The sequence below is a fragment of the Vicia villosa genome, linkage group LG7 (genome assembly GCF_029867415.1).
Source record: "Vicia villosa cultivar HV-30 ecotype Madison, WI linkage group LG7, Vvil1.0, whole genome shotgun sequence".
NCBI classification, from domain to species: domain Eukaryota; kingdom Viridiplantae; phylum Streptophyta; class Magnoliopsida; order Fabales; family Fabaceae; genus Vicia; species Vicia villosa.
In genome coordinates, this window is record NC_081186.1 from 72,308,071 (window position 1) to 72,452,249 (window position 144,179).

Here is a 144,179-nt window from a genome sequence, read left to right on the forward strand (position 1 = left end):
CGGCAAGTGAAAATTGGAATAAATAACACTTCCCATGCAAAAGTGTTACGATGTTGATTAAAATGGCCAAAGATAGAACCAAATCAATTCTATTTTGGATAGTAGACCGATCAATTTGGAGAAAGATCACATACTTAACAGACGCACAAGTCAGATTTTTTGTATTGAAATCAAACCACATCTGAAACCAAAAATGGCATGCACATAAATCAAATACCACAAATCTCACACAATGAAAATCAAATTCTCAAATTAAAATTCACAATCACAATAACGACAATCAACATTATAATTCAAATTCAAATGCATAACTGTTGGAACGGTAGCGCGGCAAGCAACAAAAGATTTGGAAATATTTATCCGGAAATTACCATGTCCACAGAGATGGTCATTAGAATTATGTTTAACGGTTGCTACAGGTTCGAGCTTTGGTTTGAATGGGTTGAAATATGAAAATGAAAAAGTAAATATGAACACAAAAGAATTCATTATTCGGATAGATAAGACTGATTAAGTATTGCATACAATCTACTTATCACAAACTTAAACTTATCGATCAGTTATACTCAACCTACAATATTCGTCAATGTCATCCAGCATCGCTCACACCCTAAGTCATTTCTCACCCAAAGTAGAGAGAACTACTATATCATCTCGGCGACGATCTCTCAGCCAACCTCAACATCATAGCAGAAATCCATATCAACCACATCGACGATCTCTCAACCGACACAACTAACATAAAAGCATTAAGCTTCGACATCCATATAGATTGTTAGCTCTAAATCTATGTCTAGAGTTTAGAAACTAACAGATAATCATCCTAGATAAGGATTCAAGAAGTTTATCTCTACAACAACACAAATCCCTAGCATAGAGCAAAAATCTAAGACAACAATCAACAAAGATTTGTAAAGCAAGCTTTATATAATGCCATGGGCGACAAATATACATGAGTTCGAAGTAAATACATATACAAAACCCAACAAATAGATAATACACAAAGAATAAGAGAAACGAACAAAAAATCCTCCGGTTTGTCAGCTCCGATCGATGATCAATCCACCTCGAATCAACCAAATGCAAGCTCCATAGTTGTTTTCTAAGCTAATCTATCCAAAAAATGATGGTTGATGGATTGGGAACAAAAAAAACCCTAAAAAATAACCAAAAAATATGACTTTTCCCTATTTAATGACTTTCAATAGAAAAATGAAATCTTGTTTTGAGCATAACTTGAGAACTGTAACTCAGATTTGCATCTGGTTTGAAGCGTTGGAAAGCTTATTCTATGCTCTATCTAAAAATGAATAAATGGAAACCAAATTGGTGATTTTTATCATCCTTATTTTGAGCCTTATCCACCAATGAATTGCTCAAAATCGCGCATTTGAAGCGGTGTCTTTGACACTTTATTGCTCATGCTCCGAATACACATCAATACCTACAAAATGAATAGAAAACTATCAAACGATACATAAATGAATCAAAAACACAAATTACACACAATATGTACAAATATAACGAAAACGTACGAATTCACGCACAAGTTGGGGAAAAAGAGACAATAAGTGCCGCAAAACTATATACACAAATAACTACAGTTTGACACTTATCAATAACCTTATTCGCAAATTTCAACTTCAATTTTCAAAACAAATAAGTATTAGATTTAAGGAACAAACGACGTAACACCCTTCTAACCCCACGGAACAAATAATATAATTTTAGAGTAAACATGAAACAAGGATGTTACAAATCAAAATAAATAAATAAAATGCCAATTCAATTGTCATGTCTTTTTAAGGAAACACATTCACATATCCAATAAATCATGTTCAACACAGCAGAAAATAATTTTTACATGAATAACAAAATCATAAGTTCATCAATCCATGAAACATAGTCCCACAAAAACAATGAAATAAGAGTTCATTCAACAACTCTAAAACAAATGCCCCCCCCCAGTGTTACAAGACTAGAGCATGACACCGACGCGAAAACTAACGGACTAGCATACAAGCTATCCTCACCAAAGCACAATGTCGCTACTCTTCAATCTGAAAATATCAACATGTAAGGGTGAGACACATTCACAATTAACAAATGTTATGAGTTTATAAACAACAAAATTTTATAATTATATTGTTCATCCTATCATACATATTCCAGATTTTAGTATGATTTACACATCAATCCATACGATACAACCAACACGGTTCATCACAACACATTATAACATTGGACACCTTCCATTCATATTATAATCAACATACATAACAATGCAATGAGACATTATGCATGTGGTACCAATTCATCATGGGATTAACCCATCAAACCGATCTAACCATCACCAGAATACGACCATGCCGAGAACTAATTCTTCACAATGGGAATTAGCCTCCACTGATCCAAACATCACCGGGATTCAGACACCAAAATGATTATGAATGCATGCAAAACATATAACATACTCATCATCACACCGATCAAGATGAACAAAATCATCTCATTATACTCACTGATAGCACACCGAGTTCAGTATGTTCATGTTCAGCATCATTCAACAATCAATTATACATATACACAACAATTATAACATTCATAACACAACCATGTTCTTACAACATTACCTCATCTATCACATATATCAAACACATACACCTGATATATAACCGCATCATAACAAAATAAAATCGGGATTTTAAAATAAAATTGAGCCACTTCCCGTTACACCATTTTATTATATAAAATATTTAATCACTTTTCAAACGCCTAAAACAGCGCTTAAAACGGATATATGATTTGAAAGATATGAATTTTTAAAATAATTTTCCAAAAAGTATCAGGTGTAACCGGTTACAGCATTGGCGTTACCCGGCTACGCCTTTACGTCAACCTATTCACTATTTTCCAAAACTCGCCTGTAATCGATTACAACATGGCTAGTAACCGGTTATAGTACTCAAAATGCCCAATTTAACCATTTTACACTGCTATAATCGGTTACAGCATGACTGTTACCTGGTTACAACGCACTCGGTAGCAGAAAAACACAATTTGACAGCACTTTCTCTCATCCAATTTCGATCCAAATCGTACCAAATTCAATACAGCACCAAAACAAAATTAATTCATGTATTTTAACATATTTCTAACACACCTAGAGGTCAATTAACATCAAGGATCATTCCATAACATTCAAATGCATCAAAATCATAAAATTGACCTTAAAGTTCCAAAACCCCAAAACCTATAACATACAAAATTGGAATAAACCAACCCACCTAACCAATCCTATTATTCATAATCCCATAATAGATGATAATCGGATTAGTCTCCCTTACCTTAGCCAAAATTCTTGATTCTTCTTCTTCCTCTTTCTCCGCTCTTTTACGTTCTTTGCTCTTCTCCTCTTTTGCTTCTATTTCCCTTTTCTTTCCAATTTTCTTATTTTATGAAAAATAAAATAATAGTTAGTAAGGCCTACTCCAATTAGCACCCCCTTTCTACTAACCATCACACCAAGCCTAATTACTATATTTTCATAATTTCTCCAATAATCTAATAAAATGCCAATCAATCCAATAATTAATTTAAATTCCAATTAATTAAATAATGGAAAATACATGGTGTTACAAATGATGGTAAAAAAAAACTCCTTTTAGCACTTGGGACAACAACCTATCTGCTCCAGCATATAGAGCATCGACGACAATAAGTTTGTCACTTGTATGTATATTATTGTGAATAAATATCAAAACCACTCAATTTGTACGTACTTGCAATATACATAACTTGGAATTTTGATACATAAAACAAAATTGTTATCGGACGAGTAACAAATAGAATATACAAAAAAACATATGCGCAAAATATTGAGTAGATCGGAAAAATATTAAAATAACTAACCAAAGACTGTGTTGATAGGGTTCATGGCGATTTGGAATAGAGTGATAAAAAACATCTGGAGAATGATGGAAGTTCTGCACCTAATAAGCCGCCTGTCTAAAATAGGCTAAAAGAAGGTAAGGAAACACAAGAAGAGTAAATGCAATTTGTACCGACAAGACTGGAAAGTTGGATAAGTCAATAGATAAAGCTTTTGTCCCTGAAATCAATCATCAAAAGTTGTCGAATTTCAAATTAATAACTCATATGCCCAAATCAAATAGTTATGAAAAGGAAACCTGTCGGTTATGCTGAGCAAGATACTGACAATTGCATGTTATGGTACTCACAATCGTGTCCTGCAAGAATGAGTAAACATTTAGGAAAAAAGAAAAGAGACAGCTTAATAGACACTGCAATTTGGTTAATCTCATTCATCAAACCTTTGGATTTGTGCAAACCTTTATAGACACTGCAAAATAATTAATTATAGACAAAAACATAAATGTTATATGTATGCAATATAAAAATCATTTCATTCAAAATGGATCTGAATTTAAGAGAATTTGTTACTCTTGAATAACTAAAAATCATTATGTTCTAATGGATCTAATAGAAATCAATTTACCGCCCCTGTGACTCTTAAATAGTTCCAAATTTTTAAAGCGGAAAATAGTATTGGAGATATTTCCCCATCGCCAATTGTGAACGAACAAACAAGTATATAAATATGAAAAAAGTGTCTTACTGAAATGTCATTTGTATCTTGAAATCCCTTTAAATGTAAGAAGCTCATTTATCAAATGTAGATTAAGCTGAGTTGCCTGTAGAATCAACAAAAGGTCACATGATTAAAATGAGATAAAAATTTTCTGCAGATTTCAAAGATACAGCTCACAAGTAAACATTACATATATCAAAATCTAAAGGAAAAAACTTAAAAGCAGAAGCCACAAACATTTACAAATTTTTTTTTTGCAAAATGATTTGTGCTTACCGCTCCATCTAATGATTGAATAGCACTATTGACCTCTTCAGCACTACCGAAAGTCACAAATCCAAAGCCTATAGACCTTCCACTACATATCGAAAGCTCGCTGCAAACAATCTCGCCGCCGATTTTCCACCACATATTTTCCCCTTTTTAGATCCCCTTTTTATTGAAGCAACACGGTGATGCAATCCAAGCAAAATCTGAAGAAAAACTTAAATCATTTGTAAACCAAGTTATGTGCATAAACAATTTCAAATGCTAAAATCCAAAATTTCCAATCAGCCATATCTACCTCAAAATAATACTTCTTAATCTCCATTTCAACATCAAGCCCAGTACGAAATCCTAAAATATGATTCCACGGTAACAAACCCTAAACTCTGCACATATTTAATAAAGATTGTAAAATACCTGCACATATAAACGACACCGCAAGAAAAAAAGAGAAAGTTAAAATCGAACCTCTTTTAGAATATTAATTATCTTTCGTCGCAATCAACACTGACAAATCATCATAAACACACTATCAACGAATCTTCCTCCTTCCGCGTCAGCCAATACCACTCAAACTGAAACAACAAACACTAAATCAAAATCAAAATTGACACTGACAAATCCTCAATAATAAAAATCTCGAAAGGTCTCACCATGTCGCTACTGTTGGAAGGGTGTAGTAGCAGTGCAGAAAGGGTAGCAGTTTTAAAGAACTCAGGAGCTGACGAAGGTTGGGAGAGAAAAGACGAAACAATGATAAAGTAGAAGTAAAATAGTGTTAGAAAGAAATGACCTTTAGAAAAATGAGAAAAAGGTGTAGAAGCGGGAATACATGCAGATGAGACATTTCGGGACAATGTTTAGAAAAGCCGAGTTTCAATGTTCCAAGGGTTGTAGGATATCGATGAATGGTTGGCAAGATGAAGTTGCTCAGTTTGGATATAGAGGAAAGAAAAGCTTGTTTCCAGAAACTATACATTTTTCTCTCAGTGAAGTAGTTCAATAGTTACGTTAGGGGCATGAAAAGATCAACTTCTGTTTTACCGAACCTTTCATCCCTTTTGGTTTCTTGCCGAAGTATACCTTTAACCTCCATCGTGTTTTCGCCTATCTCCGTCAATAGCTACCAGGTGCTCGCAGTAGCAACTTCAAGTCCATCTTCTCCAACATTTGGGCCAGAGCTTTGGAACAGTAAACATGATGTTCGTCCACCACCAGAACCCCCACCACCAGAAGCTTCGGATCTGCTGGAACATGATGTTTGGGTATCTGTTTTTGTTGTTTTGTTAATGGTTATTATGTTCAATGTTATTTTGGTTTTATGTTTGATTCAATGGTATGTGTTGCTCTTTTATTTTGACTACTTTAAGAGTGTTGTCAAGGTGTTTTTTGTAATGCCCCAAAGAGGTTTGGATGTAGGTAATGTATTCTTGATAAAAAATCTTAGTGTAGGCTTTGCAAATCTGACTTTTTTTTTCCGTCATTGAATGCTTCTCCATGGGATGGTGAATTTTATCAAGATAGAGAACCTTTATAATCGAACTGAGTGTGATAAAGCCAAAAATATAATTCGTAACTGGATAAATTTTAAGATTGTGGTTCCAAAACTCCTTCTTATCTTGTGGAAGATTGTTGCAGAGTGGTTTGGATTAGAAAATTTCTTTGCCAACCTCCCTACCTTCTAGTCCACCTCTGGTGAAAACTCCATACTACCCCTGACTTCGGAAATGAACTTCCGAAATGCAAGGAAAAAGGTGGTTTCGGAGATGCATCTCCGAAAACGCCTTTTTTTTTTTGAAAAAATTGTCTTATTTCGGAAGTTCATTTCCGAAAACGACATTTCGGAAATGAACTTCCGAAATACTGCGCGTTTTGCAGATTTATCAAAACACTCCCCCTCCCCAAACATTTTACCCTAATTCAAATCAAAACACAACCCCTCTTCAAATTTTCTGCAAAAAGCAAGTGTAAGATCAAAGAGATTGCCCAAGTCTTCTTCCAATCTCAACCAAACTCATCATCAAACACTAATTGGTAAGTTTATCATTGTTTTTTCAAGTTTTAGATCTATTTGAATAAACTCTATTAAGGTGTTTAGAAACTGAAAAAATCACATTAAGATAGGTTAGTACTGATATTAGGATGTTTAGTAGGCATAAAAATAGTTTTGGTGTAGGTTTTTTGGGTCTGCCATTGGAGGTTGCAGAGAAGCTTTGCGCAGGGGTGTTTCGGAAGTTCATTTCCAAAAACACCTCCATCCCAGTTTTCGGAAATGAACTTCCGAACTGTATCAGAAGTGCATTTTATTTTGTCTCGCATATTAATCGATTTCGATTGTTTATAGGAACTTGTCAGGCAACCAACCAGCACGCATCAGACACTATCACCGCGGCTGCGCTCTCTGGTGCTGGTACATGCATGTGGTAGGCGGTGCATGCTTTGTGGACAAGAGTGCCAGGCCCACGGCTTCCACATCGATCCTGCGTACGTTGACGCCATGCCCAGGGCCGCCAGATACGCTCTCCAGAGGGGGAACGATGCGGTGGGACCATACCGTTTGTACTTGGACCGCACGATGCACGACGACGTCACCTGGAGGCCGTTCGCCGACTACGTTCAGATTGTCCCCTTTGACGATATTGCTTTATATTCAGGCTGGTTGGCATGCGGGACCGGCATCATGGTCCGGTATCTCCCTGAGCGGTGCATGCGTCAGTTCGGATTCGTGCAGCGGATACCCAGGTCACCCTTTGAGGCTGCTCCCGACAGAGTGACCCGAGTGCAGCTCACTGCCATATGGGCGGAGTGGCAGCAGCATGTGGTACCGCAGGAGTACCGTCTCACTCGGGTCACACAGGACTGGCACAGTGAGGAGGGGTACGTCACATGGTTCTACCGGGTGTCCCATCCTCTGCTGAGACCCGACGTTCCCGGCGCTCCTAGGCCAGCACATGAGGAGATCCTGGAGAACCAGTAGGTCGAGGATGACCACGCCATTGATCTCATGCCGATCTGCCAGCGGATAGAGATGCTTGGGCGGGACGCATTGGATCGAGGTGTCGTTCATCAGGGCGGTCCAGAGGCAGTCGCCGTGATGGAGATGATCGTCACTGATGCGGACCGTGCGGCGGGGTACAGGCGGCAGAGGAGGGCCCAGGGTGAGAGGGTTAGGCACACCCAGTAGTGGTCGGGTTTATTTATTTTTTGATATTCGGATTGTATCTTTCGCACAGTATTATTATTATTTTCAGTTTGTATATATTATTTGGATTGGATTTATCATATTAGTATTTTCAGTTTATCTGTTGCTTATTTTATTTGGCGTTTGCGTTTAATTAAAATGTGAGACTGTTTAAGAAAAAACATAAAAAAAACACAGTTTCTGCATAATTCGGAAGTTCATTTCCGAATTCACCCCCATGAGGTGTTTTCGGAAGTTCATCTCCGAAGACACCCCCCATGAGGTGTTTTCGGAGATGCACTTCCGAATTGTGGAAATTTTTTTAAAAAAAAAACGCTTCGGAAGTTCATTTCCGAAGCAGGGGTATTTTGGGATTTTTGCTGGGGATGACCCCATAGGGAGGTGGCTAAAGAAAAAACCTTGGATTAAAGAATTAAATGGAGGATGCTCCATTAGGTTTTCTTTTCTTAAAGTATATCGTCCAAATCTTAATTAGCTTTGCTATTAATATTGTTTGTAAAATGTGAATGGAAAATGCAATGCTATTAATCTTAATTATGTTTCTATAAAGAAAAAAGTTATCTATATGGATATGGTGTAGCATAAGGTGTATGGAAAAAGGAGCGTACAAATAGCACATCTCTACAAATAATAAAAAGTTAGGCGCAAGTTTAATATTTTAAGGTACGGAAATGAAATGTTAGAATATAAATTACAAATATGAAAAGGGATCCGACAATCTCATATCATTAACTACAGTTTCAATTATTTCGTGCACGGAAACAAGAATAAGACTCAAACCTTCTTAAAGTCTTCCCCTTTAGCCTCTCACCAAAAGTATCAAACCTCACAGCCATTCCTCTCCCAAAACTTCAATGGAAGCACCACCTACTTCCTTCAACCATGTTGTTGCCATTCCTTATCCTGCACGAGGCCACGTCAATCCAATGATGAACCTATGCAAGCTCCTTGTCTCCAACAACAACAGCATCCTCGTCACCTTTGTAGTCACCGAGGAATGGTTAAGCTTCATCTCCTCAGAACCAAAACCCGACAAAATAATCTTCCGTTCTATCCCTAACGTTATTCCCTCCGAACTCACTCGCGGCCGTGACCATCCTGCTTTCATAGAAGCTGTCATGACAAAGATGGAGGAACCGTTTGAGAAGGTGCTCAACCTACTTCTACTTGACCACCCTCCTTCAATCATTGTGTATGATACTTACTTGTATTGGGTTGTTGGAGTCGGAAACCGAAAGAATATACCGGTAGCATCATTTTGGACAATGCCTGCTTCTATTTTTTCTATTTTGTTGCACCAACATCTTTTGGAACTAAATGGTCACTCTCCTTTGAATCTTTCAGGTAACCATATTCTTAAACTTGTTGATATAAGTTAGTTCTTTATGTTTACTTAATTTATATTTAATAGTAAATGATGCAAAACAGAAAACGGCGATGAACGTGTAAATTATATTCCTGGAGTTTCCTCAACGCGCTTAGCGGAATTACCTTGTTTTCACTTCTATGATAGTAACGAAAACAAACGAATGACGCAGATGCTTTTGAAAGGTTTTGAGTGGATTCACAAAGCACAGTATCTTCTAATTTCTTCAATATATGAGCTAGAATCTCAAGCAATTGATACCTTAAAATCAAAATTGTCCATACCAATTTACACGATTGGTCCTACCATACCATACATTAGCCTAAAAGACAGTCCCAAACCAAACACTAACAATAGCTACATTGAGTGGCTAGATTCACAACCAATTGGTTCTGTTCTTTACATAGCACAGGGAAGTTTCTTTTCAGCTTCAAGTGAACAAATTGGTGAAATTGCAAGTGCTTTATGTGAAAGCAATGTTCGATTTTTGTGGATAGCACGTAGTGAAGCTTCAAGGTTGAGACAAATATGTGGAAACAAGGGATTGGTTTTGGAATGGTGTGACCAATTGAGAGTGTTGTCACATTCTTCTATTGGTGGATTTTGGTCACATTGTGGTTGGAATTCTACTAAGGAAAGTGTTATTTCGGGAGTACCGTTTTTGACTTTTCCAATTGTTTTTGACCAACCATTTAATAGTAAGATGATAGTAGATGATTGGATGGTTGGATTGAGAGTTAAAGAAAATGTTAAGGAAAATGTTTTGGTTAAGAAAAGTGAAATTGTAAAAGTAGTGTGTGAACTTATGGATTTGAATAGTGATCTTACAAAGGGTATTAGGGAAAGAAGTAGAAAGCTTCAAAAGATATGTTGTGATGCAATGGGAGATGGTGGCTCAGCAGACACTGATTTGAAAGCCTTCATTGGTGATATAATAATGCATTCTTCTTCAAAGTTCACACATGCTTAAGGGTCCACTTCCTGGAGTGAAGTCTCTGTCTCAATAATATTTTGATTTGTACTTTATTAGTAATATTTATGTTTGTTTGTTATTTATTGTTATTGAAACAAATTATTTCTGTGGTACATTGTACTGTCCGAAGAAATGCTAGGCCTCTTTTGTATTTCTCTGTCACGTCACGTATTTCTGTTGTACCAAGTACACTGTAAAGTGTATATAAAGACAACCATATAGAAACAAACAACAAATTGAATCCAATTTGATTTTTGCCACCCCGTCAATTTTAGAGTATCTTTAATTAACGAGACAAAGTATCTTCAAAGTCAACTAAACACTGTCATTGAAAAATAAATATAGTATCTAAAAGAAATTAACATCCATCATTTTAACAACTTTCATTTAACATCAAGTGTCATCATTTTAACAACTTTCATTTAACATCAAGTGTCATCATTTTAACAACGGTTCAGGTTGATGCGGGAATAAGTACTAACGGTACCATAGCTTTTGGGAGTGTAATCCGGGATCGAGAGCAGAAGACTGTTACCGCGGCGTGTAAGAAGGAAGATATGGTGGTGAATCCACTTACTGCGGAGCTGTTGGCAATCAGGTGGGGGCTGGGGGTTGCTCAGGAGTTGAAGCTTCGCAGGATCCTGCTGCAATCGGATGCACTCGAAGCAGTTGATTGTATTAACGGCTGCCTCCACATCGCTGCGATGGAGCATATTGCAGAGGACTGCAGACTGATGCTGAAATCTTTTAATTTTGCTGTTGTGTTATTTATTCCTAGAGGCTAGAAGCTTAAATGTTGATGCCCATAATTTAGTTGGAATAGGGAAAAGGTTGGGTTCTAGGACCTGGCTGGGATATTATCCTTCTGAATTTGTTGCTGTACAAACTCTTTGATTTCTAATGTTAATTGAAATCTGGTTCTTACTGTCAAAAAAAAAAAAATGTCATCATCGATTGGATTCAAGCATTTAAACGTCAACAAATGTCAATCAACAAACAACAACAACAACATTACCATCACAATTATTTCAATTAAGCAATTATCATCAATTATCAATTGTTTATGAACACAACTCAACATAAACAATTTTCATCATTCAAATTTATTCAACAACAACAACCTATGAAGAACACCTTCAACAATTTGATTCAATTATCCAATTAAGCTAAATCAACACAACAACAACCCTTTATTTCAATTCTTTTCAACAACCCCATCATTTGCATCAACATTTGAATTCAATTATCATGTTCAACCATTAATATCAATATTCATCATCATCATCAATTAACATCTCAACAAACAACAATTAAATTCCAAATTTAAGATCCACATAGAATTCAAGAAAAATTACCGAATCAAGATCAAAGAGGATGTTGGAGAGTTGCAATCGGAGAAGGATTGTGCGCGGTGCCGAAATCACGAGGAGGAAGCGACCGGAAAACGAGCGGGAGAAGGAGGAGTAGCTGTGAGTCCGCGACGATCTTGGCCGTGTGCGGAGGTGCATTTGCCGGAGGGAGTCTCACCGTGAAAGGGCGGCTCGAGCAGCGGCTCTATGGTGGTGGTGTACGCGGCTGAAGGGAAGAGGAAAGGAGAAGAAATTTCAAGGTTTTGATGATTTTCTTTGTTGAATGTTCTTGGTGAATGTATGAAGTTGTTAGAAAATTGGCCAAGTTCTTGAAGAAAATGTGTTTTTGATTCGAGAGAATGAAGAGAGAGAAGAAAGGAAGTGTTTTTGATTTTGGGGAAAATTGTGACCAAATGACAAAATTGAGGGAAACGCTTTTCGGTGCGAATGTCGGACTCGAGACCAACGACAAATCGAAGATGATGAAATTTGTGAACCGTTGTTGCCGGAACAGACTCAATCCGATAAACGGTGAAGAAGCTATGCTTGTTTGAACGGTGAGAAATTCATCTGGTCATCTGAGGTGGAAAACTCAATTGTGCAGAATTTTCGTGCGTACCGCTCAAAGAATGCGACGAAACTCGATCTTCCGATCAAAATCCGAACCGGAGGTCTGAAGATAAATCAAAGCCGACAAAATTTGTGAAAGAATGTCGCTGAAATGGGATTGATACGATAAAAATTGAGAGAGTTATACAATTTTAAATCTTGTCGCACAGTGCCCGAAAACGCATTTCGACAGATAAATCATGATGCTTTTGCAATATTGTTGAATTTCTGGTGCAAAATTGGTCTTAGGTCCCAACATACGAAATGTCAGGGATATCAAGATTTATGAACGGATAAAGGGTGCGAGAGTTATGAATTTTTGATCGTCCAGAAGACTGCAGCTCAACACATTTTCTCACTGTAAAACCTCAAGTAAATTGCGAATTCAAGGACCTTTGGCATATGGCTCGCTTCAAAATGATACTCTGGTCAGAAGTTATGAATGTTCAAATATTTGAAAGACAGTGGAACGGTAAATTCAAATCTCATGTAATTGGTACTTTCAGACATCTTCCTCAAAGAATTGGCTTCCGGCCTGATCACGAAAGATGTAGAGAATGTCAAAAAAAGTCTTGTCATCGTGAGAACCAAGCTAATACAATCTTCCAGTCGAAAGTTACGAATTTTGCACTTGTACCGTAAAAACAGACTTTTGAACCAAACTGTCTTGAAGTAATGGAAACTTGATGACACGCAAATACATCGTTTATTTGACTTGATTAGTGCATGTTTTCTAGTTGTTTTGATTTACATTTGCACTATTATATTGGTATTTAGTTTGTTTTCAGGTGCTTAGCCATTTAAGAGGTGTGTGCGAAGAAACGAAGCAAAACAGGCGAAAAAACGGAAGAAAAGGAGCAATTTGCACACTAGACGTTTTTCGACTGTTTTGGCCATAACTCCTAAATCGTAAATCAGAATGACGCCCTGTTCGAAGCATTGGAAAGCTAACACAGAGATCTATAATCATGGAAAATATGAAGGCCGCGGGCGCGGTCTTCCTCAACTGAAACTCAAACTGCCACAATCCCATGATCTTTCCATTTTCAAAGGCCGCGGGCGCGGTCCTGGCCTCGGCGGGCTCCATATTCGCATTTTGTTTCCCGCTCAAAATAAGTTGGATGGCACTCTTGTAAAAGCACACTTCTCAACTCTTCTATAAATAGCTGCTTCACTTCATTTCTCTTCATCCAAGCGTAGTTACATACTTAAGCCATATATTGTCAGATTTTATAAGTGATAATCCCTTCACATCGAAGAGTTATCACACCATTGATAGTGTCTGTAATCGAGTTTGGATCACTTTGATAGAAGTTAATCCCGCCGCCATTTCTAGTTGCATTTACTTTCCCGTTGTGCAAGATTAAAGACTCCGTTTGGAGCAGGTTCTTAATACAGTCTTACTTTTATTTAATTGTTTTTGTCTTGCACTCGCTTTAATTGATTTATTATCTTGCTTGCCTTTATTTCCATTTCATTTACATGCTTTATATTATTTAATCACTTTGTCTTACATTGCTTTAATTACTTTATTTTCTGCCTTTCTTTTATTATCATGTTCAACCGCTTTTATATGTTTATCTTTATTTTCATGTCTGGCTAAACTTTTAAAGGTTAGAATGTAAGGATCTTTGTCATGATAATGTTCCAAATGTTGTATTAATAGAAACACTGTTGGGGATGTTTTAACTTTTAACTCAAGTTTTCTGTACTTAGCTAATTTATGGATAAGATCGAAAGTTGTTCATTCTAAAGATTAAACTTGATTAGTTTTTAACCGAACAAAAAGGGCGAAAGCGTTTTGTCTAGTTAATTAGGAATCTTTAACATATTTAGAAAACGATTTTAAAACTGTTTTCGGACGCGTCTATAGGTTTGAAATAAGATTCTTGGCCTAAAGCCAAGAATCTCTTTAAGTTATTCTTTCCAAGTCAAAATCACTTTTTTTACTAAGTTAAAGAAACTAATTTCTTAAAAATAGGTATGCATCTTTTACGCGGTAAGCACCTTTTATCGATATCTCTTTGTTTCATATTTCAAGTACTTGATTAATTTTTCTAGAATTGAACAATAAATTATGTCAAAGTGCTCTTAGAATTTTCATATCCTCACTTGGGTCATCTTTAACTTTAGTTTCTTTTATAGGTTAAGGACTTTTAACATTGGAACCGACTTTCATACCATGCTTCAGGCGCGACTACAACTCAGTTGCAATATTATATTATCCAATAAGAGAATTCACTTTGAGGGGAGTATTAACAACCGATAATTTGTTTCATAAACTTTTCAAATGAATAACATTTTAAACTTTTGGTTCATTGTGGTTTATACAAAGATTAAGACAACAATTTATCTTAAATTATTCATTTGAACTTCTGGTTCACTTTTTCAGCCGCTTATTCTCTCCCTCTAATATTGGGAAAATTAATTTCTCAATAAATAATCAGCCTACAAGACTGCAATCAACTATTCAATTATTGGATCAAGATATATCCTCAAATACGATATTCATATAAAACACATTTTCCCTAATATTCTTTCAAGACTTGTCTTAGTGTACTATATTGAAGCAATTGAATTATACACAACACATCCAAAAGTTTACTTAGATGAGAAGTATTAGGTTATTAACCTAAAATAATTATAAGTTAAGGGGAGAATTAACATATGATAACTTGTTGGCTTAATGCGAATAAATATCGAAATATTCATGGTTGTGTGTTTTCAACGTATAATTTATAACTTATGATCTCATAAGTATCGGTCATGTAATTAATAACTTTAGACGTCTAAAGAATGAATCTTTAAGTCTATTTTTTTAATGAACATATGCTACAAGATGTTCGATATCAAATTTAATAATATATGTGATACTTATCAAGAATATTTTGAAAAATTAAAAAATTGAGATCTTAGTCTACGAAAACAACTTCACAAACTTATGGTTGTGAATAAGAAATAAACATTTGCATGATATTTTCATTGATGCAATAATTAATGTCATAAAAAACTCAATTTTTTAGAATTTTATTTTCCTTTAGAAACACACAAAATATATTGGATTGAAGAAACTTCTGGTTATTCAATATTAGTTTTCACATTATAATACATATTCATGATCTTTTAGTTGAGAAAATAATTTCACAAACTTCTAGTTGTGAGTAGACAACAAATATATGCATGATCTTTTAGTCGATACAATAATTAATATCATAAAATGTTTAAACCGTCTACAAGATTGGTGTATTAATTCACAAATATCAACTTACATATATTATATAAAAACTCAACTTATAAAAAATTTAATTTCCTTTAGGAACATACAAAACTTATTAGATTGAAGAAACTTTGGGTTCTTCAATAATAATTTTTGCAGCATAATACATTCAAGATGACTCAACCAATTTTGTCAACAACACACTTAAGTGTGATTTGTAAATTTCTGGTTTACAATAATACATATGATTTTATTCTTCTTATTTGCGTCATTCCATAGTAACTAATTAAATCATTTGTATAAAATATATTCATATAAATTGATGACATACAATTTAATTTAATTTTTTATATTTAAATCAAATGTTTCTAAATTTTGCTAATAATCACATAGTACATAAAAACACATTAATTATAATAACACAAATTAATAATAAATTCATATGTCAATCTTAAGAAATTAGTCACAACATTATAACATTCCGTTATAAAATAAATATTAAATTAATCATATTAATTTTGTCAATTAATAATTTATAACAAATTAATAATATTTAGTTAAAAAATATATATTTTTTAAATATGAATAAATTTACAATTATAAATATTTTTTTAAGTAATTATTCAGGATTTCAATCACAAATCTTTTATTAATAAAAATAACAATATTTTTAATATATCTTTTTAAAATTTGTTAGTATTATTGATTTAATCCTTTTGGATACTTTAATATTATTGATATAATCTTTCTGGGATTGTTTAATGATGAATTTTTCTAGAATATATGAAAATCGTCATTAATACTATTCTGACCTCAAGAGATAATCTTTCTTTGATCAATGCATAAAATAAATAGTTTTTTGAACAATCCTATAGGGAATTAGGGATCCTTTATAATGTATATAATTATTTTTTGAGAGATAGGTAATAAATCTTCAAACAATAATAAAGATATATATATTTTTCGTGCAACCCTCAGAGAATGCTTTATGAGTAAGTTCTTCGAGAACTATAAAACAAATTATTATTTTTTTATCTTTCATAAGTTGTTGATAAGCTCTTCAGAAACTATATAAAAATTATTATTTTGCTTTCCTTCAGTATGCTTGATAAATTTTTCAGAAACTATATGATAAATTATTAATTTGCTCTCCTGCAAGGCTGGTTGATAAGTTCTTCAGAAACTATATAATAAACTCAATATTATCCTTCAGAGATATTTAATAAGTTCTTCGGAAACTATATAACAAATTCATTACTATTCTTCAGGGATATTTGTTAAGTTTTTTATGAACTATATAACAAACAAATTGTTTTATAATCTTTCAGAGATTATTTGATAATTTAATAGATATAATATTAAAAGGAGAAAACTTAGGTACAATTCTTTATGTGTGGTTCTTACTATTTTTCAATGAAAATATGACAAATATACATAAATATGATTTAGTGAGTGAAAATAGGAAAAATTTACATACGTGTAACAGGAAATTATACACTTGTCACATATTCATTGGAAAATAGTGAGAACCACACCTAAAGAATTGTACCTAAGTTTTGTCCATATTAAAATTCAACATGGCTAATGAAAAAGCATAAAATAATAAAATAATATTACATCTAATAATTAGGGCTTCAATTTTTTTCAACTTTGGTAGAGTTTCTTATTATATTATTCATTTTCTGAGAGTGGGTGATTTTGATACAATATGAGTCATATTTACAGGACATTTGTAATAAATAAAAAATAAACATAAAATCTCCTAATTTCCTAATTGATAGACATCCATAATCATACCATTTATAACACACATAGAAATTTCAACATAATAATAATAATAATAATAATAATAATAATAATAATAATAATAATAATAAATTATTTATTTGTGGTTCACATTTAATTAATTTTTCTAAACTTAAAGTTAAAAGTATCTATTATCAAATTTCTAATAACACTTTAACTTTAATTTCTTATCATTGTTGATTCAAGTTTACACTTGATAAATTTTTAAGTTTACTAATAATATATTCATAAAAGAATTGTGTGGAAAAAAAAAAAGAGAAAAATGAAAGAAGATGAAAAAAAGAGAATTGGTTGGATACAAACCCAAATTTAAAGAAGGGTTAAATGCAATTCACCCCCTGCCATTAGGGCGAGATTCGGTTTTGCCCCCTGAAGTTTTTTTTTTACGAAAGCCCCCTTATAAAAGTTATAAGCAAGTTTTACCACACCCTTTTACTTCAAATGCTGATTGGATTTTGACCAATTGGCTTATGTGGCATTAGCATTTGAAATAAAAAAGAAAATTTGAAATAAAAAAGATGCTGACTGTGTAATAAATTGTTAGTGCTTTATATTTTGAAAATTAAAACACCTTCCATGATAAACTACGCAGTCAGCAACAGTCTCTCTCTTGTTCATCACACGTTATGCTCTCTCTACTTCTCAAAATGTGAAGAATTCTTGGCCGTGACACGACAGACAATAAACTGCAAAAGTAATTATTCTTTTCTCCTTCAACTCTTCCAGCTTTTTTCCTAGAATGATTTTTACTTGAATTTTAAACTTATTCCATACAAAATTGTCTAGAACACAAGAGAAGTCGCAGATCGAGACTACTCACCGGAGTCGACGAACCTTCATTGCATAGAGGTGATTGTGACGATAAGCGAGTAGTGACTGACTTCCGTGTCAGCGATGAAGCGGATCAAAAATTAGTTGCTCCAGAAAATTTATGACTTGAAGAGTAAAGTTTCAGTTCTAAGTTCTAACCATTCATTCTTTGCAGCCAGAACCATTTTCAATTATATTATTCTTAACACATTCAAATTGATACAACTTAAACCAATAAGTAGTTTGTAGAAGCAGTTCATGAAGCTATTGCAAAGCTATTTTTTCATTGTTCAACATGTAAAGTAGCATAAGCATTGTGAAAAATCTATGTTTCCAAACTTACAAGCACCATAATCTGCATGCTCACTACTGATGCAGACTACATGACATGCATACACATGACAACCATAACTAAATCTTGTATTCTGTGCAATTCTGCAAATTCCTGCTTTCACTTCAACACATAAAAGGAAAATAATAATATAGAAGAGTAAGAACATGAACACTATGTAGAGTTTACTAGAAGAAAAAGTCATATGATTTCTAAATGTAAAGTTCTCCACTAAAGTTTCCAGCATAATGTGTGTCAAGGCAAATATATCATATAGATAAAGATGACAAAGCTAGTTGAGTTTGTAAGCTATTCATTTATTTTGATTTTCTATTCACTAATATCAATTTTTTAGAGAAGCCAAAAACCCTTTTTTTCACTGCTAGTAAACCATATAACATGTAAACCATGTATTTGCATAGTCTTCTTCACATATTAACCATATAACATGTAAATCCAACAAAATCTATTTTCTATCTGTTTTTTTTGTTAATTTCAGTATCAATAGGTTTGGGAAATAAGGAAGAGAAGATAAAACCGAATCGGAGCCATTACCATACTATGCAAAGTCAGATCTGCACTCAACACCGACCGGCTACCAAGTTCCTTTCGATCTGACCTCCCGAACAGCCACCAGCCGAACTAATGTTTCGGATCTCACTCGCCGCTGCAACCTTGTCGTCCGACCACTGTCTCCACCTCTTAGTAGAAGAAAGTGATGGAGATGGATGAAACTGAAGCTAATTCAAGTTCCATTGATAAAGGAGTTTATAACATTTTGAGGTTGAAGAAAGTGATGGAGATGGATGAACTGAAGCTTCACGTTAGCCAATTTTCTTTTTTATTTCAAATTTTCTTTTTTATTTCAAATGCTAATGCCACATAAGCCAATTGGTCAAAATCCAGTCAGCATTTGAAGTAAAAAGGTGTGGTAAAACTTGCTTATAACTTTTATAAGGGGGCTTTCGTAAAAAAAAAACTTCAGGGGGGCAAAACCGAATCTCGCCCTAATGGCGGGGGGTGAATTGCATTTAACCCTTTAAAGAAAGTAAAACAACTATAGCCTATAGAAATACTTAACATATGTATTTATTCATTCCATCTTCTTTCACTCTCCCAAAAGTAGAAAACATTATCTCAACCAACCATCACCACTCACGTGGTAGCTTAACCATACCCAGGAAGTATCAAACCTCACAGCCATTCCTCTTCCAAAACTTCAATGGCTACTTCCTTCAACCACGTTGTTGCTATGCCTTATCCTGCACGAGGCCACATCAATCCCATGATGAACCTATGCAAGCTCCTTGCCTCTAACAACAACAACATCCTCGTAACCTTTGTTGTCACCGAAGAATGGTTAAGCTTCATCTCCTCCGAACCAAAACCCGACAACATAAGCTTCCGTTCTATCCCTAATGTTATTCCCTCCGAACTCACTCGCGGCCGCGACCATCCTGCCTTCATAGAAGCTGTCATGACAAAGATGGAGGAACCGTTTGATGAGCTACCACTACAAGAAAAAAGCTGATTTGCTGGGTGAGTTTGCCAGGTGATATACACCTTACAAATTATTGCAGTTGCGGGGTGCGTATCACCTCTCAACCTAGTTTTTTTTTAAAAAATATATATAAATGTTTTTCCATCTCGCAAAGTGTGGAGGGAAGGTTGAAATTTTGAAAAAAAATGTTGCAGAATGTTAACCACCCCGCAATAATGTTCTAAAAAAATTATTGAAAAATCAAGTATTATATTTATTGAAAAGTCAGGGTGGCAGGTGAGCAGTTGATGAATTTACTGACACAAAAGTTGCGGAGTGCAATACACCTCGCAAGTCTCAACGCTTTTGTGCGTTGCGGGGTGGGATGCACCTGGCAAGTTTCCTAATAAAATTGGGGGAAAAATTAAATCTGGAAATTAATGGTGATACATAGTAGTGGGGACATGTGTCAGACAGGTAAGTTGCGGGGTGAATAGCACGCGGCAAGTCTGATGGTCAAAAATATTGGCTGGGAGTTTTCCACCCCGCAAACTTTTCCTAATAATCACACGTATCCCTTCCATTTCCCCAGTTTCAGTCTCAGACATTAGAACCATTTCTTCCTCTCTCTCTCGTTTCACCAAAAAATACTCACCGCAAACCTCACCAAAAACCCTAAAAATCACATTTTTTCTCCAAATCAACACATCAAGACTCATTGTAAAGTTGCCGGGTTCAAAATATATTTCTGTTGCTGCGTTTTAACTCTATTAGGCGTTGTGTTTCTTCTCATTTTCTTCATCCAACCCATTATTAAGGTACACATATGAACTGATTTATTTGCAATTGATTGTATGAAGTAGTTTTAATTATTATTTTTATTGATGAAATTTGTATGATTTTTGTTTATAAATATGTTAAAAGGTTCAAATATTATCACTAATTTAATTTAGGGTTTTCTAATTAGAAATTAGGATATGATAATTTTGTTTAAGAAGTTATGAAATTAGGATATGTAATTTTGTTGATGAAATTATTGGGTTTACTTGATAGTTGATGTTCTTGGACTCTGTTTTTATTGAAAAATGGTTGAAGAAAATACTATGAGAGAAAATGGTGTCGGTGAAGGAGAGTTGTGCTCCTCACACTACCACGTCACTTAGGTTATCTATCTATCTAAGATTGAATTTAGATGGTTGGATTAAGATTAAACAGTTAGGAATGATTTCCGTTACTACAGGGAAGCTAGGTTCCTATGTGTGTACTTTTTGAGACAATACGTGAGAACGAGGGATGCAAAGGAGTGATCTCAAAGTTTTTATTTTAGAGTTGATCTAAGTCTGAGTGAGTTGAAAGTGGGGTTCAGGCTATTTGGTAGACACACACAATGTTGTTTTTATAGTGCAGTTCAGGCTATAAAACATTGTTGACTCTCCCACCCCTGATCTCCAGATATATCCATGGCATTTTTCGCTCCTGTACCCTGTCCATGACCACCCATTTGCAGAAACACCTTCTCCTCAGCAACTCTGAAAAATTGGGGTTGCACTTTGTAAATTGGGAACTCCACCGATTGATGGTGATTGTGAGGTTGGTTCCTCTTTGTAAGGGTAGTATAATAAAGTGATTTCAGCATTAGTAAGGCTCTGATAATAAAAATGTTACGTTTAAGGAGTATATTTTTACAGCCGGGCTGGTATGGTTACCCACGATTTCAATTTGTTGAACCGCACCCGCCCTATTGAACCCGTACGAAACTGTCTATTGGACCCGTGAAACCGACAATCCGTGTACATCCGACCCAATTTGGTTTTTTACAAACGGTTGACGCGGATTGGGCCGGTTTTCGGGTTCTTGTCCAGCCCTACACACAACCATTCATTTCAATTCCACCACATACAAAATTACACCTAATAAATTTTTATTAATTCACCATCTTATTATATATATATATATATATATATATATATATATATATATATATATATATATATATATATATATATATATATATATATATATATATATGTATATATATTATGTATCTATATCTATATACTATAATACATCTTTCTCCTTCTGATGTCTGGTACCAGTAGAACTAGGTAATAGTGCCACTGCCAGAATAAATAAATCTCTCAGTAAAAACGAAATACCAACATCAAATTATTGTTTCATGCACTATTGCATCACAGAAGTAATAACTCTCTTCTTACTATAACAGAGACTCAAAATCCACTAATAATTACTATATATATATATATATATATATATATTGTGGGTGAGAGAATATATTATTGTTGATACTGTAGATGGTCAGGCATTAGTAATTATATTTTACCCCAAAAGCTGAGAGACTTCATATATTACTTAACCTTTGTTGCATTGCATTGCTAAGGAAGACTTTTATTTTTTTTTTATAATTTTCTTTATAATGAAGCTAATATTAAAGTTTGAGATATAGTTATGAAGATGAAAGCAACATATTTGTAGTAAAGTAATTGTAAGATATGTGATGAAGAACAAACATGAAATGACAGTAGGTAGAATGCAAGAGGGTGTAACATTACTATATTATTTCCAAATGAAATGATGTGAATATGAAAGATTGAAAAGAAAGTTGAAGAAGAAAATGTAGCTATATTTGCTTCATGACTTTAGTTACATGCATGCTTTTGGTCATTTGGGAAAAAGATTCAAACTATCTTTAATCAGTTCAAGTGTTAAATTAATTTTTTCTTTGATATAAGTAAACTATCTAAAATAAAAACACATACTTTTTTTTTTTTAAATAATAACTTGACATCTCCTTTTTTTTGATGGATATGGCATTTATGGATAGTCTCTCATGTTTAAACATAGAATTATATAATTGATATTATAGTCTAATATGATTACTATGTTTAAACATAAAATTATATAATTGATATAATTGACCAAAATTCCCGAATTGGTTAATTGATTAATATGTTTTGCGATTATTATAATGGATATGATATTGTAAACGTGCAGTATGGAAAATTACAAATTCTATCGTAGTTGGATGTACGATCGTATGTATGCTGGGAGACGTGGACTTAAACCACTTTTTGAGGAAGGAGTTAAATTGTTTATTACATGGGCATTTCTTTCTTATATATTATTAAGCATATGCACATGTTTCCATTTTTTTAAATTTGATTAATACTTATTTAAATTTTGGTTTTTAGTTTTGTGCCAAGTAGGCCTCCTGCAGTTAGCATAAAGGAAGTCATCCAAGAGTTGTATAAAGCACCTTGGAAGACTTTCGGACAACTTATGAAGAAGGATCCTGAATTATATAAACGTTGGTTCGACAAATTTCGGGTATAATATTTTCTTTAAGCGATTAATTTTTTTCTTCTAATTATGGCGTATATGGCGTATGCTTATTTTCGAAACTGAACGATTTCGGGTATAATATTTTCTTATTGAATTGTGTATGGCAAGAGAAGTGTGTATGGCGTATGAGAAGAGCTCCATTAATGCAAGAGCTTCACGAGAGGACTTATCGGGGAAGAGATGGAGAGTATTGCGACGACCGTGCTAGAGATACTCAAGTAAGATGATATTAATATTTCTTCTCTTTGGTAAATTTTACCTCTCATTAGTTTGGAATGCTAAGTTAGTGAGTTTGATCCCTTTAGGGAAGGGTTATTCCTATTAGTATTCTGGATTCTGGATATGTTTTTGTTGTATTTATATCTGATTCTGATATGGGATCAGTTATTTTAGGACCTACCATTGAACTTAACTATTTTTCATATGAACAATAACCAAATAGTTTGAACCATGTAAGGAGTTTTACTAGTAAGAACCTGGAAGTAGTTTAGACCCATCTATTGAATGGTATCCGGAGGTAGCTGAGAGGCCAAGGTTTCCAAAAGTAACCGCGACGAGGTTGTTGTAGCCATGGACATGTTGAATTCAGTTTGTATTTGGTAGGTAGCAGTATGTATCTTGCGTTGAGTGGTGGAGGGGAGAGATTGTGTTGTGTTCAGTTTTGGTAGGTAGCAGTATGTTTCTTTTACTATTTCATCTCTTTGCTTTTAATTTTTCTTTTATGATTTCATCTTTGTTTTTCAATTTTACGCTCAATTTTGGTATCATAATTTTAATCTCACAATTTCATCTCTCCGATTTTTTTAGACTATATGTTTTTGTTGTATTTATATCTGATTCTTTTTTTAATACAAGCATGTTAATTGCTAACTAAATTTTTTAATATATGATGATATCCTTGTTGTTGATGTTTGAATAAAATTGTGTGATGACTTGTTGGTTTATGTGTATCTCTTCATAGAACCCCATGCTATTTATTAAGTTTTGATGCTGCCTCTATTTTTCTCATGTGATCCAATAAGTGCATATTTAAGGTTTCTTGAAGTTTAGTTTGATGGCTTCATATTAAAGGTTATATTTAGTTTTCTTTTCTATGGAATGACATTTAGTTTTCTTTTCTATATTTTTTATGTATGCATTTAATGTATTTATTTATGTATGTGTAGGCGGAGTACCAAAGGTTGAAGAAGGAGTTTTTAGCTAAACATCCTGAGTTAGGCGGTCCACGTGGACGATATCCTCTTGATCCAGCTATTGATCAGTATTTGTGGTTGCAAGCAAGTAAGGGAAAGAAGAGAAATGGAAAAATTTATGCTGCAGGGCCTTTAGCTAGCAACTACAAAAAAGGGGATAGGTATTCTTTATTTAGGAGAATTGCAGACGGGGAAGGATCTTCACGTCCTCCGACATTAACCCCTGAAATAACTGAAACAATTAAACAACTAGCTCAGAGTGAAGCAGCACGTGAAAATGAAACATTGAGAAAAAAACAAATGGAGTTGGAGGAAGCATTGAGACTTTCACAAGAGCAAATGATGCTTACTCAACAACAAATTCAACAACAAGTGCAACAACAAATACAACAACAAATGCAACAACAAATGCAACAAATGCAACAATTCTTTCGACAACAATATGGTGGTGGTGGATTTGGAGCGGGTGGTAACCAAAGAGTAGTAGACGAGAATGATGAACAAAACGAAAATAATGCGGACGACCCGGATCCTTTGTGAATATTATTTTGAATTTAAATATTTTGGATAATCATGAATTTCTTTATATTAAATATGCATTTCTTTATATTAATTATGCATTTCTTTATATTAATTATGAATTTCTTTATATTAAGTATGAAATTAAATATTTAGAATTAACTATAAATTTAGTATTTTTTTAAAAAAATGAATTTTAATTATTTATTATATTTATATTATTCTAAATATTTAGAATAATATAAATATTTTTTTTTACTATATATGTTACTACTTGCGACGTGAATTAAACAAGGTATGTCAAAATAATTGCCAGGTGAAATCCACCCTGCAAATATTAAATATTCAACTATTGCTGAATGCATCTCACCCCGCAAGTTGCCTAACACACTCTCTGTCACAAAGTACGAAGTTGGCAGAACTTATTGGAAAGCGTGTTTGCGGGGTGCTATACACCTAGCAAAGTTGCGGGGTGAAAAGCACAATGCAGAATCACCTGTGTCACCTGCTCTGACTCAACTGAACAAAGGCGCCTGGACCACTTGGAAAGCGTGTTTGCGGGGTGCTTTGTACCTTGCAATGTTGCGGGGTGAAAAACACCTGGCAAATTTGCGGGGTGCCTATCCCCTTGCAAAAAGTTGCGACTAACGTTTTTGCGGGATGGCTAGCCCACCTCGCAAATGTTGCGTTGCTGGGTGATATTGGTATTTGCGGGGTGACTTTCACCTGGTAAAATTGAGTTTTTTTTGTAGTGTACTCAACCTACTTGACCACCCTCCTTCAATCATTGTGTATGATACTATCTTGTATTGGGTTGTTGGAGTTGGAAACCGAAAGAATATACCGGCAGCATCATTTTGGCCAACGTCTGCATCTATTTTTTCTATTTTCTTGCACCAACATCTTTTGGAACAAAATGGTCACTCTCTTTTGAAATTTTCAGGTAACCATATTCTTAAATTTGTTGATGATATATGTTAGTTCTCTATGTTTATTTTATTTATATTTAATACAGAAAAAGGCGATAAACGTGTAAATTATATTCAACGCGCTTAGCAGAATTACCATCTTTTCAAAACGAACGAATGAAGGAGATGCTTTTGAAAGGTTTTGAGTGGTTTCACAAAGCACAGTGTCTTCTATTCACTTCAATTTATGAGCTTGAATCTCAAGCAATTGATACCTTAAAATCAAAATTGTCCATACCAATTTACACAATTGGTCATACCATACCATACATTAGCCTTAAATATAATCCCAAACTTTACACTGACAATAGCTACTGTTGTTTTTCGGTTTAATAAAATAATGCCACAGAGGAAATTATCGGCTGAATCGCGGATCGGTACGCTTTCTTTAAGACGTTTCGCGGTACTGCCAGATTTATGCAAAGCAGCTCGTAAATACCCACGACGCCTCCAGGATAAAACAGCTCGTTTCAATACGATTCACACTTGCACGTGTGATGAATCGTTCTAAATGATACACCTTTCTGATGGTTAAAAACCAGTCTCAGTATCTGGATTTATTCCAGTCGAAAAAAGAAAAAGAACAATTTGAGATGAAGCAGAGTAAGAGAGAGAGGAGAGAATTCGGAATTGAATTCTGGAGTGCAGAATAAGTGACTGAGGGAAATGTATTTATAGGCAAAAGGATCCACCCGAATGGACCAAATCGTGGGCGAAAATATAGTGGGAGAGTTGAACCGGCCCAGTCAAAGTAACCGTTATTCACTTGGTCAGACTTGGAGGACAAGTAAACCTAGTCAAAATCTAGGTTAAGACTTGGTCTAAGGACACGTCACCAATTTGTATTAATTAATATTAAATATTATTTAATTTCTTATTTAATAGTATTTAATTTTTACCGAATTAATTAATTATTCAATGATAATTAATTTCCATTAATTCGGGTTCCAAAAAATTAATTCATGTAGACCGAACCGAACCGAACCGAGCCGGTCGGACGGACGGCGGCGGCGGCGCGCGCGCGTGTGTGTCTTCTTGGCACATTGGTGTGTCCTCACTCCTTTATAAAATTGTAGGTGCCCTTGGGCCCAACAACAATTGTTCAAGTTGGAATATATATACACTACTAATATTTGTGTTCCCTCCAATGTGGGACTTAAATGAACCTTTTCAAATTCATCTCCATATTAGCTCTTACTTGTGTTCATTTATTGCTCATTTAATGTCAATAAATCTTTCCAACTCTTCCTCCAAGTTATCATCATTCCAAGTTCCAACAATCCCCCACTTGAATTTAAAAGGTGATTTTAGAAGTACGTTAAACGTTTCTAAGATTATGCATAAGCAAAGGTGTCTACGACTTGAACCTTTGCGTAGCAAGTAAGATTCCGATTCAACAAGAGTGACACTATTGTCTTGAACTCTATCTCAGACATCAGACCCGCACATAACCTTTTCTTAAGGTGTATTCTTAATAGCCCGTGCTTTTAATGGCCCTGCACGTGTATCCCGGTTTAGTGAAGGCTCTAGGAATTCTGCCTCGAAATTCCATAGGAACCGGCCTCAGTTCCACAATCACATAGGTGAATCTATCAAGAGTACTCCTGTAGCCTAGGTACCCCCTCATATAGAGTATAGATTTCATTAAGAGTTTCTATTATCTCATCCTCTTATCACTTCAGGATTCATGCTTCTTTTATTTAGTTTAGCATGATCGTCTCATATCACTCACAACTTGTTATTACCCATTGAACCTATTTCTTGGGATCTCCAGTCAATTAGGTCGGGTTACCATCATGAGCGACTCACGTTCCTATAGGCATTAGTCCCATCTTATATGATGTATTATAGACTTTCTCTCTAGCTAATCCTTTCGTCAAAGGATCTGCTAAATTTTCATCAGTGCGTACATGATCCACTCTCACAGCTCCTTTAGAGATACAGTCTCTAATAGTGCTATGCTTTCTTCTAATTTGACGTCTTTTACCATTATAATAACGGTTCTCTATTTTTGCAATAGCTGCGGTACTATCGCAGTGGATCAACACAGCTGGCATAGGTTTTTCCCACAAAGGAATCTCAGCTAGCAAGCATCTTAACCAACTTGCTTCTTCACTAGCATTTGCTAATGCTATCATTTCAGACTCCATCGTGGACTGAGCCAGGATAGTCTGTTTCTTTGATTTCCAAGATACAGCTCCTCCGGCTATGTTGAATACATAGCCACTAGTAGCTTTGGAATCATATGATAAAGTATTCCAATCTGCATCACTGTATCCTTCAAGTACTGCAGGAAATCTCTGATAATGTAGACCGAGGTTCATTGTCTTTTTAAGGTACCGCATGACTCGCTCAATAGATCGCCAATGCTCATTACTCGGTCTACTTGTAAACCTACACAACAATCCTACAACATATGCAATGTCTGGTCTAGTACAATCAGTGGCATACCTAAGACTGCCAATGATGCTTGCATATTCTGCCTGTCTGACACTTTCACCAGTGTTCTTAAACAGTTTCATACTTGGATCATATGGTGTACTTGATGGTTTACATTCAAAATAGTTATATTTCTTTAAGATCTTTTCCACGTAGTGTGATTGATCCAAAGAAATTCCTCGTTCAGATTTTTGTGATCTTGATGCCAAGAATCACACTCGCTTCTCCGAGGTCTTTCATATCAAAGTTGTTGCACAACAATGATTTCATAGCATTAACGGCATGAATGTTTGATCCAAATATGAGTAGGTCGTCTACGTATAGACAGATGATAGTGCAAATGCGATTCTCAGATTTGTAATAAACGCATTTGTCACTTTCATTCACTTTGTAACCATTCGATATCATTAAGTTATCAAACTTTTCATGCCATTGCTTAGGAGCTTGTTCTAATCCATACAAGGATTTATCTAACTTACAGACCTTGTTCTCTTGTCCATGGATTACAAAACCTTCAGGTTGTTCCATATAGATTTCTTCTTCTAAGTCACCGTTTAGAAAAGCTGTTTTTACATCCATTTGGTGTACTATCAAATTATAGATAGCAGCGATTGATATAAGTACCCTAATGGATGTAATTCTAGTGACTGGAGAGTAAGTATCAAAGAAATCTACATTTTCTCTTTGTCTAAAACCCTTGGCTACAAGACGAGCCTTGTATTTATCAATAGTTCCATCAGGTTTTAGTTTCTTTTTCAAAACCCATTTACAACCAATTGGTTTGCATCCAGGAGGCAAGTCTACTAAGTGCCAGGTCTTGTTAGACTCAAGAGAATCTATCTCATCATTAATGGCTTCCTGCCATAAGTCTGCATCTAGCGATGACAAAGCTTCTTGAAGATTTATTGGATCTTCTTCTACATTATAAGCCGCATAGTCAGGCCCATAATCTTTAGAGACTCTTACTCGTTTACTTCGTCGAAGTTCTATTTCTACCTTGTCGTTGCTTTCTGTGCTTCTTATCACAGGAATGTGACTCGATTGAGTGCCCCCACTATTTCTTGATTTGAAGGGAAATTTGTCTTCATAGAAATCAACATCATTCGATTCTATGATCACTTTTGCATTTAGGTCATAAAACCTATATGCCTTACTGTTTGCTGCATAACCAATGAATACACATTCGTATGCTCTACTAGCGAGTTTAACTCGTTTCGGATCCGGAATTCTGACATAAGCCAGACAGCCCCAAGTTCTCAAATAAGACAAGTTTGGTTGTCTTTTCTTTAATATCTCATAAGGTGAGATCTTAATTTTTGACTTGGGTATTCTATTCAGGACATAGCAAACAGTCAATAAAATTTCCCCCCACCAGTGAGGTGCAGCACCAGAATTCATCATAATTGCAACAACAAGTTCAGTAAAAGTTATATTCTTTCTCTCTGCTTTACCATTCATTTCAGGAGAGTATGGAGCAGTCGTTTCATGTACAATTCCATGCTTAATATAAAATTCATTAAATAACCCAGAATCGTATTCAGTTCCCCTATCACTACGAAGTCTCTTAATCTTCTTACTAAATTGATTCTCAATTTCAGTCACATACTTCTTAAACATGTCAAGCGCTTCACTTTTATTTTTCATTAAGTATACATAAGTATAGTCAGAACAATCGTCAATAAAAGTGATAAAATAACGTTTACTATTTCTAGTTAAGGTTCCATCTAATTCACATATATCAGAATGTATAAGATCTAGGGGATTAGATTCCTTAATTATTGATTTATGTGAGGTCTTAGTTATTTTAGCTTGACTACAATATTCACATTTATTAGTATCATTCACTTTTAATTTAGGAATTAAGCCTAAGTCGCTTGCATGAGAAATAACTCGCTTATTAACGTGACAAAGTCTAGCATGCCAAATATTAAAATCACACAAAGAGTAAACGGAAGGAGAAACTTTATTAAAATCAACATTCAACTTAAACATGCCATCAGCGGCGTACCCTTTCCCAACAAAAATACCATTCTTAGTGATGGTGTACAAATCTGCCCCTATAGTTTGACTAAACCCTGCCTTATTTAAAAGAAAACCAGAAACAAGATTCTTCCTAATTTCAGGAACGTGCATGACGTCCTTCAAGATCAAAGTCTTTCCTGAGGTGAATTTCAGCTCAACATCTCCAATTCCAGCAACATTAGTGGTGTGAGCATCTCCCAACAGCACTTTCTTATCTTCAGCAATAGTGTATGTCTTGAACATAGCACGGTCATAGCAGACATGGCGAGAGGCACCAGTGTCTATCCACCAGCCATCACTTCCACCAACCATGTTGATTTCAGTGATCATAGCAACAAATGGCTCATCAGTCATGTTAATTTGAGCATTTGATCCAGCAACAGGTTTAGGCCTGCTCTTACATTTCCTTGCCATATGACCCGGTTTTCCACAATTGTAGCAAGTGAAAACCGGAGCGTCATTTCTCTGTGGTGGTGGTTGCTGCCTAGCAAATGGAGCAGATGGGGCCCTAGAGGGATTCCCATTCTTAATTCGGTTCACAGCATTGCGGTTCTGATTCTTTAATGGTTTGCCAGTAGGCTTCAGAACCGCACCGAATTTCTTTTTGTTGTTCGAAACAACTAAGACTTCATCTTTCTGATCTTGTCTCCGAGCTTCCTCTTCAATACGGAGGCGAGTAATCAGACTCTCGATTGAAAATTCTTTTGTTTTGTGTCGAAGGACATTTTTGAAATCTTTCCAACCGGGGGGCAGTTTGTCAATTATTACAGCAATTTGAAATTGTTCATCGAGGGGCATACCTTCAGTAATGATTTCATGAGCAATTTTCTGAAGCTCGTGGCTTTGAGCTTCCACAGACTTTTCATCCACCATCTTGTAATTCAAGTAGCGGCTCACAGCATATTTCTTTGCACCAGCTTCTTCGGTGTCATACTTCTTTTGGAGAGCTTCCCAAACCTGTTTAGCAGTCTTGTGATTACTATAGTAATCATATAGGTCATCAGCAAGACTGTTCAGAATGTGATGTTTGCATAGGTAATCATTTTCTTGCCATAGGGCAATTTCTTTTCGGAGCTGTAAGTCATCTCCTGCGGCTTTTTCTTTTGCAGCAGAGTCTCCATCAGACGTTTTGGAAGCTCCGTCCTTTTTGGAGGTTCCGTCAGATTCAGCAGTTGACTTACCATTAGTTATCTCGATTGATCCAGAAGGAACAATTGGGATGTCCTCAGTCAGAACGTGAGCAACCTTTTTCAGAGTTAGGAAAAACTTCATCTTAGATTGCCAACGTTTGAAATTGGATCCCTCAAACTTGAATGGTTTGTCATTCACAGAAGCAGCCGCAGTATTACCGATAGTTTCCTCAGTCGACATGGCAGTTACAGAAATCGTCTTAAAATTGTTGTTTTTCGGTTTAATAAAATAATGCCACAGAGGAAATTATCGGCTGAGTCGCGGATCGGTACGCTTTCTTTAAGACGTTTCGCGGTACTGCCAGATTTATGCAAAGCAGCTCGTAAATACCCACGATGCCTCCAAGATAAAACAGCTCGTTTCAATACGATTCACACTTGCACGTGTGATGAATCGTTCTAAATGATACACCTTTCTGATGGTTAAAAACCAGTCTCAGTATAGGGATTTATTCCAGTCGAAAAAAGAAAAGAACAATTTGAGATGAAGCAGAGTAAGAGAGAGAGGAGAGAATTCGGAATTGAATTCTGGAGTGCAGAATAAGTGACTGAGGGAAATGTATTTATAGGCAAAAGGATCCACCCGAATGGACCAAATCGTGGGCGAAAATATAGTGGGAGAGTTGAACCGGCCCAGTCAAAGTAACCGTTATTCACTTGGTCAGACTTGGAGGACAAGTAAACCTAGTCAAAATCTAGGTTAAGACTTGGTGTGTCCTCACTCCTTTATAAAATTGTAGGTGCCCTTGGGCCCAACAACAATTGTTCAAGTTGGAATATATATACACTACTAATATTTGTGTTCCCTCCAATGTGGGACTTAAATGAACCTTTTCAAATTCATCTCCATATTAGCTCTTACTTGTGTTCATTTATTGCTCATTTAATGTCAATAAATTTTTCCAACTCTTCCTCCAAGTTATCATCATTCCAAGTTCCAACAGCTACTTTGAATGGCTAGATTCACAACCAATTGGTTCTATTCTTTACATAGCACAGGGAAGTTTCTTTTCAGCTTCAAGTGAACAAGTTGATGAAATTGCAAGTGCTTTATGTGAAAGTAATGTTCGATTTTTATGGATAGCGCGTAATGAAGCTTCAAGGTTGAAACAAATTTGTGGAAACATGGGATTGGTTTTGGAATGGTGTGACCAATTGAGAGTGTTGTCACATTCTTCTATTGGTGGATTTTGGTCACATTGTGGTTGGAATTCTACTAAGGAAAGTGTTATTTCTGGAGTACCGTTTTTTACTTTTCCAATTGTTTTTGACCAACCATTTAATAGTAAGATGATAGTAGAGGATTGGAAGGTTGGATTGAGAGTTAAAGAAAATGTTAAGGAAGATGTTTTGGTAAAGAAAAGTGAAATTGTAAAATTAGTGTGTGAACTTATGGATTTTGATAGTGAGCTTACAAAGGGTATTAGGGAAAGAAGTAGAAAGCTTAAAAAGATATGTTGTGATGCAATGGGAGATGGTGGCTCAGCAGACACTGATTTGAAAGCCTTCATTGGTGATATAATAATGCATTCTTCTTCAAAGTTCACACATGCTTAAAGGTCCGCCACTTCCTGGTGAAGTCTCTGTCTCAATAATATTTTGATTTGTAGTTTATTGGATTGAAATGTTCTTGCTAATTAGTAATATTTATGTTTGTTTGTTATTTATTGTTATTGAAACAAATTATTTCTGTGGTACATTGTACTGTTCGAAGAAATGCTAGGTCTCTTTCGTATTTCTCTCTCACGTCACGTATATCTGTTGTACCAAGTAAACTGTAAAGTGTATATAAAGACAACCATATAGAAACAAACAACAAATTGAATCCAATTTGATTTTTGCCACCCCCTCGAAATATGTTGTCATTTCAGAGTATCTTTAATTTACGAGACAAAGTATCTTCAAAGTCTACTAAACACTGTCATTGAAAAATAAATATAGTATCTAAAAGAAATTAATATCCATCATTTTAACAACTTTCATTTAACATCAAGTGTCATCATCGATTGGATTCAAGCATTTAAACGTCAACAAATGTCAATCAACAAACAACAACAACATTACCATCACAATTATTTCAATTAAGCAATTATCATCAATTATCAATTGTTTATGAACACAACTCAACATCAATAATTTTCATCATTCAAATTTATTCAACAATAACAATCTATGAACAACACCTTCAACAATTTGATTCAATCATTCAATTAAGCTAAATCAACACAATAACACTTTATTTCAATTCTTTTCAACAACCACAACATTTGCATTAACATTTGAATTCAATTACCATGTTCAACAATTAATATCAACATTCATCATCATCATCAATTAACATCTCAACAAACAACAATTAAATTCCAAATTCAAGATCCACATAGAATTCAAGAAAAATTACCGAATCAAGATCAAAGAGGATGTTGGAGAGTTGTGATCGGAGAAGGATTGTGCGTGGTGCTAAAATCGTGAGGAGGAAGCGACCGGAAAACGAGTGCGAGAAGGAGTAGTAGTTGTGAGTCCGCGGCGATCTTGGCCGTGTGCGGAGGTGCGCTTGCCGGAGGGAGTCTCAATGTGAAAGGGCGGCTCGAGAAGCGGCTTGGTGGTGGTGGAGTATGCGGCTGAAGGGAAGAGGAAAGGAGAAGAAATTTCAAGGTTTTGATGATTTTCTTTGTTGAATGTTCTAGGTGAATGTATGAAGTTGTTAGAAAATTGCCCAAGTTCTTGAAGAAAATGTGCTTTTGATTTGAGAGAATGAAGAAAGAGAAGAGAGGAAGTGTTTTTGATTTTGGGGAAAATTGTGACCAAATGACAAAATTGAGGGAAAAGTGTATTTATAGTGAGTTTGAATTTTGAAATTCAAATTTCTCTCCTAAACGTATTTTTGAGCTTAATTTTCGAGGAAACGCTTTTCGATGCGAAAGTCGGAGTCGGGACCAACGGCATATCAGATATGACAAAATTTGTGAATCGTTGCCGCCAAAACGGACTCAATACGGTAAACGGTGAAGAAGTTATGCGCATTTGAACAACAAGAAATTCATCTGGTCATCTGAGGCGAAAAACTCAACTGTGCAGAATTTTCGTGTGTACCGCTTAAAGAATGCGAAGAAACTCGATCTTCCGATCAAAATCCGAACCCGAGGTCCGAAGATAAATCACAGCCGACAAAATTTGGGAAAGAATGTCGCCAGAATGGGCTCGATACGATAAAAATTAATAGAGTTATACAATTTTAAATCATGTCGCACAGTGCCCGAAAATGTATTTCAACAGATAAATCATGATGCTTTTGCCATATTTTGGGACTTCTAGTGCAGAATTGGCCTCAGGTCCCAACATACGAAATGTCGGGGACATCGAGAGTTATGAACGGATAAACGGTGCGAGAGTTTTGAATTTTTGATCATCTAGAAGACAGTGGTTCAACACATTTTCTCACTGTAAAACCTCAGGTATATTGTGAATTCGAGGACCTTCCTCAAAGAAATAATTGTCGACCCCAACACATGAAATGTAGTAGACCTCAAGACAAATTTTTTGGCATATGGCTCTGTCGCACGCTCGCGAAAAAATGAACAGAGTCGCCACCAATATATTTATCCCCTAAGGGAAAGGAATATCAGAAAACCTAACAAAGGAAGGAACAGGGTCTTGCGACCAGAGAATCAAGGTACGGGAGTCGGTTACGCGAGGGGAAGGTATTAGCACCCCTCACGCCCATCGTACTCGATGGTATCCACCTATGTTTGTTGCTATCTAAAGGGTGTATAGCTATGTCTATGTCTAAATGCGAAATGAATGCAAAATGTAGGGAAAATAAAGAATTGTACTCGCACGGGCCCTACCCCGCTGCCTACGTATCCTTTTCAGGAATCAGAGTTACCGTAGCTCGGCTAAAGATTTTCTGTTTGTTTTTGTGTTTTTAATTGGGCGGCGTTAACGCTCGCGCTCTTGCATAAGGGGACAACCTAGGATGCAATGGAGCGGAGATAACGGTGCCCTTAGGAAGAAGAAAGAGATTAGTTTGTGTCTTTTAGGGTAGATGAGTGATGAACAGTTCCCAATACTGGGCCACTCACCACTTTCTCTACTTTGCTTTAGTCTGAACCATTGTTAGATGTTTTAAAGTGTTTTTGGTTGTGTATTTTTTAAGGGGAATTTGTTTGCGAGTCGAATCACATAAAATGTATAATGATCGAGAAGCAGATTAGGGAATGAATCCCACTCACTTCCATCCCATTATGTAATGTTTGAGAAACAGATTAGAGAATGAATCTCACTCATTTCTCTCCCATTAATTAATGTTTGAGAAACAGATTAGGGAATGAATCCCACTCGTTTCTCTCCCATTAAGTAGTGACCGAGAAACAGATTAGGGAATGAATCCCACTCGTTTCTATGCCACTAAGTGATTGAGAAATAGATTAGGGAATGAATCCCACTCATTTCTCTATCACTTGCTTAATGTGATTCGCATCTTCCTTTTATTAATGTTTTAAAGAGTTGAAAAAGAAAAAAGAATACAATAGGGAACTAATTCTAAATTCTAATCTAAATTGTCTATACAAGTCTAAATCCTTATGTTAACATGATAATGTGATAGATTCTAAGAGGAGCATTAAAATGGTATCAACAAAATAGGCCTAAGATAAGGCCAAAAACAAGTAACCAAAGTCACACAACAATTATACACAAATAGCATGAAAATAATACAAAAGCATAAGAGAAGCAATTCAAATGTTAGTACAAAAATTGACTTAAAAATACTACTATTTTTATGAGTTTTTTAATGTCACTTTTCATTATCTAAAATCCTTAACAAAGAAATCGTGATCTAAATCTAAAAAAACTAAGGAGAAAATTGGTTTTATTGTTTTTTATTATCTAAAAAGAAAGTCTAAAACTTTGCCAAAGAACCTAAATTCTAAGCAAAAAATGGGGTGAAACAGGGGGTTAAAGTTGGACTATGGGTGTGCAGTCAGTAATGGTGAGCACTGGGCCCAATCAATAGCCCAACAGGTTTTTTTTGTTACAGATTTTTTATTCAGATTTTCTTTACCAAAACAGTGGCCTGATGGGCCCTGTGGGGTGTAGTGATCAATTCGTGGATCAGGCCCAATATTTCATGTTCAGATTTCAGATTTAATCAAAATGAAAAAAATAAAAGAGAACAATTAAATAGAAAAAAACGGAAAGAGGCAATTAGGGTTTGATTTGTGGCCATTCAAATTCTTATTATTCAGTTAAGCTCGTATTGATTAAATGAAATCCCAATTAGCATTCAGGTTTAAGATCAATTAATTATTAATTAACAATTAAAAGAAAAAATTAATTGAAAGAGAGTTAGGGTTACGTGAGTGGCTTTTCAGCTTTCCTTTCAGACTTTCTTTCTCTCCTCTTTCACAAGGCAGCGACGGCGTCCAAACTTCTCAATGGAGGAAACTCCGATCGAACCTCCTCCCTCGCGCTGCCATCAATCAAATAACCAGATCGTATCATCTCCTATCTCATCTCTCGTTTTTGTTGATTCACGCAGAGTAACATCTCAAATGAATTCGCGACAACGGCGGCCGGAGCTTCTACGATTCGAACCTCGCCTTCTCTGATTCAAACAGATCTCCCTCACTCGTATCTCTTCTTTCCGACTCACGCTATCTTTCCTTCAGCTTGTGCCTCACACTCAATGTTCCGATTCGCGCTCGACGGAGAGAGTTCGGTGTTTCTTCGGACGTAACCAAGAAGAAGAGAAATCCAGTTGAAATCTTCAAGGAACGGTAATCCTTGTCGTCGTATCTTGACTCGTTCTTCTTCTTCTTTCTTGATTTGAATTTCGGTGTGTGAGTGTCGTTGTGATGAAGATTGTTTGTGGTTTGCAGAGATTGAAAGATTGATGTTGTGACTTTGTAATTGATGAAGATTTCAGTGGCGAGAATCTTGGTATCGAAGAAGGATTAGAGGCGGTGCTTGATTGAATCAGAGGTGTGGAGAAGATTGAAGATGAAGATGAAGTGGAGGGATAAGCAGATGAGGGTGCGATTGAAATTGGTGGAAAAATGGTGAAGTGAAGGTTCTGATGAATGAAGTTTGCAGAGAGAGTGAAGATGATGATGAACGAAGAATTATGGAGAGAAAATGGAGAAGGAATCGTGGAGAGTGAATCACATGAAGATGAGAAAGATGGTGAGATTAAGAGAGTGATTCTGATTATGTGAAGGATGGCCAGAAACTTGAAGGATGAATCGAGAGTCTGTTATATAGAGCTGAAGAGGATTAGTTTTCTGAAGGTTAGTTATTTATGACTTTTTCTGTTATATCTTAGTTCTCAATCCCGTTCTTCCTGTTATAACTCTGTTGAATGGTTCTGTTATTTCTGTTGAGTTTTGTAACTGATTTTCGGTTACTTATCAGTTAGGCATAGGTTGTTAGGAACTGATTCTGTTACAGCTGTTTTGAAGTTAGTTGAGAGGTGGTTAGGTTGTTACAAACTGTTAGGTTAGTTTTTGGTTAGTTAATGGTTATGTGAAGGTAGTTATGTTGGTTAAGGTGAGCTGGCAGTTGGTTAGTTAGAAAAGTAGTTACAGGTTTTTTCTGTTTGAGAATTCTGTCTGGTAGTTAGGTGGCTGTTAGGACGGTTAGGGAAGTATTTAGGTGTTCTCCCTCGGCAAGACGAAGCACGGACTCTGATATGCTGCTTGATTGAGCCAAATAAACACCCTTGGCTTTTACTGAGTGTAACTTGAACTGGACTCCCTTGAGTTTGCAGATTTTGTACCCTGTTAGTTTAACTTGTGAAGTGAATTGAATGTGGATGGATAAATCGTGTGCTGCAATAGGCTAGGCTTATGGTGTCTTGAATGATGGTGCTGACTGCGTGCTCTACTGCAGTATTGTCTTGTATTGTTTATGTACAATTTGCTTCTTGAAAGTTGCAAGGCTGTTTTTCCTTTTTTTTTTTGAATCATGACTGATTCTGTGTATCTTCGCGATGCAGGTTCGGTTTATGGACTATGCAGCTCCAGTTTTTTTCTATTTTTCCATGTGTGATTTTGTGAAGGACAAGACACGGGTGCAGTTCGCCTTTGAGTGCAGGGGCTGGTTGTAAGTTTTTTTTTATAAAGGTTTATATGTGGCAATGATATGTGTGAATGATTTTCTCTGGCTGTGTGAACTTGTGGTGGCAGTTTCTTTGGCTTGACTTTGAACGGCACGATCTGAACCGCTTTGCATGGAACTGATGTTTCTTGCCCTTCGTTATGCAGGTCTTATTGATTGAGATAGGAGGCTTGATGAGGTGTGTGTAAATGGCATTGTAAATTTGGATGGAGCATGGGCATGAGGAGCAAAGGTGATGGGAAGGGATGTAGTTGAAGACTTAGAAACAGTAGGCTTTTAGGACATTAGTTGGCTTTGAATGTAATTTTTGTAGTTTCTTTGAGGTGTAATATATGCAATTTTTGTAATATAAGATAGTGTATCTTGAGCTTGAAATTGTGAATGATGTGGACTTTTGTAATGTGATTTTTTGTAGTTTAAAGAGTGGATGGAGTTTGGAATGATTTTGACTTCGGTTTTGTATGGATCTTGAATGAATATATAAGTGTTGTTTTGAATAGAATTTGGATGATGGATGCTTGAATGGAATAGAAATGGTAATAGACCTTTGAGACCAACCATTGTCTTCATGCACTTTAAATCCACCTTTAGGTGTACTTTAACTTTTTCTTTTCAAATGCTCAATGACGAAAGTCTCATAATTTAACCGAGATGAATCTTTTGACCACCTGGAGGGTATAGAGATAAAGAATACCATGCCGCCATATCTTGTAATCCAAACTTCAATTGATTAGAATAAACCAGAATCGTCTCAATGGAGCTCTCATATAGGAATTTGTTAATTTGGTGAAGAAGTATCAAAACCTTAACCTCCTCAATCATGATTAGTAAGAGAAACAAAATTTGAATCTTTCTTGAAGTATAGCAAACCCGAGTTCTTCAACGTCTTTGATCCCAACGCCAGATTTATTGATTAATGATGCATGGTGTGTTAAATGACCTAATGGGAGTATGTACATGAGACTATGAAATGCATAAGCCTAAGCCAGATAAAATTGAAAGGGTAGGACAAATTTGGGGTATGACAGCTGCCCCTATTTAATCATCTTAAACCTGAAGGTGAGATTGGCGCTAGCCTTTCGAACCTTCAAGGTAGAAGAAGATAAAATATCAAGACCTGAAATTTGTCCTGAAGAGAAGATGGTGTAAGTGTTATCCTTATTTTTTGTTTGATATCTGCTGGGGAAAGAGAAATGTTTTTCTTTTTTCTGGTGGAAAAGTTTACAGTGAGTAATGGTTGAATGGTGATAGCTTGTAACGTGGTAACGGTGCCGACACGGGGTTTTCAAAGAGAATGGTTGTATGAAACAATGATCGAAAGAAAAAGACCTCGTGCGATTTACGACTCAACGTTAGGACTGAAAGGAATAAGACCTCGTGGCGATCAACTCGTCAACAGAAGAAAAGGGAATAAGATCTCGTGGCGATCTTATGACTCAACATCGAAAGAAGATCTCGTGGCGATCAACTCGTCAACAGAAGAAAAGGGAATAAGATCTCGTGGCGATCTTATGACTCAACATCGAGAAGATCTCGTGGCGATCAACTCGTCAACAGAAGAAAAGAGAATAAGATCTCGTGGCGATCTTATGACTCAACATCGAAAGAAGATCTCGTGGCGATCAACTCGTCAACAGAAGAAAAGGGAATAAGATCTCGTGGCGATCTTATGACTCAACATCGAGAAGATCTCGTGGCGATCAACTCGTCAACAGAAGAAACGGGAATAAGATCTCGTGGCGATCTTATGACTCAACATCGAAAGAAGATCTCGTGGCGATCAACTCGTCAACAGAAGAAAAGGGAATAAGATCTCGTGGCGATCTTATGACTCAACATCGAAAGAAGATCTCGTGGCGATCAACTCGTCAACAGAAGAAAAGGGAATAAGATCTCGTGGCGATCTTATGACTCAACATCGAGAAGATCTCGTGGCGATCAACTCGTCAACAGAAGAAACGGGAATAAGATCTCGTGGCGATCTTATGACTCAACATCGAAAGAAGATCTCGTGGCGATCAACTCGTCAACAGAAGAAAAGGGAATAAGATCTCGTGGCGATCTTATGACTCAACATCGAGAAGATCTCGTGGCGATCAACTCGTCAACAGAAGAAACGGGAATAAGATCTCGTGGCGATCTTATGACTCAACATCGAAAGAAAATCTCGTGCGATTTTCCACACTTTGGAAAGGAATAAGATCTCGTGGCGATCTATGACTCAACATCGACTCGACATCGAGGGACAAAAGAAGACATTGTGTCAGACACTCATCAGAGATTGAAGATACCTCGCATCGGCACCGTGGTTGGAAGAGATTTGAAATGTAGTAGCAGATATCAATCGGAATTTGTAAGGACAACCTTTTGTGTGGGGATGTATTATTGTCTTGAGTAAGTACTGATTCTGATTATCTGGCTTATGCTTTGTATGCATGTTTGAATTTTTCTATGGCGTAATGCTCCATTTTGATGGATATGCTACGCTTTTGAGGATGCAATGTTGTATGTAGTGAGTACTATATGCAGAGTGCCAAATAAAGGCATTAATGAGGTAAACACCAGGGAGAATTCCCCTAGTGTTAAGGACCATGTGGAGGTGCCAACAGATATTGGACTTTGATTTGTAAGATGCACTTTTCTTTGACTTGAAGAATGATTTCTGACTTCTCACCATGTGCCACTGGTTGGAGGATTTTCAGTTTGAGGAGATTCCCTCGATTCACCATGTTGGGGATGAGAAATCCAGATAAGGAGCTTTGATTAGGGAAGTAGAACGACTCCTAGGAGGAATAAATCCTTATGCTTGAGGAGAGACCAAATTCTCAGGAGAAATAAACTCCTATGCTTGGGGAGAGACCAAATTTCCAGGAGAAATAAACTCCGACGGTCGGGGAAGAGACAATATAACTCAAAAGAGTGTGCCCCAAGCTTCATGACTTTCAAAGGAATTTCCCTAAAGGATCCTTGAGGAGATTAGTCGAATCTCGACGTAACTGCCCCAGATTGGTTGAATTTGAGAGAGATTCCTCGACTTGATTGCCCCAGATATGCCGAATTTGAGAGGTCAAACCTCGATTTAATTGCCCCTGATTAGGTACATCTTACTAGAATCCTCAAGCTTTCTTTGTTTTGAAGTCAAACAAACGTGGAAACAACTTTACCACGCTCAACGGAGTCTTCAAATTCTTCCTCTCAAGGTAATCAAGGAAAGCATTAACTGTTCATGCCCAACGGAGTTCTTTGGATAACTTGCCCCTTGATAATCAGTCTCTGAAACGATTAGCTTTTACTCCTCGGAGTTCTCAAGTCTTGTTGCTTTGACATGATCAAGTTACTCACTGATTCTCATCATGGTAACTTCCTTGATGTTAAGCACGTATTTGTATGCAAAAGAATGTTAATTCTAAGAATGATGATTCTAAAGCAAAGCCTATGTTAGTCTTGAAGTTGTAAAACTTTTTTTGTGAAATGAGGTTGCGACCTCTTGTGAATGGATCACTAGTTGACACAACCTCGATTTTTTCATATGGAAGATAAAGCAAGCCTACGATACCAACATGGATAAGAGTCTCGCTTCATTGGGAGTCAGTTAAACGCTATCTCATAGGAGTGTGCTTTCAAAATAACCCTACTTCAATTAGGACTTTTGAGGGTTGTAACTTGGTCAGGTTCACGGTTTTCAGAAAACAAAGGATTTTTAGGCTCGAAATTATTTGGTACCCACCCCCTTCATGATGTTCTCCATTCCTAGGTTCAATTAACTCGACATGAGTGTTCATTCCTCACAAGGAATTTGGAATGGTTGCGGAATCAACGAGGTTTTTTGGACATGGCAGTCACTTCATCTTGCATTTTTGGTGTCTGATCACACGACTTTGTTCTTTTGATAAGGATTTTTATTTTGTAATCCTTGTTTTTCGCTTCTACTTTCCCTAACTTTTGCCTGGACATATTCTCTTGAATTTTATTTTGGAGTCCAGCGGGATGCCCTAACCTTTTTGCCTAAGTCACTTGTTTTCGTGTTGTTGACTTAGCGGGCTCCTTTTTTTTTATTCACCTTCTTTTTTTTTTTTTGAACAAGTCGTGTGATCTTGAATCTTTGATTTGCGGGAGGTGATTGTGACTGCCTCGTTCTTTGATTGATGAGGGATAACCATCGTTGTGTCGTCATCTCTTGACCTCTTGATAGGATAAGGATAACCATTGAGGTTTTGACATTCCTCAACCTTTTGAAGGATATCCATTGTTGTACCCTTAGATTCATACCCTTTTGGTGAGTTCTGAACACTCGATCAAGTTAAATGAACACTACCCTGCCCCAAGGTTAAAATAAGGGTTTTTATGATTAGAAAAGAAACTCCTTCTCCAAGGCTCAAAGGGGTTAACGAAGGTCTATCTCCCTTATATCTCCGGTGTTTGGGGATTTGAAACAATGCCTGTACATCCTCAGTAGGGTTTTTTATTCAAAACACATGATTTGAGATTTTTGCGTTTTTATCTTTCATCATTCTCCCTCAGCCTTTTTGCCTAAGCAAACAATTAGTAAAGTTGGTATCGTAATGCCAAAACATTTTATGAGTGATAACGAATGGATTACTTCAAGACAAACATAGACAATGTATTACGATTTTCATTCAGAAATTAACAAGTTTTTTACATGCTATTGATGCTTAAACACACAAATGAAAAATTACAATGAGAATGCAGTAAGAAACTAAATGGGTGTCGTTGTTGAGGAGACTTGACTCCGTCTGGACTTGTTGAGCTTGAATACTTTCTGCAGTTCCTTCCAAACACTTCAAATTACTTCAAAAGAGAACTCCAACAAAGTCACCCATGAATTGTAAACTTTTGCCTCACTTTAGGGATTCGAGCAATGCGAGTGATGCAATGCTCAAGATAAGAGTATGTCTTGCTTATCCCTCGTGCGGGAGCCCCAAGCATAGTTGCTAGAGTAGTAATCGCCATCATAAATGGGAAGAATATGGTATGGTCATCAAACTCAAGAGAGCTACTTGTGGTGAAGAAGACCCAAAACACGAGTCTTAACCAATTGAAATTCTGACAAACGAGGAAGCAACTTGAGGATGAGAAGCATTATGAAGAACACTCTTGATTACCACACGGAAGAAGATTCTGACGGATTCACATAGGAATTTGTAATGCTTTTAGGGATTCGAGCAATGCAAATGGCGCAATGCTCAAGATAAGAGTACGTCTTGCTTATCCCTCGTGCGGGAGCCCCAAGCATATTCATTGAAGAAGTATCTGCCATCAAACATGGAGGAACCTTGCATGGTCATCAAACTTAGAGATGCTATATGTTGTAAGGAAAGACCAAAACACCAACTGAAACACCAACCTCCACGGATACAACTGAGCACAAGAACCTTGAGAATGTGAGATGCTTCTACAGAACACTCTTGATTACCACTTGAAAAAGGTTCTGACAAAGTTGCTCGAGAATTTGTGGTGTTTTTATTATTATCATACCAACGAGTTCAAGGAAGCAGCTTTCTACAAAGCAGGAACTACTTGAAATGAGAACACAGAAAGGAAATGATGATTGCCATAGTTGAGGAGACTTGACTCCTTCTGGGCTTATTCTTCTTTTTTTTTGTGATACTTTCTGGAATACGGACATTCACTTATGCATGAACTCTTCGTCTTATGTGCAGGCCATTTGGAGTGAATGATATTGCTTTGGAGTCAATGAGATCTTGGACTTTGTATTTCAAAACATTACAATCCTCAGTTGAATGTCCAGATGTCCCAGAATGGTACTCACACTTTGCATTTAAGTCATATCCTTGAGGAATCGGTGTTGGAGGGGGCTTAAACTCCTTTAGTTGGACCAAAGAATCCTTGAGCAAATGAGAAAGGAGCTGACTATAGGTCATAGGAATTGGGTCAATCCTTCTTGGTGGTCTCCTTGGCATTTGTGGACCCTGCTGATGGCAATGATTCCAATACCCATTCTGTTCAGGTGTCTTCCTCTTTTGATCTGGCTGTGAAACAAATGGAGATTGATGAGGTGGGAAACCTGGAACCCAAGATGGTGCATTATGCTTCTGATTTGAAGTGGATCTGACATAGAAGTATGAATCAACCTTTTCTTCCACCGCAGTTGGAACCCCATTTCCTTGAACAAACATACCCTCGGGGGTGAACAAAATCACTTTTGAATCATTGAGATCTTGAATTTGCTGCTTCAGCGCCCTACAATTCTCAATATCATGACCAGGTGCCCCAGAATGGAACTCACATCGAGCATTGGCATCAAAGGTGGGGGGAAGCTTTTCAGGCGTATCTAATTCTCGTAGCTCAACCAACTGAAGCTCCAGCAAACGGGGAAGTAACTGAGCGTAAGGCATCGGGATAGGATTGAGAATTCTCTGAGGTATCTTAGGCTTTTTCCCACGCATTTGGCCCCCTTGATTCATTCTAGGGACATGAACGGATTGATGTGGAGGTAATGGCACTTGAAATTGAGGGAGAGCTCCTTGAGGCATTCCATGAGTGGAAAGGAATCCTATTGGGAAGAAGGAATCAACAACTTCTGTTGCAGCAGCAGGAACAACATCACCTTCCTTCCTTAATACCGTCTTCAGAACTTCCATGACCAAGCTCAATTGAGTCTTCAACTGACTATTCTCCTCTTTTAGTGCATCCTGATTACGGACCAAGTCTCGCATCTCCAACATAAGATGACCCATTTGTTCCCTCATCTCATCCATTTCTTCACGGAGTTGTTCCATAGTTGATCTTGGAGTTGTGGCGGTGAGAAGTCAAATCTGTTGTTGATCTTGAAATCTGGATAGAAATGGTCCCATAAGTCTTTGAAAGAACCATGAAATGCATGATAGTATGAATGCATGTTTCATTTATGAGAGATCCTAAAGTCTTTTCACAATCTTTCATTTTCTTTCTTTCTTTTTTTTATCTCTTTTTTTTTTGTATAGAATGTCTTTTCTTTTCTTTTTCGCTTTTCTATTTCCTTTTTCTTTTTCTCCCTTTTTTTTTTTGGAAATAGACTTTAGGATCTTTCATAAATGGAGTGGATACAACAATGATGTTATGCAATGCAAAGGCATGGGATCAAGGTCCATATAATCTTAGTAACCACCATACAAACTTCTGAATAACTGATACAGGTCAAATGTCACAGGATCAAAGGTCCGACGCCTTTTTGGATACCAGGAAAACCAATAGTCACCAACAGAACAGAATAGTCACCAACGGTACCTGTCATGTATATCCCACCCCACTCACAGGTGAATCTAGGTCAAGGTAGGTCAATGGCTTCCAGCGTTATCAGTTCTCCTGAAACACCATCATTGTCGCAAATACATGCCAACAATGGTATTTCATTTGAACCTCGACTGGTCGTGGGTCTCATGATCGCAATCAACAGAACCTGACATTCTGTTGGCGTCATGACTATCCACTCTATCCTAGGTATCCTATGTGTCACTCTGGCCTGGGTATTGGGCCTTTTACCTCATAAAACATCCCACCCAACCTGCAAAACAGAACAGAAGACCCCAAGGAACACAGAATATAATCCATATGCATGATGTGCAAACAGAAATAAACATGATATGCAAGCAGAAAAGTAAACATGCAAACATATATACAAGGTATAGACATAAAAACAAATAAACACCCCGTAAATAAACAAACAAACGCAGGCTAGGATCGACTCACTAAGGATGGACCAGCAACAGGTCTAGCAACATCCCCAGCAGAGTCGCCAGCTGTCGCACGCTCGCGAAAAAATGAACAGAGTCGCCACCAATATATTTATCCCCTAAGGGAAAGGAATATCAGAAAACCTAACAAAGGAAGGAACAGGGTCTTGCGACCAGAGAATCAAGGTACGGGAGTCGGTTACGCGAGGGGAAGGTATTAGCACCCCTCACGCCCATCATACTCGATGGTATCCACCTATGTTTGTTGCTATCTAAAGGGTGTATAGCTATGTCTATGTCTAAATGCGAAATGAATGCAAAATGTAGGGAAAATAAAGAATTGTACTCGCACGGGCCCTACCCCGCTGCCTACGTATCCTTTTCAGGAATCAGAGTTACCGTAGCTCGGCTAAAGATTTTTTGTTTGTTTTTGTGTTTTTAATTGGGCGGCGTTAACGCTCGCGCTCTTGCATAAGGGGACAACCTAGGATGCAATGGAGCGGAGATAACGGTGCCCTTAGGAAGAAGAAAGAGATTAGTTTGTGTCTTTTAGGGTAGATGAGTGATGAACAGTTCCCAATACCGGGCCACTCACCACTTTCTCTACTTTGCTTTAGTCTGAACCATTGTTAGATGTTTTAAAGTGTTTTTGGTTGTGTATTTTTTAAGGGGAATTTGTTTGCGAGTCGAATCACATAAAATGTATAATGATCGAGAAGCAGATTAGGGAATGAATCCCACTCACTTCCATCCCATTATGTAATGTTTGAGAAACAGATTAGAGAATGAATCTCACTCATTTCTCTCCCATTAATTAATGTTTGAGAAACAGATTAGGGAATGAATCCCACTCGTTTCTCTCCCATTAAGTAGTGACCGAGAAACAGATTAGGGAATGAATCCCACTCGTTTCTATGCCACTAAGTGATTGAGAAATAGATTAGGGAATGAATCCCACTCATTTCTCTATCACTTGCTTAATGTGATTCGCATCTTCCTTTTATTAATGTTTTAAAGAGTTGAAAAAGAAAAAAGAATACAATAGGGAACTAATTCTAAATTCTAATCTAAATTGTCTATACAAGTCTAAATCCTTATGTTAACATGATAATGTGATAGATTCTAAGAGGAGCATTAAAATGGTATCAACAAAATAGGCCTAAGATAAGGCCAAAAACAAGTAACCAAAGTCACACAACAATTATACACAAATAGCATGAAAATAATACAAAAGCATAAGAGAAGCAATTCAAATGTTAGTACAAAAATTGACTTAAAAATACTACTATTTTTATGAGTTTTTTAATGTCACTTTTCATTATCTAAAATCCTTAACAAAGAAATCGTGATCTAAATCTAAAAAAACTAAGGAGAAAATTGGTTTTATTGTTTTTTATTATCTAAAAAGAAAGTCTAAAACTTTGCCAAAGAACCTAAATTCTAAGCAAAAAATGGGGTGAAACAGGGGGTTAAAGTTGGACTATGGGTGTGCAGTCAGTAATGGTGAGCACTGGGCCCAATCAATAGCCCAACAGGTTTTTTTTGTTACAGATTTTTTATTCAGATTTTCTTTACCAAAACAGTGGCCTGATGGGCCCTGTGGGGTGTAGTGATCAATTCGTGGATCAGGCCCAATATTTCATGTTCAGATTTCAGATTTAATCAAAATGAAAAAAATAAAAGAGAACAATTAAATAGAAAAAAACGGAAAGAGGCAATTAGGGTTTGATTTGTGGCCATTCAAATTCTTATTATTCAGTTAAGCTCGTATTGATTAAATGAAATCCCAATTAGCATTCAGGTTTAAGATCAATTAATTATTAATTAACAATTAAAAGAAAAAATTAATTGAAAGAGAGTTAGGGTTACGTGAGTGGCTTTTCAGCTTTCCTTTCAGACTTTCTTTCTCTCCTCTTTCACAAGGCAGCGACGGCGGCCAAACTTCTCAATGGAGGAAACTCCGATCGAACCTCCTCCCTCGCGCTGCCATCAATCAAATAACCAGATCGTATCATCTCCTATCTCATCTCTCGTTTTTGTTGATTCACGCAGAGTAACATCTCAAATGAATTCGCGACAACGGCGGCCGGAGCTTCTACGATTCGAACCTCGCCTTCTCTGATTCAAACAGATCTCCCTCACTCGTATCTCTTCTTTCCGACTCACGCTATCTTTCCTTCAGCTTGTGCCTCACACTCAATGTTCCGATTCGCGCTCGACGGAGAGAGTTCGGTGTTTCTTCGGACGTAACCAAGAAGAAGAGAAATCCAGTTGAAATCTTCAAGGAACGGTAATCCTTGTCGTCGTATCTTGACTCGTTCTTCTTCTTCTTTCTTGATTTGAATTTCGGTGTGTGAGTGTCGTTGTGATGAAGATTTTTTGTGGTTTGCAGAGATTGAAAGATTGATGTTGTGACTCTGTAATTGATGAAGATTTCAGTGGCGAGAATCTTGGTATCGAAGAAGGATTAGAGGCGGTGCTTGATTGAATCAGAGGTGTGGAGAATATTGAAGATGAAGATGAAGTGGAGGGATAAGCAGATGAGGGTGCGATTGAAATTGGTGGAAAAATGGTGAAGTGAAGGTTCTGATGAATGAAGTTTGCAGAGAGAGTGAAGATGATGATGAACGAAGAATTATGGAGAGAAAATGGAGAAGGAATCGTGGAGAGTGAATCACATGAAGATGAGAAAGATGGTGAGATTAAGAGAGTGATTCTGATTATGTGAAGGATGGCCAGAAACTTGAAGGATGAATCGAGAGTCTGTTATATAGAGCTGAAGAGGATTAGTTTTCTGAAGGTTAGTTATTTATGACTTTTTCTGTTATATCTTAGTTCTCAATCCCGTTCTTCCTGTTATAACTCTGTTGAATGGTTCTGTTATTTCTGTTGAGTTTTGTAACTGATTTTCGGTTACTTATCAGTTAGGCATAGGTTGTTAGGAACTGATTCTGTTACAGCTGTTTTGAAGTTAGTTGAGAGGTGGTTAGGTTGTTACAAACTATTAGGTTAGTTTTTGGTTAGTTAATGGTTATGTGAAGGTAGTTATGTTGGTTAAGGTGAGCTGGCAATTGGTTAGTTAGAAAAGTAGTTACAGGTTTTTTCTGTTTGAGAATTCTGTCTGGTAGTTAGGTGGCTGTTAGGACGGTTAGGGAAGTATTTAGGTGTTCTCCCTCGGCAAGACGAAGCACGGACTCTGATATGCTGCTTGATTGAGCCAAATAAACACCCTTGGCTTTTACTGAGTGTAACTTGAACTGGACTCCCTTGAGTTTGCAGATTTTGTACCCTGTTAGTTTAACTTGTGAAGTGAATTGAATGTGGATGGATAAATCGTGTGCTGCAATAGGCTAGGCTTATGGTGTCTTGAATGATGGTGCTGACTGCGTGCTCTACTGCAGTATTGTCTTGTATTGTTTATGTACAATTTGCTTCTTGAAAGTTGCAAGGCTGTTTTTCCTTTTTTTTTTTTGAATCATGACTGATTCTGTGTATCTTCGCGATGCAGGTTCGGTTTATGGACTATGCAGCTCCAGTTTTTTTCTATTTTTCCATGTGTGATTTTGTGAAGGACAAGACACGGGTGCAGTTCGCCTTTGAGTGCAGGGGCTGGTTGTAAGTTTTTTTTTTTATAAAGGTTTATATGTGGCAATGATATGTGTGAATGATTTTCTCTGGCTGTGTGAACTTGTGGTGGCAGTTTCTTTGGCTTGACTTTGAACGGCACGATCTGAACCGCTTTGCATGGAACTGATGTTTCTTGCCCTTCGTTATGCAGGTCTTATTGATTGAGATAGGAGGCTTGATGAGGTGTGTGTAAATGGCATTGTAAATTTGGATGGAGCATGGGCATGAGGAGCAAAGGTGATGGGAAGGGATGTAGTTGAAGACTTAGAAACAGTAGGCTTTTAGGACATTAGTTGGCTTTGAATGTAATTTTTGTAGTTTCTTTGAGGTGTAATATATGCAATTTTTGTAATATAAGATAGTGTATCTTGAGCTTGAAATTGTGAATGATGTGGACTTTTGTAATGTGATTTTTTGTAGTTTAAAGAGTGGATGGAGTTTGGAATGATTTTGACTTCGGTTTTGTATGGATCTTGAATGAATATATAAGTGTTGTTTTGAATAGAATTTGGATGATGGATGCTTGAATGGAATAGAAATGGTAATAGACCTTTGAGACCAACCATTGTCTTCATGCACTTTAAATCCACCTTTAGGTGTACTTTAACTTTTTCTTTTCAAATGCTCAATGACGAAAGTCTCATAATTTAACCGAGATGAATCTTTTGACCACCTGGAGGGTATAGAGATAAAGAATACCATGCCGCCATATCTTGTAATCCAAACTTCAATTGATTAGAATAAACCAGAATCGTCTCAATGGAGCTCTCATATAGGAATTTGTTAATTTGGTGAAGAAGTATCAAAACCTTAACCTCCTCAATCATGATTAGTAAGAGAAACAAAATTTGAATCTTTCTTGAAGTATAGCAAACCCGAGTTCTTCAACGTCTTTGATCCCAACGCCAGATTTATTGATTAATGATGCATGGTGTGTTAAATGACCTAATGGGAGTATGTACATGAGACTATGAAATGCATAAGCCTAAGCCAGATAAAATTGAAAGGGTAGGACAAATTTGGGGTATGACAGGCTCGCTTCAAAATGATACTCCGATTAAAAATTATGAATTTTCAAATATCCGAAAGACAGTGGAACGGTAAATTCAAATCTCATGTAATTGGTACTTTCAGACATCTTCCTCAAAGAATTGGCTTCCGGCATGATCACGGAAGATGTAGATAATGTCGAAACAGTCTCGACAACTTGAGAACCATGCCCATACGACCTTCTAGTCGGAAGTTACAAATTTTGCATTTGTACCGTAAAAGCAAACTTTTGAACCAAACTGTCCTGAAATAATGGAAACTCTTTATTATTTTCTCTTGATTTTAAATGACATAATAAACGCCTACCATAACTTAAGCCAAAAAAATAAGAGGGCAAATTATGGGGTGCAACAAGCATCAACCATGACTAAATGAAGTGGTTAGATAATCAACCCTTTGGTTCTGTTTTATATGTCTCACAAAGGAGTTTTATTTCGGTTTCAAGTGAAAAAAATGACGGAATTGCTAATGGTATATGTCATGCACTCGGTTTTCTACCGTACTTCTCGTGTGAGAGATACGCGAACTGACTCTTTTCTTTCTGCTTTTGTGTTTTTGAAAATCAGAGAGTCGCCACCGACTTTTATTTTATCCAATTAAGGAAAGGTTTATAAAAGAAACAGAAAAAGACCTTTAAGAAATTCTGGGTAAGGGGGTAGGTTATACAAAGGGAAGGTATTAGCACCCTTTGTATCCATGGTTATCCATGGGCTCTTTAATTTGCTTAGCTCACTTCTTTTGAATCACTTTTCTATTGCCTTGAAATGCTTGTATGTGGTTTCAAATACTTTTGTAAATTGACTTTGTAATGATCCTTGTGTGGATGTATACAAAGTGTTTTATCTTTCGAAAGATGTTTTGAAAAAAGAACCTTAACTTCGTAATGATCCTCGTTTGGATATATACAAAGTATTGTCTTTTTGAAAGTTTTATTTTGAAAAACAATGATATATGAGAGATTTGTTTGTTTTGATTTGAGCAAGCAAATTAGGAGATCTACCCTAAGTTATAAGGTCTTTTCATATTTCCTTTAAAAAAACTATCCTTTTACCGGATGTAAACGAAAGTTCGATTTTGCATTTGAAACAGTAGAATTTGATTTTGATTTTGAAAAGAGTAAAAGAGGGATTACCCTAAGAGGTGCAAGTGTGATTGTGTTTTGATTCAGATATTTTATCTTTGAAGTTAGCGATCTAACGATTCAATTTTAATCTTTTGGCATACACGCAGTTTTATATGTACTGGAATTTAAAATGCGGAAATGTAAAATGCGGAAAGTAAATCTACGCTATTACATCGATTTTGCGGGAATGTAAACTACGTTATTTACATGAATTTGACAACCTATACACTTGATCTATGAATTTAAATTGCAAGAACATAAAAGAAATATTTTTGGATTTTTGGATGATTGATTTTAATTAGAATTAATGCATGATTAATTTAATTAAAATGAGAAAAAGATGGAAATAAAATTTAAACCTAAAAATTAAGTTTAAAATATGTTCAAAATGCTTATTAATTAATTTTAAAACAAAACTAATTTTTTTTTGGAATTTTTGAAGTAGTTTTTGAAATTATTAAGTTAATTAATACATAATTATGCAAATAATTATACAAATATTTAAAACTTAAAGAGAAAATTATCCTAAATATGTACAAAATTAGCTTATAATATATAAACTATATTTAATATAAAGAACAAAATAATTTATGATTTTTTGATTGGTTGAAATAATTAAAAAGCAAATATATAAATATATACTAATTAATTATACAAAATATTTAAATCATGAAGAAAAATAAAATATGTTTATATCAGAAAATAAAGTATTATTTTATCAACTTAAAAATATTTTTTGTGCATTTTTTGGATTTTTAGAACTATTTTAAAATAATTTTAGAAGTTAAATTAAATAAAATAGAAAATATAAATATTAATGATCTGGTGTGGTGATTTATGAGGGAACATGGTGTAGCTGCGTGTTTTGGAGCGTTGGATGAGCTGTCAGATTGATCAGGTGGTGGGAAGCCTGAAGGCGCATGACACACAAGACACCTGCAACACACTCAATTAGAAGAATTTAAATTTAAAAAAGGCGCGCGCGCAAGCCAATGGGGTGAGGACACGTCTTTGTCTTCAACCTCCAGACACCACTTTTAACAGCGCTTTTATGCAAAAAGCGCTGTAATTGATGAACCCTAAATCTGCAAAATAGCGAATAGGGGTAAACCACAATATAAATTTTTCGCGATATGCTCTTTTGACTGGGTTTTCTCCCCTGAATTCGAATATGGCCTTAGTTTCTTCTACTTTTGCTTGTAACGAAAATCCCTAAATAGGATCTAAGAACCCTAAAAAATGGTAACCTCGTATACAAGCATCCAAAACTCAATTAAACTTCCAGAAATGATCAACACATCAAACTAAACTCAAATATATGTCTACATCTTGCTAAGCATGCGTGTATGATCAAATACGAATTGATTTTTGTTTGGACAAATCGTGACCTGTGTAGCTCGATTCAGTGAGTTTCAAGGCTTGCAATTGATCCGGTTATGTTTAGTGAGGGTCAGGGAATGTGTTTGAGTATTTAGTTTGTATTGAAACAAGCTAGAATTAAAATTCAAATTTTAAATTTCTTTGAAAAATTCAAGTTGATACAAGTATGTTACAAGCATATGAATGGCTCCCAATTCGTGTCTCTTTTATTACTGAAGTATGCTCCTTCATTTATAGACATAGAAGTGCTTAAGAACTAAGCTAGGAAGCATTGATTGTTGTTGTTGTTGTTGAATTTTTGACTTCTTTAATACATGTAGCTTTGATTTCAAACAACCATAGCTTGATTTTTCCACACCTCTTGCCCTAGCCTATTGTACTTGCTTCTTGCTGCAGAATTGAGTCAATTGTGGAGGCTTTAGCTTAAGATTAAAGCTACATCATTATCCTTTACCATTTTTTTTCAATTTAATTTCAAATGTGATAAAATTAAACCAAAAATGAAATAAAAATGTTATGGGCCTTAGGTTGGTCGTGGGAGGCCCTTTACATCATGGGAAACATGTTTGGACCATGGAAATTGAGTTTCATTTGGAAGAAAAACATTTTTTATCAATGTTGATTTCATGCATTTTCCCAAACTTTAGCCAACTTCAACAAGGTGTAAATCCCTCAATTTTTATCATATGAAGGAGTTCTTGCACTTTTTGGAAACCGCAAAGAGTCATCTAACCAATGTCTTTGGTCTCATATCAAAATGATTTTCCATGCTCCATGTGTGTCCTTTTGAAAAAAGTGACTTTTTGTTGACTTTGAAAATGACCTGTAATGTCTTTGTCCATATTTTTCAAATGGTGAATCTAATGACCATGGGACCAATTGCATTTGAAAGATAATTGAATTTCCTTCAACGTGAGCTTTGGTTTGAATTTTTTGGGTGAAGGATGAGAGAGTTATGGCCAGTCAAAGTTCAGTTGACTTTTTAGGAGAAAACCCTAATTTTGAAACTTAGGGTTTTGTTGATTTTTGATCTTTCCTTGATGAATTATGATCAACCAATTATCAAATGATGAATCCTTTGACAAAATATGGACTTTGACAAAAAATTTCATTTTTGACTGTCTGTTGACTTTTTGGTCAAACGGGTCGTCTGTTGACTGTTTGAGCTGCTGACTGTGCGTCTGAGCGAATTGAAGTTTGAAAATTTGTATGATGGTACTTTGAGATATATGGAGGTCCATGAAATCCATTTGAAGTCTCAAAAAACTTGTTCTCCTGAAAAAAACAAAAAACCCTAGTTAGGGACTATTTGTGTAGGAGACAGTTGAGCGTACCTGATTTTTGTGCAGTGCTGAGTCTCTGCTAATCATGTGATATTCAGAATACTTCTAGGACAAAAATCTTGGAATTTTGAAATGCTAAAGTTTGATTTTATTTATGGTACAAAACACGGAGAATTGCACTGTCAGCGGTTTGACTGTCAACTGACTGTTCAGGCATGTAGCAGTTAAAGTGAAAATTCAACAGTCAAAGTTAATATTTTTATTGTTTTTGTTTTTGGTTTTGTTTTGTTTTTGTTTTGTGTTAATGATGAAAATTTATTTACATGAGTGGTTAGTAAAACACAGACATAATAAATAATATGTACTGTATGCGAGCAAAATTACCGATAATGACCCTGAAAATCATTTAATGCACAGAAAAATAAATATTTAACTGGCAGAAAACACACAAAATATTATCTGGATAATTAAGCAACAGTATGACAAATAGTACAACATTTAATACTGACAGTATAAATATTACATACTACAATGAACAGTACAACGAGTAAACGGTACATTAAGAAATAAGAGATACGACAAACTTTAAGAATGACGATTAATAACCCATGCTACAAACAGTAACATGTAGATGATTGGGAGTGTCAACATCCCAGGTCCACATTTTTCAGGGCTATGTAGACAGAAGAAGGACATGATTACCACCACGACGGTGATGATCATAAGAAAACACGTCTCTATCCGCTTCGCCATTTTTGCCGGGGGAAGAAGAGAGAATGAATATGAAGTAGAAATTTGAGAGATGAGTTAGAATTTGATGTGAGATTTTATGAAAAAAATGAGAGGTATTTATAGAACGAAAAGAAGGATAGAGACGTTGGGGAATGAAGTGATTCCGTACAAAAGGAAAATTTGAGTGGAAGTAGGATTTGAAAGAAAGTGTATGGTAGGGTTTGAAAAAAGAGATGTATAGAATAAAGTTAGGATTTGATTTTGAAAGAAGAGATTTGAATGGAAAGGAAAAGATTTTGAAAATAATGGAATATAGTACAAAAATTAGTGGGAAACAAAGTCAATAATAATTTACTTGTTACCAGTACGGTCTGAATCCCCGGACTTTGCGCCTGCAAAAGATTTAACTCTGTACCAATTGCGTCAGTACTATTTATCTGTAAATGAATCTCAAATAAATAGCGTGTGTGAAGTAATAAACAGTACTTGGCGTTTGCGTAAGAATAAACTCAACAGCGAGCCAAAATACCGTATAAGAAAAATTCTAAAAACCAAGTATTCATAAATCAAGATATGAAAATCCAAGATTATATGAAACTTTTAATTTTTAGATTGAAGTTTTCTTGAAAAAAGATGCGGGCAAATTTTGGGGTATAACAGTATACACCAAAGTGGTGTTAGATTCTTGTGGGTAATGCATGGAGAAAGTTCTAAATGGGAAAATTTTTGTGGTGATAAAGGGTTTGTTTTGCCACTGTATGAACAATTGAGAGTGTTGATGCATTGTACTATAGGTGGTTTTTGGTCACATTGTGGGTGGAATTCAACTAGAGAAGGTTTGTTTGTGGTGTGCAATTTCTTAACTTTCCTATCATGATGGACAAGGCCATCTCAATTTTTTAGAGGCCCTGTGTAGATTAGTTATGTTTCAACCATGACAAAATAATTAGAGGCCCTATTTACCTCCATTTTAATAGTGGCAAAGATCTACGAGGCCCTATTTAGTTAGGATTTAATCATAAAAAATTTGAGCCCCTGTGCGGTAGCCCGCCTTGCACGCCCTCGAAGACGGCCCTGATGATGGACCAACCTATGAATAGTAATTGTATAGTTGAGGATTAGAAAGTTGGATAGAGGGGGAAGAAGAAAGTTAAACAGGATGATGTTTTGATTAGAAGTGATGAAATTGTTAAACTTGTTAGAAAATTTATGGATTTGGATGATGATGAAGTGAAAGGTACGAGGAAAAGAGCAAGAGAGCTTTAAGAAATATACCAATGTGTAATTGCAAGTGGAGGGTCATTAGAAAATAATACGAAAGAATTTATTAGTCATATATTACATGGAGCCAAACCATGGAGTAAAATAAATACAACATGATGTCTCTTTAGGCTGAAAAACGCATGTGTGACATGCCTAAGAATGATGAACAAGATATTTGAAGAAGAAATCGGCAAATGCTAGAGGTATATATGAATCACATGATTGTCAAATTTATCAAAGATAATCTCAATAAAGGCCATATAACATTTTTCCTATACAACTTTATTGGTATATAAAAGTTTCATATGCTAAATATTCATTTAGTAAGGACTTTTTATTTCCAAAGTCCTTCATCTCAAATAATTTCTTTAAACAATATATAGATTTTGGAATTTCTTCCGGAGTTTCAATAATTTTATGTCATCTACATAGACAACTATTATAGAAAATTATTTTCTAGAAATTTTCATAAAAATACAAGGACTTATTGATTTATTTGTATATCTCTCTCCCTTAGCAAATATTCATTGAGACAATTATATCACTTGTGTCCATATTGTTTTACCTCATAGAGATACTTGTTCAATTTTATGTCCTTATCAAGTGAACCATACAAATGAGATGTCATAACATCCATCACGTTCAAATCAAGCCCTTTATGTGCTACAAGATTAAGTAATTATTGGAAATTAATTGAATCCACTACAGGTGGATATGTTTCATCAAACTCGATCCTAGGTCTTTGTGAAATCATTGAGCAATAAATCAAGCTTTATACCATTCTAATTTTTTTCTTCACAAAAACTCATTTATATCTCATTGGTTTCACATCTCGAGGTATTCGGGCTACATGTCCAAAAATGACTCCCCTTTAGAGTTTAATTATTCTTCGATTAAATCCATATTTTGGCCAATTCTCACTTAGTTTACAATCTTCGATAGACTTTGATTCATGATCTATTCATTTTGGTCAATTTTCACTTCATCTACAATCTTTGATAGACTTTAATTCATGATTTGTTCATTTTGACGAATTCTCACTTTGACTACAATCTTTGGTAGATTTGTTTCATGATCCTCGTCATCGTTTATCATCTTTAGCGCTATATTGTATACAAATACATTGTCAATATCGACTTTATTTGGTTATCTTAATTTCGGTTCCATTTCATTTCATCCATGACATAATTTATCGAGATCTCTTTATTTCATATTTCAAGTACTTGATTAATTCTTCTAGATCACTGAACAATAAATTATGTCAAAGTGCTCTTAGAATTTTCATATCCTCGCTTGGGTCATCTTTAACTTTAGTTTCTTTTTAAGGTTAAGAACTTTTAACATTGGAACCGACTTTCATACCACGCTTCAGGCGCGACTACAACTCATTTGCAATATTATATTATCCAATAAGAGAATCCACTTTGAGGGGAGTATTAACAACCGATAATTTGTTTCATAAACTTTAAAAATGAATAATATTTTAAACTTTTGGTTCATATTGGTTTATATGAAGATTAAGACAAAAATGTATTTTAAATTATTCATTTGAACTTCTGGTTCACATTTTTTCAGCTACTTATTCTCTCCCCCTAATATTGGGAAAATTAATTTCTCAATAAATAATCAGCCTACCAAACTGCAATCAACTATTCAATTATTGCATCAAGATATATCCTCAAATACGATATTTATATAAAAATACATTTTCCCTAATATTCTTTCAAGACTTGTCTTAGTGTACTATTATATTGGAGCAATTGAATTATACACAACACATCCAAAAGTTTACTTAGATGAGAAATATTAGATTACTAACCTAAAATAATTATAAGTTAAGGGGAGAATTAACATATGATAACTTGTTGGCTTAATGCGAATAAATATTTGAATATTCATGGTTGTGTGTTTCCAACGTATATTTTATAACTTATGATCTCATAAGTATCGGTTGTGTAATTAACTTTAGACGTCTAAAGAATGGATCTTCAAGACCATTTTTATAATGAACATATGCTACAAGATGTTCAATATCAAATTTAATAATATATGTGATACTTATCAAGAACATTTTGAAATTTTCAAAAATTGAGATCTTAGTCTAAGAAAACAACTTCACAAACTTATGGTTGTGAGTAGAAAATAAACATTTGCATGATACTTTAGTCGATGCAATAATTAATATCATGAAAAACTCAATTTTTTAGAATTTTATTTTCCTTTAGAAACACATAAAATATATTGGATTGAAGAAACTTCTGGTTATTCAATATTTGTTTTCAAATTATAATACATATTCATGATCTTTTAGTTGAGAAAATAATTTCACAAACTTCTAGTTGTGAGTAGACAACAAACATATGCATGATCTTTTAGTCGATACAATAATTAATATCATAAAATGTTTAAATCGTTTACAAGATTGGTGTATTGATTCACAAAAATCATCTTATATATATTATATAAAAACTCAACTTATTTTAATTTCCTTTAGGAACATACAAAACTTATTAGATTGAAGAAACTTCAGGTTCTTCAATATTAATTTTCGCATCATAATACATTCAAGATGACCCAACCGATTTTGTCAATAACACACTTAAGTGTGATTTGTAAATTTATGATTTACAATAATACATATAATTTTATTCTTCTAATCTGTGTCATTCGATATTAATAATAAAATTATTTGTATAAAATATATTCATATAAATTGATGACATACAATTTAATTACATTTTTTACATTTAAATCAAATGTTTCTAAATTTTGCTAATAATCACATAGTACATAAAAACACATTAATTATAATAACACAAATTAATAATAAATTTATAACATTTAATTATCAAATAAATAATTGTCAATCTTAAGAAATTAGTCACAAAATTATAATATTCCGTTATAAAATAAATATTAAATTAATCACATTAATTTTGTCCGTCAATAATTTATAACAAATTAATAACATTTAGTTATGAAATATATATTTTTTAAATATGAATAAATTTACAATCATAAATATATTTTAGGCTAAATTACAGTTTTGGTCCCCCTATTTTAGGTTTTTCACGATTTTGGTCCCCCTATTTTCTTTTTAAACAGTTTTGGTCCCCATCCCAATTTTGTCCATGAACAGTGCATGAACAGTGCATGTACGTACATGAACAGTACATGAACAGTTGCATCAAAATTGGGATGGGGGACCAAAACTGTTTAAAAAGAAAATAGGGGGACCAAAATCGTGGAAAACCCAAAACAGAGGGACCAAAACTGTAATTTAGCTTATATTTTAAGTAGTTATTCAGGATTTCAATCACAAATATTTTATTAATAAAAATAATAATTTTTTCAATCCTTCTGAAAAACTTTAGTATTATTGATTTAATCCTTCTGGATTCTTTAATATTATTGATATAATTTTTCTGAGATTGTTTAATGATACAATTTTTCTAGAATCTATGAAAATCGTCATTAATACTATTTTGACCTCAAGGGATAATCATTCTTTCATCAATGCATAATAAAATAAATAACTTTTTGAACAATCCTATAAGAAATTAGGGATCCTTTATAATATATATATATATATATATATATATATATATATATATATATATATAAAATTATTTTTTGAGAGATAGGTCATAGATCTTCAAACAATAATAAAGATATATATTTTTCATGCAATCCTCAGAGAATGATCTATAAGTAAGTTCTTCGAGAACTATATAATAAATTATTATTTTTTAATCTTTCAAAAATGCTTGATACTTGATAAGTTCTTCAGAAACTATATAAAAATTATTATTTTGCTTTCCTTCAGGGATGCTTGATAAATTTTTTTAAAACTATATGATAAATTATTAATTTGCTCTATTGCAAGACTGTTTGATAAGTTCTTCAGGAACTCTATAATAAACTCAACATTATCCTTCAGAGATATTTAATAAGTTCTTCGGAAACTGTATAACAAATTCATTACTATTCTTCAGGGATATTTGTTAAGTTCTTCAGGAACTATATAACAAACAATTTGTTTTGTAATCTTTCAGAGATTATTTGATAATTTAATAAATATAACATTAAAATTCAACACGGCTAATGAAAAAGTATAAAATAATAAAATAATATTACATATGATAATTAGGGCTTCAATTTTTTTCAAATTTGGTAGAGTTTGGTGTTTATAACATGTTATGAAACATAATAAAATGATAGAACAAAAAAAATAAAAGAAGAAGGTTTTTATATTATTCATTTTCTGAGAGTGAGTGATTCTGATACAATATGAGTTCTATGTAATAGGACATATGTAAAATAAAAAATCAACATAAAATCTCATAATTGATGAACATTCATAATATCGGCGAACATGGAGGAAGATTTCCGGTAACCTCTTCAGGCATTCTTTTGCTTTTCACGGTGGAACTCTATTGGCTCCTAGACTGGCATCATCCATTTACTCGATTTCGGTTTAAACTCCTGGCTTTAGGGCTCATGGACCTTATTGAGGAGGTGTTCTGTTGATTCCTTTTTAGGGCTTTCGGGTTCCTCCGCTTTGTGTTCTGCTCAGCTCTCTTCTTGTTTCAGCGGTGTTTTGGATTCAGCTTTTGGAGACCTGTTTGTTTTTCGATACGGGCATTTGCTCTGTTTTCTGGTTGTTTTGTTACTTACAGGTCTGGGTAGCATATGAACGGAGGTAATTTTAAGGGAGGTTACGGTGGTCCCCTTCATGGCGGCGAAAGGTGGATTGAAGCGAAGAGTAGGGTCTTTAGGGGTCTGGTACATAAATGGGATGCTTATCCAGTGGGGAGGAAACTTGGAAGGGGCGAGGGAAGTTCAATTATCTCGGTGTATTTTTTTGAATTCCCAAATCGTATAAGGGCTGTCGATATCTACGAGCTCTTTGGATGCAGTGGGGACATTGTGGAGGTGGCAATTTCACCCAGGTTAAATAAAGTAGGAAAAAATTTGGATTTTCTAGATTCAAGGAGGTGGACGACGCTCGTTTGTTGGCTGTTATGTTAGACAATATTATAATCGACGGCAAGAAGATTCACGCGAATCTTCCTAGATACGAGAGAGCTAGGAATCCGGCTTTTTCCTCAGGGGGGAGCAAGGATGTTGGGAGGACAGCATAGTGAGAAGTTTGTGTTCAACAGAGAAGGAGTGGGAAATGGCAACAGGAGGGATGGTTTTTCATTCGCACAGGCAGTTCGGCGTGAAGCCTCAGAGTCTCCTATTGCTGCGACGAAGGCGGAAGTTATTTTCAAGTCTAAAGAGGAATCTATGGAGAGATTCAGCAAAGCTTTCTTGGGACAAGTCATTGTTCCAGGATCTACTTACAATATGCAGGATTTTTTCGAAATTGAGGAGATTTACTCGGTTAAGGTCACTCCTTTGGGGGCGAACTTATGTCTACTGGAAGATTTCGAGGATGGTTTTCTTGAAGATTCTCTGGGTGAAGGCGAGAAGTGGTGGAAACAATGGTTTTTGGATGTGAGAAGATGGAAGGAAGAGGACATTGATAACAACAAGGCGATGTGGGTTAGGGCGTACGGCATCCCGTGTCACGGTTGGCATAGCGAATTCTTCGTGTCGCTGGCCAATTCTATTGGCTCGTTTATCTGTTTGGACAACAATACTTCGAAGGGATCTAACATGGATATTGCAAGGTTTTTAGTTCGAGTTCCTATTTTGTTCAAGCTGAAGGACTCTTACTCTGTGGTCATTGATGATAAGGAATTCTCGATTAGCTTGAGAGGAGAACTTTTTATTTATGGGAGGCCTGTTTCGGGTACCGTTTCTAAGTCTTCTTCTTCATCAGATTCTTATGGTTCGGATGTTGAGTGGTTTGAGAGTATCGCTGTTGGTCAGGGAGGTATTTTCGGGGATAGGTCGATTGAATCGTCTGATAGCATCTCAGACTTTTCAACTCATGGCGAAGATGGGCCTCTCGGTTTCAGTAGAGGCAAGAAGGAAGAAGAGGTTGATTTGCATATTCTCAGTCAGAAGTTAACAGAATCTCGTAACTCTGCTAATGTCGTTGGCGCTTTCGATACGACTCTTAAATTAGCGAAAGAACGTGATAGGAATGTGCTGAGTAATGGAGATCACAATTCGGTAAATTGTGGTAGTAAGGAATCCTTTGTTGATTCTGTTTGCTCTAAGATTGATGATTCTTGCCCGATTTCTTTGTCTGTGCCTGTAGTGAACAAGAGGAGGATACCTAAGAATCTCAAATTCCATCAACTGCTCGATCTCAGCGGAAGGTTTGGTAAGAAACATCACCGGCCCAGGGCGAAAGTTAAAAGGAAGGGGAAGCTGCACTCTCGGATCAATGCGTTTTCTGGTCCTATCGAAGTTGGTTTTATGTGTACGGCCTCTGTAGACAAATCTGTTTCGCAAATTCCTCTGTCTGATAACGGTTACAGGAATCGAAAATCACCGACATGAAGGACCATATTGCTGAAAGTTTTTGGAAGAACAAAGATGTTGGCTATTCTTTCTCTAATTTTGTTGGAGCGTCAGGAGGCATTATCACGCTTTGGAAGGAGGTTTCGATAACGGTTCTATGTAGTTTTGTTGGAGCGGGTTATATGGGCATAAAGGCGAAATGGAAAAATGACTTGTATTATATTATAAATGCCTATTCCTCTTGTGACATTTATAAGAAAGAACAGCTATGGAGAGATTTGTTGTTACTTAAAGGCAATTTTATAGATGGGGAATGGATTATTGACGAAGACTTCAACGCAATCAAACATCGTAGAGAGAGGAAAGGGAGGTCCTCTATTGATTATTCTTCCGAATCTAATGCTTTTGCGGAATTCATTGACCATTGTAATTTGATTGACGTCCCTTGTAAAGGTAAAAGCTTTTCATGGTATAGTGGGGATGGGCGTTCTATGAGTAGATTAGATCGGTTTTTCGTGGCGGATTCCATTATCAACAAGTGGGGTGTGGTTGGTCAACGAATTTGTTCGCGGGATATTTCCAACCATTTTCCTATTTGGCTTGTCAAGGATAACGAAGATTGGGGGCCGAAATCTTTTAAAATCAACAATGAATGGTTCACATTCAAGTCGTTTATTCCTTTTGTTGAAAAATCTTGGAAGGAAATAGTTATAGAAGGAAGGAGTGATTTTGTCCTAAAGGAGAAGTTTCGAATTCTTAAAGAGAGATTAAGGTGGTGGAATAGAGAGACTTTTTGGAGGATTGATTTAGAGGTGGAAGAAGAGGTGACGGAGATGAACAAGAGAGACACTTTGTTAGAAGTGGTTGATGAAGGAGATTTGATTAATATTATCAAAGGTAGGAAAGAGGCATCAAGTCGATTTTGGTTGAACTTGAGGATCAAAGAGAATATGCTCATCCAAAAGTCTAGATTATCATGGCTCAATGAGGGAGATTCTAATAGCGGTTTTTTTCATAAGGTGATGAAAGAAAGGAGAAGGCATAATCACATAGGTCCCATTATCTCTTCTAGGGGCTTGTTAGAATCGGTCAATGAGGTCAAGGAGGAAGTTTTTTCTCACTTCGCTTGTAAATTTGAGGAGACGGATCGGAATAGGCTTTCTTTATAAGGTATTCCTTTTAGAAGTATTAGCATGGTGGAAAGATCTTTTCTTGAAGCTTCGTTTGAGGAAAGTGAGATCAAGGAGGCGATATGGGGTTGCGGTGGTTCTAAAAGTCCGGGCCCGGACGGATTCTCTTTTTTATTTATCAAGAAATGTTGGTACATCATCAAAGAAAATTTCATTAGGTTCTTTAATGGTTTTCATTCCGGGGGGTCTTATCAAAGGCGGTGGTTTCTTCTTTTTTGTCTTTGATACCTAAATCTTTTAGTCCGCTAGGCTTGGATGATTATAGACCCATATGTCTTATCGGGTGCATGTACAAAGCTTTATCAAAATTATTGGCGGGAAGGTTGAAAGGTGTGTTGAATTCCATTATTTCTTCTAACCAAAGCGCGTTTGTTCCAGGGAGACATCTTCTCGACGGAGATTTGATAGCTAATGAAGTGGTCGACTATGCACATAAGGAAGGTAGGAGTTGTTTTTTTTTTTAAAGTTGACTTCGAGAAGGACTACGACAAGGTGAATTGGAATTTTCTAAGGTTCTTGTTAAAGGAAATGGGTTTTGGGGAGACGTGGATGAGATGGATGGAACTTTTAGTTTTTAAAAGTAAAATGTCGGTTCTTGTCAATGGTAGTCCGACTAAGGAATTTACGGTGGAGCGTGGTTTGAGACAAGGAGATCCTCTTTCTCCGTTTCTTTTTGTCTTAGTGGCGGAAGGGCTCACGGCGTTAGTTAAGAAAGTAATTGCCATAGGAGATTACGAAGGATTTAACATTAATGGAAAATGTGAGGTCGACATTCTTCAATTCGCGGATGATACTTTATTGATTGGGGAAGGTAATTGGAAGCAAGTATGGGCCATTAAGACGATTTTGAAGGCATTCGAATTGGTTTCCGGTCTCGGTATCAATTATCACAAAAGTAAATTGGTAGGAATCAATGTCACTAACAATCTACTAGAAGCGGCTTCTTCACTTTTGGCTTGTAAGGTGGAAGGAAAAGTTTTTTCTTTTCTAGGCATCCGCGTTGGATCGAATCCTAGGAGGATTTCGACTTGGAATCCGCTTTTGGAGAAACTCAAGAAGCGTCTTTTGAGTTGGAAAAATAGATTTCTCAACTTTGGAGGGAGGATTACTCTCATTAAGTCTATTCTTTTCTCTCTTTCCATTTTCACGGTGTCTTTCTTTAGGATGCCGGTGAAGATTGTTAAAGAGATTTTTAAACTCCAAAGTAGATTTTTGTGGGGAGGCTCGTAGGAGAGAAGAAAGATCCATTGGGTGGGGTGGAATGAAATTTGCTTACCAATTGAAAAGGGAGGATTAGGTGTTAAAAAGATTGATGATTTTAATTTTGCTCTCCTCGACAAATGGAGATGGAGGATCCTTCAAGGATCAGACTCAATTTTGTACAATCTCTTTTGTGCTAGGTATGGTGACATTTGTTTGCAAATTACCAATGGTGGAGATTTTGTTCCGAATAGCTCTTCTCAATCTATATGGTGGAAAGATATTTTATCTTTAAGGAAGGAACCATCTAAGGATGCCATAACCAACAATTGCAAATTCAAGGTTAGAAAAGGATTCAATACCTCCTTTTGGAATTCTAAATGGCTTCTTGATTCATCTTTAAAAGATGATTTTCCCTCACTCTTTGAGATGTCTCTTCTAAAGAATGTTTCGGTTGCTAGTATGGGAGGGTGGAGAGATGGTTTATGGCAATGGGGGAATTTTAGAATCGCCGAAACAGTTGCTGGGAGCTCTGCTCTGCTTGCTGTCACGCCGCTGCTGCAGGTGCCGGCTGCTGCTACCGGATCCAGCCAATCGAGTGATGTTTCGGCTTCTGTTTTGCAGCAGCTGAACGCGTCTATTGCTGCTGCCAGTTGCAGCCATTCGGGGCGCGATTTTCTTGTTTGGGAGTTAGGTAACGATGTCGGATTTTCTGTTAAATCCTGCTATAATTTCTATGCTGGTTTTTGGTATCCTTTTGGTTCGAACAATTTGCACAATGACGTTCAAGACTAAAGCGTTCGGCTGGAGACTTTTAAACAACAAGTTACCAACAAAGGATATTTTGAAGATTAGATGTATGATTTGGTTAAGTGTGCTTTTTGCAATTCTGCTCATGAAACTTTGGAACATCTTTTTTTCAAGTGTTATATTGTTAAGTTAATTTGGAGGGATATAGCGGAGTGGATTGATATGTCGGATGTAACGGGAAGACCCAAAGGGGAGTTTCATGCTTTGGTACATATATTGTAAAAACATGAAAATGAAGGAGGGGAGACTTAGTTGCATTTGGTTGGCTATAACGTGGAGCATTTGGATTGTTAGAAACGGTATTATTTTGATTTTTTTTTTTTGAATAACAAGTTTTTTAAAAAAAAAATCAAAAATAACCATGTTTTCAAAAAAATTACCAAAATGTCAACTTTTTGCTATTTACACCACGTTGTCGCCAGGGGGGGGTGGCGACAACACTGAGCCCATAACGTTGTCGCCAGTGGGCCTGGCGCCTGCTTTCAAAAATTAGGTGTTGTCGCCACCCCCCTTGGCGACAACACCCCCCCTTATTTTTTTTTTTCATTTTTTTTTTGTGATTTTTTTCTTTAGCAATCTTTTATCATTTAATTTTTTATAGTATTTTTTTTTTAACTACAATTTTTCCATAATTTTTTTATATTGTTTTTTTTATCTATCTTTTTAAAATTATTTTTGGAAGTTGGTGGTGGATTCATTATTTTGAAAGTTAGACATTCGTTAAAAATAATTATATATTAAAATACAATAACGATACATTAACTTTTTCATTTTTTTTATGTTATTTTTTTCTTTAGCAATCTTTTATCATTTAATTTTTTATAGTATTTTTTTTTAACTACAATTTTTCTATAATTTTTTTATATTGTTTTTTTTATCTATCTTTTTAAAATTATTTTTGGAAGTTGGTGGTGGATTCATTATTTTGAAAGTTGGACATTCGTTAAAAATAATTATATATTAAAATACAATAACGATACATTAACGATACAAATACATTAAAATTAAAAACATTACAAAATACATTAACGATACAAATACATTAAAATTAAAAACATTACAAAATACATTAACGATACAAATATAATTCCTATTGAGCGCCACGTGGACCATGGTACGATCCACATTCAGGTTGTCTAATAGGTCGTGTAGAAGGGTCACGAGTTGGTAATGCCCCCCTATTCCTGCGACGACGCCCCCCTCTATTTGGTTCGTCTTGTGCTTGAGTCGACGACCCCTCAATGAAATATGGGTCTTCAAAATCTGTGGGCCGTCCTTGACCTCTAGAATTCCCTCCATAGGATAGGCGGGTGCCCGCGGCGCTGTCAAAGCTTTGTCTAGGTGGGTTGAAATTTCTCCTAGTGGGTGCGGCCTGGAAGTTTTGGTAGTTGGTGGTGGATTCGGTTTGGTTAAAATACAATGGTTGTGGTGGTGTGTTGAGGTCAAATGGTTGGTTGGGGTACTGTGATGTTGGTTGGTCGAATGTGGTGTATTGCGGGTATTCTTCTTCTATGCCCATGTCGGGGGTTATTGGTGGTGATCTTGAAGAGCTCCCAGCATGGAATTCTTGGAAATGTGATCTGGAAGAGCTCCCTACATGGAATTCTTGATTTTGTGGTTGAGTTTGGGATGGAAAAAACTGGTGGTATTGTTGAGAATGTTGTTGGTAAAAAGGTGTTTGTGGTTGGATTGGTTGTTGGTGGTAACTTTGTTGTTGTTGTTGGTGTTGTCGTGGGTAATGCTGTTGTTGGTAATTTGGTGGTGGTTGTTGTTGTTGTTGGTAATTTGGTGGTGGTTGTTGTTGTCCTCCAAAATATGGAGGTTGTGCTCGCGGGTCAGCTAAATAGAAAGGGGCAGACACAATCATTTCAGGATTTGTGACCGATCTGTACCAGTTGACATATTGAACAGTTGGCTTCATTTCTCCCGGCGCCACAGGAAATTCTAGAACAGTTTTGGAACGACGAGCCCATATTTTACGCTGATCTATAGCAAACGTCTTGTAATTTTCTACGTTCCACTGTTCGCTAACCTTCGCCAGATGCCAACGTCCCAAACAGTCAGGCTCAGGTGGGTCAGGGATACCTTGATGCATGTCGAATTGGAGCTTCACACGGTCACTTTGGTGCATCTCCACAGTGGTGAACCGTATGATGGGTGATTTTGCTGTCCAAATAGCTGCCTCGTCAAGGTCGGGTACGTGGTCCAATTCCAAGTAAGGTCGCCAAATAAACTGCAAAGCAAATAATATTAATTTCAAAATATAGAAGATAGTTAATTTTAAAAATATATTTAGAAAATGGACATTTTTAGTGGTATTACATCTTGGGGTCCAAGTCGATCTAATAGTTGGCGGTAGAAAATGATTTTGGATACAGGCGTATTGGTGTAATCCAACCCGATTGTATTAAACCTAAACACATTAAAAGATAAAAATCAATATAGTTACAAATAATAATAGAATAAAATGCACTAATTAAAATAAGATCCAAAAGTTACCTTGAAGCGTAAGGGAAGGCGTAACTGTTTGGATTTGCAGGGGCCAATACCGGCATTCTCCACCATGCCCATGCTTGTAGCAAGAATGCACATCCACTAAATGTACAACTATTCTTTTTTGCACATTTGCACAAGGAACTATAGAGGTATGCCAACACAGCCGAACCCCAACTATATGTCTTTATTGCATCAATGTCCCCAAGTAAACACAAGTACATAAAATTAACACTATTTCCCGTGCCTTCGGGAAATAGAAACCTACCAAATAACAACATAATATACATCCTAGTTTTCTGTAGTTTACTTTCTTCGTCAGAAAACTCATTCAATTGAAGGCCCCCATAAGCTAGTTGAAGGCCAGCAAGCTTTATACCTTGGCCCCTACCCCTTTGTCGCCCCTCACCCTCTATTAAATCCACATCCAACAATTCGACGCATAGAGCGTTTGGTTGTTGGACATTTCCATACACTGTCTTTCCATTTGTTTTGAGACCCAATAACATGTACACGTCCCTAGAGTGACGGTACATTCACCCATTGGAAGGTGAAAAGTATGAGTCTCAGGCCTCCAACGCTCACACAATGCTAATATAAACTTCATATCAACTGAGGTATGTGTTAAGTTCATTACCTCACCAAATCCCGCACGTTTAACGTAGTCCACAATCAAAGGGTCAGGAGCATTCATCTTACCAGCACGGGTCCTAAATCTCGTGATATCCTATAAAAAAAACATTACCCATAAGTATTTGAAATTAGTAAATTTAAGTAAAAAAAATTAAGTGTTTACTCAAACTTACATAATCGGCAATGTTTGCGAGGGTTCCTCGATGCTCTTGACCCATAGTTAGGAGAGACATGTTTGTTGATGATGAAACACAAAGTTTTTCTGATGATAAGTTGCTCTGATGAAAGTATAAGAGGTGATGAAGAAAATGAACAAGTTTGGGAACATATTTATAGCCAAAATGCATAGGTGAGGACGAGATTCCCTGCAGTGTCTTGTCTTGTCATGTCTGTGGTGGGGACGAGATTCCCTACAGTGTCTTGTCTTGTCATGTCTGTGGTGGGGACGAGATTCCCTGCAGTGTCTTGTCTTGTCATGTCTGTGGTGGGGACGAGATTCCCTGCAGTGTCTTGTCTTGTCATGTCTGTGGTGGGGACGATATATATATTATGGAAAACATTAATTCATTCATTAATTAAAAAGGTACATTGACAATAACCAACACAGAAACTAAAACATCTAAGAAATTACTACGGTTAAAACAATGTCATTGGGTCCATGCATCATTTGAAAGCACTCAATGTCGTATTCCACGTTATCCCAGAAACTTGTCACTGCTCCAGTCACAGTATCGCGTCAATATCCCAGATCGTTGGTGCGACTGTGGCCAATTTCAAGCATATCGCATGCCTTGCTCCCATGTCCTTGCAGCATGTTCACATACTCACTTTGATGCATTATCTTTGGTATCAGAAATTTACAAGGTATCAACGTTGCTCAACGTATACGACAATTACTTTCCGGTGGTAGCAATGGAAGCATATTGGCCTGTGTACGAGGGGGAAACAGTTTGGCATAACGATTTAATGCGTCGGAATAAAAGCGGTCGACCAAACAGCAGGCGTATTAGAACCGAGATGGACGTAACTAAAAAAATGCAGAGGAAGTGTAGTATATGTCATGAGGTAGGACATAATAGGACCAAATGTCCCAATCGTGGATCTAGCTCCACAACATAGTTTTTAGTTTCGATGATATTTGTAATTTTCTTTTTCAATGAAATGAATTTTTTTTCATAAATTTTATGGGTTACAACACAACAAACATGACCAAAAAAAATAATGGATTCAGGAGACATATTGAAAGAAATTACCAAATATTACCATGGAAAAAATATTTGGAACCAATAATATTTACAAACATTTAAGAGAAAATATTACCAAAAACATTAATGTTGAAAGAAAAAAATTACCGAAAAAATATTACCATGGAAAAAAAATTACCGAAAAAATTATATAAAAAAATATTGTTGAAAGAATATTTGAAAAATATAATATAAAAAAATTTAAGAGAAAATATGTTAAAGAAAAAAAAAAGAAAAAAAAAAAGGGGGGGTGTTGTCGCCAGGGGGGGTGGCGACAACACCTAAATTTTGAAAGCAGGCGCCAGGCCCACTGGCGACAACGTATTGGGCTCAGTGTTGTCGCCACCCCCCTGGCGACAACGTGGTGCAGGTAGCAAAAAAGTGACATTTGGGGAATTTTTTTGAAAACATGGTTATTTCTGAAATTTTTTTTAAATAACTTGTTATTCAAAAAAAAAATTCTATTATTTTTCGAAAAGATTCATGGAGCGTTCTTAATACGGTTTGGTCTATTAAGGAGTTGGTGTGGAGATGGTCTTTCACGGGGGAGATTACTCATCCCAATTGCAATTTCTACGATTTTTGTAAGGAACCGTTGTTTTTTCTATCGCAGGTTCAATTGGTCTGTAATTTCTTTTGTCGAGTTATATCTCGTTCTCTTGTGTAACAGGTTTTGAGAACCCTTAGTTCTCCTTATATTATATCTTGCTTACACAAAAAAAAAACCATTTATAACACGGAAAATTCTTAAGTGAACACGGACATAAGAAATTGCTTTACACGCAACCAATCATAAAATTTTAATTAATTTAAAAATAAATTAAGAGTTGTCTCTCTCCTTCATAATCTCAACCACCTCATGAATCTAATTAAAAACAAAATTAAAATTAAAATACAATTAAAAATTGCTTTTTTCGTATTGATTGTTCTTAAGAAATGAATTTAGGGTGGTTTACATGCAAGAATTTCTCTTATAACACACATAGAAAAGTCAACATAATAATAATAATTAATTTTTTATTTGTGGTTCACATTTATTTAATTTTTCTAAAATTAAAAGTATCCATTATCAAATTTCTAATAAAAAACACTTTAACTTTAATTTTTTATTATTGTTAATTCAAGTTTACACTTGATAAATTTTTAAGTTTACTAATAATATATTCATAAAGAATTTTGTGAAAAAAAAAAAAAAGAGAAAAATGAAAGAAGATGAGAAAAAGAGAATTGATTGGATACAAACCCATTTAACATTAACTTACCAGACGAAGTATCTTCGAAGTCAATAAAACACTTTCATTGAAATACTTAACAAATGTATTGATTCATTCCATCTTCTTTCACTCTCCCAAAAGTACAAAACATTATCTCCATCTTTGGAACCTCCAGATCCTTCTCAACCAACCATCACCACTCACGTGGTAGCTTAACCGTACCCAGGAAGTATCAAACCTCACAGCCATTCCTCTTCTAAAACTTCAATGGCTACTTCCTTCAACCACGTTGTTGCTATGCCTTATCCTGCACGAGGCCACATCAATCCCATGATGAACCTATGCAAGCTCCTTGCCTCCAACAACAACAATATCCTCGTGACCTTCGTTGTCACCGAAGAATGGTTAAGCTTCATCTCCTCCGAACCAAAACCCGACAACATAATCTTCCGTTCTATCCCTAACGTTATTCCCTCTGAACTCACTCGCAGCCGCGACCATCCTGCCTTCATAGAAGCTGTCATGACAAAGATGGAGGAACCGTTTGATGAGCTACTCAACCTACTTGAACACCCTCCTTCAATCATTGTGCATGATACTATCTTGTATTGGGTTGTTGGAGTTGGAAACCGAAAGAATATACCGGTAGCATCATTTTGGCCAACGTCTGCATCTATTTTTTCTATTTTCTTGCACCAACATCTTTTGGAACAAAATGGTCACTCTCTTTTGAAATTTTCAGGTAACCATATTCTTAAATTTGTTGATGATATATGTTAGTTCTCTATGTTTACTTTATTTATATTTAATACAGAAAAAGGCGATGAACGTGTAAATTATATTCCTGGAGTTTCCTCAACGCGCTTAGCGGAATTACCATCTTTTCAAAATAAACGAATGAAGCAGATGCTTTTGAAAGGTTTTGAGTGGTTTCACAAAGCACAGTGTCTTCTATTCACTTCAATTTATGAGCTAGAATCTCAAGCAATTGATACCTTAAAATCAAAATTGTCCATACCAATTTACACAATTGGTCATACCATACCATACATTAGCCTTAAATATAATCCCAAACTTTACACTGACAATAGCTACTTTGAATGGCTAGATTCACAACCAATTGGTTCTGTTCTTTACATAGCACAGGGAAGTTTTTTTTCAGCTTCAAGTGAACAAATTGATGAAATTGCAAGTGCTTTATGTGAAAGCAATATCCGATTTTTGTGGATAGCGCGTAATGAAGCTTCAAGGTTGAAACAAATTTGTGGAAACATGGGATTGGTTTTGGAATGGTGTGACCAATTGAGAGTGTTGTCACATTCTTCTATTGGTGGATTTTGGTCACATTGTGGTTGGAATTCTACTAAGGAAAGTGTTATATCTGGAGTACCGTTTTTGACTTTTCCAATTGTTTTTGACCAACCATTTAATAGTAAGATGATAGTAGAGGATTGGAAAGTTGGATTGAGAGTTAAAGAAAATGTTAAGGAAAATGTTTTGGTAAAGAAAAGTGAAATCGTAAAATTAGTATGTGAATTTATGGATTTGGATAGTGAGCTTACAAAGGGTATTAGGGAAAGAAGTAGAAAGCTTAAAAAGGTATGTTGTGATGCAATTGGAGATGGTGGCTCAGCAGACATTGATTTGAAAGCATTCATAGGTGATATAGTAATGCACTCCCCACATGCTTAAAGGACCACTTCCTGCAGTGAAGTCTCTATCTCAATAATATTTTGATGTGTAGTTTATTGGATTCAAATGTCCATGCTTATTAATATTCTTGTTTGTTTGTTATTTATTGTTATTGAAATAAATTATTCCAGTGGTGCATTGAAATGTATGATAAGACGGGTGAATAAATAATTTTATATGGTAATTAATTAGATCGCACAAGTAAATTTATAAAATATATTAAATATAAATAAGATAATAATAAGAAAAGTGTCGAATAAATCTCAAACAACCGTATGATCTAACAGAGTAATAATATAGTTCATATCAAAAAGATCTAATTTAGAGAAATTTAACTACTCGTTAATAAACTAATGAATACCATAAGTTGATAAGTCTCATCATCAAAATCTATGAAAGAATTTCTCTCCAATGACTCCAAGATGCTTCAAAATTTTTCCTTGAATATCCCTAACCGTCACTTTCTCTCTAAAATTTAGAACCCTTAAAAAGTTGGAAAGTGACCTTTAAATAGCAATTATGCGTGTTAGAAAACGCATCCAATCGAACTACGGTGTTAGAGAAGAACATGCCATGAAACATTATCTTGAACCCTAAACTGACTTAGGTGTTAGAGTGCTAACCATACAGGTAAATTATGAGATAGGTTGTAAATTATGAGAAGAACGTGTCATGAAGCATAGTTAGTACCCAAATTACCAAAGGGGTTCATTCCACCGGTGGCAAGTCCAAGCCCAAGGATTCATGGCTCGTGGCCAAAATCTATAAACAATGAGTAAGTTTTCTTCCATTGCAAAAGAACCAGATACATGGCAAATTTGTCCATCACATTTTCATTCATTTTAATACCATATATCATTCTTTGCGGAATTAATATTAGCAAACAATCTCTTTGTCGTCAACCTCACTCTAGTATCTAAGACAGGCGCAGAAGGAATTAAGTTAGGAACAGACTCACAACTTGTGGTTTGCCATATCAAAAGGGAGGAATAAGCCAATGACTTTTGTTATAGAAGAATGCTCTATATCTAGAATGATACATGTAAGTTCAACTTAAAATAGGGGTTGTGTTACTCAAAATTATTGAGAATGCACATAAATAGGTGTCCAACGAATCCCGAAATACTTCTCCATGGATTACAAGTCTAAAAATTCTTTCGAGAAGCCTTATATGTTTTACATTTAACCTAGTAAGAATGCGGATATTTCCAATTGATTTATTTAATACGGAATGCATAAGGATGTCGACATCTGATATCAAAGTGTTTTAGGATAATGAATTCATACATCGATGGATACATATACCCGGGGTCCCGTTGAGTTCTTCGTAATCAAAATACTTAATCATTGCCGTAAAAAATCCATATGGAAGCCATGACTATCAAAGCTATTGGACATCAATGGTATTAGACTTATGAGTATTCAAACTATAACAATTCCGATGAACAGTAACTCACTTTTGACAGTTATACGATTCCAGAAGATGATCTAGAATTGGGTCAATCACGTTTATTAGAAGTGGACAATAGAGTGGTTGTACCAGCCAAAACGTTCGATTAGTCTGATTACTCTTCATTTGACTTTACAAACCAATGGATGTAAACAAATAATACACCCTTCTACTAAAATGGCGGTTAGCAGACGTAAGGTGAAGCTGCTCCTAGGCTCGCAGGCAAGGGAGGATGAGAACTAAATTGCCTTAGATTTTCTTTCCCGAGGTCTTTTTGGCCGAAGGCTCCGCAACACGTTGGAGAACTTTTTTGAGAAAGGTAATTGCTTTGTGAATCAAATTTTGATGTCACCAAATTCTCTGCCAAAGTTTATTAGATCATCGTTGAATCTAAATTAAATTTTTGTGTGCCAACTTTTTACATTACATTAATCAACTTTATTTACTATTAAAAAGTAATGTTCATGTACTCTTCACGTGAGTACTGTTCATGATATTGTTCACCGTATTTGTGAATAGTGAATACATGTAGATGTAAGGAATGATATAGGTATAGCAATGCTGATTGCAGTAATAATGTTGTATAGAATCGTAAATTTACTTTTCAATTTATTTAAAGTTCCACGATATACTTTGGATCTGTTTGGTAAAAATAGCGGTTGACTGATAAGTTAGCTGATAGCTTATAGCTTATGGCTGATGGCTGATAGCTTGTAACTTATAGATGATGGTTAAGACTCATAGCTGATAAGCTAATTGAAGTGTTTGGTAAAATTAGCAGTTCAACTAACTTATAAATGAAAAATGACATAAAAGTTATTTATACATAATTATTTCATTTTAAATTAAAATAAATTATAAAGGATAAAAGTGAGTTTTTGTTAAAATAATAAGGATAAAAAAGGAAGAAAAAAAGATAAGGTATAAGCTATAAGTTAAAACGCTATTTAAAATAGCGTCTGAAAAATAAGCTATAAACTAGCAAAATAAGCTAAAAGCTCGTGATGACAAGACCGTTACCAAATAGTTCTAAATTGTTATTTGAGCTTATAAGCTATAAGACATAAGTTATAAGTTCAAAAATCTCTCTTATTAAGTAAACTCTTTAAACTCTTTAAGTACTTTTACAACTTTTTTTAAAAAAATAAATTCATGTCATTTAATTCTTAAAGTTTTTTAAATTCAATTGTCTAACTAATCGTTAGTTGGTTCAATGGTGATTGGCGATGAACTTGGTAGGGAGGACCACGATTCGATCCCCTGAAACTACGATCGGGAGGGGGTTAGAACCACTTGATGCTAGAACTGACCCCGAACCAGACTAAACCGGTGGTTTATGTGTTTTAAAAATTGGTCTGGTCATCAAACCTGTAAAGATATTGGGTCATTCGTTTATTGGTTGGGTCATTCGTTTATTGGTTGAACCACTAGGTTATTGGTCGAATCGCATGACTAGATCGGATTAAACCGGATAACTCGGATGAATAAACCTGTCTCTATTGCAATACTATATATTTATAAAATCGGTCAAACTGGATGACTCAATCTCTAAAAAATATCATAACACTTACAAAATTTTGAATTTTCAAAATATCATAATTTCACATGTTTATTCTTTACATTCAAATTATAAATATAATCATCACTCACAACATTATAATAAAAACTATAAATTTAAATAAATTTTGAACCAGGTCTAATAACAAACCGAGAAAATTGTTCCAAATAATGTTTGAATAAATTCTAATTATATTTTTATTTTATAAAAAAATCATGAAAATGACGTTGTTTTGTGAAGAAGAAAAAAACATGCATTTGAACTGCCAATTTTCTAAAACCGTCGATCCACCGGTTTTTTTAGTTTTAACCAATTTTCACTAGTTCAATAGCATATTCGATCCAACAATCAGACCAGACCGATGACCTATTCGATTCCCGGTCAAACTGGCCGGTTTGGTCCGATTTTTTTAACAATAAAAACAACTACATGAATCCAATTTGATACTTGCTACTTTTTTTACATTAAAGTATTTCAAAGTCAACAAAACATGTCATTGAAAAAAAATAGTATATAAAATTCTTAATAAACACTATCATTCTCTTTCACTCTTCCGAATACTGAACATTATCTCCTTCCATGGAAGCTCCAGATCCTTCTCAACCAACCTTCACCACCCACGTGGTGGCTGTTCCATACCCAGGAAGAGGCCACATCAACCCAATGATGAACCTCAGCAAATTACTCCTCTCCAACAACCCCAACATCCTCATTACCTTCGTCGTCACCGAAGAATGGCTCGGCTTCATCGGCTCCGAATCTAAGCCAAACAACATCCAATTCGCCACTATTCCAAATGTTATTCCCTCCGAAGAAGGTCGAGCCAACGACTTCGTTAACTTCCTCAAAGCTGTTGTGACCAAAATGGAAGAACCTTTTGAACGGCTACTCGACCGGCTTGAGCCACCACCGACCGTGATAATACACGATACTTACCTATTCTGGGTTGTGCGCGTTGCGAATCGGAGAAATATTCCAGTTGCGTCGTTTTGGCCAATGTCGACGTCGTTTTTTCTTGTGCTTCAAGCCGGGTTGTTGAAAAAATTGACGAAATTTACTATTTTTAGTCTGTATTAGCGCGCTTCAAGCCGGGTTGTTGAAAATTGAACTTCATTAAGCGCGCTGGAGGAACACTGAGCGGATCCTGCTGTGTAAAACTTTTATAACTTTGAAATGATGTATCTTTTGACCTGTAACTCCTTTTTAAGTGTCGTTTGAACCCCCATGAAGCTCTAATTGATGTCTTTCTAATAGATATGACTTGAAAACCTTTGAATATATTCTTGAAACCTTTTCTTGAATTGTATCGTTTGATGTTGTGATTGTTGTTGTGAAGTGAAACATTGTTGTATGATGATACAACATAGCGACATGAATGTGAAGTGATGAATTATTATAAAAGTAATGTTGTTTAGTCGATGTTGTGATGTGTTGTAAATGTTTGTTTTGTGGATGTCCATCATTGTGTCGCATCCATTGCATAAGTGTCTTTTAGCCTGAAAATGGCAACGACTATTAGTCTGAAAGATGGCAACGTATATTAGCTTGAAAATGGCAACGACGATGGCCCAAATGGCAATGTTTGAGACGAGAGTTTTACTCCAAATGGTACCACATGCATTTGCATAAGTCGAGTCGCATTTTGAATGTTTTTGATTATGATGTGAATGTTGTGATATGTTGATGATGTAGTTGTGTATTGAATATGTCAATGTAATTGGATAATGATATTGCCTTTTGTGATGAAAGTTGTTATAAGATGTTAGGTGATGAGAAGTGGTGAACTATGTATGATCTTTTCCTCGCTATAAATATTATCATACGTTCCTTTATACTGTTTGATATCTCACCCCTTCTTTTTGAATGTTACCCTTTATTGGTAACGTGCAGGTAACGACGTGGAGTAGCAATTTACCTTATAGCTCGAGTGAGTGTGTCTATGCTCTGATACGTAGCACTCGGGGAACGTTTGCGATGATTATTGCTTTATGTCGTTGTGTTTTGATTATGTTGTTACATCTTGTTGGATTTTGTTGTTGTTCTCTTGTGAGACATGTTGGATAGTTATTGCCTATTTGGCAAAGACGTTGTGATTTGGATTTATGTTGCTCTTTGAATTCCGCTGCGATATTATGAATTATTTGGTTTGAAGGTTTAATGAAGTATGATTCCTTCGTTATATGTGTTATATATCTATGATCATGAGCATGATTTGTGATGTGTTCTTAGTTGATAAATGTGACACCTCAAATCATGATGTTTGTTTAAAGATTTTGCACTCTGATTTTTTCTATTAATTGCGGGGTAGATTTGGGGTGTTACACCTGACGTTAACTACGAACTTGTGCCACCTGGGCGCCATTAACTATGAACTTGCGATACGTGCTTAATGTAGACTACACAGCCATCCAAGTTGAGGCGGAAAGCATCAATATCTTTTTCTGATTAATTGCCGGTGATATTGACGACCGACCTTCTCGGGAACATTCTTTGGAGACCGATATGACCCTTGAACTTGATCCAAACTCATTTCCCACGCTGAATTTTGAAATTTTCGAGGGAGTTGCAATTCTTGTTCGTGGAAAGGCGGTTGAGATGGTGAATAACCAGATCGCCTGAAGTGAATTGCCCTGTCTGTTTCCTAACACCACCATTTTTTAGATATGCAGACGAGGAAACAAAGGAATTGAACGACTTGAGCAGGTTCGCAGAGATCATTTAGATTAGACGGGTGATGGTGACTCCGATTCAATATTTTGTAGGTGTTGCGAATCGACATCGAGATCTGGATATGAAGTCATGGAAATTGTAGGAATTGGAAGTTGATTCTCACATAATGCGCCAATATTCTGTTACAAAACTAGAAACATAGAGGATTACGGAAACTACGACGTGGCGAAGCTTCATAAGCAGTACAACAATGTGATATCATGTATTTAATATTACGATCACGGTGCTTCTTTAACTAGGGATGTCGATCTTGAATTAGAGTTTTTTATCTTCGACAAACTCGACCTAAGGGATACCTGCATGGTTGGCACTCCAATATCCAAGTCAGTTTAGGATTCAAGATAATGATAGTGAATGTGGAGATTAGATATTGTGTATCTGAAAACCCTTTATGAAGGTATTTGTACCTTAGGCCTAACGAAGTAGGTTGGATAATGGACCTCGTGTTATTAGGCCTTTGGCCGGCGCGGAGCGGTGGGTCCCTAGCCATTGGTTGGCACAGAATAATGCTTAAGATAAACGATCTTTTTTCAATTCTTTAGTTGATGGAAGCATGTATCAACTTCACATATAGGACACACTTTATGTCCATTAACGTTGTACCTAGACAAATTATTATATGCATGAAAATTAATGATTGTGCAAAACAACATGGCACACATCTTAAAAGTTTTATCTGAATGTGCATTATCAACATCAACGCCTTCGTTCCAATTTTTTTTAAATCTTTAATCAATGGCCTTAAATAAACATATATATTGTTTTACTAACCAATATTTTATATTTCATTAACCAACTTTGTTTTATTATTACAAATTATTTTTAATATATGGGTGTTTATTAACCAATTTGATCACTTCATTAACCAACTATCTACATTTTATTAACCAATTTTATTTTATTATTAAAAATTATTTTTAATAGCTAAGAGATTATTAACTAACTTCATTACTTCCTTAACCAACTTTTTACATTATATTAATCAACTTTGATTTACTTTTAAAAAGTAATATTTATGTACTGTTCACGTGGGCACTGTTCACGATACTGTTCATGTTACTGTTCATTATTTACGTCATTGTTCACCATATCTGTGTACAATAAATATGGCGTAGGTGTTAGGTATGATGTAGGAATAACAATAATGCTGATTGTAGTAATATTGTTTTTTTTGTAAGCAAGATATTAATAATCGGGAGAACTAAGGGTTCTCCAACCTTGATACACAACAAACGGTTCGAGGCCGCCAACCTACGATATTACAGACCAATTAAAATTACAACATAAAAGACAAAAGATCTTTGTTAAATTCGTAAAAATTACAATTGGAATGTGCACGATATACAGTTTTTTAAAAAAAACTAGTGTGATACCCGTGCGTTCGCACGGGTACCCGCTGGTTTCGCGCATTTGGAATGAGAAAAATAAAATGTATTAATAAACAAAATTAATTTAGAAGAAAAGTTATAAAAATATTTAAAAAAATTGAATAGTAAAAATAAAAAGTAATTAAGAAAATAATATTGATATTATTGTAGATTGAATAATATAATTAAGGGTGCATTTAAGAAAAACGGTTATGTGAGACCACAACGTTTCTTTCTTCACAAACACGGGTATCGGTCAGGTACGCTCATTGGGTTGAGAAATTATTGTTTTTATATAAAAGAATAATCAAGTGTTATTTTATTAGTATGCAATAATAATTGAAAAGATCAATCATTCGACTTAAAATATGTTTTATCAACAGTAGAACAAAATGTGACCTGCATAAAGAATACACAACACAATGTCAATTGTCCAATGCAATAAACTTAGTTACATTTTCTTTCAACATATTAACATTGCTTCCCGTTAATATATTCAATCTTTTAATTAATAACTTCATGTTTCCGTTAATATTCAATAGTTTGGTCAATAACTTCATGTTCCCGTTAATATACAATATTTTGATTAGTAATATCATGTTTTCGTTAATGTTCAATATTTTAATTTGTAACTTCATGTTCTCATTATTATTCAATATTTTAATCAGTAATTTCATATTCCCGTTAATATTAATATTTTGATCAGTAATTTCATGTTCCTGTTAATATTCAATATTTTTATCAGTAACTTCATGTCCCCTTAATATTCCAACATTTAAATTAGTAACTTCATATTTCCTATTAATATTATATATTTTTATCAGTAACTTCATGTTTCCGTTATTAGTAAATTTATGTTTCCGTTATTATTCACGATTTTGATAAGTAACTTCATGTTCACGATTAATATTCAATATTTTGATCAGTAATTTAATATTCCCGTTAATATTAATTATTTTGATCACTAATTTCATGTTCCCGTTAATATTAATTGATTAAAATCAATTTACAAATCAAAAATATTATTCCATATATAAATATATTTGAATCAATCGTATAATTATTCCTATATATAAATAATTTTGTTTTGGAATTATCTATAAAAATATTTAAATCAATAGTAAACTTATTCTTGTTATTATTCAATATTTAATTAAATGTGTTAATATCAGTACCATATACGCGTATCATATAAGTAACCGTGTGTATCCATACTATATTATTTCGTATTTGGATGGAACTAACCCGTTAAAGTTTTAATTTTAATATTTTAATTATTTTATATTATATATATAGATAAATATATATTGATCATTGATGTCTGAAATATCATTAAAATCAAACGGTTTTTACAAAATGACATCCAAACACATTTAATATTATTCGATTTTTTGTGTTTTGCTATTTTTTTAATCAATTTATAATTTTAATTTGGATCGATTTTGTTTTGACACCCTTAATATTCTATAAATGCGATAAAAATAAATTAATATTTCAACTGAATGTTACTTAATAGATACAGAAGAGAGGTAATGGTATTCTTATTAACAAATATATATATATTAATTACCAAACTAATAAATAGATGACCAAAACGAACGCAGTAGCGGCGTGACATTGTTTGGAGGATATGGTAATCTTCGATGTCACTGTGGCTTCAAGAGTTCGTTATGTAATCGGTTTGAGAAAGAGATTGGTGTTTCGTGAGAAAAAGATTAGAGATTTTTGTCTTCGATGGAGAAACAATGTGTTTCGTGAATGGAGGGAGTCAAGAGTCAATTCTTACAGACGGCGCCAGTTTTGTCAAAGAAGTAGAAATGTATGAAGTGATAGCATGTAGTCTTAATGCGGTAGAGCAAGCTTCTGGTACGATGGAGGGGGGTTAACCTTCTACGCTCAAATCAGTGATCGAGTGAAAAAAATACGTTAAGATATTTTAGTAAGGTTTGTTTTTCAATAATTTTTAATCTAAATTTTTTGGTCATATGTTACCATATCTTGTATTTATGTTACCATCTTTCAAAAGGAGATATGAATTCCACTTTATAAAACATCTCATATATTGTATCCATCAGCATTAATTGTTTCGGTCTTTGGTAGAAAATCCACACATGCATTTTCATCGCAGAGCGTATAGTTGATTAAGATATCCTAATCCAAACCAAGCATATATTGAACATTAGCAATCAAGGAAGCATAACGATGCAATAACTCAGTAGGTTTGTGAATCATGCATGAATAATGCTAGTGGTTCCCAAGAAGCTGTGAAACCCCTGAACTCAAGTATAACTGTCATTTCTTATCACACATCTTCCTCCATCCCATCCTTCTCATTCTTTCCAATTACAATTAACATTTAGAACAATGGCATCCTCCTTAGATTCATTGCCAAGCCACCTAGTGGACCGCTTCATGGTCAATTTTGTGAATGCACACAAGGGGATCGAGATGGGGTTAACATTTTGATCGTGTATCAGCTATCTGCCAAGCTTTTGATATAAATCTGCACAAATCTCTCATACATAATCACTATAATTAGTAAAGCAACAACAATTGCAATCACTTCCTAAACCTATAAACAATGACTAATCTCCTCCAGAAAATTTGAAGGCATACAGGGAGGGTAGTCCCCTCCCGACTAAGTTTCTGTTAATATGAATCCGGATTCAAACCCTTAACAATGAATGAAACCTCTACCATAGCACTGATGGCCCAGCCAATTACATCAGATTAGAGCAAAAGATGAAATGTAACACAAAGTTAGCACCAGTTTTGTAACATTGGAAGAAAGAAAATGAGAACACCAATTTATTTTCCAAGATTTCATAGTAAGATTGAGTAAAGACCAGAAAGCCTGTCATTGTTTCCATTCCGGTTAAATAGTTCAAAAAATGCATTTAGTTTTCTGGGTATATTAAAAAATGTCATGTCATCGCATAAACATATGTTTGGAGCAGATCAGAATCACGTAGGACAATTTTTTTTAAAATACAACAAATTCTATATTTACAAACTAAAGCAAGCAAAGGCATATTTCTCCGTAGAGGATATCTGATTTCATCTTTGATGTCAAAAAATTTCCACCCGAAGCTTCAATAATGCCACTGTATGCATGCTTCCAGTTATCGTAGCGGTTCCCTGCGGACACCTCCAATGCGTCGAACCCTATAAAGATGTTGATGATTATCATTGCGTATCCGATACCCCAATGGTAGAAATTCCAGTAGGCTCTGATATTGTGATCTTTGTATGGCCTTAATAGCAGAGCGAAAACCTGAATTCAGTACCAAAAGTTTATCAGTCGCGTTACAATGAGTAGCATAACATAACACTTGTATATCAGTTGTTTCAGAAAACGATCAAGAACATATAAGGTCGTATAACACTTAATTGTAAAACAAATAGTTCAAATCTTGCAAGATATAAAAGTGGAATTTAAAGACAAGTTAAGTGAGCCTGTGCATTGACATCATGGGTGATTTTTCTTTTTTTGAGCTTTTCTTTCCAGTGGTATCATTAATTTCTGGATCCATTTCTTTCTCTTGTGTGGTGCTGAATTTTAGAATCCATGCTTGTTTATTTCACTGTGTAGGGTTTCTTCAACTTTACACTATTATTATATTATAACTTCAATAACTTCAATTATTATATTATAACTTCAAGCTACATCAATCATAGAAACTTCTCTACACCAATTCTTTACTGCAGTTAGTTTCTTAATAGCCGATGTAGTTAGAAAAGGTAGGATATTACAATGTATATAAACAATAGAAGAGAGGAGATGAGAAGAAATTTATCCAATCATTTTGAGAGAAATTTTATTGGATCAATTACAATGTATATAAACATTATTATTAGATAAATTTTATGTAGTTTTCACTAAATAATCTAAGCCCTTCCCGAAACTCAATCTATTTGTCCGTCGTAAAATGCAATTCTTACATTTCTCTTGGTTGAAAACCTTGTGCTGCATGAGCATGGGACAGCTGCAAAACATATCACCACTAATTGATTTCGAACCAGACTGACGCAGTGAACTCGATCGAAATCGACTAACCAAGCATCACATCGATAGATTACAAATTAAGCTAATGGAATTAAAAACCATATCAGGAAGCTGCTACCAGTGCATTGTTAAGACTCATATCAGGAACTACAATAACCGAACCCAGCCTTCTCAATCAACTTTAATCTGTTTTAGTGTGAGCTTCCTGCAATGAAAAGAAAAAGGTACATCTTGTTTATCAATTACAGGAATTTGTTGGTGTTGATTAACTCCTATTTCCTTTTAGGGGTTATTTCATCAAACACTCATGGTGAAATTCTGAAATATGGACATAAAGTCGAAATATCACATGAGTATTTTGCTGATTTTGAACACATGGACATGTTCAAATTGACCATATTGCAGACAGCATTTGAGTTTCGACATACTAAACTGCCAGGCATAAGTGTAAGGTAGTTGCCACAAGATTTTAACTCGAAAAATGGTCAAAGTGGACGATCAAAATACCTGCGCAGTGAGAACTGCAATGCCATTTTCAGTAGTTGAAATCCTAACCCGGTCTTAAATTACCTTGAGCATTCTCTAAAAATGAAGATGTCGAGCATACAATAATGGTGCAATGTTTCCGTAGTTTTGGATGACAAGGGACCTTAGGGAGACGACAAAGCCATCATCCATCCCTGAAATTGTCATTCCCAGGATCTTCCTATAACGATCTTCTATTGAGATTGGAGAGGAGGAACTTTTCGGTGACACTTCAATTTCGTCTCCACTTTAATATTGGCATTTGCTTGGCTCCTGTGCGTCTTATGTAATTTTTGTGCAGAATAAAACTTCAATTTTTCTTGTTACCCATGTTGGAAAATCTCAAGTTGGGATAATTATCTAGGCTACAAACTTAGCTTTAACATCTGACACAAACACAATGAGCTTGGCTACTGTTGCTCGCATCCACTTCACCTTACAATCCGGTTTCATCTTATTCTTCTTCTGCAATAGAGTAGTGAGTTAATCAAACCGTGAGGTGATGTGAAGATGAAAAGAGATGACTACACTAAGAGAATAGAAATTGACCATGGTCCGACGAACCAATGTGTGGCCAGTATCAAGAATAATTGTTGATTGAATCATCCACTTTTTCGCTATAAGGCAGACCTTCATAATGCTGCTATGCCGAAACATGTCGTCTCCGTATCAAAAACAGTCTGAACTCCCTGTCATGTGATTATAAGTTCGCAAGGAAGTATTATCATAGGAGAGCATAGGTCACTCATTTCTGTCAGTTATATAAAGATTCATATCGAAATTTACATTAGTTCGAAATTATGGTTACATTATAGATTCATACCGATCACATATCTAATGACCAACCTTGACCATAGCCAACATCTGTATCTATCAAAGCATAAACAGCGAGAATATCCCATAATTTCGATAAAATCTCTCTCTTCTCATAAAAAACCAATGTCCTATCAGTTTGAATCACGTCAATACCTGAAATATGAATCATTTTATGATGATAGAATCTTACTTTTCTACATGTGAAAACATTCAATAAGAGATATATATTCACAAATCTATTTGGTGTAGAGTTAACATCCATTGAATTACTTGTATCATCAATAACTACAGGTGCTGTGATAAATCTACCACTTTCCACGAGCGAAAATAATTGGCGACATCTTCCATTCAGCATATTTCGCCCTGAAAATACAAATTAAGTTATACAACTAATCGACGATCATTTAGATTGACATGTATACATTATTAAACTCAAATTGTGTTAAATAACTTACTTAGCCACCAATTCTACCATATCATCAAAACGACCCATAAAAAAATGTTCTATAAGTTGTTTTGAAGCAGTCTTAACAATCCAGAACATAGTTTCCATTGAGTGCAGAACAGCTTCTGCAGAAGTTAACTTTGAAGGAGGCCAAAGCAAATTAATTGAAGTGGATATTTGACAAATAATGGTAAATGGTTAGTGGTTAATAAGATATAAAAATGAAAACTTACAGAGACGAATTCCATCCCCAATTTTTCCGAGCCGATGATGAGTACCATATTCTATGCAAAAATCCACCATTAATCATCAAGTTATTCAATAAAAACGATGAAAAAGGGGGAAAAGTGAAAACCTAATGATCCAAGAGCAATGCCAAGGATGAGCAAAGCAATAGTGTAAGGAACTCTGGTCCCGCGCAAAAGGTGTATGCAACCGATTCCAAGAGCAAGACTGTGACCGAAGAAAATAACTGCATCAGAAGGATTTGAATTGAGGTTCTCTGAAGGTGAAGGAGCGGGAGCAGAAAGCAAAGAGGAACGTGATACTTGCTCCTCCATGATTCTATGCAAATGATGTATAAAAATGAAAGCGATAATGGTGAGGAAACTGTAAAGATGAAGAATGAAAGTGATTCATAAATATGAAAGGCATAAAGTCATTATTGTTGTAGCGGTTTAGAACGTGGATGGGCACAGAGATGAAAAAATCTGTAACTGCAACATGAGAAGAGGCAGAGGTTTAACGTTACAAATTTTGGAACTGCCGTAGCACACAAATATATTAGCATAAATTAGAGAATGACGTGGAATTTTGAGAGGATAGATGCTGATGTGGCAGCATGAGGATTGGGAAAATGGTAGACTTTTCTTATATGATAGATTATGTCATTTAACTCTTAAAACTTATTTAAATTCAATTGTCTTTTAAGTCATTAAATTTCAAATTTATTGAATTATTTTTGTTAAAAATTATGTCACACTTAAAATCTAAATCTAATTCATAAACATTTTCAAAATTATCATACACACACACAAAAGTCTACCATTTAACTTGTGTAGACTTCCGCAATAATAATAATTATCTTACATTTGAATAATTTTTTTAACTTAAAAAATATTCATTAACAAATTTTTATCAAGATGTGGACTTTTAAATCAAATTTAGTTTAAATTATTTATTATTGTTTATTCGAATTTACAATATAATTTTTTAAGTTTTTAATAATATATTCATAAAAAATTGTGTAAAATAGGTATAAAAAGTTTAGTGTATATATATATATATATATATATATATATATATATATATATATATATATATATATATATATATATATATATATATATATATATATATATATATATATATATATATATATATATATATATATATATATATATATATATATATATATATATATATATATATATATATATATATATATATTATGGTCCTTAAATTAAAAAAAAAATTCATATCATTCCTTTAACTTAAAAAAAATAATATCTTAATTCTTTTCATCTAATTTGCAACAAAATTTCAATATAAGTTATTAAGGAAGAATTAAAGAATTAATATAATTTAACCGATTATACAATAAAAATTCTTTATTGTTTGAAAGTGTAAAAACAAATCATATTCTTTGTTATTTCTCTATATAAAAAAATAAAACAACTACATGAATCCAATTTGATACTTGCTACTTTTTTTTTACATTAAAGTATCTTCAAAGTCAACAAAACACTATCATTGAAAAAAAAAAATAGAATCTAAATAAACACTATTCTAATAGAAACACTATCATTCTCTTTCACTCTCCCGAATACTGAACATTATCTCCTTCCATGGAAGCTCCAGATCCTTCTCAACCAACCATCACCACCCACGTGGTCGCCGTTCCATACCCAGGAAGAGGCCACATCAACCCAATGATGAACCTCAGCAAATTACTAGTCTCCAACAACCCCAACATCCTCGTTACCTTCGTCGTCACCGAAGAATGGCTCGGCTTCATCGGGTCCGAATCTAAGCCGAACAACATCCAATTCGCCACTATTCCGAACGTCATTCCCTCGGAGGAAGGTCGAGCCAATGACTTCGTTAACTTCCTCGAAGCTGTTGTGACCAAAATGGAAGAACCTTTTGAACGGCTACTCGACCGGCTCGAGCCACCACCGACCGTGATAATACACGATACTTACCTATTCTGGGTTGTACGCGTTGCGAATCGGAGAAGTGTTCCAGTTGCGTCGTTTTGGCCAATGTCAGCGTCGTTTTTTCTTGTTCTTAAACATTATCATCTTTTGGAGCAAAATGGTGATTACCCAGTGCCCGATTCAGGTTAGTTACTTTTCTTTTCTATTTTTAAGTAATTAATAAATACAATGATTATTTAAAACTAAACTATAATAGTAAACAATAGTTTTAGATTAGAATAATTTAGTGAACATTTTTTTAGTGTTTTGTTTGTGTTTTTTTATTGTTGCAACAGAAAATGGTGATAAACGTGTGGATTACATTCCTGGAAACTCATCCATTCGTCTCCTGGATTTACCGCTCAAAGATGCAAGCTTTCGTAGTCGTAAGTTATTGCAATTAGCTTTGAATAACATACCATGGGTGAAGAAAGCACAATATCTATTATTCCCTTCCATATATGAAGTTGAACCTCGAGCTATTGATGTTTTAAGACAAGAATTCTCTATACCGGTTTACACTTTAGGCCCTACTATACCTTATTTTAGTGATAACCAAGTTGCATCTCTAAGCATCAACCATGACTACATGAAGTGGTTAGATAATCAACCATTTGGTTCTGTACTATATGTCTCACAAGGGAGTTTTCTTTCGGTTTCAAGTGAACAAATTGACGAAATTGCTAATGGTTTACACCAAAGTGGTGTTAGATTCTTGTGGGTAATGCGTGGAGAAAGTTCTAAATGGAAAAACATTTGTGGTGATAAAGGGTTTGTTTTGCCATGGTGTGACCAATTGAGGGTTTTGATGCATAGTGCTATAGGTGGTTTTTGGTCACATTGTGGGTGGAATTCAACTAGAGAAGGTTTGTTTTGTGGTGTGCCTTTTCTTACCTTTCCTATCATGATGGACCAACCCATGAATAGTAAGTGTATTGTTGAGGATTGGAAAGTTGGGTGGAGGGTGGAGAAGAAAGTTAAAGAGGATGATGTTTTGATTAGAAGAGATGAAATTGCTGAACTTGTTAGAAAATTTATGAATTTGGATGATGATGAAGTGAAGGGTATGAGGAAAAGAGCAAGAGAGCTTCAAGAAATATGCCAATGTGCAATTGCAAGTGGAGGGTCCTTAGAAAATAATATGAAAGAATTTCTTAGTCATATATTAGATGGAGCCAAATTATAGAGTTTAATATTTTATATCATTTTAATCTTTACTTTCTTTTTGATGAAAAATTTGATCCTCCCTGGTGTATCTTCTATAATGCTAGTAAATTAAATATTGTGTTCTTCAAAGTTTGAGATCTATATTCATAATGTTCTGTTTAGTTCTAAAAGTCAATGAACAATTGAGATATTCCTATATGTTCATGGTGCATAAATAATTTTAGCCTTATGTTAAACCCATTGAACTTATGTTCATGATGCATAAATGATTGTCTATCCTAAACATGTAGGGGATACTTTACTTTGATTCATGCATGACAGATTTTTAATGGAAGACGGAAATTAACCATAATTATATTACGAAATGCATAATGAGTGATGCGGCAAAATCTTGAGTGTTCTATTTCCTTTTGTCTCTCACATATCTTTCTTCAATCACACTTTTTGGTTATTTATGGTCTTCACCTTCTTCTCCTTTGTACCCGTTGTTTTCACACCATTTGGAAAATGCATCACACATGATTGAAGATCACTTCACATGTCTAATATGTTTAAGAAGTTACATCTACCTTTACTTTTACATGTGGTTTCTTTGGGCCACCATGAGTTGATTGAAATACTCATGAAAAAGTGTTAACTAGAAGAGATGCAAATGATATATCTTCATGTGCTCTCTTAGGGCCATCTTTATCACTATGTTTCATAGTTTATCATTGCAAACCATTATCCCTTTCTTCTTGGCTTATATCTCAAATCTTTTTATTTCTTTTATTTTTCAATCTTAAACATACTCTATATATAAAGTGTCATTGTTCTCTTCTCGCCTCTCTCACTTTTGATGAAGTGTCAACATTTTGTTGAGGGTGATCATGATTTTTATTTTTCTAACTGTGACTTTTTTTATTAAAGTAAACATCGTTCAACACTTTTCTTCTCTTTTTTTTAATCAACTACTATATATTAATCTTTTTTTTAAAATTTATAAATTTTAAAGTGAAACATTGTTTATGTATTGGAAGAGAGCAACTACTAAGAAATACATTTTCATAAATTTATCTAAGTTTGACGTGTTGTTATGGTTTACCTCTTCATTTTAATAGTTGAACTACAATTTGATATTTTCAAAAATAAGGTAACATTGCATATACCCTTTATAGTGGTAAACTTAAAAGTTCCCCTTTCTAATTTTATTAATATGTTTATATTGTGGATGTATAAGTTAATGTATAATATAAGCTTGAGTAAAAAAATTATAATTAAGGTGAATTTAAATTAGTTTTTCACGTTTTTAAAAAGTAATTTGAAATCCTTTCTGCTAAACATTTCATTTTTTTAGATTTTAGATTTTTGTTTTTATTTCTTTGTAGATTGTTCGGTTTTACTTTTTTTTAATAATGATTTTTGGTTAATTATGTGTAATAATACTTTTGAGAGTGTGTTTGTTTCAAGGTTGTAAAAAAGATTGCCAGAAATATGGCCATGGGAATGCAACATTCCTATGTTTGATTTAAGTTTTAAAAAATCATTCCAAGGTATTTTTTATTCCCAAGATTCTTATTTACACATGACTTTTTTATTTTTATTCCAAGGCTTAAAAGGTGGGAATATAATATTCCCATGGAATAAGTTCAACCAACTTTAACTTCCTACTATCACTCACATTTACTATTATTTTTTATTTTTTAATATTTTTAAATTAAACAAATTTTATCATTATTTCTAGAAAACAAAATTCTTACCAAACACATAAGTTGGAATAATATTCCAAGGAATACTAATCCTAGGAAAATCATTCCAAGGAATAATTTTTCTAACCTTGAAACAAACACACCCTGAATTTTTTAAAATTATTTTTGTGGTAATTTGTATGCGGTTATTTGAAGTTTATCTTATTTAATCTTATGTTTTTAAAGTGGAATTTCAGTCCTAAGATGTTAATTTGAGATGATGTATTTAATCTTTTTATTTTTATGTTTTTTATCATCAAGAGACTCTTCAATTAGCCAATTAAATTTTTTCGTTGTTTTTACAGTTATAACCACTCTCGTTTGTATGTGAAATTTTAAGGGAAAACTAGTCAGAGATCCGTGCTGTCGTTCGGGTGTATTATTTATAGTGTAGTATTTTTTAAACGATACAAAAAAAATATGAAGTAAAGAAATTTAAGCAAATTAGATATATAAAATGAAAATTAACCACTTAAAAAAATGTTTTACTAATAAGATATTAGTAGTATGTAAATTAGGTTCTAAGTTAAAATAATAATCATTTGATAAGGTGTGATTGTTGGTGATATATAATTGTTATTATAAAAAAAAATAATTGAAAGAATTTAATTGATATACACTGACAGTGTAAAGCAGTTTTACATCGTCAGTCAATCATGACCATTAAATACTTATTGAAATTCATCTCTTATTTTAATTATTTATAGAATAATATTTGTGAATGGTTGTGATGCACTGATTGTGTAAAAAAAAAATTACACTAACCGTGCATAGTAATTAATCTCTAATTAAAAATATTTAAAAATAAATATGTAACATATATTTTGTTGATTAGAATAGAAAATAAGTATTATGGTGACAAGAATTGGACTCTGCAACATAGCTTGAGACATGAGAAAATTGCTTCATAGATAATTTGATAAAGCTTGATCGCTTAAAAAATTGAGTATTAGAATGTTAGTGACCCGTGAAATTTATTTTTTTTTAACTAAATTTGAATGAGTGAGGTTAAAATTTACTAAAAATATAAAGGAAATAGAAAACTCCATGTCAAATTTCTCCCAAACCTTCGACATAATGAAAAAAATTTAATTCATTAATATTGAACTTTGATTGCAAGGGAAAGATTATCAGATTAGTAGCAAGAACATAACTCCATGGTTTATTTGAAAGGATATCCTATAAGAGTACTTTTTCAATAGAGTATATAATATATCAATATTAGTAGCAATGCTTTTTTCAATATGCTAAGTCCAACAAAATAAAGATTTCAAATCATTGTATAATAAATTACACTCCAAAAAAAAAAATATCAAAGTTTTTTAAACATTACCACCTGATTTGAAATGTATTTCTTGTTACACAAAAAAAAAGAGAACAAAAACAATATGTAAAGTTTGAGGTGTCATTATCAATAATTACAAACTACTTATAATGTGTACACGAATGATGGGACGGAAAATGAGTATGCTTTAATTCTTTTCAATTCATATCAATGCTCATGCTTGGATGAAACTCTTGAATTTGTCCGACAACAATCAGCCGCAACAAAACAAAAACACGGATAAATTTATGGATAAACTTCAACAATGAGATTTCAAACATGAAGAAAAATTGTAGAGAGAAGGATACATTGAAATGAGGTGTAGAGAAGAGAAGGATACCATTGGTAGGAATATGGGATAAAAATCTTTTCAAAGCATTTCTCTTGTTACAATATTACCCTTGGTTTGATAAGAATATTCATTTTTATCATGGTTTTTGAATCAACTCAAATTGGACCATAATTTGGTTTAACTTTTAATACTATCTTTATAAAATTGGTTTATCTTTTAAAAATTGGATAATATTTGGACCGGTTGAGTTTAAAATCAGTTCCCATTAAAAATTGGATTTTTAAATGATCCAATTTAAAATCGGTTTCTCTCAAACCAAAATCATATTAATAATTTTTTTGTTTTAGTCAATTTTTTTTATTGATTTGATCTTAAAATTTTGGTACATAGTAAACGTGGCACAAGTTTTATTTTATTTTCTTGTGAATTTATGGTTATTGTTTTATTTATTTTCTAATAATACTTTATCTTTTTCTATAAAGTATTTTGAAATATAAAAGGATTTAAAGTAAAAAAATAATAATACTATAAGTGGTGTATTTATTGTGGTGTATATTTAATATTGATGGAATCCAAAACACTACTAATATATTGGCAGGGAGATAATATCCAGATCTTTCTACCATCACAGTACAATGCTTAAAGTTTAAAAGGGATAGCTAAAGGGAGTTAATATCCAGATCTTTCTACCATCCAAAACACTACCCATGCTTGCACGGTGACATGCCTATAAAATTTAAAAGGGATAGCTATGACTAAAGTGAAGTACATCTGACATGTTCATTCATAGATTTTAAGGAATTCTCTATGCAAGTATCAGGAAGCTGATGCAAAACAATTGACATGGAACTATAGTTATGCCAAATTCTTCCCGTGTCTAAATATAGTGTCTGATTTGTAAAACAAAAAAAGTCAGAAATTCTCAAATTATCAAACATACAAGTTTCAAACATAGCAGTCTCATTCTTCTCCTTCACCAACTATTCAATGTCATATTGTACCCAACAAACACAACAGGACAGAAAATTCTTGCTGAAGAACACCAAATACAAGTGGCTCTTTTACAAAAAAATAAAAATGAAAATCAATGTGCATGAGTAAAACAGAAAGAATTCAAAATTGTGTTCTTATGTAGCAAGTGATGCATAATACATGGCATCTTACTGCAGAGAAATAAGTTGAGCAGGCCAACAACATCTCCGGCCATCAGGACTTACACAACAGCGGCTTCCATGGAAATGTCAATGTTGTAATGCTCAGTAGAGCGAACAAAGCTGACCCACAGATCAATCTTTGCAGCAGGGTAGATTTCAATGCCAATTGGTTATGCTTTTCTCGCATTATCTTCACCCGATTCAGTGTGATTTTGGAGTGTAAGGGGATATGGACAACACAGCCGGTGTTTCCCGGCAGAATCTAGTTGTAAATCCAGTATCAAACCATAAGACAACTCCATAACACCATCAACATGTTTTTAAATTGAAAAGTGTTTTTCCGTTTTCTGATGTGCTCGATTTTTGTTCCAAATTGCGGTGAAATCCACTTCATCGTTGCCAAGTCAAACGTCTGGAAGGAAAAAAACATATTTAATGGATATATACAGCTAAAACCAAATATAAGAAACTTACAACAACATACAACATTCCCAAAATGGTTGCAAACATGCAGTTAAATACCAAAAAGGATAGGGAATTCACTAATTTAATGTTTTGTAGCATATTTTTACATTACATAAAAGACACAAACCTGAAGAATAGTAGAATCGGTAACTAAATCTTGGTGGTCTATAACATCAACTATAGAATAGCGGAGAGACTCACAATAGTTGTTGTGTCGGGAAGAATAGCACCCCCCGGGCTTCAAATAGCAGTGACGTGCATAAAGCCCTGAACCAAGCTTGAAAAAAGTATATTTGAACTTACATTGCAAAATTGAAAGAGATGTTATTATAGCATGAATGACTTGCTAACTTTAATTGAAGATAGTATAATTAGTGTAAGAGATGGTATTATAGCATGAATGACTTACAATATTAAAATGACAGCTAATTTGTGAGAAGAGAATAGGTAAACTAATAGTTATTTGATTGCATAAAGTGAAGAAGGGCACATGGAAAAAAAAGCCTTATGCAAATGACAGATTATGAAATAGAATTGCAATTTAGAATTTCCATAAAAGATACCAAGATTTGCACATAGTTGATAATATCATTATAAAATAAGATGATGTTAAGCATAGTAGAATTTAAATGTTGCAATGCACCTTTTCATTAATACTATATCTTACATACCACTCAAATCTTCTTTTTCATCAACCGCAATCTTCGCTACACGCTCTATCCACTCTTGGATGGCATCTGTGATATGCAGAATATATAGACCGCACGATGAACAGGGTAATTGAAGAAGGCATTTTCTTTTCTGTGGGACTTCATAATAGACCAGTGGAGCTTTTGGATCTACATAGTTTAACTTTGAATATATACTCCAATACCAATTAGTAACATTAACACCAAGATAACCAATGAGTCTAACACAAATTAACAACTAAGAACCTGACCAAACATTAAATACACCAGCAATGACCTAACATTATATATATAATTATGATCCAAATTCAATCATCACCAGTTGGAAACAAAGTAAGAACCTTTAATGTTGATACTGAGCAGCAGCCAGTTGCTGCTGATGCTGAAGGTTAATACCAGGTACATGTACAAGAACAAAAGGCATATAATGATCGGAATTCGGCCGGGCAAAGGGATGAAGAAAATGAGGCGGCACAGGTGAGCTAGCAAATAGATGATTCGTGGCAGGGTCATTAAGATAAAGCCGATATTTCTGCAAGTGACTCGCCACATTTTCTCTTGTTAACCCATCAACACTCATGAGTTGCATTATCGTCTTCGGAACAGCGTTTTTGATTCCGAGGTGCGCCACAGCGCCATAGGTTTGCATTCAAAATCACTATTTGTCTGCAAGAATTCATTACAAAAATAAGTGAATATTTTTTTCAATATTTAAAACACAATCATAACATGATGCATAGAAGCCTTATCAATTAAAATAGAAAATTTTCAGCTTGACATTTTTGCAGAGCATTGAGATACATGTAGGCTTTTGACAAAAGTTTGTGACCACGACACTGATAATTTTGATTCTAGTAGAGTAATTGTTTCAATTCAAACCTTGCATCAACCATCTGAGATGTGCAATATCAGTAGCATAAAATTCAATTTTTATAATAGTTTCGTCATATTAAGGGAAGTAGAGAATAATATATCGACGTAAAAACATTATCAGTAGCATACAATTAAATTTTTATAATAGTTTCTTCATATTAAGGTAAGTAGGACATGTCACAAAGATAATAGATCAAGAACTATGTGACAAACCTGGCATTGAAGGTGTTCATCAATTCCAAGATTTCTCGACCTTGGCCTGCATCTCACGCAAAGCAGCAGCTTTGTCTTCCATTTCCTTCTCTACATGTCATCCAAATGTTGTTGTCATCATAATCATCATGCCTGAATCATGATTAGGGTTTTGAGGACTGGTAGAGAGAGAGAGAAAGAGAGAGAGAAATCGAATTTTTTTTACATAGCAACTAAAAAACAATTATAATAACACAAACCAAGTCACAAAACCTAGGATTTCAAATTTCAAAAAATGTAAAACAGACCCGATAAACTGAACTCAATCTGCAATCTTGAACAGTCAAACTGGGAGGAAGAGAAATTCCTTGATCTCGTGGATCTGCTTCGCCATTGATGCAGCTGCTTTGCGAGTTCTAGGGTTTCTTCCTCGCCTCCTTTAAAGAAATCGTATTAGGGTTTGTGGGTAGAGAGAGAAGACGGGAGAGATAGAACGAAAGTGAGGAGGAAGAAAGAGTAAAGGGGGAAATTACGTAATTGAAATTTGAAAGGGATGGTAAAAGGGAAAGTGGAGAATGGTGGAAGATGCAAACCTGAGCGATCGAAAACTAAGGTGTTAGAACAGTATCAGGCGCTTGAGAGCAAGGCAGGAGTCTGTCTTCTTGAAAACGAAGACTGAGAAAGAGTGAGGTCTAGTTCCTTGAAAGAGTGAGGTCTGGTTGGAGGGAAAAGTGAAAAGTACTTGTGCAAGTACAACAATTGAAAAACTGACCAATGAACACAATGTTTGGCATGTGGTATTATTTATTTTGTTAATTACGTTAATAACCTTTTGTAAGGGTAAACAATTTATTTTAGAAGGGTAAAATGGACAGTTTGGTCAATACTTTAGTATTGGGTAGATAGTAGAGTAGAATACACTAATCTCCCTTGTGGTCTCTTTAAATGACACAAACATTCCCTTTAATTTTATATTAAACATTAACCTCCCCTGAGATCTTTTAAAATGTATAAAAATTACCCTTATCAACTTAACACTGTTAATTAATCAGTTAAATACTCGTTTAATTTTACACTAGACTAATCTCCTCTAAGGTCTCTTAAATGGATACAAACCTCTCAAGTGAAATACCAACTTAACTGATAATTATTTAATTTTACAGATTCAACACAACTACACAAGAATCGGTTCTTAAGGGTGATTTGATAAAAAAAACATTACAGAATATGATAAATTCAAACCTGTCATAAACATAACAATAGATTGGCAATAACAGTTAACATGTACTAGTACATCATATTTCCCAAAACAATAAATATCCATCCAAATATCTTGAAAATCATATGCATATTTATAAGATAAAAATATATTCCCAAAATCATCTACATCTTATCTTCTAAAAGTTCATCAAAATTGTCTTCTTTTTCTTGACCATTAATGAATATTCTGATGAGTAACTTGGCTATTTCCTAAGTGATCTTGACTTGTAGATCCATGATGGCTTTCCCATGTCGGCTCACTGTTGCTGTTTTTTTTATGCCACATCTACAATTTTTTCTGCACATTTTTAATCCTCTTTGTCATACTCCAATTTTGCCACTCGATATATATAAGTCCATTCATTTACTAGACATTCGCATTACCTGCATATCATAGCATGTATTTCATCTCACATAATGTCTAAAATGTCAACCAGAATAATTTTTTTGGATCTATAGACAGACCGGTTGAATTAATTCTCAAATGTACGTAAAATTAGCAGACGAAAAATTTCAAAATCGAGCTTGCCGACGTCAGTTTTATTAATCTACGGGTCCGTAGTTTAACCCGGTGTGCTCATTTTATTTTTTCGACTCTTTTAGCGGTCACATTTTTACTTGTCAGAGCCTTCTTAACCGTGTATTTTTTATGCAAAATTTGGTCAAAACCTGTCTATTTTCCGAAAGTATATTTTGCGCTGATCATTTTGGTGTAGTCATTTTAATTTTTTGAGCATACTCATGCCTGATTTTTATTCATTTTGAGTCCTTTTATTTTATTTTTTAGAAAAATGTCTAAGATAATTAAATATAATTAACTGTATTTTCAGTTTAATTTTATTTTAATTATTTGAATTTTTAGTTAATTTATTTTAAACTTTTAATGTACCAATTCAACTCTCACGTTTACTTCTCAATCCCATTTCTCTCTTCCACCAATTGACCCATTCCCTCATACTAACTCCCACTTCCCAACGTCACTCTCCATAATTTACTCAGTCATCTCCACTTCCTGAACTTTCTCAAAACCTATCACACGTACTGAATAGAATCCCTCACTATATAACAGCTCTCAATTCACAACAGAAGGAGGAAGAAAACGGTTACAAAATTCTGCTAAATTCAACATGCTTCCTCCAAACTTATCACTATAATCTCCTCCCAATTGCACCAACACCAATAACAAGACAACAGCCACCACGAAATTCACCGGCAACATTTCAAGACGCATCAAGATTCAATCTCCATTCAAGAACGCAACAACTCGTTCGATTCGCCGCCACAAGAAGTTCAATAATTTGTTTCTTTCTTCTCAATAGCTTCGCGTCGGTGTCCGGTAACAATTGAATCAAAATTTTCTCGCTTTCATTTTGTTCTGTTTTGTAATGTTTTGTAATCTGGTGCATATGTATTCATTTGTTGTATAATTTTGTTTGCGTATTCTGTGTTGGTAATCTCTTGCGTAATCTCACGATATTTGAGCTTTTTTCCGATAATTTAGATACTATTCGCTTCAAATCTTATTGGTGTTGTTACTACTACTTTTTTTTCCGGTAATTTAGATCCGATCTGTTTCGGTTTTTATTGGTGTTGTTATTGCATAAAACAGGGGCTGTTTCTCGGTAATTAAGATAAGATTCGTTTCGGTTTTTATCGATATTTCTATTGTAATAACACCAGGGCTGCTTTGGTATAAGCTTGTGTACTGTTTTCAGTATTTATTCATATTGTTTCGGTACTATTTTTCGTTTTGTAACCGGTTCGTAATTTGTAATCGGTATGTCATTTGTTGGTAAAATGTAATATAAATTAATTTGTTTGCAAGCGATTTTCACTTTCGATCCATTTGTAAATCAATTTGCAATTGTAATGACAATGTAAATTTGTTTATAAGCTTGTATATTACATTCATTTTAATCGGTTTATAAACTTGTATTTAATGTTCATTTTAATCGATTTGTAGAATAATTGGCATTTGTATACATTGTGAAGGAATATGAAATCACATCTTATTAGCAAGTTACAATTCAAATTAATAGAAAAACCCCCTAAAAGATGTCATATGATTAGTATATTAAAAAAAAACATTCAATTTTCTAGTTAAATAATTTAAATTATTAGGATTAATTTAGTTATTAGATTATTAAACTAATTTAATTATTAAAACATCTAAAAGTCCAAAAATATGTCCTTAGTCTTTTTAGGGAAGATTAATTACCTTGTACATATTTAGATCTTCCGATCCACTCAAAACACTTTTATAATAAAAAATTCTCAAGCCTCGATCCAGCGTCAAGGTGCCTTTTCAAAATATTTCATAATAAAGTGGATGTGAAAAAGGATGGTTGAGCACCACTTGCTCCTCCAACTCTGAACATTTAGATCTTTGGTTGGACCTATTGTCTAAGACTCGTCCTCCACCTCACCATTTTCATAAAGAAAACTTTTGGGAAGGAAACGATTGGTTGAACACATTTTGTTCCTCTGATTCCTCGTAATTGGATCGTTTGTTGTTCTATACTTGTGATCTAATACTTGTCACCCACTTAAAAAATAACTTCAAACGAATGTGTCTTAGCCATTTCAACACGAAACGAACACAAAGATTTAGCCTCTCAGACGAGCAAAACAAGTAAAAGTTCAAATGTTTGAGATGTCTAACGCATCATTCTTCTAAAATCAACCAACAAACCCGTGGTTTTTTACCCCGAACTACGGAGCTCTGACTTTCCCATTGCACGAGGGAATACGTAGGCACAAGATACGATTGAAGGATAGAAAAACACTTAGAAAGGGGGGGATTGAATAAGTGTGACTTTAAATCTTGGACGATAAAAATAAATTGCACAATTATTTTTATCCTGGTTCGCTGTTAACGAAGCTACTCCAGTCCACCCCCGCAGAGATGATTTACCTCAACCTGAGGATTTAATCCACTAATCGCACGGATTACAATGGTTTTCCACTTAGTCCGCAACTAAGTCTTCCAGAGTCTTCTGATCACACACTGATCACTCCAGGAACAACTGCTTAGATACCCTCTAAGACTTTTCTAGAGTCTACTGATCAACACGATCACTCTAGGCTTAGTTCACTCCTAAGACTTCCCTAGAGTATTCTGATCAACACGATCACTCTAGTTACAAACTGCTCAGCCAACTGCTAAGACTTCCTAGAGTATACTGATCACACGATCACTCTAGTTCCTTACAACTTAATGTAATCTATTCAAGAGTTTACAAATGCTTCTTAAAAGCGATAATCACAACTGTGATATTTCTCTTAACGTTTAAGCTTAATCTCACTAAAATATTACAACAGCAATGTAGTGAGTTGATGAAGATTCTGAGCTTTGATTGAACAGCGTTTCAGCAAGTTTGATATTCACAGAATAGATGTAGAAATTGGTAACCTTGCTTCTCATCAGAACTTCATATTTATAGGCGTTGAGAAGATGACCGTTGAGTGCAATTAATGCTTTGCGTGTTCCGTACAGCATCGCATTTAATGTTATACGCTTTTGTCAACTACCTCGAGCCTTGTTCACGCTGTGTCTACTGACGTAGCCTTTAGTAGCTTTTAACGTTCCTTTTGTCAGTCAGCGTAGTCTGCCACCTGTACTTCCTTCTGATCTGATGTTTGTGAATACGACGTTTGAATATCATCAGAGTCAAAACAGCTTGGTGCATAGCATCTTCTGATCTTCTGACCTTGAAGTGCTTCTGAGCGTGATACCATCTTCTGAGCTTCAGTGCTTCTGATCTCTTGTTCTTCTGATGCTTCCATAGACCCATGTTCTGATTCTGCTTCGACCATCTTCTGATGTCTTGCCAGACCATGTTCTGATGTTGCATGCTGAACCATTTGAGATACAACTTCTGAGCGCTTAATTATGCGTACTCTTTATATATTTCCTGAAAGGGAAATTGCATTGGATTAGAGTACCATATTATCTTAAGCAAAATTCATATTATTGTTATCATCAAAACTAAGATAATTGATAAGAACAAATCTTGTTCTAACAATCTCCCCCTTTTTGATGATGACAAAAACATATATAAATGATATGAATTTGCGATCAGAAAGAGTAGACGGCAAAAGACAAATTACACAGCTATAGCATAAGCATATGAATATGTCTCCCCCTGAGATTAACAATCTCCCCCTGAGATAAATAATCTCCCCCTGAAATAAATACTCGAAGAACTTTGATAAAAGACTTCCCTGATTATTTCGGTAGAGACGATCATATAAGCTTCTGCCTTCAGAGAATTCATAGCTTCTGACTTCTGCTTCCATTGGACAGCTTCAGAACTTGAATTTCTTTAGATCCTTAGAACACTCACAGCTTCTGATTCCTGCTTCCATCGTGGACAGCTTGAATTTCTTTGATCTTCAGAACATTCACAGCTTCTGACTTCTGCTTCCATTCAGGACAGCTTCAGAACTTGAATTTTCTGGATCTTTTAGAACATTCACATCTTCTGATTTCTGCTTCCCTCGGATAGCTTCAGAACTTTGAATGTCTACCAACATCACTTCATGCTAGATTTGTATCAGAACATTGTTGAATGTACCAGAGCATCATCAGAGCATCTCTACATCCTGAAATGTTACAGAACAAAAACTAAACGACAAAAGTCAGCATGAACGAGTTAGAACATAAAATGTATGTTTGAACACATTATATGTATCAGAGCCATATAGGCTGAAATAATGTATCAGAGCAAATAATGTATCAGAGCCATAACATTATATGTATCAGAGCAAATAGAATTTTGTCAGAACAGGATAGACAATGATATTCAAATTCTATTATCAGTGCTTCTGATCGTGCTTCTGATTCCTGAAGCTTGACAGCACTCAGCTTGCTTCGGTTTCCAAGAGCTTATTCCTTTTACAGAATAACGCTTCTTATGGTTTTGCTTTTAGTGTTTGCTTCTGAAGATTCACTTCACTTCTCTGTACCTGCAAAACACTTAAACCATGTAGAACTTGCAGTTCTTGTTAGTGAATGTGTGGGAGCCTTTACCCAGCAACTGATAGATTAATCAAATCATTTATCATTTATCTTCTCCCCCTTTTTGTCATAACATCAAAAAGAAAATTTAAAAAGATTCAGATGTATAAAACGACAAATAGAATCACTGGAATGTAAATCAAAGAAACTTTTTCATTGATAATCAAAAGATATTACAAAAGGTTCCTATGTTTAACAAGATGAAAAACATTCCTAGCAAATACAAAGTAGAATTTCCAAAGAGGAAATCACTACAAAAATTAAAAACAGAACCCTAGCTAGACACGCTCTGTGTCAACCCATCAAGAATCCCGGAGGACTTCTTGTCTTCCAGACTGAAACCTCCACTGTAGGAGAGATCCCATCATACCTCTGTATAACTTCTGATTTACCTTCTTACTTACCTCATCCTTACCTAGGATGCATGTTGGATGCATAGGAGTTTTGGCTTCTTTGCAGTCCAGAAGATTAAACTTCTTCAGAAGTTCCTTCACATACTTGGTTTGGTGAACATATGTTCCTTCTGATGTTTGATTTATTTGTATTCCAAGGAAATACTTGAGTTCTCCCATCATGCTCATTTCAAACTCAGCCTGCATAGACTCAGCAAACTCCTTTCCAAGTGTAGCATTAGATGTTCCAAAAATAATATCATCTACATATATTTGACAAATTAAAATATCCTTTTCAAAGGTTTTACAAAAGAGACTAGTGTCCACTTTTCCTCTAGTGAAACCATTATCTAGAAGGAAAGAACTTAAGCGTTCATACCAAGCTCTGGGAGCTTGCTTCAATCCATATAATGATTTCTTTAGTTTAAACACATGATTCGGAGACATAGAGTCTTCAAAACCAGGAGGTTGATGGACATAAACTTCTTCATCTATATAACCATTTAAGAAGGCACTCTTAACATCCATTTGATAGAGAGTGATGTTATGTTGAGTGGCAAAAGAAATTAATAGACGAATAGATTCTAACCTGGCCACTGGTGCAAAGGTTTCTGTATAATCAATCCCTTCTTGCTGACTATAACCCTGAGCCACCAGTCTGGCTTTGTTTCTTACCACTTCACCTTTCTCACTGAGCTTGTTTCTGAAGACCCATTTTGTACCAATTATATTGAATCCATCTGGTCTAGGAACAAGATCCCAAACATCATTCCTTGTAAACTGATTCAGTTCTTCTTGCATAGCAATTATCCAGTCTGGATCTTCTAGAGCATGATCAACAGAAGTTGGCTCGATCAAAGATACAAGACCTAATTGACAGTCTGCATTGTTCTTAAGGAATGCTCTTGTTCTGATTGGATCATCCTTCTTTCCAAGAATGACATCTTCTGAATGACCAGAGATGAGTCTGGATGATCTTCTGACAGATGGTTCTTCAGAAATACTTAGATCCTCCAGAGAAGCTGATACTTGATCTTCTGGTTCTTTGCTTCTGAGGAGCTCTGCTTCTGATGCGTTGCTTCTTGGCTCAACAACTTCTGATATATCAATATCACAATCTGCAAAATTATCAAACTACTTTGGTTTTTCAGAACCAAGCTTATCATCAAACCTGATATTGATTGATTCTTCTACAACCAATGTTTCAGTATTGTATACTCTGTAGCCTTTTGAGCGTTCAGAATATCCAAGAAGGAAACACTTTTGAGCTTTGGAATCAAACTTACCAAGATGATATTTAGTGTTCAGAATAAAGCATACACATCCAAAAGGATGGAAATATGAAATGTTGGGCTTTCTATTCTTCCACAATTCATAAGGAGTCTTATTTAGAATAGGTCTGATAGAGATTCTATTCTGAATATAGCATGCAGTGTTTATTGCTTCTGCCCAGAAATGCTTAGCCATATTGGTTTCATTGATCATGGTTCTGGCCATTTCTTGCAGAGTCCTATTCTTTCGCTCTACAACCCCATTTTGCTGTGGAGTTCTAGGACAAGAGAAATCATGGGCAATACCATTTTCTTTGAAGAATTCTTCAAAGGATCTGTTCTCAAATTCACCACCATGATCACTTCTGACCTTTATGATTTTACACTCTTTTTCAGATTGAATCTGAATGCAGAAATCAAAGAACACTGAATGAGTCTCATCCTTGTGTTTTAAGAATTTTACCCAAGTCCAGCGGCTATAATCATCTACGATGACTAATCCATATTTCTTTCCTCTGACAGATGCTGTTTTGACTGGTCCAAACAGATCAATGTGCAAGAGTTCTAATGGCCTTGAGGTAGAAACAACATTCTTAGACTTGAATGCAGGTTTGGAGAACTTGCCCTTCTGACATGCTTCACAAAGAGCATCTGATTTGAATTTCAGATTAGGGAGTCCTCTGACCAGATTCAGTTTGTTAATCTGAGAAATCTTTCTCAAACTAGCATGACCTAATCTTCTGTGCCAGACCCACTGCTCTTCAGAAACAGACATAAGACAGGTCACCTTCTGACTCATAAGATCTTGCAGATCTGTCTTATAAATGTTGTTCTTCCTCTTGCCTGTAAATAGGATTGAGCCATCCTTCTGATTTACAGCCTTGCAAGACTTTTGATTAAAGATTATATCATAACCATTGTCACTCAATTGACTGATAGATAAGAGGTTATGAGTTAATCCTTCTACAAGAAGTACATTAGAAATGGAAGGAGAGTTACCAGACTTTATAGTTCCAGAGCCAATTATCTTGCCCTTCTGATCTCCTCCAAACTTGACTTCTCCTCCAGACTTAAGCACCAGGTCTTGGAACATAGACCTTCTTCCTGTCATGTGTCGTGAGCATCCAGAGTCCAGGTACCATGACATGTTGTGCTTTATCCTTCTTGCAGCCAAGGATATCTGCAATAGGAATAATCTTATCCTTAGGTACCCACATTTTCTTGGGTCCTTTCTTGTTAGATTTTCTCAAGTTCTGATTGAACTTGGGTTTAACATTATAAGCAATAGGAGGAACAGCATGATAATTTTTAATGTGAGTTTCATGATATTTCCTAGGTTGTGTCACATGCTTCTTGGTGTGTGTTATGTGAAAATTTTGAGCACGTGAAGTGTGCCTAATATCATGAGAGTGGTCATACTTGAACTGATCATACAATGGCTTGTATGTAATTTTCATTTCATCAACAGGTTCAAGTTTGTATGGGGTTTCACCCTCAAAACCAATGCCAACTCTTTTGTTTCCAGATACGGCATATATCATAGAAGCTAGCTGACTTCTGCCAATACTTCTAGATAAGAACTTCCTGAAACTTAAATCATATTCTTTCAGAATATGGTTTAGACTAGGAGTGGATTTCTCTGAATCAGAAGGAGATCCAACATTATTGGATAATTTTAAAAGTTTTTCTTTTAATTCAGAATTCTCCAACTCAAGCTTCTTTGTTTCAAATTCAAATTGCTTTTTCAGCTTTTTGTATTTGAGACTAATCTGAGACTTGAGTTCCAGAAGTTCAGTTAGACCGGAAACTAACTCATCTCTAGTAAGTTCAGAAAATACCTCTTCAGAATCTGATTCTGATGTAGATTCTGATCCGTCATCTTCTGTCGCCATCAGCGCACAGTTAGCCTGCTCATCTTCTGAATCATCTTCTGACTCATCCCAGGTTGCCATAAGACCTTTCTTCTTATGAAACTTTTTCTTGGGACTTTCCTTCTGAAGATTTGGACATTCATTCTTGTAGTGTCCAGGCTCATTGCATTCATAGCACATGACCTTCTTCTTGTCAAATCTTCTTTCATCAGAGGATTCTCCACGTTCAAATTTCCTTGAACTTCTAAAGCCTCTGAACTTCCTTTGCTTGGTCTTCCAGAGTTGATTTAGCCTTCTGGAGATCAGGGACAGTTCATCTTCTTCTTCAGATTCTGATTCTTCAGGATCTTCTTCTCTGGCCTGAAAAGCGTTAGTGCATTTCTTGATATTTGATTTTAATGCAATAGACTTACCTTTCTTTTGAGGCTCATTTGCGTCCAGCTCTATTTCATGACTTCTCAAGGCGCTGATAAGCTCTTCCAGAGAAACTTCATTCAGATTCTTTGCAATCTTGAATGCAGTCACCATAGGACCCCATCTTCTGGGTAAGCTTCTGATGATCTTCTTTACGTGATCAGCCTTGGTGTATCCCTTGTCAAGAACTCTCAATCCAGCAGTAAGAGTTTGAAATCTTGAAAACATCTTTTCAATGTCTTCATCATCCTCCATCTTGAAGGCTTCATACTTCTGGATTAAGGCTAGAGCTTTAGTCTCCTTGACTTGAGCATTTCCTTCATGAGTCATTTTCAAGGACTCATATATGTCATAGGCCGTTTCCCTGTTAGATATCTTCTCATACTCAGCATGAGAGATAGCATTCAGCAAAACAGTTCTACATTTATGATGATTCCTGAAAAGCTTCTTTTGATCATCACTCATTTCTTGCCTTGACAGCTTCACGCCACTGGCATTTACTGGATGTTTGTAACCATCCATTAGAAGATCCTATAGATCACCATCTAGACCCAGAAAGTAACTTTCCAGTTTATCTTTCCAGTATTCAAAGTTTTCACCATCAAATACCGGCGGTCTAGTATAACCATTGTTACCGTTGTATTGCTCAGCAGAGCCAGATGTAGATGCAGGTGTAGATGTAGACTTTTCACTTTCATCAACCATCTTTTAAATGAAGCGTTTTTCTCTTCCTGAATCTTTTCTAAACACGGTTAAGTGCTTGCACCTTAGAACCGGCGCTCTGATGCCAATTGAAGGATAGAAAAACACTTAGAAAGGGGGGGATTGAATAAGTGTGACTTTAAATCTTGGACGATAAAAATAAATTGCACAATTATTTTTATCCTGGTTCGCTGTTAACGAAGCTACTCCAGTCCACCCCCGCAGAGATGATTTACCTCAACCTGAGGATTTAATCCACTAATCGCACGGATTACAATGGTTTTCCACTTAGTCCGCAACTAAGTCTTCCAGAGTCTTCTGATCACACACTGATCACTCCAGGAACAACTGCTTAGATACCCTCTAAGACTTTTCTAGAGTCTACTGATCAACACGATCACTCTAGGCTTAGTTCACTCCTAAGACTTCCCTAGAGTATTCTGATCAACACGATCACTCTAGTTACAAACTGCTCAGCCAACTGCTAAGACTTCCTAGAGTATACTGATCACACGATCACTCTAGTTCCTTACAACTTAATGTAATCTATTCAAGAGTTTACAAATGCTTCTTAAAAGCGATAATCACAACTGTGATATTTCTCTTAACGTTTAAGCTTAATCTCACTAAAATATTACAACAGCAATGTAGTGAGTTGATGAAGATTCTGAGCTTTGATTGAACAGCGTTTCAGCAAGTTTGATATTCACAGAATAGATGTAGAAATTGGTAACCTTGCTTCTCATCAGAACTTCATATTTATAGGCGTTGAGAAGATGACCGTTGAGTGCAATTAATGCTTTGCGTGTTCCGTACAGCATCGCATTTAATGTTATACGCTTTTGTCAACTACCTCGAGCCTTGTTCACGCTGTGTCTACTGACGTAGCCTTTAGTAGCTTTTAACGTTCCTTTTGTCAGTCAGCGTAGTCTGCCACCTGTACTTCCTTCTGATCTGATGTTTGTGAATACGACGTTTGAATATCATCAGAGTCAAAACAGCTTGGTGCATAGCATCTTCTGATCTTCTGACCTTGAAGTGCTTCTGAGCGTGATACCATCTTCTGAGCTTCAGTGCTTCTGATCTCTTGTTCTTCTGATGCTTCCATAGACCCATGTTCTGATTCTGCTTCGACCATCTTCTGATGTCTTGCCAGACCATGTTCTGATGTTGCATGCTGAACCATTTGAGATACAACTTCTGAGCGCTTAATTATGCGTACTTGTAATACGGTGAACTGACTTTTTATCGATCGAAATGTCGCGGTTAAGCATGAGTCGCCACCGACTTTTATTTTATCCAAACTAAATCAGAAAGGCAAAAAGAAACAGAAAAAAAAACCTTTTAAAGAAATCTAAGTTCGGGGGGTAATTTATGCAAAGGGAAGGTGTAAAGCACCCTTTGCATCCATGGTTTGCCATGGGCTCTTAATTGCTTTGCTTGCTCGTTTTCAGAAAATGTAGATGAAAGAGGAAAAATGGACTTTAGCTCGTAAATAAGCGTTGCCAGTTTTTTTTGAAGAATTTTGAGAAAGAATATAGAAAATTGAGCATTGCAAGGCAATTAGGGGCAATTACCTTAAACTCAGATGATAGGTCTCTTTTTAGCCTTTCAGAATGAAAGGGTCTATCCTTGCCATAAGAGGGCAGGAAGCCTTTCGTTTGGAGGTTGAAGGGTCATCGAGATATCGTTCGCCCAAAGACTGACCCATGCCATAGAGGGGCAGGTAGTCTAAGAGGAAGGATCAGAATAGCCTTTTTTCGTAGGCAACCAGAGGATACCTCAGCCTTTTTCGTAGGCAACTTCCGAGGGTCGAGGTCATGTTAGTGCATCGAAGGCAGCATCATTAGGGACCATGACCTTTTAATCGAGGCAACATGGCTGAGGTATCCTCGTATTCGAGGGACATGGCTTATTCTGCAAAAAAACACAAGGCAACAGGCAGCAAGGCAACAGGCAGCAAGCAACAAGGCAACAGACAACAAGGCAACAAAGAGGTTACCCCAAAAGTGTGCGTGGGTGCAACAATCACGTGGTTAATTCGATTAAATTATCTTGTAATTAATGAGGCTAATTCAATTCAAGGTTGCACTCCCTAAATTACTAACCACGCAGTATAATATAAAGCAATAACAATAGCAATACGGGGAAGGGGACGATGAAACCAGCGGAGGAGAGGGGAATTGAAACCAGCGGGATATAAAAATAAAAGGCAAAAGGTTTAACACAAGTAATAATTGAAAATAGGGTTTAGGGTTACCGATACTCGTAGCTTTGACGGTCGACAAACCCTAAAAAAAAGAATAGGCAGAAAACACAAAGTGAGTGCATTATCAAGTTCGAGGGCAAACTTCATTAACCACAAAGAAAATAGAACAATGAATTAAAAATAGAACAGTGAAAAGGTACTTAGCTTGGCATTTGCCTGACAGGGTTGAGGGCAAGGGTTTGCCAGAAGCATCGACTCTGACCATCTGAGAATTGACAGAAGAAGCAAGCAGTGAGTGTATGGCTTTGTTCAGGGGCAACTAGGGTTAACCCTAGTTTGATAAAAAGAGGCAAAAGAAAATTAAAAGAAATTAAATCCAGAACTTAGCTCTGTGATCCAATGGAGGAGATTTGAGGATGAATTTGCAAATATCTACGAGAATAGATAAACAGCTCGGATGTACTCGCTCGAATGTACCTCGCAATAAACAAGAAAACGGTAGTACGGATACATAAAATAATACATGAATAAATGACAAAAATATTAACGAACATCAATCGTGAAATAAGTATATGAAAATCCGAAGACAAATTTGAAATAAAAACAAAACTATATATATTTTTTAATATTTTTAATATAGAAAAGTAAAAAAACTAAATCACCTTTTTTGTATTTTTATTTTATTTAATGACATGAAACAAGTCAAATCTATTCTTTAATATTTAAAAAAAAATGAATGGAATATGTGGTAAGACACTCCACCACGTTTATCAAATGCATGACTTTTTCAAAGTTGTTTACTCAACAAATAGGTTCACGACACGTGACCAAGTATTTTAGACTCAAAATAAAAAAAATATTACCAGCAAGTGGAAACAGCAAAAACACATCCTCTCACTTTTGTTCACTCGGTCTCCAATTCCTTTTCAAACCAGAGCAATGTCTCTTTTAAATCTAACCTCTTGTCTTTCTAATTTCAATTAACAGAAGCAAGAGCACATAAGAATCAAATAATTGAAAGTTGAAAAGAACCTCACCGTGGCGGCGTCGGTTACGCGAGATCGTGAATGAGAGGCACTAAGCGGTCCATGGAAATCGACGGTGGTTGAGGAGCTACGACGGCTGGGCGTGTCGAGGTGGAGCTCGCGGCTGACGGCGGAGTTGTTCCGTTTGTTGATGTCGGCGAAAGCGAATCGGATCTACAAACACCTGTTTGTTTTGTTGTTGAAGCTGAGTTCGTCAAAGTTGCTGGAGGTTGTTTTCTCTTTTACTTCTTCTTTGTTTGTCACCTGTTGAAGGTGATGATTCTGAGTTGAATCGATGGCCTGAGCGTTGTTGGTGATCAGTGTGTTGAACAAGGCTTAATTGCAGTGTGGATTTGTATTCGTTGTCGAATCTTGCGCGTTTGGATTGCAGAGCCTCACCGAATTGGATGTGGCTGAAACTTTTGTGTGTATGGTTAGTGAACGAAGACTAGGATTGTAAGAGTCGGTGGAATTTCTATACAGATGAAAGCGGTGGTCTGTGAATAGGTTAGGATTTATATCCGTTTTTCTTTCTTTTTTTGTGTGAAGAGTGACTATTTATAAGATGAGAGATTAGGTTAAGAAGTTAAAAAATGCATAAAATCAAATTGATTATGATTAATTAAAATAATCAAAAGTCCCAAATTAAAATTATTTGATTTGAGATTTATGATTATATTTAACCAATTACGTCAATTCTTTCCTAAAACTACAAATACTAACCTAAAATGCAAAAAGCTGTAAAATCTTTTCAAATCTTTTTATTTTATGATTTTTTGATGTTTTTTTATGAAAAAAAATGAAAAATTGAAAAATTAATTTTTTTTTTTAAAAATGATTAAATAATAAATACGAAAATTAAGTATTAAAATGATAAAAAACATATTTTTGTGATTTTGAATAAAAATAAAGTTAAAACTTAAAGTTAGAAACAAATAAGAGGTAAAAATGTCAGTAAGTGAGACTCAAATCCAGGACCTCTCGCGCTTGTACACTCAAATCCTTACCGACTGGGTTATGTCAATTACTTGAAATAAAATGACATATGAAAATATATGAGGGCAAATTTTGGGGTATGACAGCTGCCCCTGTTCAATTTTCTTAAACCTGAAGATGTAGAGTGGTTTGTATGCCAGTCGGTATCTGAAGGTGGAAGATGATTGAACACTAGAGTACCCAGGAATTTGCCCTAGCTGAAGTAGGGACCTTTGTTGGAGATGGGCTTGAAGATGCCATCCATGTGTTTGGAGAAGATGTATGATGGAGATGGGCTTGAAGATGCCATCCGACTTGATATACTTGAGAGTCAGAATGTGTCGTACGTTAGACTGTTTCTGAGGAATAGACTTAGGTTGAGTCGTACGTTAGACTAGGTCTAGTTTGCATCCTCAGATGTCTGGAAAACTGTGTGTTAGGTCGAAGAAATAATCGTGCGTTAGACTATTCTCAATTGCATCCTCAGATGTCTGGAAAACCGTGCGTTAGGTCGAAGAATAAATCGTGCGCTAGACTATTCTCAATTGCATCCTCAGATGTCTGGAAAACCGTGCGTTAGGTTGAAGAACAAGTCGTGCGTTAGACTATTCTCAATTGCATCCTCAGATGTCTGGAAAACCGTGCGTTAGGTCGAAGAATAAATCGTGCGTTAGACTATTCTCAATTGCATCCTCAGATGTCTGGAAAACCGTGCGTTAGGTTGGAGAACAAGTCGTGCGTTAGACTATTCTCAATTGCATCCTTAGATGTCTGGAAAACCGTGCGTTAGGTTGAAGAATAATCGTGCGTTAGACTATTCTCAATTGCATCCTTAGATGTCTGGAAAACCGTGCGTTAGGCTTTGCTTTGAATAAGATTCGAATCTTTGTAATGTACCTGTCACATATTCACTTGGTAAAAATGTCAGTTTTATGCAATGTTTATGATGTATGTAATGAATGAGATGGGGTTCTCAACAATAAATGGGACGCTTTGTATGTTATGCATGAATTATAACCGCACGCAATGCATGTGATGTATATGATGTATGGCTATGATTTATGTTACTTGAAGCATCTTGATTGAGAAGATAAATCTCTGTGTCATTGTGAGTTTTATGTTTTGATCTTTTCTTGGAGATGCTCAGCTGGGGATTTATGATTTCTGCTTGGGGGTGAATAGTAATTTGACGTATCCTGACTGAGGATGAAAGATATTAGTAAGCCATGTTGGAGAAGAGCAAAGTGTTGGAGAAACGGTAGTGTTGAAGATGTAAACTCTGTTGGGGAGCCATGTCTTTGTCGAGACGAGAGTATTTGAAGATATCTTCTTGAGGATTGCTCTGTGGGGATATGATTTTGTGAAATCGGAATTGCGGGAAGGCATGGATGCCTTGAATATTTCCCCCAGTATTATAGTGACTACCATTCCTGGATTTGATTAGGACATGCCACTGAGTATTTGATAAAGATGTAAAACTAGACTTGCATAGATTTTCCCCTGCTAGTAGGAACTTTGGAAAGATTCGCCTCGCGAGGGCTTTATGAGATGTACACTATGGGCGATATGCCCCCAGTAATCATAGGCTCAAGACAGTGTCCCATGTTGATTGGGGAGTAGCTTTAGATATACTTGGATGTATGCCCCTGATTGTTCGAGCATCCATGAGAGATTCTCGGAATCTTGACTTTGATTGCCCCAGATTGATTGGGAAGTAGCTTGAAATCCACTTGGGATGTATGCCTTTGACTGTTTGGCATTTGAGAGATTCTTCGAATCTTGACTTGATTGCCCTAGATTGATTGGGAAAAACGTGTCATGCCCCTTGTATACATAGGAGACATTGCTTCTTGGAGTAATCTGTGTTGGTCGGGATAACTTTGAGTCATTAGCCGTACCATGTGCAAATTCTTCCTGATGCTAACATTTGAAATTATGTAGCAAAATATGTTTAATGATGAATTCATGAGATGCAGTGCATATGTCTGTCTTGAGTTTGTTGAAAAACATTGAAACTGGATATGTAAAAGCATGATGTTTATAAAAACGTGATGTTTGTAAAAACGAAGTGTCAACTCAGCATTTATGGTAAACCTTAAGGAGTCAGGATACCTTTTTGGTGACAGTATGCTTTCGAACTAACCATGCTTCAGTTAGGACTTTTAAGGGTTGTAACGTGGCTCGGTTCATGGTTTAAGAAACAAAGGATAAAGGCTCAAAATTTGATTGTATCCACCCCTCTTCGTGATGATCTTCAGTCCTAAGCTCAGCTAATTCAACTTATGCATTCAGGTTCCAAGAAACTTTTGGATTTGCACCTTTGATAATGACGATGGTTCACAAGCAAAGATAGCTTTTGAGATGGCAGTCGCCAACATTGTGTTGTTCAGAAATTTTTTGACTTCTCTTTTTTTCATCTTTTTTATATCCCTAACTTTTGCCTGAACTATCTATTTTGAGCTTACAGTCAGCGGGATGCCTTGATTTTTGCCTAAGTCTTCTTTTTGATTTTTGACTTAGCAGACTTTTCTTTGTATATATGTCTTCTCATTTTTTTTTTTGAAAGATATTGACTGCCCTGCTTAATGATTGATGAACCATCGTTGGCTTTTGATTGATGTCTCCAACACTTCTTTGATGTGTGCGGATGATCGCTTGTGATTGAAACCCTTGTTGAAAGGTGTACTGAATGATTCTCTTAAAATAGAATGCACAGCCAAATTAACTAAGAACTACCCTGCCCCAGGTTATGATCAAGGGTTTTGATTAGTACAAGAAAGAAACTTCCACTTCTTAGGCTCAAAGGGGTTGACGAGTGATTAACATCCTTATATCTCCACTGTTTAGGAATTGAAATAATGCCTGTACATCGTCAACATAGTCCATTCAAAAGCATACTGTATGAAGTTGCGGTATCGTTTTCGTCATCCTCCCTCAAAAGGCTTACAACTTTAGCAAGAATTGAGTATCATAAAACATATGCAAAGTAAAGACGCAGTTTAAAGTGAGTGATAGCGAAATGATTTGTTCAAGACAAACATATGCAATGCACTGATGATGATTATTAAAACAGATAATGTCTATCATGATTTGAATGTTTAAGCAAACAGAATAAAATTTGCGCATGAAAGTAAATCTAACGATTAAAAGTTCATCCACTTAGACATTAATCAGTCTTGTCGTGACTAGGCATAGGAGCGGTGATCACCATAGGAGTTCTCGGATGGTTGAATTCAATTTCTCCAGCATCGATCATGTCTTGAATCTTGTTTTTCAATGACCAACAATCATTCGTATCGTGTCCAGGGCTATTGGAGTGATATGCGCACCTCGCATCAGGCTTATAGCTAGGAGAGGAAGTGTTGGGCTTTATAGGAGGATCCCTCACAGTAATCAAGTTTGCTCTCAACAAATGTTGTAATGCCTGAGCCAACGACGTGTTGATCTTTGTGAACTGACGCTTGGGTGCGTCTACCTTGCGTCTTTGTTGTGGAACTGGTGTAGAGATCAAAATTGTCCCCACAGATTGGTTTTGTTCATTGCGACCTTTCCGGTTGTGCTCAGCATTAGTCAGGTGAGGTTCGGGCCATACATTTAGACCATATAGGGGACGTCAGAGCAAATAGACCATATATATTGAGGGACATCAGAACTAGTCGTACATTTAGACCTTGTCTGTTGGAATATCAGAACGAGTTATTCATTAGACCATATCTGCAGAGGAATGTCAGAACGAGTCATATATTAGACCATATCTGAGGAGGAATATCAGAACGAGCCATACATTAGACCATATCTGAAGAGGAATAGCAGAACGAGTCGTACAGTAGACTATATCTGTTGAAGAATAGCAGAACGAGTCGTACATTAGACCATATCTGTTGGAATGTCAGAACGAGTCATACATTGGACCATATCTGAGGAAGGATATCAGAACGAGTTATTCATTAAACCATATTTGAAGGGGAATACCAGAACGAGTCATACATTAAACCATATCTGATGAATAATGCCAGAACGAGTCATACATTAGACCATATCTGACTGAAAATACCGGAACGGGTCATACATTAGACCATATCTGACTGAGAATACCGGAACGGGTCGTACATTAGACCATATCTGATAGAGAATGCTTGCTTGTTAGAGTCGATGAGTTATTTGACGAAGTTTTGGAATGTAAAAGGGCTTGTCAAAATGAATCTCCAGCTCGATTATATCTGAGAGGAATGATTGTCGCGGCGGAACCTGAAAACAAAGTTAGAAATATGCGATGTCATGAATGCAAATGAAATGTTTTCAAGGATCTTTAAGGAATTTAGTTAGCAACATTGGAAAGTGATTTGGTCGCATATTTGTTTGAAGAATTCTGACTCTTGTCTTTGAACATCCTTCTTTGAGAATCAAGCTCACCATATCGAGTGGGTCATCGCCCCTGATTCAGGATACTTCTAAATTTGAAAGTATATGGCTAGAGGAAACTAAATCCTCTTGCCCCTTAATTAGGTACTGTGTCTTTAAATTGGAAGGTATGTAGCCAGAGAAAAATAAATCCTCTTGCCCCTTGATTAGGAAATCAACCTTTGGTAAGGGCACCTGAAATTGTGCGCCCTAAATTCCTAAGATCCTTGAAAGGGTTAGTTAAATCATGTTATGCTTATGATGTCATGATGTCATGTGAATGCAGGGCATTAGGCGTAGTGTGAGATAGTAAGGACAAACAAGTCATTTCAACAAAACCTGCAAGAAAACGAAGGTTAGTAGCACACGCAGGTAAGTCACACAAGTCACACAATTTTTGGCTTAAGGCATGCATGGAGTCTGATCAGGTGTCCTTCCCAAGGGTAATTCTATGGATAAGGAGATTTCAGCAGCGGGTTCTACAAGTTATCCAGAATTGTCAGCCCTTCTAAAGCACCCTCGGACATGATGCATTCGCACCATGCAATGATACTTTGAGAAAGAGCCTATCTGAATTGTAGCATCGGGTAGCGACTAGTTCTTAACATTTGTCAAGAGTAGTCCCCCCACTACGTTCCTAAAGGCAAGGATGGGTTAAGGGTAACTAAAGGTCCTTGAGCTCCGGCGCACCCACAGACACATACATAGACCCCCCTCATTTGAGAAAGGTGTGCATATGCTATGGAGTCCTAACTCAAGCGTGAACTTCATATTGACTCATCTCCCACATATGTGAAAGAGGTCGCCATGACTATGTCACTCCTAATCTTAAGTGTTCTTGAATCCGGGAATAGGATTCGTCCTTCAATTTTCCCAAAATAGCCCTGAAAAATAAAACAAGCAAAGCAAACAATAGAAAACAATTAAGTGATTCCTAAACTTTTAAGGTAACCCCTCTTTTATCGAAAAATCCCCAGCAGAGTCGCCAGTTCTGTAATACGGTGAACTGACTTTTTATCGATCGAAATGTCGCGGTTAAGCATGAGTCGCCACCGACTTTTATTTTATCCAAACTAAATCAGAAAGGCAAAAAGAAACAGAAAAAAAAACCTTTTAAAGAAATCTAAGTTCGGGGGGTAATTTATGCAAAGGGAAGGTGTAAAGCACCCTTTGCATCCATGGTTTGCCATGGGCTCTTAATTGCTTTGCTTGCTCGTTTTCAGAAAATGTAGATGAAAGAGGAAAAATGGACTTTAGCTCGTAAATAAGCGTAGCCAGTTTTTTTTGAAGAATTTTGAGAAAGAATATAGAAAATTGAGCATTGCAAGGCAATTAGGGGCAATTACCTTAAACTCAGATGATAGGTCTCTTTTTAGCCTTTCAGAATGAAAGGGTCTATCCTTGCCATAAGAGGGCAGGAAGCCTTTCGTTTGGAGGTTGAAGGGTCATCGAGATATCGTTCGCCCAAAGACTGACCCATGCCATAGAGGGGCAGGTAGTCTAAGAGGAAGGATCAGAATAGCCTTTTTTCGTAGGCAACCAGAGGATACCTCAGCCTTTTTCGTAGGCAACTTCCGAGGGTCGAGGTCATGTTAGTGCATCGAAGGCAGCATCATTAGGGACCATGACCTTTTAATCGAGGCAACATGGCTGAGGTATCCTCGTATTCGAGGGACATGGCTTATTCTGCAAAAAAACACAAGGCAACAGGCAGCAAGGCAACAGGCAGCAAGCAACAAGGCAACAGACAACAAGGCAACAAAGAGGTTACCCCAAAAGTGTGCGTGGGTGCAACAATCACGTGGTTAATTCGATTAAATTATCTTGTAATTAATGAGGCTAATTCAATTCAAGGTTGCACTCCCTAAATTACTAACCACGCAGTATAATATAAAGCAATAACAATAGCAATACGGGGAAGGGGACGATGAAACCAGCGGAGGAGAGGGGAATTGAAACCAGCGGGATATAAAAATAAAAGGCAACAGGTTTAACACAAGTAATAATTGAAAATAGGGTTTAGGGTTACCGATACTCGTAGCTTTGACGGTCGACAAACCCTAAAAAAAAGAATAGGCAGAAAACACAAAGTGAGTGCATTATCAAGTTCGAGGGCAAACTTCATTAACCACAAAGAAAATAGAACAATGAATTAAAAATAGAACAGTGAAAAGGTACTTAGCTTGGCATTTGCCTGACAGGGTTGAGGGCAAGGGTTTGCCAGAAGCATCGACTCTGACCATCTGAGAATTGACAGAAGAAGCAAGCAGTGAGTGTATGGCTTTGTTCAGGGGCAACTAGGGTTAACCCTAGTTTGATAAAAAGAGGCAAAAGAAAATTAAAAGAAATTAAATCCAGAACTTAGCTCTGTGATCCAATGGAGGAGATTTGAGGATGAATTTGCAAATATCTACGAGAATAGATAAACAGCTCGGATGTACTCGCTCGAATGTACCTCGCAATAAACAAGAAAACGGTAGTACGGATACATAAAATAATACATGAATAAATGACAAAAATATTAACGAACATCAATCGTGAAATAAGTATATGAAAATCCGAAGACAAATTTGAAATAAAAACAAAACTATATATATTTTTTAATATTTTTAATATAGAAAAGTAAAAAAACTAAATCACCTTTTTTGTATTTTTATTTTATTTAATGACATGAAACAAGTCAAATCTATTCTTTAATATTTAAAAAAAAATGAATGGAATATGTGGTAAGACACTCCACCACGTTTATCAAATGCATGACTTTTTCAAAGTTGTTTACTCAACAAATAGGTTCACGACACGTGACCAAGTATTTTAGACTCAAAATAAAAAAAATATTACCAGCAAGTGGAAACAGCAAAAACACATCCTCTCACTTTTGTTCACTCGGTCTCCAATTCCTTTTCAAACCAGAGCAATGTCTCTTTTAAATCTAACCTCTTGTCTTTCTAATTTCAATTAACAGAAGCAAGAGCACATAAGAATCAAATAATTGAAAGTTGAAAAGAACCTCACCGTGGCGGCGTCGGTTACGCGAGATCGTGAATGAGAGGCACTAAGCGGTCCATGGAAATCGACGGTGGTTGAGGAGCTACGACGGCTGGGCGTGTCGAGGTGGAGCTCGCGGCTGACGGCGGAGTTGTTCCGTTTGTTGATGTCGGCGAAAGCGAATCGGATCTACAAACACCTGTTTGTTTTGTTGTTGAAGCTGAGTTCGTCAAAGTTGCTGGAGGTTGTTTTCTCTTTTACTTCTTCTTTGTTTGTCACCTGTTGAAGGTGATGATTCTGAGTTGAATCGATGGCCTGAGCGTTGTTGGTGATCAGTGTGTTGAACAAGGCTTAATTGCAGTGTGGATTTGTATTCGTTGTCGAATCTTGCGCGTTTGGATTGCAGAGCCTCACCGAATTGGATGTGGCTGAAACTTTTGTGTGTATGGTTAGTGAACGAAGACTAGGATTGTAAGAGTCGGTGGAATTTCTATACAGATGAAAGCGGTGGTCTGTGAATAGGTTAGGATTTATATCCGTTTTTCTTTCTTTTTTTGTGTGAAGAGTGACTATTTATAAGATGAGAGATTAGGTTAAGAAGTTAAAAAATGCATAAAATCAAATTGATTATGATTAATTAAAATAATCAAAAGTCCCAAATTAAAATTATTTGATTTGAGATTTATGATTATATTTAACCAATTACGTCAATTCTTTCCTAAAACTACAAATACTAACCTAAAATGCAAAAAGCTGTAAAATCTTTTCAAATCTTTTTATTTTATGATTTTTTGATGTTTTTTTATGAAAAAAAATGAAAAATTGAAAAATTAATTTTTTTTTTTAAAAATGATTAAATAATAAATACGAAAATTAAGTATTAAAATGATAAAAAACATATTTTTGTGATTTTGAATAAAAATAAAGTTAAAACTAAAGTTAGAAACAAATAAGAGGTAAAAATGTCAGTAAGTGAGACTCAAATCCAGGACCTCTCGCGCTTGTACACTCAAATCCTTACCGACTGGGTTATGTCAATTACTTGAAATAAAATGACATATGAAAATATATGAGGGCAAATTTTGGGGTATGACAGTACTCTTTATATATTTCCTGAAAGGGAAATTGCATTGGATTAGAGTACCATATTATCTTAAGCAAAATTCATATTATTGTTATCATCAAAACTAAGATAATTGATAAGAACAAATCTTGTTCTAACAACGATGTCTTGGCGAGCCCAATAAACTAAAAACCCTTCTTTTCTCTTTCCTAAGTAGAAGATTGCAAACATTTCATGATAGCGCTAATGCCTTCCCCTCACGGAACCGACTCCCGAACCCGATATGGCTGCGATGACCATTCCCTTTCTTTTGTGGGTTTTATTCGACCTTTTTCTCGTTCTTTAGGAACAAATAAATATCGATGGCGACTCTGTTAATTTTGTCGGCCGTGACACTCTTAATCTCAAACCCCCTTGTATAACAATAAGTGTTTTTTTTTAAGCTCATTCACATCATCAAACAATAAATCAACTTCCAATTCAACTTTTCCATCGGAAACAAGTTCAAATATTCTTTCTTTCATACCTCTATTAAAATAAATTGACATCCTATCTTCATCTAAATTTTGTGAGTTCCCGAGACCGTGGCGAGAACGAAAGACGATAAATGAAGAAGAATATATGATGCTAGATGATGCTTCCATGGTGAGAACACAAAAATGATTGATCAATATTCTTTAGAGGAAAACTGAACAGACTTAAAAATTTATAAGGAGAAGAGAGGTTTTATGTTATATTTGACGGCACTTAATAATTGTTAATGGCAAGGGAGGTTTGTGTCATGTGAGAAAATAGAGGGGTTGTTAGTTGAATATAGATAGAGTTAAGGGGAGGTTAGTGTATTTTTCCCAAATTTTAAACATAATTATATAGTGATTTAAACCTAAATATATAGTGATAATTTGCCTCTTTTCAATTGAACATAAATATATAGTGATTTAAACATAAATATCTTTTCGATTCAACAATTAGTCTTTTTGTTTGTGTTTTTTTTTTTTTTTTTATAATTATGGGCATTAGACTTCCACCCTTTAAGAGGATATAACTTTCATTTTTGTGTCAAACCAATTGTTTCTGGCATAATCAAAAGTGATTCTTTAGGTTGTAATCTATAAGGTGTGTTAAATAAGTATTTTTTTTTGTCTTTATTTTGATTTTTTTTGTTTGAGATTAGTATTTATTTATTTTTTTTAGTTATTAATTATAATTTTTGTTATTGATTCTAATTTAGATTTTGTAAAAAGAAAGTAAGCAAATATATTTTGGATAGGGGTGAAAAAATCGGTCTGATCCGTTGGCATGTTCGTTTTGTCCGCATTTTTGCGCGGGATAGACGAAGTTTTAGGCCCTCACCCTCTAATGTGACCGCCTCGTTCCATCTCATTTTTTATGCGAACTTTTGCGGGCACGTTGACTAACATAATTTTACATTTTTAAGCTTTAAAATGATAGTGTTGAGGTTTAAAGTAGCATTTTCTAATTTATTTTGATATTTTGGTTATGGATTTAGATTTAAGGTTTTAAAGTTGAATCAACTTAAGTCAAACCATTTTAGGGTGTGTTTGAATTGACTGTGAATAGAATTGATTCTGAGATATTTGAGTTTGGTAGAATTGATTTAACAGAATTGAGTTTAAAAGAATTGATTTATGTTTGGATACAATGATATAGAAGTGATTGTTATCGATTAATATTGTTTGAATAGTCTTAACAAAATTGATTTTGAATTGTACTATTACAAAAATGGTAATAAATTATAATACAAATAAAAAAGAAAAGAAGTAATTGATGAAAATTAAAGAGAGTAAAGAAGAAAAATTTAAAAGAGTTGTAGTAAATAATATATAATAAATGTAGAATTGATTCTACTGAACTAAAAAGTTAGGAATTGTAGTTTCTACTCGAATTGTTTTTGGAGGAGCATAATTGATTTTGCAAAAGTATCCAAACAAGAAAGAACAACCAATGTTCAAGTTGAAGTGAACTAAAAGTGCTTTTGAGACTTGTAGAAGTCAATCTAAATATGCACTTAATTTTAAAGTCAAATTTCACATTAATCTATACTTTCAAACAGTATTATCAAGATTTCAGAGTCTAAGCTATTGCTGTTAATACTATGTTAATACTACGTATCGATCGATATTAATAAAGTATTAGTATTAGCAAATATATATGTTTCCTCTAATTTCACTATGTTATGCCTAAGTTCTAAAAAAATAGTGAGGAAAAAAATTTTAAAAAGGCAACATATTATATTAAATTGAAAATATATAATGTAAAGCAAGAATATAACTAATTGAATAAAATGGCAAAAATAATATTGATCAAAAATTAAAATTGCTTTATTTATTAATTTGATTTATAAAAAATCTTATACAAAATTGAAATAGTTATTTTCATCCTACAAAATTAATCATAATAAGAAACTAAAACCTATAAAAGAAAAAAGAACTCATTGAAAGGAGGATTAGAAGAAACCATTTTTGATTAGTGCTAATATAGGCAATTTCTTTTTACATTCATATATAATCTTACAAACCTGCTGTGAAAAACTCAAAATACCTTTATATTTTAGATATGAATTTTCAAAGATACTTAAAAGAGTGATTTCAGATATGTATATCCGAATACACTTTTTTTTTTAAAATGTTTTCGGATATGCATATTCGAAATCATCTTTTTTTTTCCTACAAAATTAATCATAATAAGAAACTAAAACCTATAAAAGAAAAAAGAACTCATTAAAAGGAGGATTAGAAGAAACCATTTTTTATTAGTGCTAATATAGGCAATTTCTTTTTACATCCATATACAATCTTACAAACCTGTTGTGAAAAACCCAAAATACCCTTATATTTCAGATATGAATTTCCAAAGATACCTAAAAGAGTGATTTCGGATATGCATATCTGAATACACTTTTTTTTTAAATGTTTTCGGATATGCATATCCGAAATCACCTTTTTTTTTAAACAGAAGGGTGTCTTCGGATATGCATATCCGAAAATTGTTGTGGTTTTTCATAAAACCCAAACAACCACCCCCGTTTGTTCATTCTCTTCAAAAGAAAAACTTTTTCATTTCAAAGTCATCTCTGCCAAGTTGTATTCAAAGCATTGTTACTCTACAACTCCTTCCAAGCATTAATAAAGTGTTCAAAGATTCATTCAACATTTACTCAAAGCTTCAAGAAATTGTAAGTTTCCACAACTTTACACTCTATCTTGAAAATGTTATTAGGGTTTTTAGGTATTAGAATAATGTTGTAGGTTGAAATTATTGTAGGTCAATGATAGTGTTAAGATGGTAAAAATTGGATTTTGAATGAGTTACCGGGAGAAATGGCAGTCTGCAAAAATGGTTGTTCACATGTATTTTCGGAAGTGCATTTCTGAAATCACCTCTGAACAGTTTCGAATATGCACTTTCGAAATGTGCTTTGAACTGTTTTTTATTTATTTTCAAATCTGTTTCAAACTCTTACCGGTGGTATTTTTTCAGGAAAATGGCAAACAACCAGGCACCAGCCGCACGACTTAGACAGGGGAAGGAGACACAGACAACCTCAGTTAGGCGGGAGAGGGGAGAGAGCCACACAACAAGGAGTGACTCGGGGTCGAGTCTTAGTCCAAGTTCAAATGGATGACGCGCCTGCAGGATCCTCATCTGCATCGAGGGATAGGCTGGCTCGGGCGTCTTCCTCTCTTGAGGTTAGTCGGAAGGAGGAGGAGGAGGTACGTGAGAAGGAGGAGGCGGTGGGACATGAGGAGGAGGTACTTGAGGTTCACCCTGAGCACAACGAGGATGATGCTCAGGACGCATAGGAGGAGGGCTACCCGGGTGGGCCTTCTGACACATCTCTCTTGATATACTCTCATGATCATATCGCTCGACGTATCTGGGAGGGCGAGGTTGTTTTTTATTGCACTTTCTAATTTAACCATTTTAATTACAAGTAGTTGAAATATATTCAAACGATTTAACTAACATTGTTATTTTTTGATTGTGACAGGAACGAGCGGCCATAAAATTCGTGAACCATTTGCGGACAATATTTGATTTATTTAAACCGCGGGGCCAGTGGTTTAATGATGTAGTAGCTGCATCCGGACTTTTTCCGAACAGTGGCACAAGGATGCATGACTGGATATAGTACCATAAGCCACGGTATGCAGGGGGCTTTTGCCGAACAGTGGCACAAGGATACATCTTCTTTCCACTTTCTTGTTGGGGAGTTGACGATCACCCTACACGATGTGGCTTGCCGTCTCCACCTACCGACCAAAGGGAGGTTATTAAACCATTCCCGGATACAGAGGGTTGAGGCCATAGAGAGGTGTTTACAATGATTTCCGGTAAACAACCGCTAGTCTTCCAAACTATAATAAATATGATTTGGTTACTCGCAGGATCGACTAGATTGATCCTAGGACATAGTCAAAAAGGTTGTTATTCATGATAGTTCGAATTATGTCTATGATTGGTGTGTCTCGAAATAAGAAATACTTAATCACAGAAATAAAGATTAGCAATCACCTTTTTATACACGTAAATATAACATCAGCGAAGGGTAAGTTAAAAATAAAACATAAGACAAAACTGTAAAAGTGCAAAATTTGTAAAGTGCGGAGAAGTTAAATGCTTCGAAAATTAAATGACATGAAAGTAACGAGTGCAGGAATATAAATGACATAAAGTAAATGAAATGCAGTAATATCGAAAGATACTTGAATAAAGAGAAAAATACACATGTATTTAAATTGGTGTTGGTGTCATACGTACATTTCTTAGCGAACTCTTTCTCTTAACACTTGATACTTGAGTAATATGTGAGTGATTTGTACAAAATGAACACACGGAATCCTAACATTAAGACCCTTATTTATACTAGTTTCAACCCTAACGGTCCTACACTAATCTAATGCCACGTTGCCCACAGAAAATCCAGGGATGCCATTTGTCTTCGTGCGGTTACATAAACTATTTCGAAATTCAAATCATCCCGCCTGAATCTCCCTTCGACGCGTGGCAACATAATCAGAATCGAGAATGCCACGAAAACACGCTAAGCTTCAGTACTTCGCATTTTTCGCAAAAAACGTTTAAGTCCCAAAGACTATTCTCTTCGAATTTAGCTTCGGCGCTCACTATCTTTGTTTCATCTTAAACATCATTCTCGAAGCATGGCCATCAGTAGCCATTTTTACCTTCAAAGACGATCATCAGTAACCATCTTCCTTTAAATTTCAAATCTTCGAAGGACATTCTTCTCAAACGAAATCTTTAGCTAACAAGAGGATGGTGGATTATCTGGGTATGGACTCAAATATGGCCGATTTTGAGTGCAGAGCGACGAGTGGGGCGCATATCTGGTTCTCCAGCCTGAAAGATCTTTTTTAGAACCACTTGGTGGCGGCAGCGGAGCCCGAGGCAGAGGGTGATAGGCTTTTTGTTGAGTACCATCGAGCATGCGCTTTGCGGTGTTGGTTTATGTTCTTGGTAGGAACTGCCCTCTTTGTGAACAAAAGTGCAACCTACGTGGACATGATTTATCTCCTGTACTTTATTGATCTAACTACAATTCACGAGTGGAACTAGGGGGCGCTATTCTAGTATACCTATACCATAAACTGAATGAAGCAAGTCTATGGAGGACTCGATAATTGACTGGCTCTTCCACACTCCTCACGGTATATTTATTTTTAATTATATCACATTTAATATGTTATTTGTAAACGTGCACTAACATATTATTATATTTGTGTTTCAGAGTTGGATTATCCCATACTTCCACGGCTACAACCCTGATCTGTTGTACACTGACACCATGCCCAGGGCTGCACGATATATCCTCCATAGGGGGAATCAAAAGGTGGTTCTATATCGTGTATACCTGGATCGTACTGCTCATGATGACATTCAATGGACGCCCTTTAGTGATTACGGTGATGTTGTCCCATTCGACCGCATCGCATTATATTCCGGATGGTTGGCATGTGGGACCAACACCATGGTCAGATATCTGCCGGAGCGGTGCATGAGACAGTTTGGACGTGTGCAGATGATACCGAGATCTCCTTTTGAGGATGTTTCTGGCACCGTTACCTGCCGAGATCTCATTCCTATATTTGAGGATTGGGCACATCATTTGGTGCCTGAGGAGTATCGGCGTATGGTGGCCACCCAGAGGTGGAACTGTGTAGATAGTTATGTGACATGGTTTTATCAGGTGTCATATCCTATCATGACACCCGATGCTCCTGGGTGCCCACCTAGGCAAGCACATGAGGAGCTCTTGGAGAACCAGCAGGCCGAGGACCATGCCACTGATCTTCTGCCGGTATGTCAGCGAATACAGCTGATTGGGCAGGAGGCATTGGACAAATGGATCGTGCAGTAGGGAGGTCTAGAGGCGGTTGTCATCATGGAGAGGATTTTCAGTGAGGCAGATGGTGCGGTTGCGTATAGGAGGTAGAGGAGGTCGCAGGGTGTTCGCATTAGGCATACTCAGTAGTAGTTGTCTATTTATGTTTTATTCATGACTTTTTTCTATGTTGTAATATTTTAACATTATGCACTAATCCGAACAAGTATCTCTCTCGAAAACAACATCATTTTAGCATTATAAAATAAAAGAAAATTGAGACCCAAAATGACGTCATTTTAGGTGATTGTTAAAAAAATTAAAAAATAGTTTCGGCCTCTAAAATTGTTTCGTTTTCCCGTTTACCCTGTTTGGTTCGATTTTGCGTTGTTTTATGTTTTCATGTCTAATTTTGAATTTAGGCGATTTTAGTGTGGATTATTTAGACTGAATATCTTACCGGTTCTCGATCCAATCCTTAAAACCTTTAACTCATAACATTTCCAACCATTGACTTAAGTTTCCAAAAAATAATTTGAGTTTCTATGTGATTGTAACTGATGGTAAAGGATTTAAGATGTAGTATGATTACTTATTCCAGAGTTTTGAATCGAACTAAAATATCATTTTCTGGAAAACACATTATTGAATGTGCTACTTGTTGGTATCTCATTAGAATTAAAAATATAAAGGAATGACAATAAACAAATACGAAAAAGTAATGATGTAAATAAAATAACTAAATATTTACTTATTTAAAGGTAAATGTCATATCAAGAAAGGGCACACCAGAAGAAAAAAACTACGAGTCAGACTTTAGGTTAATCGACCCTTCATCCTCCATCTCGTGCTTAGGGAAAATTTGATCTGACCCTTCCTCCTCCATCTCGTGCTTAGGGAAAATTTGATCCTTGATAATTATTCCACACGATGGAGAAATTTCACATGTGTATTTGCTTCTCAAAAGAAACCTGCATAATGAAATAAGTTGTTGAAAGAGTATTGTGGTGTACTTTTCGTTTATATCGTATCCACAGGGATTATTGCGATATCACCGCCGTTCTATAGCCTATTTTGTCTTGAGTTAATGTTACTTTAGTTTTAGGTTTGCAAAAGATCATTCAATTTTAGTAGCAAAGAGTAAATTAATGAAAGTTCTAAGTTAAAGAAAATGCATCAAGATTCGATTTCATCGACCTAAGTTTGTATGTTTCCTTATAAATATACGCTTATGAACTTGCTAACGATCAATATAATTACGTACCGACACCTATATCGTCCGTGTCCGCAACAATATAGCTAGATTTACCGTATTGTTTAACCGACGATTTCTCCACCGTTTAAACAATACAAATAACGTTTTAAAACCGATACTTAGTAAACATCAAACTCTAAATCCATGTCTGCAAATTATAGTTTGAAAGATGATGAGTTAGGTCTAGATACAAACATTGATGTCTCAAACATTTATACCAAAGAAAAGCTTTAATAAACAAACTAAACCATCTATATTGATCATCACTTGTTCATATACATATATTCACAAGAAAAACATACAAAAGGCTAGGAAGATTACATCTTATCTTGATACAAAAGGGATTTAGCTATCCATGAGAATGGTAACTTGCACAAGAAGGAAAGGATGAAGATCAACAAGCATCAAAGGCGATTAATCGACGATCAAGGCTTCCTATCTTCAACTCTATGTTTGCTACAGTAGACAAGTGTTCTTAAGCTCTCAAAATCAACCAACAACCTCAAAATATCCGAAAACCTCTTTATATAGTTTTTCTGAAATCTGTCCAGGGCGCGTCGCGCCCTCCAGCGCGCTACGCGCCATTACACTTATAAAATATAAACCGCCCATGCGCGTGACGCGCGCAGATCTCTGGATGAAGCTTCAAAATCTCTTGCCCAGGGCGCGACGCGCCCACATGCCCGCGCGACGCGCGCATACTTCTGCCAGGCACTCTCTTGTCAAGCTCAAAACAAGCTCCCAACATCCCAAAATTGGCCAAAACCTACACAATCATGACTAAAAACACAAATTAACATAAAATGAAAGCTAAAAATTGTAAACTATAAATAATTATCTAAAACTTCAAAGAATTAAAAGCATACTCGATAAAATTGGTTCAAAGGTGCCACTAATTAAACTAAATATTAACAATATTTGGCACCTAACAACTCTCCCCAACTTAAACTCTTGTTTGTCCTCAAACAAAACAATGATAAATTACCGGGAACACAAAATTTCACAAATGAAACAATCAAGCAGAACAAGAACAATTGAGTGGTTCAAATTCCAACAGTACAGAAAGATCAATCCTTACCAGTTTCCATCGAAGCACCATGATAACAATGCTAATCCTCATATACAAATTTTATGTCAAATAATTCCACAAGCAAAAGAAGTTTAAAAATGAATCATACCTACGCACTTCCCTCTGAGAGAACAAAAATGGAGGATCCTAACACTCACCAGACAATGACGCAAACATACCGAATTAATTATGAACTCATCTAAGCACATAATAAATAAAAAGTATATAAGCATGAATCACTAAGGACTTTCGGGTTGTAGCTTGGCTTGGTTAACAACGAAGTGTCATATCTCACGGCCATTGAATCGAAAGGGTCAATACCTAAGAGAGCATTCAAATACACTTACATCCACACCTCTTTATCAACAGATCATACAACATTATTGCTCAAGAGTTCACCTTTTTATTTTAAAGGACTAGCTCTCTACAAAGCTTTTTTTTTTCTTTTTCTTTTTCTTTTTCTTTTTCTTTTTCTTTTTCTTTTTTCTTTTTTCTCTTGAGCAATCACTTTTTTACTTCTCATTACCAATACAACGAAAATTTTTTATTCTCCCCAACTTGAATATTACCACCACATAATCACGAATGCTCTCTATTCTAAGGCGAAAAGGAATCATTTCTAACCACAATTAATGGTGCTCTTCAAGGTTGAAAGAAAATCATCAAGATTCAGATCAAAAATCGGCAAATATAGACAAGGAATTGATACCGATTGAATCTTGGCAAAAACGGCTCAAAATGGTTATCAAATGCACACACACTCACCGGGTAAGTTATATATGGTAGAGAAGTTATACTCGTAGTGCAGAACAAAACGCCTTGATCACTTTCATGCTTAACACAATTTAATAATAAATGCAAGATTAATCATACTAAAAACGAGTTAAAGTGCACATTGCTGGTATCCAGCACAATTTATTATATATCTACACAGTGGAAAGTCTCCTCACAACTACAGCTAGGCTAAAATGATTCACAATTGAACTAATTTTATCAACAGGAATTAATGACAACTAATTTGTACAATTTAAAAGCATCAGAATCAACGGTACTTGATAAACAAAACGATAAAGGATGTACCTTGCACGTACAGTTTTCAACTTATATCATCACCACTCAAATTGCGTTGCATCACCCAAATTCATTGTGACAACAAAAAGTCGTGTTCCAGCTAATTAATCATCAGGACAACTCATCAAAATTAATTATATCTTAAATATAAATACTAAAAAAAAATGCGATAAATAAAGTAAACTGAACTTATATATATAAGAAGAAACCACACCAAACCGGTGTTAACTATCCAAAGGCGTAAACTTAGCCTTTCAAAGTACCTCATCCACCAGGATGGAACAAAATTAAAAACAAAGTAAAAATTGTTCTAACATAAAACTAAAAACAATAAAAATAACAATAAAACAGTAAAGCAAAACTACTCCTCATCAGAAGTATCCTCATCATCATCAGCCATCCCCTCCTCAGGATCTGGCCTGCCCTCAGGCCATGAAGCATAAGCAGATAAATCATCCCGGGTACCAACAGGCTGCTGCAGAGAAAGCTGCCGGATAGAATCCTGCAAAAACATAAATGCTCTCTGATGCGCCATATGCATCTGATAGTTCCAATCACTTGCATCACCATAATGAGGACCAGCAGGCGGTGCAGCAGCAACCGGAACAGCTTGAGAAGCATCGGGAAGGTCAGATGCACTTTGAGCAGCACCGAAAGGACGACCTCCAGGTAAACAGTACCTGTTAGCAAAAATATCATCTATCACACCATCCATGGGGATCATGCCACCAGATGGGAACCGGACACCAGCCTTCCTGCACAAACCCATTATTAAACCAGGAAAAATCAACCTACATTTCACCCCATCTCCATGAAGAGTCCCATTCAGGGCGACTCTTTTCAGCTCATTTGCCACGATCCGAGACACGTCAATGTTATCACCTTCCAAAATACCCTGAACCAAACCTGCTGTATCAATGGTGAGGGAGGAAGTGTGACTCCGTGGCCTAATGTTGTAAAGGACCACCGAAGTCACCAACTGAGCCTCCTCCGTCAACTGACTACGAGTAAAAGTCTTTGGCAACCCAGCTTTAGTCAGAGTATAGGTGAAACCAGTCCTGCAAATCCTCTCCCTAATACTCTCCACGTCCCAGTTTCCTCTATTCAACTTGGGATGGTACTGGCACTCTTCTACCAAAGCAAGAGGGTTATCCAAAAAATCAAAAATAGCCTCTTTGCTAAAATCAATGGCCTTACCTCTCACCCATGTTTTAAACGGGTAAGCTTCAGTACCTGACCAACCGCTCGGAGGCAAGGCATTTGCGTAGAATTCTCTGACAATCTCCACCTGATAGAATTTTGGTGGAGTGAACAACTTGTCCCAGCATGTTTCAGACAAAGCAGTCCACGCCCTTTGGAAGAGGCCGTGGTCAATAGGAACCACAGTGCGTTCACTCCACACAACTCGGCTTTCGAGCTCATGGTACTTCGCCTCTTGCTCCGGACCTAGAAACTTCGTCCGATCAAACCTGCCAGCTTGTGAGGAAGATCCCTCACCAGAACCAGTCTTCTTTCTCTTCAAAAAGGGTGCCATTCCTGCACAATTTCAAATCAAACAAAACACACAAAAATTGAAGCAAAGTTAGCATAACCTCTATTTTAATAGCCTACATCAATCCACATTCATCATCAATCACAAAACAGACCCTATACAACTTCACAGAATGCATAAAAAAAATTCAAAGTTTAACCCAGGGCGCGACGCGCGCTGAACAGGGCGCGACGCGCGCTCTGCGAAACCCAGAAAATTTCCTTCAAAAACTATAAAACAGAAGAGGAGACAAGCTTCTCCTCCTTTTCAAAGGTTCCAGAAAGCAAAAGATACATTAAACGATTGTCTTCTACCCTAGTTTTTCAAAATTATTCAAAATATTCCTAAATCTAAAAACCTAATAACTAAAACTAATTTAATGGAAAGAACGGAGAAGAAGAACATACCTCAGATGATTGATGACAGTAGAGAGACGAGTAATAGTGAGGATAAATGCAAGAATCGAAAATTTTGGTTGTGTGTGTGTGTTTGGTTTCTTGGCACAAAGAGGAATGGAGGCTATGACCTCCAAAAACCCTAAAACTAACTTCTGAACACGAAACCCGGTCGGGCCCAGCATGGGTGGGCCCAAACAAAATTATTTTTTTTTCAAAAATACGTACAGCGTGCGACGCGCGCAGAATAGGCGCGACGCGCCCTCATCTCTGCCTGGAGGGGGGTCCTTGAGTTCACATAGCGCGCGACGCGCGCATATGGGTGCGACGCGCGCTACACCAGAAACAGCAGAAAAACTGCATTGTTTCAGCACGCCCAAAAATACCGGTAGATCGTTTCTGGCTCGACGACAACTCAAAAATCCCACCTGCACAAAGAACACAAATACAAGTGAATATATACAACTTGGGGTGCCTCCCAAGAGCGCTTTGTTTAACGTCAGTCAGCTCGACGGTCAAAGGCAATCAAGGATCGCCAAACGATAAAACACAAGTTTCACGATTAAAATCGCTTCCTCGATAAACCTTCAACCTCTGACCATTTACTACCCACTCTTGGTTTGATTTTTGGTCCTCTATCACAATAGCCCCATGGCTTCTAACCTCTTTGACCAAAAACGGTCCGGACCATTTAGACTTCAACTTTCCCGGAAAAAGTCTTAACCGGGAATTGAAGAGTAAAACTAATTGCCCTACCTTAAAGTCCTTCATTCTAACCTTACTATCATGATAGAATTTGGTCTTTTCCTTGTAAATCGAATTAGACTTATAGGCATGCAATCTCATCTCTTCCAACTCATTAAGTTGGATTTTTCTTCTCTCTCCACACAACTTGTGGTCAAAATTCAAAAGCTTCAAGGCCCAATATGCCTTATGTTCTAGTTCTACGGGAAGGTGGCAACTTTTACCATACACCATTTGGAATGGTGTAAGACCGATCGGTGCTTTGAAAGCGGTCCGATACGCCCGCAAGGTTTCATCTAACTTCATTGACCAATCCTTCCTAGAGCTAGACACAGTTTTCTCAAGAATTCTCTTAATCTCTCTATTGGTCCTCTCAACTTGCCCATTAGTTTGTGGATGATATGGAGTAGCTACCTTGTGCTTTACTCCATATTGCTCCAACACTTTTTCAAGCGGAGCATTACAGAAATGAGATCCACCATCACTAATTATCACTCTTGGCGAGCCAAACCGCGAAAATATATTTTTCTTCAAAAACTTTATCACGGTCTTACCATCCGCTTTGGGTGAAGCAATCGCTTCCACCCACTTAGACACGTAATCCACAACTACCAAGATGTATTCATTTGACATTGAGGAAGGGAATGGTCCAACAAAATCAATGCCCCAAAAATCAAATACTTCTACTTCTACAATACTTTGGAGGGGCATTTCCTCTCTTTTCCCTATTCCACCAGTTCGTTGACAACTGTCGCATGAGGCAACATGGTGGTAAGCATCTTTGAACAAAGTAGGCCACCAAAATCCCGATTTAAGGACTTTTGTGGCCGTACGCAAACCATTAAAATGACCACCATAAGGCGAATTGTGGCAATGCCACAAAATGCTTTTTGTCTCCTCATCCGCGACACATCTTCTCAAAAGATTGTCACTACTCAACTTAAACAGGTGAGGATCATCCCAAACATAAAAATTAGCATCGTTTAAAAACTTTTTTCTTTGATTCCAATTTAGATCCTCCGGTATCCAGCCAGATGCTTTGTGATTAACCATATCTGTGAACCAGGGTCTAACTTCTTGTACCATGTACAGTTTTTCATCGGGGAATTCTTCCCTCACCTCTTTTTCATTGTTTGTCACCTCGGTATTCACTAACCGAGACAAATGATCCGCAATCAAATTTTCTGTACCTTTCTTATCTTTCACTTCAAGATCAAATTCTTGAAGCAAAAGAATCCACCGAATAAGCCTCTGTTTTGAATCAGGCTTGGTGAGAAGATATTTGATTGCGGCATGATCAGTGTAACACACCACTTTAGAACCAATGAGGTAAGAGCGAAACTTTTCCAATGCAAATACAATTGCGAGCAATTCTTTTTCGGTAGTGGCATAGTTAACCTGTGCCTCATTTAAAACTTTGCTCGCATAATGTATAGCATGAAATTGTTTGTTCTTCCTTTGGCCTAAGACCGCACCAACCGCATAGTCACTAGCATCGCACATGAGTTCAAACTCAAACGACCAATTAGGAGCGACAATTATGGGTGTGGTGGTCAAATTCTCTTTAAGTTCTAGGAAAGCTTTTAAACATGATTCATCAAAATTAAATTCCATACCTTTGTTGAGCAAATTACTCAAAGGCTTTGCGACCTTGGAGAAATCCTTGATGAATCTTCTATAGAACCCAGCATGTCCCAAAAAGCTCCTTATGCCTTTCACATTCACCGGAGGGGGAAGCTTTTCAATAACCTCGATTTTTGCAGGATCGACCTCAAGCCCCTTTGAAGAAACCTTGTGGCCAAGAACAATCCCATCCGTCACCATGAAAGTGCATTTCTCCCAGTTGAGAACCAAATTTGTTTCAATGCATCTCTCCATCACCACATCAAGGTTCTTCAAGCACAAGTCAAATGACGACCCGTACACAGAAAAATCATCCATGAACACCTCGATGCTTTTCTCGATCAAAATCTGAGAAGATAGCTTGCATGCACCTTTGAAATGTTGCAGGAGCATTACATAGTCCAAATGGCATTCTTCGGTATGCGAAAACGCCAAAAGGACATGTAAAAGCAGTTTTCTCGTGGTCCGCCGGATTCACTGATATTTGATTGTATCCCGAATAACCATCCAAGAAACAATAGAATTTTCTTCCGGCTAACCTCTCTAACATTTGATCCATAAAAGGTAATGGAAAGTGATCTTTTCTTGTTGCTTGGTTCAACCTCCTATAATCAATACACATACGCCACCCGGTCACCGCTCTCGAAGGAATCAACTCGTTCTTCTCATTTCTCACAACTGTCAATCCACCCTTCTTAGGAACCACATGCACCGGGTGAAGGATAGAAAAACACTTAGAAAGGGGGGGTTTGAATAAGTGTAGCTTTAAAAACTTGACAGATAAAAAATAAATTGCACAGTTATTTTTATCCTGGTTCGTTGTTAACTAAACTACTCCAGTCCACCCCCGCAGAGATGATTTACCTCAACTGAGGATTTAATCCACTAATCGCACGGATTACAATGGTTCTCCACTTAGTCAGCAACTAAGTCTTCCAGAGTCTTCTGATCACACACTGATCACTCCAGGAACAACTGCTTAGATACCCTCTAAGACTTTCTAGAGTATTCTGATCCACACGATCACTCTAGTTACAACCTGCTTAGATAACCTCTAAGACTTCCTAGAGTATTCTGATCCACACGATCACTCTAGTTCCTTACAACTTAATGTAATCAATTCTAAGAGTATTACAATTGCTTCTTAAAAGCTATAATCACAAACTGTGATATTTCTCTTAACGTTTAAGCTTAATCTCACTAATATATTACAACAGCAATGTAGTGAGCTTTGATGAAGATGAAGATTCTGAGCTTTGAATAGAACAGAGTTTCAGCAAGTTAATATGAGTTGTTTTGTTCAGAATCGTTAACATTGCTTCTCATCAGAACTTCATATTTATAGGCGTTGGAGAAGATGACCGTTGAGTGCATTTAATGCTTTGCGTGTTCCGTACAGCATCGCATTTAATGTTATACGCTTTTGTCAACTACCTCGAGCCTTGTTCACGCTATGTCTACTGACGTTGCCTTTAATAGCTTTTAACGTTCCTTTTGTCAGTCAGCGTAGCTTGCCACTTGTACTTCCTTCTGATCTGATGTTTGTGAATACAACGTTTGAATATCATCAGAGTCAAACAGCTTGGTGCAAAGCATCTTCTGATCTTCTGACCTTGAAGTGCTTCTGTGCGTGATACCATCAGAAATTCAGTGCTTCTGATCTCATGTTCTTCTGATGCTTCCATAGACCCATGTTCTGATTCTGCTTCGACCATCTTCTGATGTCTTGCCAGACCATGTTCTGATGTTGCATGCTGAACCCTTGAGACAAAGCTTCTGAGCGCTGAATTATGCATACTCTTTATATATTTCCTGAAAAGGAAATTGCATTGGATTAGAGTACCATATTATCTTAAGCAAAATTCATATTATTGTTATCATCAAAACTAAGATAATTGATCAGAACAAATCTTGTTCTAACAATCTCCCCCTTTTTGATGATGACAAAAACATATATAAATGATATGAATTTGCGATCAGAAAGAGCAGACGGCAAAAGACAAATTACACAGCTATAGCATAAGCATATGAATATGTCTCCCCCTGAGATTAACAATCTCCCCCTGAGATAAATAATCTCCCCCTGAAATAAATACTCGAAGAACTTTAATAAAAGACTTCCCTGATTATTTCGGTAGAGACGATCACATAAGCTTCTGTCTTCAGAGAATTCATAGCTTCTGACTTTTGCTTCCATTTGGACAGCTTCAGAACTAGAATTTCTTTAGATCCCTAGAACACTCACAGCTTCTGATTCCTGCTTCCATCTAGGACAGCTTCAGAACTTGAATTTCTTTGATCTTCAGAACATTCACAGCTTCTGATTTCTGCTTCCATTTAGGACAGCTTCAGAACTTGAATTTCTTTGATCTTCAGAACATTCACAGCTTCTGATTTCTGCTTCCATTTAGGACAGCTTCAGAACTTGAGTTTTCTGGATCTTTAGAACATTCACAGCTTCTGATTTCTGCTTCCCTCGGATAGCTTCAGAGCTTTGAATTTCTACCAACATCACTTCATGCTAGATTTGTATCAGAACATTGTTGAATGTACCAGAGCATCATCAGAGCATCTCTACATCCTGAAATGTTACAGAACAAAAAACTAAACGACAAAAGTCAGCATGAACGAGTCAGAACATAAAATGTATATTAGAACACATGATATGTATCAGAGCCATATAGGCTAAAATAATGTATCAGAGCAAATAGAATTTTGTCAGAGCAAATAGACAAATATGGATCAAATTCTATTATTAGTGCTTCTGATTCATTCTTCTTTCTTGCTTCTGATTTCTGAAGCTTGACAGCACTTAGCTTGCTTCAGTTTCCATGAGCTTATTCTTTTTACAGAATAACACTTCTTATGGTTTTGCTTCTTGTGTTTGCTTTGAAGATTCTCTTCACTTCTTTATACCTGCAAAACACTTAAACCATATAGAACTTGCAGTTCTTGTTAGTAAAAGCAACTGATTAAATCAAATCATTTATCACATATTTCTCCCCCTTTTTGTCATATCATCAAAAAACAGAAAAGATTCAGAGACAAACAAAACGAAACACACGGAGGAAGAAGATGATTTCATTGAAGTTCAAACAGCAGGTACAGAAGTACATGAAGATAAGTAAGATCAGATGCACAAAAACAGATGCAACAAAAAGAAACAACACAGACTCAATCTAAGATGGCCCTAGCCTTGACAAGATCTTGGCCAGCATCTCTTGAACCTCATTGTTGTGTCCATCTTGCCTCACCATGAAAGTTCTAAACTCAGCATTGAGTGAGCTTTGCTCATCCTGTCTCTTCTGAATTTCTTCCAGAGTCCTTGCAAGACGAGAAGATTCATCAGAAGAAGCTTCACCGCTTTCAACCACAGGAATAGCAACTTGATCTGTAGCTTCCATGGATAGATCATTTGCAGGGATTTCCTCAACAGGATCTGATTCAGCAACATGATCTTCAGCATCTGCTTCTTGCATAGAAGCATCTCCATATTCTGCAGCAGGAATTTCCGAGTCTCCATTCTCAAGTGCCTGAAGAATGGCAGCTAGATTCCTGGGAGCAGAAGGACCTTCAATTTCTGGTGGGTTAACAACTTCTGGAATGACCAAGCTTGGGTCTTTCTCAGAAGGGTTTTCCCTCAGATAGTCAAAGAGAGTCTTGAAGTCTCCGAGCAGAACAGGATAATCAGGAATAAAGATAACAATATCCCTGCATGGATTTGCTTCCATTTCAGCAGCCAGTCTTAATTGTTCCATCTCATCCAAGAAGGGCTTCTCTTCCAACAGATGTCTTCCTTTGAGACTAGGAAACCAGAAGTCTTCATAATTCCTTAGAATTCCACGAGGTCGTGGGGCAGCAGCCACAAGTCTTTTCTGTACTCCCACTGCTTCTTCTTGAAACACCTTGCAAAATCTTTTCCAGATATTTCTTGTAGAAACATCATTCAGACCATTTAGGAAGGCTTCCTTCAGAAGGTCTAAGCCATTGATTACTTCATATCTGAAAAGTTCCAGGTAGGTAGAAAGTTCAGGTTCAGGCGGATTGAGGGTGAATTTGTAGTTCGGGTAGAGAGGACAAAAAGGTTTTGATTTTTTGGTAGGTAAGGGATTGGATACAGAAGGTGGAGGTGCGGTGGATGAGGAGGAGGGAATAGCTGAGAGAATGATTGATGAGGATGGATTATTTGTAAAGGGAATTGGTGAGAAAGTCTTATCAGAAGGAGTTGGGGGAAGAATATTTAGAGGAGTGGGATTTAGAATGGGAGAGGAGGAGGTTGATGGAGAAAGATTTGGTAAGGTGAAGTTTATTTTTGGTTCAGATGGAGGTGATTGGAAGGATGGTTTAGGGACAGAGGGAGGTGGAGTAAAAACCTGCCTGGAGATTTGCACAGAAGAAGAAGATCTGGTTCTGCGAAAGGAATCTCTAATCCTTTTCTCCCTTCGTTCTTCAGAGTCCAACTTGTCAGGATCAAAGGTGACTCTCAACTTCTTGGCTTTCTTAGCCTCATCTTCTCGGGCTTTTCTTTTAATCCTAGCCTTTTGTTCCTTCTGATCCTTCTTCAAAAGGTCAGCCTTGGACGGAAGTACTCTGCCACGGATCCAAGCAGGATCAATATCTGATTGCTTCCTAACACAATATTCCAGGTAAGACTTGACAACCTGATGCAGTTCTTCTTGAAACAAGGAGGCAAAACCTTCAACAGCAACTCTTCTTGAGAGAATGTCAGGAAAGCTTGGGCACACAGAAGGTACATTTTGAATGAGTTCTAATCTGAACAAATCCACACCATTAAAAATGGGACCTTGAACTACTCCAAGCAAATGGGATGCATTGAGTTTTCTGATGGAGTCCAGCACTTTGCTTTCAGTAAGAATGTCTGAAATCATTCTTCCAAACGGAATAGTCGTTCTTGAAAGATGAGGGTACTTCGCCCTTTCCTCTTCTCTTGACTCAAGGATTGAAGTCTTCAGATTCTCAAACAGAATGTGAGAAATGTTGATCTCAGTCTTTTTGCCAATGCAGAAAAGAGTGTGCTTGTGATCTGGACTGATGTAAGAAGAGGAGAGCATCTTTTTTCTGTGGTGAAGAGAACCCAGAATAATCTCAGCCCATACTCTATAAAATGGCCTCAAGGTGCCTGTGTTATTCGAGTCAATCCCAGAAGACTGAGAGATTTGTTTTTCAACTATCGACCAATCAACAGATGCATGTCGAAAACCAGACCAACCTTCTTCATCATTCAGATTGTATAGCTTCCTGATCAGTTTTTCAGAGATAACCACTTCATGCCCTAGCACGAATGAAATGATGGCCGTTGGGGTAATCGTTGCATGTACCCAGAAATCCTTCACAAGATCAGGATAAATTGGACCAACCAATCTATTAAGGTACTTGGACCATCCTTGCTCAAGGGTTCTTGCATCACACTTAAAGCCATTCGCTTTAAGATTGTTTAAGTCCACAGCAGTTTCACATAAAACCTCCAAGTCCTTCGTGGGTATCAAGCAAGTTTTCAAAGGAGCATATTCATAATTTCGTAGAAGGATTTGTGAAGAAGTAAGTCTTTCTTTTGAGGAAGATGAACAAGAGGAAGAGTTCATGATGATTATGTCGTAAGATTAGAACAAAGACTAGGGTTTGAAAAAGAAAAACATATGCAGCGAAAAAAAATGTACAACAAAATAGAGAGAAGGAGAAAAGAATGAAGTTGAAGCGGGCTATTTAAAAGATTTGAAAATAATTTAAATCATTTTGCATTAAATGAGAAATGACATTAGGAGAGATAGCATGGTAAATGAAATGATTTAATACAGTTACCTAGGTCGGCGTCTTTTCAACTGCACGCTTCGTACTGACCGTAGAGACACGTGTTCATCATCAGATAATGGATGACAGGTGTGAAATATTCAATAGGCTTTACGCCTTCTGATTCCGATCACTGCTTCTGAATTGATCAAGTTTCTCTTCTGGAAACACTCCTTCTGAAGTGTGCTGATATAAATCTGAATGATCTTCTGATCCATTACTTCTGATATACACAGCTTCTGGAGATTCACTTCTTTGTTCTGCAGCTTCTGATAAGACAAAATTGTATCTGCAGAAATTCTTAAGCTGCTTTGTTTCATCAGAAACAAGTTTATCATCAAACCAGATATTTATTGATTCGTCCACAATCAATGTTTCAATATTGTATATTCTGTAGCATTTAGAGCATTCAGAATAATCAAGAACGAAACATCATTGCTTTAGAAACAAACAAAACAGATGGTTCCAAGACTAATAAACTTTCTTTTCTGATCTCCTACGAACATAGTTTCTTCAACAGATTTAAGTACCAGAACTTGGAAGACAGTCCTTTTTCCCTTCAAGTGTTGAGACCAACTTGAGTCCAGGTGACATGACATGTTGACTTTTATCTTCTTTGTCGCCAAGAGAATCTGCAAAAGAAATAGTCTTTTTCTTTGGTACCCACATCTTCTTGGGTCCTTTCTTGTTAGATTTTCTCAAGTTCTGATTGAACTTGGGTTTAACATTGTAAGCAATAGGAGGAGCAGCATGATAATTTTTAATGTGAGTTTCATGATATTTCCTAGGTTGTGTCACATGCTTTTTGGTGTGTGTTATGTGAAAACTTTGAGCATGTGAAGTGTGCCTAATATCATGGGAGTGGCCATACTTGAACTGATCATACAATGGCTTGTATGTGAATTTCATTTCATCAACAGGTTCAAGTTTGTATGGGGTTTCACCCTCAAAACCAATGCCGACTCTTTTGTTTCCAGACACAGCATATATCATAGAAGCTAGCTGACTTCTGCCAATACTTCTAGATAAGAACTTCCTGAAACTTAAATCATATTCTTTCAGAATATGGTTTAGACTAGGAGTGGATTTTTCTGAATCAGAAGGAGATCCAACGTTATTGGATAATTTTAAAAGTTTTTCTTTTAATTCAGAATTCTCCAACTCAAGCTTCTTTGTTTCAAATTCAAATAGCTTTTTCAGCTTTTTGTATTTGAGACTAATCTGAGACTTGAATTCCAGAAGTTCTGTTAGACCGGAAACTAACTCATCTCTAGTAAGTTCAGAGAATACCTCTTCAGAATCTGATTCTGATGTAGATTCTGATCCGTCATCTTCTGTCGCCATCAGCGCACAGTTAGCCTGCTCATCTTCAGAGTCTGAATCATCTTCTGACTCATCCCAGGTTGCCATAAGACCTTTCTTCTTATGAAACTTCTTCTTGGGATTTTCCTTCTGAAGTTTTGGACATTCATTCTTGAAGTGTCCAGGCTCATTGCATTCATAGCACATGACCTTCTTCTTGTCAAATCTTCTGTCATCAGAAGATTCTCCACGTTCAAATTTCTTTGAACTTCTGACGCCTCTGAACTTCCTTTGCTTGTTCTTCCAGAGTTGATTTAGCCTTCTGGAGATCAAGGACAGTTCATCTTCTTCTTCAGATTCTGATTCTTCAGGATCTTCTTCTCTAGCCTGAAAAGCGTTAGTGCATTTCATGATATTGGATTTTAATGCAATAGACTTACCTTTCTTTTGAGGCTCATTTGCGTCCAGCTCTATTTCATGACTTCTCAAGGCACTGATAAGCTCTTCTAGAGAAACTTCATTCAGATTCTTTGCAATCTTGAATGCAGTCACCATAGGACCCCATCTTCTGGGTAAGCTTCTGATGATCTTCTTTACGTGATCAGCCTTGGTGTATCCCTTGTCAAGAACTCTCAATCCAGCAGTAAGAGTTTGAAATCTTGAAAACATCTTTTCAATGTCTTCATCATCCTCCATCTTGAAGGCTTCATACTTCTGGATTAAAGCGAGAGCTTTAGTCTCCTTGACTTGAGCATTTCCTTCATGAGTCATTTTCAAGGACTCATATATGTCATAGGCTGTTTCCCTGTTAGATATCTTCTCATACTCAGCATGAGAGATAGCATTCAGCAAAACAGTTCTGCATTTATGATGATTCCTGAAAAGCTTCTTCTGATCATCACTCATTTCTTGCCTTGTCAGCTTTACGCCACTGGCATTTACTGGATGTTTGTAACCATCCATCAGAAGATCCCATAGATCACCATCTAGACCAAGAAAGTAACTTTCCAGTTTATCTTTCCAGTATTCAAAGTTTTCACCATCAAATACCGGCGGTCTAGTATAACCATTGTTACCGTTGTGTTGCTCAGCAGAGCCAGATGTAGGTGTAGACTTTGCTGTTTCATCAGCCATCTTTTACTGAAGCGTTTTTCTCTTCCTGAATCTTTTCTAAACACGGTTAAGTGCTTGCACCTTAGAACCGGCGCTCTGATGCCAATTGAAGGATAGAAAAACACTTAGAAAGGGGGGGGTTTGAATAAGTGTAGCTTTAAAAACTTGACAGATAAAAAATAAATTGCACAGTTATTTTTATCCTGGTTCGTTGTTAACTAAACTACTCCAGTCCACCCCCGCAGAGATGATTTACCTCAACTGAGGATTTAATCCACTAATCGCACGGATTACAATGGTTCTCCACTTAGTCAGCAACTAAGTCTTCCAGAGTCTTTATATCACACACTGATCACTCCAGGAACAACTGCTTAGATACCCTCTAAGACTTTCTAGAGTATTCTGATCCACACGATCCCTCTAGTTACAACCTGCTTAGATAACCTCTAAGACTTCCTAGAGTATTCTGATCCACACGATCACTCTAGTTCCTTACAACTTAATGTAATCAATTCTAAGAGTATTACAATTGCTTCTTAAAAGCTATAATCACAAACTGTGATATTTCTCTTAACGTTTAAGCTTAATCTCACTAATATATTACAACAGCAATGTAGTGAGCTTTGATGAAGATGAAGATTCTGAGCTTTGAATAGAACAGAGTTTCAGCAAGTTAATATGAGTTGTTTTGTTCAGAATCGTTAACATTGCTTCTCATCAGAACTTCATATTTATAGGCATTGGAGAAGATGACCGTTGAGTGCATTTAATGTTTTGCGTGTTCCGTACAGCATCGCATTTAATGTTATACGCTTTTGTCAACTACCTCGAGCCTTGTTCACGCTGTGTCTACTGACGTTGCCTTTAATAGCTTTTAACGTTCCTTTTGTCAGTCAGCGTAGCTTGCCACTTGTACTTCCTTCTGATCTGATGTTTGTGAATACAACGTTTGAATATCATCAGAGTCAAACAGCTTGGTGCAAAGCATCTTCTGATCTTCTGACCTTGAAGTGCTTCTGTGCGTGATACCATCAGAACTTCAGTGCTTCTGATCTCATGTTCTTCTGATGCTTCCATAGACCCATGTTCTGATTCTGCTTCGACCATCTTCTGATGTCTTGCCAGACCATGTTCTGATGTTGCATGCTGAACCCTTGAGACAAAGCTTCTGAGCGCTGAATTATGCATACTCTTTATATATTTCCTGAAAAGGAAATTGCATTGGATTAGAGTACCATATTATCTTAAGCAAAATTCATATTATTGTTATCATCAAAACTAAGATAATTGATCAGAACAAATCTTGTTCTAACACCGGGCTCACCCATTCGCTATCGGAGATGGGATAAATCATCCCCGCCTGTAATAACTTCACAACCTCTTTTCTAACAACTTCTTTCATGGTTGGATTTAATCGCCTTTGAGGTTGTGCCACGGGTCGAAAATCATCTTCTAACA

The 144,179-nt window shown here is 35.8% G+C and overlaps 8 protein-coding genes, 5 long non-coding RNA genes and 1 pseudogene across 25 annotated transcripts; 8 read left to right on the forward strand and 6 right to left on the reverse strand.

Moving 5' to 3' along the window:
- Window positions 1-1,962: 1,962 nt before the first annotated feature.
- Window positions 1,963-4,381, reverse strand: LOC131617424 (uncharacterized). The gene is made up of 3 exons (XR_009288579.1): window positions 3,913-4,381; window positions 3,348-3,449; window positions 1,963-2,060 (listed from the first exon to the last, which is right to left on the reverse strand). It is a non-coding gene; the product is annotated as an uncharacterized LOC131617424 (long non-coding RNA).
- Window positions 4,382-8,820: 4,439 nt separating this feature from the next.
- LOC131620778 (UDP-glycosyltransferase 87A1-like) lies at window positions 8,821-10,666 on the forward strand. The gene is made up of 2 exons (XM_058891937.1): window positions 8,821-9,425; window positions 9,510-10,666. The coding sequence occupies exons 1-2, from the start codon at window positions 8,936-8,938 to the stop codon at window positions 10,415-10,417; spliced, it is 1,398 nt and encodes a 465-aa protein (XP_058747920.1). The 5' UTR covers window positions 8,821-8,935; the 3' UTR covers window positions 10,418-10,666.
- A 112-nt stretch (window positions 10,667-10,778) lies between these two features.
- LOC131620779 (uncharacterized) lies at window positions 10,779-12,150 on the reverse strand. Its single transcript, XR_009289281.1, has 2 exons — window positions 11,776-12,150; window positions 10,779-11,344 (listed from the first exon to the last, which is right to left on the reverse strand). It is a non-coding gene; the product is annotated as an uncharacterized LOC131620779 (long non-coding RNA).
- A 5,442-nt stretch (window positions 12,151-17,592) lies between these two features.
- LOC131620783 (uncharacterized) lies at window positions 17,593-19,380 on the reverse strand. The gene is made up of 3 exons (XR_009289282.1): window positions 19,098-19,380; window positions 18,222-18,665; window positions 17,593-18,135 (listed from the first exon to the last, which is right to left on the reverse strand). It is a non-coding gene; the product is annotated as an uncharacterized LOC131620783 (long non-coding RNA).
- Window positions 19,381-19,596: 216 nt separating this feature from the next.
- LOC131620781 (uncharacterized) lies at window positions 19,597-25,199 on the forward strand. Of its 4 annotated transcripts, none has more exons than XM_058891939.1 (4): window positions 19,597-20,840; window positions 23,035-23,367; window positions 23,496-23,600; window positions 24,549-25,199. In XM_058891939.1, exons 2-4 carry the CDS (start codon window positions 23,320-23,322, stop codon window positions 25,113-25,115), a joined length of 720 nt encoding a protein of 239 aa, XP_058747922.1. In that variant the 5' UTR covers window positions 19,597-20,840; window positions 23,035-23,319; the 3' UTR covers window positions 25,116-25,199. The 4 variants fall into 4 exon arrangements, with proteins under 4 accessions (XP_058747922.1, XP_058747923.1, XP_058747924.1 ...); XM_058891940.1 differs by having other exon boundaries at window positions 23,232-23,367; XM_058891941.1 differs by having other exon boundaries at window positions 19,597-20,081; window positions 23,232-23,367.
- Window positions 25,200-25,799: 600 nt separating this feature from the next.
- Window positions 25,800-26,395, forward strand: LOC131619309 (UDP-glycosyltransferase 87A1-like; annotated as a pseudogene).
- Window positions 26,396-31,945: 5,550 nt separating this feature from the next.
- On the forward strand, window positions 31,946-74,025 carry LOC131619310 (UDP-glycosyltransferase 87A1-like). The gene is made up of 3 exons (XM_058890420.1): window positions 31,946-31,982; window positions 32,633-33,272; window positions 73,880-74,025. Exons 1-2 carry the CDS (start codon window positions 31,946-31,948, stop codon window positions 33,268-33,270), a joined length of 675 nt encoding a protein of 224 aa, XP_058746403.1. The 3' UTR covers window positions 33,271-33,272; window positions 73,880-74,025.
- On the forward strand, window positions 63,437-64,570 carry LOC131619312 (uncharacterized). Its single transcript, XM_058890421.1, has one exon. The coding sequence runs from the start codon at window positions 63,437-63,439 to the stop codon at window positions 64,568-64,570; it is 1,134 nt and encodes a 377-aa protein (XP_058746404.1).
- Window positions 72,245-74,025, forward strand: LOC131620780 (UDP-glycosyltransferase 87A1-like). The gene is made up of 2 exons (XM_058891938.1): window positions 72,245-72,927; window positions 73,000-74,025. The coding sequence occupies exons 1-2, from the start codon at window positions 72,453-72,455 to the stop codon at window positions 73,875-73,877; spliced, it is 1,353 nt and encodes a 450-aa protein (XP_058747921.1). The 5' UTR covers window positions 72,245-72,452; the 3' UTR covers window positions 73,878-74,025.
- Window positions 74,026-77,352: 3,327 nt separating this feature from the next.
- LOC131619313 (UDP-glycosyltransferase 87A1-like) lies at window positions 77,353-77,962 on the forward strand. Its single transcript, XM_058890422.1, has one exon. The coding sequence runs from the start codon at window positions 77,465-77,467 to the stop codon at window positions 77,960-77,962; it is 498 nt and encodes a 165-aa protein (XP_058746405.1). The 5' UTR covers window positions 77,353-77,464.
- A 5,933-nt stretch (window positions 77,963-83,895) lies between these two features.
- LOC131620784 (uncharacterized) lies at window positions 83,896-87,502 on the reverse strand. Of its 7 annotated transcripts, none has more exons than XR_009289284.1 (5): window positions 87,130-87,502; window positions 86,785-87,058; window positions 86,063-86,692; window positions 84,925-85,978; window positions 83,896-84,256 (listed from the first exon to the last, which is right to left on the reverse strand). It is a non-coding gene; the product is annotated as an uncharacterized LOC131620784 (long non-coding RNA). The 7 variants fall into 7 exon arrangements; XR_009289287.1 differs by lacking the exon at window positions 83,896-84,256 and having other exon boundaries at window positions 84,765-85,978; window positions 86,785-86,912; window positions 87,008-87,058; XR_009289285.1 differs by lacking the exon at window positions 83,896-84,256 and having other exon boundaries at window positions 84,765-85,978; window positions 86,063-86,482; window positions 86,600-86,692.
- Window positions 87,503-88,533: 1,031 nt separating this feature from the next.
- LOC131617425 (UDP-glycosyltransferase 87A1-like) lies at window positions 88,534-90,335 on the forward strand. Its single transcript, XM_058888713.1, has 2 exons — window positions 88,534-89,117; window positions 89,269-90,335. Exons 1-2 carry the CDS (start codon window positions 88,622-88,624, stop codon window positions 90,156-90,158), a joined length of 1,386 nt encoding a protein of 461 aa, XP_058744696.1. The 5' UTR covers window positions 88,534-88,621; the 3' UTR covers window positions 90,159-90,335.
- A 6,446-nt stretch (window positions 90,336-96,781) lies between these two features.
- LOC131617426 (uncharacterized) lies at window positions 96,782-97,545 on the reverse strand. Its single transcript, XR_009288580.1, has 3 exons — window positions 97,449-97,545; window positions 97,164-97,292; window positions 96,782-96,966 (listed from the first exon to the last, which is right to left on the reverse strand). It is a non-coding gene; the product is annotated as an uncharacterized LOC131617426 (long non-coding RNA).
- A 7,110-nt stretch (window positions 97,546-104,655) lies between these two features.
- Window positions 104,656-120,249, reverse strand: LOC131620785 (uncharacterized). 4 transcript variants are annotated; one of them, XM_058891946.1, is made up of 2 exons: window positions 119,411-120,249; window positions 104,656-118,850 (listed from the first exon to the last, which is right to left on the reverse strand). In XM_058891946.1, exon 2 carries the CDS (start codon window positions 107,603-107,605, stop codon window positions 105,869-105,871), a length of 1,737 nt encoding a protein of 578 aa, XP_058747929.1. In that variant the 5' UTR covers window positions 107,606-118,850; window positions 119,411-120,249; the 3' UTR covers window positions 104,656-105,868. The 4 variants fall into 4 exon arrangements, with proteins under 4 accessions (XP_058747929.1, XP_058747930.1, XP_058747927.1 ...); XM_058891947.1 differs by having other exon boundaries at window positions 104,656-110,471; window positions 111,032-120,249; XM_058891944.1 differs by having other exon boundaries at window positions 104,656-119,295; window positions 119,411-120,248.
- Between the last annotated feature and the right edge of the window lie 23,930 nt (window positions 120,250-144,179).

Coding starts and splice junctions, on each gene's coding strand:
- LOC131620778 (XM_058891937.1), top strand. CDS start 8,936: ATGGAAGCACCACCTACTTCCTTCAACCATGTTGTTGCCATTCCTTAT. Junction 9,426..9,509: donor CTCTCCTTTGAATCTTTCAG/GTAACCATATTC, acceptor GATGCAAAACAG/AAAACGGCGATGAACGTGTA.
- LOC131620781 (XM_058891939.1), top strand. CDS start 23,320: ATGAAGAAGGATCCTGAATTATATAAACGTTGGTTCGACAAATTTCGG. Junction 23,368..23,495: donor GTTGGTTCGACAAATTTCGG/GTATAATATTTT, acceptor TGGCAAGAGAAG/TGTGTATGGCGTATGAGAAG. Junction 23,601..24,548: donor ACCGTGCTAGAGATACTCAA/GTAAGATGATAT, acceptor ATGTATGTGTAG/GCGGAGTACCAAAGGTTGAA.
- LOC131619310 (XM_058890420.1), top strand. CDS start 31,946: ATGCCACAGAGGAAATTATCGGCTGAGTCGCGGATCG. Junction 31,983..32,632: donor ATCGGCTGAGTCGCGGATCG/GTACGCTTTCTT, acceptor TCTTCCTCCAAG/TTATCATCATTCCAAGTTCC.
- LOC131619312 (XM_058890421.1), top strand. CDS start 63,437: ATGAAGGACCATATTGCTGAAAGTTTTTGGAAGAACAAAGATGTTGGC.
- LOC131620780 (XM_058891938.1), top strand. CDS start 72,453: ATGGCTACTTCCTTCAACCACGTTGTTGCTATGCCTTATCCTGCACGA. Junction 72,928..72,999: donor CTCTCTTTTGAAATTTTCAG/GTAACCATATTC, acceptor TATTTAATACAG/AAAAAGGCGATGAACGTGTA.
- LOC131619313 (XM_058890422.1), top strand. CDS start 77,465: ATGGAAGCTCCAGATCCTTCTCAACCAACCTTCACCACCCACGTGGTG.
- LOC131617425 (XM_058888713.1), top strand. CDS start 88,622: ATGGAAGCTCCAGATCCTTCTCAACCAACCATCACCACCCACGTGGTC. Junction 89,118..89,268: donor TTACCCAGTGCCCGATTCAG/GTTAGTTACTTT, acceptor TTGTTGCAACAG/AAAATGGTGATAAACGTGTG.
- LOC131620785 (XM_058891946.1), bottom strand. CDS start 107,605: ATGGATGGTTACAAACATCCAGTAAATGCCAGTGGCGTGAAGCTGTCA.